The sequence below is a fragment of the Salminus brasiliensis genome, chromosome 10, assembly GCF_030463535.1.
Source record: "Salminus brasiliensis chromosome 10, fSalBra1.hap2, whole genome shotgun sequence".
In the NCBI taxonomy this organism is placed as follows: domain Eukaryota; kingdom Metazoa; phylum Chordata; class Actinopteri; order Characiformes; family Bryconidae; genus Salminus; species Salminus brasiliensis.
The window spans coordinates 38,633,556-38,769,309 of NC_132887.1; the positions used below are offsets into that span (position 1 = coordinate 38,633,556).

The 135,754-nt window shown below is 42.7% G+C and overlaps 7 protein-coding genes across 9 annotated transcripts in view; 1 reads left to right on the forward strand and 6 right to left on the reverse strand.

The window, feature by feature from the left end:
- gjb3 (gap junction protein beta 3) overlaps positions 1–392 on the reverse strand; it is a 6,078-nt gene extending 5,686 nt beyond the window's left edge. Inside the window, exon 1 of the mRNA XM_072690568.1 lies at positions 231–392. The gene's annotated coding sequence lies outside the window, so the exon portion shown is untranslated. The remainder of the gene's footprint in view (positions 1–230) is intronic.
- Positions 393–7,352: 6,960 nt separating this feature from the next.
- gjb10 (gap junction protein beta 10) lies at positions 7,353–12,544 on the reverse strand. Its single transcript, XM_072690569.1, has 2 exons — positions 12,525–12,544; positions 7,353–11,483 (listed from the first exon to the last, which is right to left on the reverse strand). The coding sequence occupies exon 2, from the start codon at positions 11,371–11,373 to the stop codon at positions 10,576–10,578; it is 798 nt and encodes a 265-aa protein (XP_072546670.1). The 5' UTR covers positions 11,374–11,483; positions 12,525–12,544; the 3' UTR covers positions 7,353–10,575.
- A 1,879-nt stretch (positions 12,545–14,423) lies between these two features.
- wdr43 (WD repeat domain 43) lies at positions 14,424–24,612 on the reverse strand. Its single transcript, XM_072690570.1, has 18 exons — positions 24,338–24,612; positions 21,525–21,659; positions 21,098–21,219; positions 20,161–20,281; positions 19,855–19,973; positions 19,511–19,613; positions 19,353–19,417; positions 18,964–19,138; positions 18,623–18,709; positions 18,296–18,424; positions 18,036–18,185; positions 16,858–16,944; positions 16,736–16,767; positions 16,574–16,637; positions 16,365–16,478; positions 15,892–15,961; positions 15,309–15,367; positions 14,424–15,209 (listed from the first exon to the last, which is right to left on the reverse strand). Exons 1-18 carry the CDS (start codon positions 24,578–24,580, stop codon positions 15,069–15,071), a joined length of 2,016 nt encoding a protein of 671 aa, XP_072546671.1. The 5' UTR covers positions 24,581–24,612; the 3' UTR covers positions 14,424–15,068.
- A 1,014-nt stretch (positions 24,613–25,626) lies between these two features.
- trmt61b (tRNA methyltransferase 61B) lies at positions 25,627–33,118 on the forward strand. Its single transcript, XM_072690571.1, has 9 exons — positions 25,627–25,788; positions 26,360–26,732; positions 27,336–27,712; positions 28,524–28,626; positions 29,358–29,548; positions 29,628–29,719; positions 30,789–30,991; positions 31,192–31,275; positions 32,275–33,118. Exons 2-9 carry the CDS (start codon positions 26,378–26,380, stop codon positions 32,307–32,309), a joined length of 1,440 nt encoding a protein of 479 aa, XP_072546672.1. The 5' UTR covers positions 25,627–25,788; positions 26,360–26,377; the 3' UTR covers positions 32,310–33,118.
- Positions 33,119–34,042: 924 nt separating this feature from the next.
- Positions 34,043–36,394, reverse strand: spdya (speedy/RINGO cell cycle regulator family member A). 2 transcript variants are annotated; one of them, XM_072690573.1, is made up of 6 exons: positions 36,004–36,394; positions 35,870–35,928; positions 35,665–35,750; positions 35,046–35,217; positions 34,568–34,865; positions 34,043–34,311 (listed from the first exon to the last, which is right to left on the reverse strand). In XM_072690573.1, the coding sequence occupies exons 1-6, from the start codon at positions 36,272–36,274 to the stop codon at positions 34,250–34,252; spliced, it is 948 nt and encodes a 315-aa protein (XP_072546674.1). In that variant the 5' UTR covers positions 36,275–36,394; the 3' UTR covers positions 34,043–34,249. The 2 variants fall into 2 exon arrangements, with proteins under 2 accessions (XP_072546674.1, XP_072546675.1); XM_072690574.1 differs by having other exon boundaries at positions 34,564–34,865.
- A 24,534-nt stretch (positions 36,395–60,928) lies between these two features.
- Positions 60,929–63,043, reverse strand: LOC140564891 (uncharacterized). The gene is made up of 4 exons (XM_072690575.1): positions 62,899–63,043; positions 61,812–61,885; positions 61,343–61,429; positions 60,929–61,236 (listed from the first exon to the last, which is right to left on the reverse strand). Exons 1-4 carry the CDS (start codon positions 62,939–62,941, stop codon positions 61,069–61,071), a joined length of 372 nt encoding a protein of 123 aa, XP_072546676.1. The 5' UTR covers positions 62,942–63,043; the 3' UTR covers positions 60,929–61,068.
- A 4,481-nt stretch (positions 63,044–67,524) lies between these two features.
- stac (SH3 and cysteine rich domain) lies at positions 67,525–118,538 on the reverse strand. 2 transcript variants are annotated; one of them, XM_072690049.1, is made up of 12 exons: positions 118,186–118,538; positions 107,101–107,458; positions 96,663–96,692; positions 91,046–91,146; positions 84,038–84,119; positions 83,686–83,792; positions 81,503–81,584; positions 80,133–80,200; positions 73,266–73,402; positions 70,700–70,751; positions 69,406–69,543; positions 67,525–69,192 (listed from the first exon to the last, which is right to left on the reverse strand). In XM_072690049.1, exons 1-12 carry the CDS (start codon positions 118,303–118,305, stop codon positions 69,094–69,096), a joined length of 1,374 nt encoding a protein of 457 aa, XP_072546150.1. In that variant the 5' UTR covers positions 118,306–118,538; the 3' UTR covers positions 67,525–69,093. The 2 variants fall into 2 exon arrangements, with proteins under 2 accessions (XP_072546150.1, XP_072546151.1); XM_072690050.1 differs by lacking the exon at positions 96,663–96,692.
- Positions 118,539–135,754: the final 17,216 nt, after the last annotated feature.

Sequence of the window (135,754 nt, forward strand, 5' to 3'; positions counted from 1 at the left end):
TGTCTGACTGAATTCACCCCAAAGCTGATTCTAAAGTTTCTAAGAATTAATATTCATAACATATTTAATAATATAATCATATATCAACTTTAACGCACAGACTCGTCCCAGGTGGTCCTATCTGCCCCTTATTAGCCAGTGTGAGATGCCTGAGCACCTTTCTGTACAGCTGAGCTGCTGCTGGTGGTGCTGCTGGTGGTGGTGCTGCTGGTGGTGCTGCTGCTACTTACTCGACGGCTGGTTCGACTGATCTGACAGGAGCTCCTCTCTCGCCCTATTAGTCCAGTTTGGTCGATGAGGTGGTGAAGATGAAGAAGTTGTAGAAAAAGTCGTAGGCAGTTCGGCAGGACTGTCCTGAGAGCTGGGGAGAAAACATGGTGAGCATAAGTGAGGGTGGGGTTTGGAGAAGCCGAGCAGAAGGACTCGGAAACCCGCAGTCAGACTGAACTCCAGCCCTGACAGGCGCTCTCACTCCCGGGCTGGGGCTCTGCAGTCTCCGCCCCGGGGGTCGGGCTTCATACTGTGGCTCTCTCAGTCTCTCAGGCGAGCTCGAGCTAAAGAGGATAATCACAGGCTCTCCGACTCCACAGTAGGGACTGTACCTCTAAATCATACATTATTTAAAGTACAGTTATTTAAAAAGAGTTTAAAGAACCATAAAGTTTGAACTTTTTAAAAATTGTATTGTTGTATTTTATTATTATGACTGAAGAAGCTACTATTATTATGACTGTTATATATATATATATATATATATATATATATATATATATATATATATATATATATATATATAACATTACAAATGTTAAAAAAGTATATATATATATATATATATAATTTACGCCCTAGTCAGTTCTTTGTGACCATGCAGTTCCTCCTCCCGCCACAGGGGGAACCATTCCAATTCTACCAGCCCCTAATGAAGAATCCTTAGCTAAGCTAACTTACTAAACAACTTTTCCTAAAAGAGGGGTAATTAAACTGTCCAGGGCTAAACGTTTGACGTATGACAACCTTCTACTTGGCCTGATAATAATAATAATAATAATAATAATAATAATAATAATAATAAAACCCCCAATGTTATGTTCGACTGTACGGAACATCAAAAATATTCCCGGGTCAAACCTTAAAAGTACTTAAAAAATGCTTAATTATTATTAATTAAATCAATATTTAGTGTAATACTATGTTTACCCCCTACAGATGATGGATTATTCATAATAAATAATTAATTAATATATTTCAATTAGAACGTTACTAAATTGTTTTATTGCATGTTTTAATAAAATAATCAAAATGAACAATATCATTTAATTATAAATATTTTTTCTAACACATTTGTCAGAACCTCATCCCAAAACTATTGGATGGATGAAGCACCATCCGTCCTTCCAGAGAACACAGATCTTCTACTGGTCCACAGCTCAATGCTGCTGGGGGGCTCTATACCCATCTAGCCCACACCTGCCATTAGGCAGCAGAGTAGCTGAATGCATTCATTAGAAGGGGTGTCCACAAACATTTGGACACATAGTGCTCGCTTGGGTATGATGGGTTAGCTGAGGTCGGGTGGAGGAGGTGCTGGGAGGCCTCGGTCCACCACAGAAATGAGGCCGCTCTCGCCCAGTGTTTTGTACAGGCAGCTTTACTGACATCCTTGGTTTAGCCGGGGCTCCAGTTGGAAGTTAATGGAATTCCAGCTGTGTGTCAGAGAGGCGCCACGGGTTAGAGGAACCTCAGCGTAGTAAGAGTTTCCATGAGTGAGACTCAAAGCGTCCTGTTTGGACGACCCTGCCAAGCAAACTGTGGTGAGCTGTCCTCAGTTCTGTTGAAACTCGTCTCCAGGGCCACGCCTCGTTGTGAAATGAAAGCCTTTGTATCTTTGCCAGTTGTGACAAGAGAGGTTGAGAGGTGGGGTGGGACAGAGGGGGGTAACTCAGGCAGGTGCAGGGCCTGAAAGAATGGCTTTGATTTTTTTTTTTTGTTGTCATTTTTGAGTGAATGTAGAGGGGAGGGGCAGTCAGGTTTCCTCCATTCCACTGCGCTGAGGGTGGGATCACAGCTCTGGTCCGGTGAGCTGTAACAGCCATAAGCCACTTTCCCATAAATACACACAGAGTGAAGCCAGTGGTGTCAAATGACTGCGAAAATGAGCAAAAGCCCAAAATAAGTGTTTCTAATAAAGTGGCCATTGTATGGACACATAAGGTAGGTGGCCCGTGAGGGGAAACCCAGGCTTGGTGTTAGATAGAGTGACTAGTGAGTGGACGCATTGTGTTGACGCATATGGTAGGTGTTTCCAATAAAGTGGCCAGCGAGGAGATACGCTCGGAAGGTGTTTCCAATAAAGTGGCCAGTAAGGGGAAACCTAGGATAGGTGTTTGTAATAGAGTGACTAGTAAGTGGATGCATAAGGTAAGTGTTTCCATTAAAACGGCCAGTGAGGGGTTGCACAAGGTAGGTGTTTCCAGTATAGTGGCCAGTAGGTGGATGCACAAGGTAGGTGTTTTCAGTATAGTGGCCAGTAGGTGGATGCACAAGGTAGATGTTTCCAAAAAAAATGGCCAGTGAGGGGATGCACTCGGAAGGTGTTTCCAAATAAGTGGCCAGTGAGGGGATGCACTTGGTAGGTGTTTCCAATAAAGTGGACAGTAAGGGGAAACCCAGGATAGGTGCTTCTAATAGAGTGACTAGTAAGTGGATGCATAAGGTAAGCGTTTCCGTTAAAACGGCCAGTGAGGGGTTGCACAAGGTAGGCGTTTCCAGTATAGTGGAAAGTAAGGGGATGCATAAGGTAAGAGTTTCCAATAAAGTGGCCAGTAAGGGGATGTATTCGATAGGTGATTCCAATAAAGTGGCCAGTGAGTGGAAGTGCAAGGTAGGTGTTTCCAATAAAGTGGCCAGTAAGTGGAAGCCCATTGCCATTTTGGAGATGCTTTGACCCACTCGCCTGGCCTTCACCCCTGCCCATTTCACCTACGAGAACCGACTGTTCCCAGGCACCACAGTTACAAGATAATCAACACTGTTGGCTATAATCTATGAGTGGTCATAATGTTTTGGGTCAGCAGTGTAGGTTAGGCCTTCCTTCACAAGGCAGAAGGTAACTTCTGAGGCGTTTTAATCCCAGTACCTTTCCTCACAGTCATTAGAGGCTGTTGTTGTGGCTGCAGAAGATTGCGATATGGTCAAGGAAGTGCTGCAAATTAAGCCAAATGGGCCTTTGGGAAGAGCGGGCTGTGCTAGTTGGGGAAAGTTATGCGAATGGAGAAAGCTGAACTGACCGCTGGTGTGTGGCTCAGCAGCGCTGCAGTGATCTGCATTGATTGCTTGTCAATTTGCCGGCAATCCTGCAGTCCTACGTACTAAACGTGTGAATTTGGAAGGTATTTGGCTGTGCAGCAGGCTGGAAGTATTTTCACTCATCCTAAACCCTCCACTCCCTTCCTGAGGGAACACGAGACGTCGCCATGAAAACACACACACACATACACACACACACACAGCGTATGACTCACCCCTAAAACCCACTGCATGGTACAAAGCCACATGTGAAGCCAGTCTGCTGCAACACACAGCCTGATATCTGAGACATTGTCATTCTTTAAATATATATAAATACTCTAAATGGACATAAGTATTGGGACACTTGCTTAATCATTGTTTCCTCTGCAATCAAGGGTATTAAAAAAGAGTTTATCCTGCTTTTGTTGGAGTAAATGTCTCTACTCTCCAGGGAAGATGGCTTTCTATTAGATTTTGGAGGAGCACTGCATTTTGGATGAGCTGATCCTCAGGATGTTGGAGGATCAGCACCCCACCTCATCATCCCCAACTCATAAAAAAGCACTGGATTGAGCACCAACCATCATTCCAGAGAACACAGTTGGTTCCACTGCTACACAGCTCAGTGCTGCTGGTGGGTTGTATACCCCTCTAGCCCACGCCCGGCATTAGGCAAGGTGCCAATAGGTTCTTGCCTAATGTTTATCTGCTCCAGAGAATCAGGTTACACATGCGTGAGGAGTCATGCCCAAGAACTCTTATTGGAGTAATATGGTATGCTTGCCTGCTCCAGCCAACATGACGTGGCCTAGGTGGATTCCAGGTTTTCCAGGTGGGATTGCACATGGCTTCCCAAATAGGCCCCATCGTTAAAGCCCACCCAAACAAGGTGCCAAAAACACGACATGCTTGGATTTCTTCTCGTCTTCAAGGGAATGTCATCTCTCATCATTGGATTAACTCCTGTGGTTAGAGTTTGTCTAAACCTGTCTGTTCCAGCAAGGAGAAGCAGTTTGTGCCTTCAGGCGGATGCCTGAAAATATGTGTTTGTGTATCTCTGAGAGGTGAAGAGTATGAAGAGGTAACAGGAAACACATCAAGGCATGGGCTCCACAGGACCTCTGAAGGTGGCACCAAGACTTTAGCAGCAGATCCTTTGGGAAGTCCTGTAAGTTCTGAGGTGGGACCTCCTTGAGCATCAATGAGCCTTGGGCACCTATGACCCTGTGGCTGGTTCACCGGTTGTACTTCCTTGGAGAACATTTGGTGGGTACTGACCACTGAAGTTTTGGAGATGTTCTGACCCAGTCGTCAAGCAAATCCCATAGTAAATTAGTAGAGTTAGTGTACCCATGTAAGGCCTGTATGGGTAGCCCAACTGGGAACCAGAAAGTTGGCCCCACATATGGTGGCTGCCCACCAGGATCAGTCATGGGACCCAGAGAGGTTAAACACAGGGTTGTACACTGCACAATGGGGCCTAGATGAGACCCATGTGAGATTAGAGTGGGCTGTAACCATAGGGCCTACTTGGGAAACCCAATGGGGTTCCAGTAACAACGCATGCACAAACCCTTTCAGAGCCCATACCCACCTGGAACCCATGTTCAACCCATGGGTCAACTCCATATGAGCATGTTGGCTGGGTAGCAGCAGGTTGAGAAGGTGGCTCTGGTAGCCCAGCACTGATAGGACTGGGTGCTATGGGGAGTCGTAGCTAGTGGGAGCAAATTGGCAATGGCTAAAAATTGAGGAGAAAACTGGGGAACACATGAACTCCAAACATTTTAACACCATAGTGTGGGTAGAACTGGTCTACTGGAGTGCTCGAGCCGGGAGTGTAGAAGAAAAAGAAAAAGGAGGGAGGGGGGACATAAAGAGACGCATGGACAAAAGGAAACAGACAAAGGCAGAGGGAAACAGCTGGGAGGGGACAGTGGCAGTTGAAAGCTGGTCTGGGCGGCATCTCGGCATGCCTCCACACGCACACAAGCAACACAACCCCCCTCCTTTCTTCTCAGATTGAGAGGGAGATAATGAGAGAGTGTGAAAGGGGGGGGGGTTACCAGAACAGGTTAGGGTTACCTGTTCTGAAAAAAAGCATAGCTGATGTTCCAGATGTTCAACGGATGAACCGATGTGGAGCGCAGCGTTCATTCCTCCTCAGGTCTTTCTCAACAGAACGCTGTTGTGTCACAGTGTAGTTACTGGGACTACATCGACATACCCGACAAACAGCAGCACTGTTGTGAGTGTGCGAGAACGTTCTAGAACCTTCGAAGAGCAGTGACTCATGGAGAACACTTTAGAACAGTGCAAATAAAGAAGAGCCTTTAGAACAGTTGGAAATTGGGAAGAACGTGTGTGTGGGGTTGGAAAACATTCTAGAACAGTGATTTCTAAAAAGGTGAATGGGAGCATTCTAGAACGGTGAGGGTGTTAGAAAACGTTCTAGAACAGTGATTTGGGGCGGAGCATTCTAGAACAGTGATTTGGGTTGAACATTCTAGAACAGTGATTTGGGGTGAACATTCTAGAACTATGGTTTGGGGCTGAACATTCTAGAACCGTGATTTGGGGCTGAACATTCTAGAACCGTGATTTGGGGCTGAACATTCTAGAACCGTGATTTGGGGTGAACATTCTAGAACTATGGTTTGGGGCTGAACATTCTAGAACCGTGATTTGGGGCTGAGCATTCTAGAACAGTGGTTTGGGGCTGAACATTCTAGAACAGTGATTTGGGGTGAAGATTCTAGAACTATGGTTTGGGGTGAAGATTCTAGAACTATGGTTTGGGGTGAACATTCTAGAACTATGATTTGGGGTGAACATTATAGAACTATGATTTGGGGTGAAGATTCTAGAACAGTGGTTTGGGGTGAACATTCTAGAACAGTGATTTAGGGGGGAACATTCTAGAACTATGGTTTGGGGCTGAATATTCTAGAACAGTGCAAAATGTTAGAAAACATTCTAGAACTATGGTTTGGGGTGAACATTCTAGAACAGTGTAAATAAGACAGAATCTATAGCAGGGTTTTCTGGAGAACGTTCAGGAGCAGTGTTTGGGGGAATGGGGGGACATGCTTATCATATAGGAGGGAACACTGTAAAGACTACAGCTGTGTTTGGGTCAGCTGGTGTTTGTTTGGGTCTCTGTGCTCTGGGCTGGTGGGTTATGGGTGCTCGATTACACGTAACGTGGAGATAAATCTGTGCGGAAATGCCCTTTCTCTGCGCGGCGATGGGGCGATAATGATGTTTAGGGATGGAGTTCCTTGGTAGGGTTTGTCTTGAGTGGAACATTTCATAACTGTAACGATTCAACTTTCAACCAACCAGTCTTACCAAAGCCAGGTTCTCAGCCTGGAGGAAGAGTTCTCACTCGGATTCCGATTCGTGGCTGATTTGCCTAAATATTTCCTTATTAAAGTTTTGCTGTCATGACGATGGATTAAAATCAGACCATCAGATTATAATCACAGTGAATCACTGACAGTGTGTAGAACATGAGGGTTCCATGGTCTGCTAGAGTGCTGGAAGACATTCCATCTCCACATGCATCTCTCCTGCTGACCCTGGTGGGCATCCATATATTGGGCCAACATGGAACCCTTGGGCCCACAAAATCTTCTAGGGCCCAGTTGGGCTATCAAACAGACCCTGGGTACACTGGCCGAGACTACATGCCCATGTGGGGCCTAAATAGTTCCCACATCTGAAATAGCACTCAGCTAGGAACCAGGAAGTTGTGTCCATGTTGGGTGCCATGTTGGCCCACCAGGGTCAGTGGGGATGGGTTCAGGAGGGGTTAAACATGGCCCCCCTTCTGGGTTATACACTGCTGTAATGACGGGGCAAACAAACTTAGAACCCATGCCCACCTGGAACCCACCTAGCCCAAGTTCCACCCATCATGGTGTCTGGACGTTTTAGGGTGTTTCGAGGTTTTTTTAGACCTTTTTTGAGGGCCTACAAGGCCTTTTTATGGGTTCCTCAATAATCCCCAAATTCCGCAGTTATCCATTAGATGCTCTGTTAAAAAAATACAGACGTGATTAAGAAAATACAAAACTGGCTTTAATGAATCTGAGAATGTAAACAGTACAGATGCACAGGAAGGGTAAGCAGGAAGGAATGTTGGGAAGATGGAGGCCAAACAGAGGAAATCCACGCTGAGAACGGTTTACATTCAGAAGATACGTGTTTATGAGACAAAAGCCAAACGTGCTCTCGCTCTCGGCCTCTCGCGCATGCTCTCGGCATCTCATATGAGCGTGGAACAGGCCTGGGCAGCTGCAGGCCTGGTGACAGTTCAGCTCATGGAAACAAACAAAAAAACAACATGCAAGAAAGCACACGTTCTGCAGCACGCAGCGGTTCAGCTACTGCCTCGACGACACAGAAGGCCTGTCTTCCCTGAGCGCAGGAATCTGGACGTCAAAACGACGTAAACCTGTCTAGAAGTGTTGCATTCAGCCTTGAGGGGTTCCTGCACAGAGTGCATGCTGCGAGGCAGTGGAGTCGCTCTTAATGTAAAGTTCAGACGGTAAATAATATACAAATACCCCCAAAATAAAAAAAATATTTACAAAAGAAGCACTGTCGCTGTCACACAAACCCCCTTGCATCTAAATTTTTCGTTTTTCACTTTCTGACCTTTTCTGAATCTGATCTATAAGCCGTGTCAAAATTTCCGGATGAACGGACCAATAGAAATGTTCCAAAATGACTGGAATGGACTTTTACTAAAAGTTACAAAGTTTTACGAAGGTTTTTCCTCCTACTGTAAAGTTTTGGCCGTCTTAGCAGTTCAAGGTTTTGACGATTCAACAGCGGCGATAAGTAGCTTAACTAGCGTCCACCAGATTTCCTGTGGTCAAACAGGAGGATGTAAACAGAACCGGCAGTGAAGCGCTTGTTTACAGCTTACAGCTTTACGTAAAAAAATAAACAATTAAATCAAATATATAAAAAATATGTGGATAATTTACAACGAGGTGGACTGACAGTCCTGGTGTCTTAAAGTTAAACATGAGCCCCTTTCTGGGTTCCTAGATGGGATCCATGTGAGATTAGGGTGGGCTGTAACGACGGGGCAAACAAACCCACTCAGAACCCATGCCCACCTGAAACCCACCTAGCCCAAGTTCCACCCATCATGTGAGGCCCACATGAGCATGTTGGCTGAGAGTTTTAGGGTGTTTCGAGGTCTGAGAAATCGTTAGACATTTTTTGAGGTCCTACAAGGCCTAATTTTCAACGTGGTGGACTGACAGTCTGTGTCTGTTGGTATGCGGTCAAACACGATTCCACTGAGTCACTGTTTTTGTGCAGAACGGAAACGGCTAATACAAACTGAGCTTTGTTTTTTTGGGTTCTCTCAAAGGAAAAACTCGTCCAGATGTACAGCACCATAAACCATGACTCATCAGGAAATGGCGTTCCTGTACCGAAGCTGTGAGGACGCTGCACTGCACTGGACTGAGTTCGGGAGTTGGGATGCACCGGCTTCGGCCGGTCTGAGAACATAAAGTCGGCGGTCAGTGTTCGGCTGCTGGTCAGTAAAGCTATGGACACAGGCTTCAGAACACAGGCTTGGTTGCCGACTTGTCCACTAGATGGATTTGTTCAGATCGACCAGCAGCTCTGACCCGAGTTACCTCAGGACTGGTTACATAAACTAGGGCTTGGTTAGGGAACTGGAAATACCGGACCCACACCCACAAGTTCTTTCTCAGATGCCTCGGATGTCTCTGAGTAGGTCCCCCTTGAGCTGTCGCAAGGTGTTCAGCTGTGGTATCTGCGGTCCTGTAAATTGTGAGGTTGGGCCTTAATGGGTCGCATTGGGCAATGATGCTGTCGCTGGTTCATCGGTTGTCCTTTCTTGGAGGTACTTTTAGTAGGCACTGACCACTGCATACCGGGGAACGCCCCACACCTAGACCTGCTTGATGTTTGGGAGATGCATTAGACGAGATCAGACGTCGTCTGGCCACCGCATTTTGGGTCTTTGGGTCAAAGTGGCTCCGATTCTAAGGCCTAACTCTGGACAGATGCCACAGTAGATGAAGATAATCGATGTGTCTCACTTTACCTTTCAGTGGTGCTAATGTTATGGCTGATTGGTGGAGATATATGCCATATTTAGGAGCTTATTCTATAGAAGAAGCTTTTCCTTGTTTAAAATATATACTTAATTACAGGCAATTACAGGTAAAAATGCAACATCACAATATTTCCAGATCATGAAGTTTGGTTTTTCTGACATTTGGTTAGATGGATCAGGTCATATTCAACACGGAAGTGTCCAATGAAACAAACGTCCAATGAAACAAGACTAACGAAGCAACCGCAATCAACTGAAACATGGAGTTCAGGGTTGGTTAAGGACTGACCATTAGCCCAACATGTCCTTTCAGAGCAGAGCAGTGTTCTAATCAATCAACCTGGATAAGAAGAACATTGGGATTTAGGCACTTTGTAAAATCTGATGTGTTGTCCAGTTCCAAAACCCAATCCAACACCCAATACCTCAAAGCCGATTGGCTGGAAAGTCACAATTTAAACATTGTAATGTTTCACCCAAAGGAACACTGGACACCTCAGGTAGGATCCAGTCTGGGAACTCCTGGCCGTCCACCTCCACTACAGTCGAGATTTCCAGATTGGTCCAGATTTGATCTTCACAGCAGCCTGGAATGTTCTGTCCCAGCCTGTCGTTGGGCGTGAGACTGCTGCGTATTTGCACGAAACGTCATTCACTATTTGCACAATTCTTCTTCTCTGACTCTCTGAGGACCCAAGCAAGGCCTTACCTGCTTTTTCTTGTCCAGAGCTCGATTCAGAGCTCGATTCAGAGCTCGATTCAGAGCTCGAATGGCCATGAACATGTGGCTGAAAAGCGAAAACATGGGAGGACCTAGGAAGACTTGTGAGGACTTGTCCTAGTCATTAAAAAAACCATAAATCTATGCCCTAAAGGAGCTCCACCCCAGCTTCTCCCAGGCTGTTGTGGTATGCCAGTCTCCAGTGGCTAACTGGCATGAAGGAAGAACGACCTGAGGGTAAATTCTTTGAGTTTCTTGTATCCCAAAGGGCAGGGACCTTCCTGAGGGACCATCTAGAGTCTCTTGGTTAATAACGGAATAATTAAGCCTAGAGCTTAAGGGGTTAAACCCTTTCTCTCTCCTGGGGTTAAACACCCCAGTGGTTATTCTGTCATTGTCCAGTCGAGTCCCTTGGGCGCTCCGGCTCTTGCGATTTCGATACCCCTTCTTCTCACACTGCTTCCGTCACCATGTACGCCGGGACAGGCTCGCCTTTTCCGGCCAGACGCTTGGTGTTACTCTCCATCAGACCATTGGCGTTCTTGATGCTGGAGATGGACGTGGCCCGGGCCACCTGCCTGGAGCCCTTGAACCTCGAGAGGCACTCGCAGCAGCGCTTGCCCATCAGGTACAAGATCTCGAAGAGGGACAGGAGGATGCACACCAGGCTGGTGACCACCATGAAGAGCGTGAAGATCCTCTTCTCCGTTGGCCTTGAGATGAAGCAGTCCACCGTGTTGGGGCAGGGCTCCTGCGTGCACTTGACCATCGGCGGGAAGGTGTAGCCTTCGTACAGGTAGTAGATCAGGTAGACAAACGTCCCATCCACCCCCATCTTGAAGATCAGCGAGAATACGTAGGTCCACCAGAGGCCTCCTCGCTTCTTGCCGGTGTTCTGGTAGAGCCGCTTGCAGCCTTCGCCGAACTTCAGCCGGTTCTTGCGCTCCCGTTCCTCGCGGTAGGCCACGTGAAGCACCACGAGGAGCGAGGGGCACGTGACGAAGATCAGCTGAAGGGCCCAGAGGCGCACGTGGGACACGGGGAAGAAGAAGTCGTAGCAGACATTGTGGCAGCCCGGTTGGGCCGTGTTACACACAAAGTCCTTCTGCTCGTCCCCCCACACCTTCTCCGCGGCCACCACAAACACCATGACCCGGAAAAGGAAGACGACGGAGAGCCACACTCGGCCGAACGCAGTGGAGTACTTGTTGACCCCGCTCAGGAGGCCCTGGAGAAAGGCCCAGTTCATAGCAGCGAGGGACGCCTGGACGCTTTGGGAGAGGGAACGGGGACGTGAACGAGGCCACTGGCTGCAGAACTGGTTCTTTTAGAAGACGCTAAGGCATGTAGACCTGAAACCTGCAGGGGGGGGGAGGAAGGGGGGGGGTGTAGAGGGAGGTAGGAGGTACAAAAAGGAGAGTGTCGAGAGTTTTGCTTTAGCATTTAAGATCATACGACGCACGACGACATACGAAACCAGATGAACTCTGGTATGAAACATCTGCCCAAGTCCATTCAAATCTCTTGGAGGTTTGAAGCTAAGACTGATACCCCTGGTCTGACTAATATATACATGTACAGCGTTTGTCTGACGCTCCTTTCCAGACTGAGGGACATGTGAATCATGGTGATCGGGGGTCATGCCCAAGTACTACCAAGTTACTGGTCTGATGTGGTGTGCTTGCTTCCCGGCTGGGGAATCGAACCCTCGGCTGCCACGAGGAAGCAGTGTTGTATATATATATGTATATATGTACAGTTATATATATACACACACATGCATATATATACACACATACACACACACTCTACATATATAGCTGTAAATATATATATATATAATATAAATGTACAACTTGTTAGAAATATAAACTTTGTATATATACTCCTATATGTACAGTTATATATACATATACACACATACATATATATATATATATATACACTCTACATATATAGAGTGTGTGTATATATATATATATTGTTGCAAGTTTTACATATTATATATATATTTGCAGCTATATATGTAGAGTGCATATATATATATATACACTACATATATAGCTGCAAATATATATATAATATGTAAAACTTGCAACAATATATATATATACACACACATAAACATCAGACTTAGGGTATATATTTAGGATGTTTTCTGTAAGACACTGGTTATAACTAATGTTGTGAATCTAATGCGCGTGAGGGAGTCGAACAGTGAGTCAGAAGAGTGTTGAATCATTTTAAGCCCAAAATGAAGCAAAGCAGAGTAACTTCACTGCTACCCTTCTCAGACACCCCACCAGTGTAAACTCCTCCATAGCCTCCCTTCATCCCTGAATATCAATATTAATATTTCTAAATGAGAAATATAAGAGCAGACGCATGCTCAGCACCTACCAGCAGCAGACGGGTCGAGCCGCGCGCTCCGCGATGTGAACTCTCCCAGCCCTGCTTTCCGCTCCGCCCGCGGCTCTGAGGCAGCGCGAGCCTTCTTTTCCCACCCGTTTTCCGGAACGTCCTGCGCCGGATTCGCCAACAGCGTCTGGCTGCTAACGCCGCGATTGGCTGAGACGGTCCACGTTTCTGGGCTTCTTATTAGTTATTAGTAAGCGCTGAAGCCAATCCCAGGGCAGGGGGCGGGGCTTGCCGGAATGTCAGCCGCTGGTCTGATCTGGGATCAGCTCTGAGATCAGCTCTGGGATCAGCTCTGGGATCAGCTCGGGGTATTTAGGCGATATCTGATAACGTGTCAGTGCCACCTAGAGGAGGTTTAGGGTACTTTCCTCACTACCACTAATAATAATAATAATAATACATTGATTTCTATAGCCCTTTTCATACACAGAATGTACAATAAATGTTTCAGTCACATACAATAAAACAGCAAGAACATGAAGGTAAAAATTTATAACTTGAGATGATTGATAATAGTAATTAAAATAATACAAATAAAATGAGAAAAAAAATACATAAAAGATGAAATATAGATATGACTAAAATTAACAGGCATGTGGATCCACCTGCTGGTCAGATCCGATAGTACATTCAGTGATGCTGTATGTTACAGATCAGCAGAGCTTTATTATATATATATATATATATATATATATATAAATTGATATATTGAGGCCAATGGCTTTTAGGCCTAATGTTGAGGTCATGTTTTTATATTTGCACTCTGGCAGGGTTTGGTTTCTTATGGGAATCATTAGTATGTAATAAGACGTGTGTACATGCAGCCTCATCACCGACACAGTTTTGTCACAACCACCCACCAAGAACCACCTTACAGCTCCAACAGGGGAGGATCTACACCATTAACAATGGCTTCTACATAGAAGCAGGACAACCAGCACTGCAGCAGTGATTCTCATATGGTGGAAAACCCAATGTTTATGTTGGTCCTGTTATAAGATCAAGTGTCCTTTGTGTAAAAGGTCCCCCAAGAGTTCTGGAGGGCAGGGAACATTTGACACTGGACAAGGCAGTGGGTCTGCAAGTGCGAGAAACCACTTGTGCTGGGGCTGGCAAATCACCACACCATGCCAAGCCAGAATTGAAGAACCCTGCCAAGATTTTAAGGCCACAGCCTGGTCAAATCGTTAGTTATATAATAATAAACAAATGAACCTAAACGGTTCCAGAGCTTATTCTCCACCACCGGGTGCTCAGAATGAAAATGCAATCTATAATCATTTTATTTTTTTATTAAATGAATTCAGGCACAGCTTCTGAGAACCAAAAAAAGAGAATTTATTTCATTTAAACTGTACAACAGTCGCTGATATATTGTTTGCATGAGAAAAAAAAAAAAAAAAAAAAAAAAGTTATGGTTGGCAAATTATTTCAAAGCAACCACTTTTCGAGCATCAAGGGCCTCTCAGGCCTCTGAGAGACGTATGAAATGAACTCTTGAATATTCATTATTCACCTAATTGAGCAAAGTTCACATAGTCCACCGCTCTGAAGCTGTCGAAAGGAAAGTGGACACAAGGGGAGGGGAGAAAAAAAAAAAAAAAAAAAAGGTACCCATCCCACACTGCGCAGGGGAGAAAAACAATGACAATGTGGTATAGAAACACAAAGGCACATAATAAAGACTGTATTGATGGACCCAATGTCATCATGGTGCTTTTCAGAGACACAATGGGAATCAAAAGAAGAGTTGAAGCCACAATCAGTACAGATTTGGAACAACGATTTTTTTTTTTTTTGTGGGGGGGGGGCATTAAAAGATTTAAGTTTTTGTCTGTTTACCTAATTCTCAATCAAATGGCACGAACAGTTCAGACTGACCAGATTCTGGAGCTGCTTTTATTCATCATACAGGATTTCTTTTGACAATCTTGATTTATTAACACATAAAACCCAAGCAGAGTGGCAGCAGAATTTGTGTGGTTTCATAACAAAAAATAAAGATAGAAATACTCGAGCTTAGATTCCCAATCATTCCTGGCAATTGGGAAATTTCATGAAGTCGTTAAACAGGCCGTACTGAACAGGTCCACATATTGTATATGGATACAATACACAACCTGAGCCCCTGCCTGAACAGAACACTACTGCCACAGGTTAAAGGAAGGTGTGGAAGTTACTAACCGCACCAGGGCAAAACCAAAAATAAAAAAAATAAAGAGGGAGGCAGTCTGAGGTCGAAACGAACAGCGAGAAGAATGGAGTTGAGACCCTCGTTTCTGCTGTGCAGTTCCCAGCCTGGTAAAGCTGTCAGTTTTACCGCCCTAGTGGCCATCCTGGGAAACAGCCACCATCAGTCCAGGACACAGTGGCTGTTGGAACTCTATAAAACAACCTTTCTTGTATGCGGTTTTTTTTTGGTTTGTTTTTTTAGTTTTTTTTTTTACAATAAAATGAAAACAAGAAAAAATAAAATGAAATATATAAATCTTCCCAGCTCCTTTTTTATGTTAAATTCCTTTGTCTTCACTCCTCTTCACTCTCGTTTTCATGGTCTAAGTCCGAATCGCCGTTCACTTTGGACTTGTCTTTCATGTCTTCATGATTTTCCCCGTCCTCCGTCACATCCATCGCCCCGTCTTTCTCCTCCTCCTCTTCCTCCCAGCCCTGTCAGAGGGAGCACAGGATTAGGATTTCCTTTGCGGACATTTATATGGAATTAACCAGGTCTAAAATGAGTGCAGATGTGCAGTGAGTTTATCTTACATCAGAGTCATCTTCATGGAGTCCTTCAGCTCCCGAATCTCCATCTTCATCTGAGGACTCTGCAGAACATGGCAAAATAGACGTTAAACATGAGGCTGGTTTGTGTAGAACAGATAAAAGCCAGTGAGCTTTGTTCTCATTGGCTGTTATGCACCCCTCATTGAAAAGCCCAGGTGTACACACATTTACAGTGCTGTGGGCTGGACAGGCAGACACGGTCATTGATGGTACAAAGAACATTTCTCAATTAAATAATCAGAGGTCTCCAAATCCTATTCTTATTGGATCAGGGTTGGATGTTCACTGCCCAAGAGCAAGCTTGGAAGCCACAGCTCTAGGCTGACCAGCAGCAAGCTCAACATCTGTCCAATAATTTCTGGACAAGTCAGACCATTTGCCACCTGCACATCAGATTCAGACCCCGACCCAACATCTCCAACCTTCACCAAGGTACAATACAGTACGGACGGTAGGAGAGGAGGCAAGGTTCAGTGCAAATTAAGGACATGTCTGCTTGAACAGGTGAAGTAATGCAAACTGACATGGGCCATCATGAAAGGCAACAAAAGGTCCCATTTCTTACCTTCCTCATACACAAGCTTGGCTGTGTGGTCCAGATCACCAGATTTGGGGGTACTGCTGCTTGTCGCCGCCTAGTGGGGAGAATGGAGTTAAGCAGAGAGTCTCATTTTACTTTCGTCGCATTCTGTTCACATACAGTAACAATTTAGTGCTTCATAATGCAAGTTTGATACGATTATTCAAACATTGAGTGTCGGAACAGCACACAGTTGCTTACAGCATGTAAACAGGTGGCAATTTAAGCATTGTCAATATTTCATATTAATAACCCCAGGGTAGGGCACTCCCAGGAACCACAGAAAAGCTGTCTTGGCAGTTGAAAGACAACAGCATTGTTACACACTGACCGATGAGTCTCCAGTTCTATAGTAAAACTGGTAATGTGACCTCTGCAGCCAATCAGTAATGAGAGCAGCAGAGCCCTGAGGACTGGGACTGTGTGTAAAATGAAAAGAGCAGCTCCAGCTAAAGTACCTGAGTCATGAGCAGGTAGAGTTTGCCATGAAGTCTCGTCAGCTGGTGGTACAACTTAACCCGGCTCTCGATCATATGGTACAGCATCCCTAACTGAGACACCAAGTCTGGTAGCTGAAGCACAGAAAGGAACAGAAACCCATTAGTGATGAAGTTAAACAGGAGAAGAGCTAATCCACTGGCACACAAGCACACCCCCACACCCTTACCGATGACAAGTATGAAGTGTGCTGCGTCAAAACGGCCTTTAACCACTGCACTATAAGTATCGCCCTGCAGAAAGATAGAGAAAAGAGTTTAGCGCCATAAGAAAGAAGCAGATTTTTTTAGCTATTGGTTTCTGGGGTTTTAGGAGCAAGAAAATTACTTACGCAAATGGATGTCCTTGCAGCCTTCTTGATAGCTATGAAACACACAAAAAAAGCTTGTTATAATGAGAAAGATTATTTAATAGAAATGGCTGCAGGGTTGAGTGCAGATTTCTGTCCCTCACCTCTTCCACTAAGGGCAAGACTGCAGGAGGTGGCAAGCGGGCAACCGTTTTCTTTATCAAGGCTTCCTTCTTTGTTTGGAAGATTTTCTGGAATTGGAAAAAGAAAAATAAGGTTAAACATTATGTACATTTCAAAGCACTGCTTTAGAGTCAATCTAATAATTCTTGAAAATAAAGCTAAAATCTCTTCTCACCCACATAAAATAAAGCCTAAACCTATCAATTATTTTAACTGCAACTAAAGAGAAGTTTTCATAGTTTCAAAGCACTCAGAAAGAGCCGCTTTGAAAGAAATTAAAATGAGCATTAAAGTTTTTTTTAGGGACCAGGGCTCATTCACGAAAGCATCGGAAGACTGAACATTTTTTGAATGTTTTCTTTAATCTTTTTGAGAAAGTTTAAAGTCTTTTTCTTGATCTTGATTTTAACTTGCCTTCTAAAAACATTATATAAAATATATACAAAAAGATGAATGTTCAATAATAATATTTAAATGAATGTTAAATATTTTAACCTTACAATCACCTCACTCTCGTCTTAGACTAAGTTCAGACGTTCGTCCCCTAAAATAAGATGTTTAAACTGCTGAATTACTGGAATTAAGGTCTAATTTAACAGAATTTAATGAATTACAGCAGGAAAAGTCACTTCTAGCTCGTGTACTGAATTTTTTGAATGCTTAGTTTGATTATTTTTCTCCTCCACTTTACTCATCACTGCACAGCTTAAATTAAATATCAGAAAAACAGTAGAAAACAGTAGTTTTTAAATTGTTTATAATAGGAAAACATCCAAGTGTCTCAAGTAATTTTAATATAATTATAATAAAAATGAGATTTTTTGAAAAATTGCATTTAGGAACTTAAGTCTGGCCCCAGTTTCTTAATCAAGCCCAATCTCTGATTAATCTTAACAGCCAAGCCATTTTTTAAAAATTTGGCTTGTTGGTCAGTGCCATAAAGAGCTACAAACCAAACTAAATCAAAGCATTCAACCATCCTTATGTTTACACTTAAGCGCCCTAATCAAGATCAAATCCCTCAGCCAGCCAATTACAACCTTGCTGACTGCAGATGTCCACAGCCTACAGGAAGAATCTACCCAAAGGTGTTTTTTTATTTTTTTAATAAGCACTGTAAGACAACAAGATCATTGTGGGTATACACATGCACACTCACATTAAGGATCTTCTCATCCTTGCTCTCCAGGCCCTGCACCAAAAGCACGGCGAAGCTGTCCGTCTGCAGAGACGAAGACGCCCCCTTGTCTCCACCTTTACCAGCCGATACGCTCAACTCAATCTGTTCCAACCGCTCCTCTATAGACATCTTCAGAAAGAGGGGAAAGTGAGAGGTGAGCAGTGTAAAAGTAGTCAGTGTGATCTCAGAAAAGCATTGCAGTGCGCATGTGTGCGAGCAAACATAGCCTCTAGTCGTACCTCTGTAGCACTGGAGCCTTGCTTCCTCTTCTCTGGTTGGCTGGAGTTTGCTCTGATTGGAGCTCGATGCCCAGGAAGTCCTGGTATTAGAACTTTGCTTTTCTGTTCATTTACAATGGGTGTCTTCACCTGCGGGGAAACGTTTATTTCAGTCCTGTTAGAAGACGCGCTGCTTCATTATGCTCCATTATGTAAAGTAAGTAATGAGTCACATGAAACACTCCTGATCAAAAATCCATCAATACATTTATTCAACTTAATTAAAAAAGTAATATTAAGCAACACTATATATAAAATAAATATATCTGATTAAAAAAAGTGACTTACCTTGGACACAGCAGCATCAACAGAAAGCGAGAGTGTGGTGTGCAAGTCCCTGATCAGGCACACATGCCTCTCTGTCGTATTTATAGGCTGTGGGAACAGACAAAGAAAGCTTAGTTGTGATAACTACAGTTCATGACACCCTTAAAGGCCTATCAGTGGCAGCTCAGTGGACCTGGGCATAGACCCCACAACCATGAGGTCAATTTAGGGGCCAGACATACTATAGCACCCATGGGGTACAGAGGGTTAAGGGTCTTGCTGAAGGACCAAACAGTGGCACTTTAGAGGACGTTGATATCGAAGCTACAACCCTGTGGCAGTAAGTGGATAAAGGCACTCACCATTTTCTCGATGACTGGCTGTAGGTGGTTCCCGTAGGCCAGAATGAGGCTCTGTTTGTCCGCACACAGGGTTGTGGACAGCAAGGGCACGGGAACAGGCATGTCCCCTTCCCCTTTCCCTCCAACACCCGATACCTGCACTGAACACACTGGAGACAAGGGCTTTTTACAGGGTCTGTGGGAGGAGAAATGAGAGAGGGAAGAGAGAACAGTCATTATAGCAGTAATTAAAAGAACAGATCGATACTACAAACTGGGATTTTGGCTCATTACATCATCTTGTCGCCCTGGAATGAATGAAACTTCAGTCACTTTGTACGCTAATGCTGACGCGAGGAGAATCATGAACACGAGCCAGAAGGGCGGATTTAAAGAAATAACACACTCACCCGTTGAGAAAGTGCTCAAAGAGGTGAAGCTGCCCATCCTTACAGACCACTGCTAACCTCATCGCCTGGAGAACAAACAGGTATTTGCAGTTAAACACAAACATTAAGCCACAGGAAATCATTTCCCTGAAAGCTTAGACAGAGGCTGAATGTCTCACTTCATCTTTGCTGTTGGAGGTCTGCAGGTCGATGTGTTGGGGTTCGTCTGTCAAGGTGAACGACACCACTGAGTTCTTGTCTTTGCCATCGGACCGCACCTGCCTGTGGAGCGGAGGATGAAGTAAAGCACCATTTTAAAACCCTGATATGAGCAATTAATACTGTTTAAGAAATGGCTTATGGTACCATTTTATTGAATAGCTGCCTTTATGTAAACATAGTCTTTCCAATATTATCTACCCTTACAGAGAGTCATCTCAGAGATGTGTATACAAACATACACACACCAGAAACATCTAATTAAGTACAGAAAATCTGGTGTGGAGAGAATTGGTTTCCATACCACACACTGAGAAGTCGGTCGTGAGCTGCTCCGGACACAAAGTAGAGGCCATTGCTGTCTGGTGGTCTGTTTGTGGCGAAGCAGAGCGTCGTGACCATGGTGGAGTGACCTGTGAACTTCTGAAAGCGAGACAAAGCAAAGCTCAGAGTTTGTGTTTTAATCCAACAGCCATTCAATTAAAATCAAAGCAATTGGAATATTAAAACCGTATTAATGCTTCACATCCCCGTAAGAAGCCCATATGTTCGTCACCCAGGTTAAATCTATGAAAGACTATGTGAGAGCCAAAGTGTTACTGAGACTTACTCTGTACACTTCCTTGGTCTCCAGGTCCCACATTTTAATGGTCATTCCAGCGGAGAGCAGGAACTTCCCATCAGGGCTCACACAAAGACTCGTCACTGCTGACCTGTCTGCTTTCCATTTACTAAAGAGGGAAAAACAAACACTTAAAAATCTCCATTTTTGTTATTTTTTTATAGTTAAAAGCCTGCAGTTCTTTACATTGTGTGAATTTTATGCAGAACAGACAGACCAATAGAAATGCCTTGGAATTAAAATCCTTTTACACTGACTTCCATTGATAGTTAGGAAGGTTTTCCTCCTCCTGTAAAGTCGCCATTTAAGATATGAGGTTTGTGTGACCGCAACAAATGAAACCTAGCATTGTTTGATGGCTCAGGATTTCAGGCTGACATGAATAAATGTAAATACTCTTCTATTACAGATAGATGATCCATAATTTCCTGATTTGCATAGTAGACTACAGGCATCAAGGCAGTGTGTAATTTGGAATTAAACCGTTTCCTTCCTTCTTGGTGTTTTGGTGTCTTTGAGGTACAATCACCCCATATATATTTTCAAATAAAATGTGTGGACGGGGCTTTAATGTCAACAGCATTTCTGAGTTTTGGAAAAACTTTGAAACGTGACAAATTGTCACCATCTCACCATCAAATCTCCATTTTTGCTATTTTTCATTGTTTAAAGCCTGCAGTTCTTTACACTGTGTGAATTGCATGCAGAACAGACCAACAGAAATGCCTTGGAATTAAAATCCTTTTCCATTGATGGCCAAGAAGGTTTTCCTCCTCCTGTAAAGTTGCCATTTGAGATACGAAGTTTGTGTGACCGCAACAAATGAAACCTAGCATTGTTTGAATAGCCGGACTCAAAAGACGCAATACTGCAGAATTAACAGGCTGAATATACGGACCATCCTACACTCTACGAGGCTACTTACCAACGTGTTTTGCCTGTCTGCAGGTCCCACTCAACGATGTGAGTGTCATCTGAGCCACTGTAGAGAATTGAGTCTTCTGGGTGCCACTGGATGCTGTTCACTCCTCCACTATGTCCCCCATCCTGAGAGATTTAGAGGTACATTAAATCGTGAAAACTAGAAACACAGTAGAATAGAAGGAAGAGAACACCCTGCAACGCTTACTACTGTGTTTACTGGTGTTTGCTGTAGTTAAGTAGTAGTTATTTTTCCTGATATGCCCCAAATTTAACCCTTTAGAACTACAAATAAACACAAGCTGATTATGGAGATCTGATTTTTAACAATATACTAGTCATCCATCGTTCATTCACACACACAATGTACCGGTACAGGACAGGTGTAAGTAAGTAGGTATGAGGTGGACAAGAGAGCAGCTGTTTCGTACCAGTGTGCAGTGGAGATCGCCCTTCACTGTGCTGTAGATGAGGACTGTGCCCGCAGCTGTGCCCAGCGCCAACAGGTCTGATTGCTCCACAGCCTGTCCCACCTCCGATTTCCTCTTCTTCCTCTGAGGACCTTCCTATACAACACACATGCAGAGAACTGCAGTTCAGTTCCATAAAATGTATTTTAAAAAAAGAAGAATTTTTAAGACCGCTTTTTTCAATATAAAATTTAATTCCTACATGGAAAACAATACTAAAATTGCATTATAAGAGGCTAGACTGAAAGTTTAAGTATTCTTAAACTACCTACAAACACAAAGGTTATTAATCTCAGGCATAGTCCTTCTTCTAAACCCATCCAACCTACTTATCAGACCTGCAAGAATCAACCCATGAGCTAAACCAGGGAAAACACTCCAAACTGAACAGGAGTCCTTCAGAACTGGAACCAAGGACATTAGTCGCCTCCTCTGAGGGCTAAAACTTAGTCATTTGGTGTCAATAAGTCAAATTAACAGCGATTAAGCCGTGTTAGTGACTTCACTGCTGTGAACTTTGTTGGAGCGGTCTTCTATAGACACTTCCACAACTACATGTTGACTCAGGAACCTCCAAGGACTTTAGAAGTCCACCATGACGATTCGTTTTACAGCAATAACTTATGAACTTCACCTCAGAAACAGCCTTTCTACGGCAGTTTTCCATGCCTAGACCTTTCAGCTGATAATCAGATACATCCATGTTCGCTTTAACTACCTAAAAATGCACTTCAGGGGTGCTTCTTAAGGTTTGTTGGGGCTCCTTGAGATCTTTTAAAAACACCTGTTGAACTTAAAGTATCACCAAATGACCACCATGACACCACGTTCAGAGGAGCCTGTAAAAAGTGGAATCTGATTACTCAAAGAAACCATCTGAATGAAGGATCCAGGAGGATCTTTAGGCTAGCAGTTTTGGATATACACTGTTAAAAGCACAAGATTCTTGAGGAACATTTGGTGGTTATTTATTTTGAAACCGTGGAGAAACTCTGTTGGTGCTTTAAGGAACTTTCAAGACACCTTTTTCTTCTAAGAAGGTTCTTAAAGCTTCATAAGACGTTCCTACAACTTCACAGCAAAGAACTTTACAAAAGTAGAGAGTTCTCCTTAACTTTACCCAAAACCACCTTCTATAGGAATCTTCCATGCCAAGACCTCAATTGTTCCTTACTGCTTTTAGAGATGTCTGCAGGAACTTTTTGGGTTCCTTAGTATAAAATATGGTTCCCCAAGAACTAGGTTTCTTCAAATTAGGATTCCAGGCTACTATTTTAGGATATCCAACTACAGTGTTTTACACACAAGACTCCTGAGGAACATTAGGAGGTTATTAAGTTTAAAACTGTGGAGAAATCTTTCGTTGGTGCTTTAAGAAACCTTCAAGACACCCAAGAACGTTTCTTAAAGTTTCTTAAGACGTTCCTACAACTTCACGGCGAAGAACTTGGTTCCCAAAGTACCTCAAGGATGTATAGAGAGAACATTTATCTCCTTAACTTCACCCAAAGCAACCTTCTATGGGAATCTTCCATGCCTAGACCTTTCAGTATATCGAACGCATCCATGATGGGGGTCCTTGAGACCTTTTAAAGGCACCTCTGGTGATGCTAAAGTATCTCTCAAAATGTCCACCATGACACTTCTACTACTGTAAAAACAGGAGTAAGGATCTCTAAGGTTCCTCCGTGCTTTTAGAGATGTCTGTAGGAACTTTTGAGGTTCCTTAGTATAAAACCTAGTTGTTTAAAGAACTAGATTTCTTCAAATTAAGGTTCCAGGGCGGGTTAGGCTCTTATTTTTGGACATCCAATGAAGATTATTAGAGAACATTTGGAGGTTATTTACCATTTTTATGGTGCTTTAATGAACCTTCATGAAACTCAGAACATTTTCTTGAGGGTTTCTTCTTGAAGCTCCAACAATTTCACACTGAACCTCCAAAAGCACCCCAAAGATTTTGCCCCTAACTTCACCCAGAACATCCTAATAAGACCGATTTCTACACCCAGACCTTTTATCAGTTTAACACCAAAACATCAGTGAGATGTTAAACGTCTTCCAAGTGAATCCACGAGATCTTTCACCGTGACCAGAGTCAATACGACCTAACGTCGAGCTAACTTCACCATCTTGGCCACTAAACGCCTTCATCCCCCCCCTGACAAAGTTAGACCCTTGAGAGCCGAGATCAGAAATAACACACAAGCTCGAAAGTGCTCCGTCCCCCAAACATCCAGCGGGGTCTTCTCGACCCGAAGAGGCTGAGACTGGAGCTCTGGGGGGCTTAAAAACAAGCAGGGGCCATCTTAGTGCTGAACATGTGCGACGGACCACATGTGCGCTTCACTGCGAGGCTAGCTAGCTAAGCGCTAGCGGGCTAACAGGCTAACAGGCTAACGTAGGCCGCTTCGGCTATGAGAAAGAGGGGGGACGGAATTTGGGACTTCTGGCTAACACACAAACACACACACACAAACACACACACACACACACACACGTAAAGCGACCGAGACACACACACGCCTTTACTTCGCGCAGTTTTCTTTTCTCTACCCGGTAAAAAAGTCACGAACCGCGAAACTACACGCTGTAATTTCAGCAGTTTTTGTCCTCGTCTGTTTCCAGCGGAGTCTGAGGCTAAGCTGCAGCGCTACCCTCCCTCCCACAGCGCCGCCGCAGCCGAGCCGAGCGGCCGCAGCCGAGCTCTAACGGTCAGCCGATTCAAAACGAGCGGCTCGCGAGCTTTTATACCACAGTTGTGTCTCGCGCACCTTAGTGGTTCTGCACGGGCCCCACGCCACGCAGCTGCACGCAGCGCTGAGCCGCGCGGAGGGCGCGTACTCCTGTCGGGGGTTCCCACTGCCGCCGCCGCCGCCGCCGTCGTCCGCGTCCCAGATGCGCAGGCGTCCGTCGCGGGCACACACGGCCAGGTACTGCCGCCGTGGCGCCGGTGAGAAGGCGCACGGGAGCGCAAGCGAAGACCAAGGAGGAGAACAGCCGCCGTCGGCCGCCATCGTAGCGCGACTCTGTGCGTGCGTAGCCGAGCGCTCGGGGAGACACGTGGGGTATTACGGGGCGCTTGTGGAGAGGGATCGCGCACGCGCCTGAGAGGCGGGGAGGCGTCATTGGGCTCTGTCACGTTCTGTGGGCGTGGCTAACGATTCCAGTTGCCCAATGGAAGAGCAGATAAATAAAAGGACATTAAAAATAAATCTGTAAATAAAATATTAATTAAAGAAATGGTATTTTATCTGGAAAGCGGAGGGCGGGGAAATATATTATTAGGTCTAATAGTGTTATTAGATATAATTTATATAATATGTATATAACAAGTAAATAATTAATGTGATAATAACAATAATAAAGATGTAATAATGCTAATTATTTAGATTTATGTATGTATCACCGACGGACAAGTCAACAAAAATCAAAGTACAGAATAATTATAAAATAATATATATATCAATAAATTGGTAATGCAGTTTGGTGATAAATTACCAATATATACACAATATAAATAATAGAAGTAAAAAAAACAATATTATTTACAGATAATTGCAAATGACTCTTAATTGCACTATGATATTTTTACATTGATATATATATATATGTACTATGATTGTTGATATTTGTTAATATATACATGCATATATACATATAAGATCACACATCCTAACAGCATTCACACCCTACAGACAATAATACAAAAAAACAATAAGAGCAAAGAAATATTTATATATATATATATATAAATCTAAACATAGGTGGGTACTATCTAAGCTATACATTCTGAGAATTTACACATTGAAAATTGCAAATTTCTGCAAATTACTGCAGTGGAACAAATAATGTAGAATAATTAACAATGTAATCTTATATAGTACTTAATATTATAATGTAGTATAATATTGATATTATATTAATTAATAAAAAAAAAATATATGGTTGAAAGCGAGTGGCCTGAAAGTGGGATCTTACTCCCATCTGGCGGCTCCTGGCGGTACTGCAGCTCTAATGTTTGTCGCCTGGCTTTGGCGTAACAGCCCAACATGGCGTTGCCCGGTCAGAGTCACGCTGCGCCTCCTTCTCTCTGCTAGTAGTAGAGTAGTATAGAGAAAGTCCATGTCTTCGTTGGTTCTTCGTTCTCGTCCACTGGCCTTTCTTTCTTTCTGCTGGGAGTGAGATTACCCTGTCGATAACACGCGTCTCTGTCCACTTAGAGGTGAGTGGCACCACCAGCACCAGCACCAGCAGCAGCACCAGCAGCAGCAGCAGCTCTGCTCCATAGTCTGGCATGTGATACTAATGGGTGCACAGATGATGCTGCTTGAACTCACACTGCAGCAAAAGTGTGATGATAGAAATGTAGTGTCATTTATTTATTTATTTATTTTTGGGGTTTAATTATAATATGTTGTGCTGATGTAACCTCTGGTCTGCTGTACTAGAGATGCTCACACCTCTAACCTTGGAGCTTCCAGCATGCTGTACCAGCTAACACACTCAGTGGTACTTGGAGAGTTGGTATAAGGTGTATTTATGTTATTCAAGGTGGTTTTAAAAAAAAAAAGCTTTCTGATGATGCGTCTTGAAGGTGGGCGGAGCTTCAGAAACGGTCCAGCTGCTTTCTGGTGTTTTTTGTTTTTTGGGCTCATCAGTTTTTTGTTATTTGTTTTTGCACTTCAGAATATTTCACAAGATGACGAGTCATATATGGAGTGCTAGTTTCAGACCAGAGTTCCCCTTTAAAGATGCCTAACTGCTTTCACTGCATTCGGGTCACTTGCCTTTAGGTGCCTCCCTATCTCAGAATGACGCACAGGCTGGCCCGAGTCTGTGCCAGCTGTTTAAGGCAGCGGAGACTGACCAGCAAGTACACCGACGCCAGGATAGCTCCAGCCGCATGGTCGAGCAGCCTGAGGAGTTTCGGGACCGCTCCCGACAGTTCGGATGAAAACGACGGTGGTCGAGAAGCCCCAGCATCAGCACCGCCTGGTTCAGCACAGTTCTCTGGGTTTGGGAGACGGCGGCCCTTGTCGCCTTTGGAGCGGGTCAGTCAACTGCTGCCCCAGGACTCTCTGAGTAAGGAGGTGTGGGAGCTGAGGGAGAATAAATCCCCTGAGGAAGCCGAAACGGAGGAACAGGCTCAAAATGGGTCTACTGTGGGTAAGGGTGGGCCATAGAACTACATCGCTTTCTAAGGGTACGCTATATGTCCAAATGTTTGTGGACACCCCTTCTAATGAGTGCGTTCAGCTACTTTTAGTCGCACCCATTGCTGATACAGATGTGGAAATGCACACACATACAGCATGTCTAGGCCCTGTAGGGAAGTATTGCCAATAGAATAGTACCCTCTAGAGCAGGTGATGCCAGCTAATGCCAGGCGTGGGCTAGTAGAGGGGTATAATAAAGCCCCCCCCAGCATTGAGCTGTGGAGCAGTGGAAGAGCTGCTGTGTTCTCTGGAATGATGGATGGTGGTGCTCCATCCATCTTTTGGGACTTTTGGGATGGGTTGGGGATGCTGAGGTGAAGTGGTGGTGATCATCCAACATCCTGACCTCACTAATGCTCTAGCAAGATGGCTTTATACCCCTCTAGCCCACGCCTGGCATTAGGCAGCATAGTGCCAATAACCTCATGCTTATCTGCGGTGCAACTTAAACTAGAAGGGGTGTCCACAAACATTTGGCAAATACAGTGAATGCTGTACTACTGTTTTGGTGCATTGTGTGTGTTCCTGCTAAACTAAACAAATGTGACTGCAGGCGCGGACCAGCCGGATATTCAGTCCTCGAGTCCCGAGGACCATGTTGGAGATGTTGACGTTCCAGTACAGGATGCCGCTGAGACGCAAGAGCAGGGCAGGAGAGCAGTAGGGACGGAGCGGACGATGTGCTTTGGGGAATTCATACTTGTACTGTATCGCCGTAATCAAAGGCTGGAGTTCCGGAAGATGTTCCAGCTGCGAAACGGAGGCAAGCTGGAGAGTTCCTGGGGCTCTGTACCTCACCAGGCCATTGCAGGGCAGCCAGCTGGAAGTGTCCTACGCAGCAGCATGGGGCTCCCTATGCTCTTCCGCAGGCCCAGTCTGGAGGAGTTCACTCTTTTCATGAAAAGAGGTCCTGCTATTGCATATCCCAAAGTAAGGCTTAAAGTCATTCCTGTGCACCATCAGTCCCTACCTGTAGATTATTCAGGCTGCACCCATGCTTCTGAAAACACTATAGAACCATTGCTTGACCATAGACCCCAATTAACCTCCAACTGTAGTGGATCAGCTAACGTTTGCTGGCTAAGCCCCCCCCCCCCCCCCCCCCCCTTTCAGGTTTTGCACTGGAGCTATTATGCTAAGGTAGCTAACATGCAATAGAATCCTATAAAGTGTCCAAATGTTTGCGGACACCCCTTCTCATGAATGCAGCTAATTCAGCTGCTTCAAGTTGCACCCATTACACACAGCATATGTAGGCCCTGTAGAGAAGTACTGCCAACATGAACCTATTGGCACCATGCTGCCTAATGCCAGGTGTGGGCTAGAGGTGGGTTATAAAGACCCCCAGCGTTAAAGCTGTGGAGCAGTGGAAGAACTGTGTTCTCTGGAATGATGGCTGGTGCTCCATTTAGTACATTTGAGGATCCTGACCTGACCTCACTAATGCTGTTGTCGCTGAGAAAAAGACAAACAATGAAGGAATAAAAGAATGAGCAGGTGTCCCAATACTTTTGTCAATTTAGATTTTGTCTGTATACCCTATCAATTACGCTTTTTGGGAACTCTTAGCAGTGCTAATTAGCTTCCATTGCTTGTTAGCTACATTAGACTACATGGTTTCAGTGCAAAACCTAGGAGAACATTAAGATTCCAGGAACTCCTAACGGGACGTTGTGCAGTCTGGCAATGCAAGCTTACCTTCCTGGTCATGTCAGAGTCCGTCTTCCCCTTATTTGTGCAGGATGCCAACGCTATGCTGATGATGATGGATGTGAATGAAGGCGACAGTGTCCTGGAGTCAGGCTCAGGGTCTGGAGCCATGAGCCTCTTCCTCTCCAGAGCAGGTGAGCAGTCGCTTTGGCCCAGATTATGAGTGTGGAGACAGGTTACAGTAGTCTGAGGGTGGTTTCATTAGTTCTGCACTGGAGCTCTAAGACAACCGTTTCTCTCATCACTTGCGGGAAAACCTCAGAAGAACATCATGTATAGCTACAAACAGTAGCTGAGTAGTCTGGTATGAGCTCTGAAACCTCTTTATTTATTATTTGACACATACACATATGGACAAAAGTATTGGGACACCTGCTCATTCATTGTTTCAAGAGTATTAAAGGCAGGATAAATGATTTTTGCTGTAGTTACTGTCTCTACTGTTCTGGGAAGGCTTTGGAGCGTTCTACTAGATTTTAGATTTCAGCATTCAGCCACAAGAGCACCATCCCACCGCATCCTTAACTCATCCCAATAGTACTAGATGGAGCAGCATCCATCTTTCCAGAGAACACACACAGTTCCACTGCTCCACAGCTCAAGGCAGCATGGTGCTGATAGGTTCATGATGTTCATCTGCTCCTGCAGAGAGTCCTATTCTATTGGCAGTACTTCTCTACTTCTCTGCAGGGACTAGACAAGCTGTTTGTGTGCATGCATTTGCACACATCTGTCAACAATGGGGTGTCCACAAACATTTGGACATGCAGTGTAGCTCCAGTGCAAAAAACTACTGCAGACTGCTTGTGTTTGACTGATCTGAGCTACGAAACGATGGCTGACCTGTCTCTGTGTTCTCCATCAGTGGGATGCAGGGGCAGAGTGCTGAGCGTTGAGATAAGGGAAGACCACCACAGACGCTCCGTTTTAAACTTCCAACACTGGCGGTCCACTTGGAAACTCCACAGAGGGGAGGAGTGGCCTGACAATGTTCACTTTCAGCTTGGTGACCTGGTCAGCTCCAGCCAATTGCTTGCTGGGCAGAGCTTCAATTCAGTAAGGCCGTGTGCATTAATACTGATGTAATGTACAAGGTAATAATAAAGAGTGTGTGTGATCATGTTTGTGTTTTCAGGTTGCTCTAGATATGGTCAACCCCCATTTATCGCTGCCTACAGTGGTCCCTCATCTCCACAGCGGGGCTGTGTGTGCTGTCTACCTGGCTAAGTGAGTAGTCTGTTGGGGTATTGGAAACGTATTCACCATGCAAGTCACCACATCCTCTTTACAATAAAGGTGCGACAACCTCATATATATAGCTACAAACAGCAGCTGAGTAGTTTGGTATGAGCCTCAGATGACCTATTAGACACTATTTAGACAAAAGTATTGGGACACCTGCTTGTTCATTGCTTCAAGGGCATTAAAGGCAGGATAGACCTGTAGTAAAGGTCTCTACTGTCCAGGGAAGGCTTTCTACTACATTATAGATTTGAATTGATTGCATTCAGCCACAAGAGTGTTAGTAAGGTTTGGGATGTTTGATGAGCACCACCCCACCTCATTCTGAACTCCTCAAAAAGTATTGGATGGAGAAGCAACATCATTCCAGAGAACGTGCACAGTTCCACTGCTGCACACCTCAAAGCTGCTGGGGGGCTTTAGACCCCTCTTACCCACAATAAAAAGTCTGATGCAAGAAACGGATCTATATATATCTATATATACATAGATATATATATATGAATGTATTATTGAGGCATGGTATATTGTAATCATATACCACCAGCAACAATAATATTAATAAAACTACCAATTAAATGTAATAATAAATACAATAATAATAATAATAGCATTGCCTATTTACCATGCATTTGTAGGATTATCTGTAAATGTTTATATTTTCACCATCCCCATTCCATTTAATGCTCTCGACACTGGGAGGGTGAAGACTGACACACACCTCCTCATTCCAACTATGCAAGTTGCTCACATAGCCAGCAACTACGCTTTTGGGAAACTCGCCCCAGGAGCGTGACTTTGTATTTACAGCAGTGGTGTAAAAGTGAATCCACTCACCACCTGTAGGGGGAGCTAAGGAGCCAACAACAACTAAAAAAATAAAAATTCTCACAGTGCGGCTTTCATAGATCAGTCACAGTGATGCAGTTAATACACCGTTCTAGATACTCTCTACACTCACACTTGGTTTCTAGCAGCTTTCAGAAATAGCTTCCATAGCTTCCGTCTGAATGTGGCTTTCTGACGGGTTCCTCTGTTCCTCTGTGTGTGGCAGCATCACACAGATTGTTGACTTATTGGAGGGACTGCGATGTTCCGATGTACCGCTGGTGTGTGAACGCATCATCGAGGTGCAGTACAAGGATTGGCTGCTGGCTCCATCGTGCCGAAAAGACGGCACCTTCAACAAGCGGAGACCTGTGGGTGGAGAATCTGTTGGGAGCGAGGAGGACGATGGCCAGAATGACGAAGAAAAAGGTTCATTCTTACGCCAGTTTTTCGGGTTTCATTTCTTTGGATTTCAGTTCATTCTGCAACACATTTGATTGGGGGGCCTAAACTTTTGCATGGCACTGTTTATAACGCTGACTGGCACCCACTATAGCCCTTATGCATGATGAAACGTGGAATAACAGGTATACAACACCTGTGTGTGTGTGTGTGTATGCACATTTTAGAGGAACTCGCCAGACCAAAGCAGGAGCCATTCGGCAGCATCCCGTATATCGCTCGGCCTCATCCTGAGCAGCTCTCTCACACAGGTGAGTTGTAGTCCAGTCCTCGCGGGACGAGCACAAGTCCAGCGGTTTCGTCTGTTCAGTCTGCCGAAGGCGGCACGGACACGGAATAAAGGGCCCTCAGAGCCGCGGATTAGACAGCAGTGCAGAGTTCAGACGTATTGGTATTTGGGATAGAATGAACACATGGGCAGCAGTGGATTCTGACTAAAGGTGGAAGGTCCAGGTTTAGAAAGTGGAGAAGAAAAAAAATCCACACCAGGGATTTGTTCAGACTGTCTTACGGTCTATCCAAACTAAATATTGGTGCGGAATTTCACCTCCGCTTTGATGCTCACAGAGTTTCCTTAAACTGAATCAGGTTGTTAAGTGTTTAGTTTAGTTGGACAGTATTAATTGGTAGCTATAAGGATAGGGCTGCTCAGTTATGGCAAAATTAAATGATGACCTTTGGAAACAATAGTCTTTATTTTAAAAATAACTTATTTAATTTTATATAATTATTCAAATAATTATTGTAACTTATAATAATAATAATAATTTATTACAAGGTTCAAACTGTTTTATATCTATTTATAATCTCATCGCTGACTTTACAGGAGAAGGCAAAGATGATCTGAACTTTGAATGGAAGTCAATGTAAAATAAGAGCTTACTACACCTAATTTGAGCACTTCTATTGGTCCATTCATCCAGAATTACTCAAAACCATGGAGAATAGACACAATTGACTGGAGGAGGGGATGGACATGGTTTTATTTTTATTTGGACAGTAATTCTCATATATAAGAAAGACACACAGAGTAGGGAAGAATGAAAGCTGTATTGATGATTGAACGTGCATTGTGGCTGCAATTAAGTCCTACTATAAAGCTGCACTACTGTCTACATAAATTGGCCTGAACTACATGTGGCCTGAATATTTTACAGCGTGAATTTAACCTAAATTCACTTGTGGAAATGTTGAACATATCGTGTACGTTCAAGTCTCATCCTCTAACCCCTTTTTCACCCCAATTCTAGCCTTCCTTGTGAAATTGCGCAAGATCCTGAAGTAGGTCTACATGAATCTACAGCTTCTTGATAATCCACCCATCACGATCCTGAAGACCCAGTCTGAGGCCCAGATCAGATCAGTGGACACATTTTCTTTTTTTTATAAAGCTATGCAATGAAACATCCCTCATTGACTTTCAAAGGGTATATGGGGAACAGCATGGTGTGTAAGTGTATGGGATTCAGTTTATCGGACACATGGGTTTAATCCCCGCCAGACGTACACAGCACTGGGCAAAACCTTCTCACATGATGTTACCTGTAGTATTTTTTTCAAGTGGAGTCAGAGCACAGTTTAGTGACTGTCCTACTCCAATACACACCTAATAAACCAGACAATTAGCCAAGGAGTTGGATCAGGTGTGTTTGAGCAGGAGAAAAATAAAAAATGTGACTATGATCTGAACTTTGATCAAGAACTGTTTTGTACGCCAGAACTGGAGATTTACTGTAACCTGTGAACCCTCAGCTTAGTTTTATTCAGTGTGTACTGTAGGTTTTACAATAATTAGTGCAATTAAAAAACCCCACACATTTTCTTTCTTAGTTCAACTAACATGCAGGTGAGCTAATGTCCAGCTGTTGATCTAGAGTTGGGCAATATGACGATATTTTATCACATTGTGATAAATTGTGACAGTATGCTGTTATGAGTGTATCGTAAGTGCTTAAAGAGCACTGATTAGCTGCACGTTTGATTACAAAGAGTGTAATCAGTCTTATTTAATTTAAATGGAGTGCAGCATATTCTGAGTAAAAATCATAGTACTCTGAATGAGAGTAGTTGACTAGCAATTTGTAAAAATTTTGTTGGTGCGTTTTGTCTACATGACAAAATATTGCAATAAAAATGTCTTATGATATAAATACCTATTTTTTTCCCATATGGCCGATGTCCTTTATTAATCAGATTTATAAACACTTAAGCCAACATATTCCTACAATCAGCACTAAACACAACACTTCGGTGGAAGACATTGTGAAAATGTGGCTCTATCAGTAAATAAAGATGAGACAAAACTTGATTACGCCAAACATTTTGCGTTAAATATCTCGGTGTGCGGATGTGGTGCCCCCTGCAGTCCCGGAGTGGTACCTAATCCACATACAGAACAGACGGGGATGTGTTTACTTTAGGCTTAAAAGGCAGTCTCCATTTTAAGCCTCCAAATTGCCATACAGCCACTGTGTTTTAATTACCTGGACAGTAAGTCAACTTGATGGTCTTGTGCAGGTTTTAACGGTTAAACCTCTGCATATACCAGCTTACAATCTCAATCTGCAAGAGAGCACTGTGTGAATTCACTCATAAAATCAGCGACAAATGAACAGATTTGAGAGCATTTATTTATACTCATGTGCTGCACAAATGAGATCAGCAGTTTAGGAGAAACACTGTCCTTTATGCTGTTTCCAGAGTTCAAGGCATCAGTTGACTTTACAAATATTACTATACTTAAGTGCCTAATGTGAACATTGTAGTGATGTACAGTGAAGTGTTAAAGCACTTCATGAATAAATTAATCAATCAGAGAGTGACAGACATGTGAGACAGGATGAACTGTTCACTTGAACAAAAATGACATATATAAAACCTTTGTACAGCAATATGATCTGGACAGTGTGGAGAAATACAGCCGACTTTCTACAAGGCACTGAAGTGTGGAGCATTTTGTACAGGAGGTGAAATAAAGGACATCATTAATACAGATGGGCGTCAAAGTACTATTGCTTAAATAAAACTTGTGACTCCCTTAATGCATCCTTCACAGCTTCTCCAGCTTCATTCAGCTGCAGTTCGATTGCCCATGCTTACTTTCTTTAATTCAGCAAATGAAAACACAGGGTTATTTGTTGTGTAATTGAACAGTGCTGCCAGTCAGGCGGTCTTGGGTATAGTTACTGGACAATTCTCTACTGGTTACCGTCGTGTAGTTGGAACCTACTCCTCACTGATCCAGTCCATTGAATAGTCATGGCCAGCTTCAATGTCCACGTCACTCCCTGTCCATAAACAAAAGACAAAAGAAGAAGGAACCCTCAAACAAACACCCAATAGTAACATAATGACATCCTACCTAAGCCTAGTTAGCCTAAGCCTTCTGGAGAACCCTGCCCTTTCTCCCTCTCCTTCATCAAGCCTATACTGGACAAACCTCATTTCACTCAAGCTACCTGTATAAAACTGAGCAATCCTGCTTTCTGAATTACACCCCATGGACACCAGCCACTAGAGTGCGCCCCAGACTCACTCACCCACCTGCTGGGTTCTCCATGCAGTAGTAGCAGGCAGCCTTTTTTCTGGGCCGGTCAGAAGCCTGAGGCTTGGATGGCGGTGTGGCCTCCAAGCTGAGGTTCAGCGCAAGCGGGAGAGGGGAGGAAGACGAGGAAGAGGAAAGGCTGGTGGTTTTGGCGCAGAGTGAGCAGGGTTCAGGGGAGGCGGCCGGGCCACGGGGAATGTGCACTTCGTCCTGGTCCCGGTACTGCCTCTGCGCTCCACTGTGGTGCTCGGCACGCTGCCGCTGCCAGATGAAGTGAGATGGAACTATGGCCATCACCTGATTTCTCACACAGAGAGAGAGAACGTGACGGGTGGGGTGGTTGAGAGTGTATTACTTGAAATTGTAATTGTGAGTTAAGCAGCACCTTTTTAACAGCTCAATAGCTGACCATTAATTAGTCAGTGCCTAATGGTTTCACTGCCAGAATCAACAAAACATGCCCTCATCCAGGAATACCTCCTCACAGCAGCGGCGGCTGACGGCAGCACGGTACTCGATTCGAGCCCACAGCTTGTCCCTCTGCTTCAGGAAGCGAGGGAAGAGCTTCCTCCAGCTCTTACCCAGAGCCCAGGGGAAGATCTCGTACTTTGGCTCCTCCTCGTCCTCCTCCATGGTGTTCGCCAGATATCTGCAACAGTGTAATTAAGATAATTAATATCAACAGACTTGTTTTATTATTATTTTAAAGAATTGACTTTTTTTATAGGTTGTTACTGGTTGATGTGAAGACTTCTATATGCTTTATTTATCTCTGAAGCACACAACAAAGCAGTGAATGGTATTGAGGAGGGCACTGTTCCACAAAACAGGCTCATCAGCCATGTTTGGTATTGGTTAGAGTATGTTTTTTGAAAAATCATGGGTTAATTGGTCAATTTTGTTGATTTGACCTGAACCTAGGGGTCAGCCAATATATCTGGGGATCCTTAGGTCTTAGTGAATTTAGGTATCCAGCTTTACAGAGGTCATTCTAACATTACAACTAGGGTCAAGTGAAGGGATAGCTGCTGTTAAATTGGTCATAATTGGCCATTTAGGTTTAATTATAGGGGGAAGGAAAAAAGTCTGAACTTACAGAGCGATGAAGAAGTTCATCCTGCTGTGCTCACCGATGCTGAAGCGTGCTCTCTTGAAGTAGACGAAGGTCATGGCAAGCAAGTACTAAACAACCCAAAACACATGCAGACTTTTAGGCAGTCTTGTATTGTATTGTGGGATGGAAAAGAGGGTCAGATGTTGGTAAGATGCTGATGATCAGGAGCTACACACTACACAACTACCTTGTCTGTAAGTTTGCAACAGCAGTCCATCCACAGAAAGTCCTGTATTAGGTCATCATCTGAGAAAACAAAGCACAATGAATATGAATGAATTAAAAGCTCAGCAAGATCAGCTGGGTGAGTGATCCACTCACCAAACAGTCTGAAGAAGGCAGCCATCTCCTGGCGCTGGATGACCAGCGTTGGGCCCCAGGGTTGTTCACAAGGCCTCGGCATTTCGTCCCGTTTTCGGCCGAGCTGGTGCTGGAGCTGGAGCGGGGTTTTGCCCGGTGGACCTCGGGCCTCCTGGAGCTTCGGCCTCTTCATGCGGAGGCCTCTCCGGAGCTTCAGGTTGAGCGCCGCCGAGGGTCTGATCCTCAGGGTGATGGCCGGGGGCGTCTCTCGCCAGCTGTGTCTCATCATCATTTAGCCGAACCGCCTGCATGTGAGAGAGCAGGGAAAACGTTTATTTTAATCTGTACATAAAAATATTCTTCTGTTATTAGGTGTAAAATGTATAAATGAAGTTATTGAGTGTCAATATGACTCTTAGTAAGTATATTATATTAGCTATATTATAATTATGTAGTCTTTCCTACGTGGCAAGCTCCTGAAGATGAACATATAATCATCAATACTTATTATTAAATAATACTTTTTTATTAAATGTAGTAAATTAAGAGAATTTGTTTTGAATTATTTTAATAAATCTCGGGTATCATTTATTAAACTGACGGAATTGTTTTTTAATTCGTTTTTTTTTTTTAAATTATTTATAGCTAAAACCGAGGGAAATATTTATTAAATTAATGGAATTATTTATTAAAGTAAGGGAGTGATTTATTAAATCGAGGGAATTATTATTATTATATAATTATTAAACTAAGGGAACGAGAGCGATTTTAGCCTCTAGGCAAAAGTAGCTAGAGATAGCCATTTAGCTTGCTAGCTATTTCCCAGGCTTTGTTTAGAAATTTCCTGCATCTTTTATATTTATGGAGGGTAAGAAAACAAAGTATGTCGGCAAAAAGTTAAATATTACAGAATAAATGTTAATATTACCCAGAAAAAAAAAGATTTGTTATGCTAAGCTAACGTTAGCAGCCTCGTATGCTCCTGTAGCTAGCAGTTAGCCAGCGCTAGCTAGCTATAGCTATAGTTAGCTCAGCTGGCCTCAACGCTGTGCTATCAAGCCGCGGGAGCTCTATTCTTACCTCAGCCTGGTGTTAAATAGTGAAAATGGAGTATTAGTGAGTGTTTATCCTGCTGAGAAATTAAATAACACGGCTAATTCGACTCGGGTTGACTGTGAAACACGACTGACTCGCTGCCTGAAGCGGGTGTGGCGAACAGCGCAGAGGCAGTTATTGGGGAAAACACTATAATAAAAACATTAAATAATCACAGCACGGCTGTTCCTAGTGGATATAAGTGTTTTGTCAGTGAAAGAATCATAAAAGCTCATAAATGTAGAACTATGTAGAGCTTTCTCGCGTCCCAGTGTGTGTTAAATGTGGCTAGCTACTGATGGAGCAGCGTGCACGCGCTATTTGGAGTCGATTCTGAGTCGACTCTGAGTCGACTGTACACAGTCAGTGTAGATTCACGACTCTATGGAATCGATTCCGGATTTGAATGCAGAAATGGCTTTAAATCACTAAGACAGGCTCTAAAAGTGAGCTTAATAGACTTATAAAAAAGGTCTGGTCCTTTTAGAGCATTGACTAGAGGTGGACGGCTGCTGAAAGGTTGGGCGTGTGGAGCTACTACTACTGCTACTGGGTGTAGTTTGCTTTATTATATAGCACATGGCATTCAGCTATAGAAAGTAGTGTGAATTATTATTATTATTATTATTATTAGTATGCATTATGTAGTGTGTGGTATGCAATTTGTAGAACAATGCACTACTAAACAGCATGCACTATGCAGTGAAAATGTATAGAAGTATGTATAGAACACAGTGTGCTTTATTAAGCAGTATGCGTTATGTAGTGTGTAGTATGCAGTTATAGAATATAGTGCATTATTAAACAGGATGCATTGTTATATGTTATATGACGTATTCATGTATCTGCAGAATGTAGTATTGCATATTGTATGGCTGTATCTATAGTATATAGTGTAGTATGTGATTCCGTACTGCAGGTATTGGCCTGATGATTGCCAGTATGTACAAAAATGACACAGACAAGCCTTGTTTTGTCTTTTATTCCACTGTTAGATTTGAGGGGGGGGGGGGGGGGGGGACAGTGTCTAAGTTTATGGAGCACATTATGAGTCAATAGCAGGTTTATTTCAATCTCAGCCAACATCAAACAATTAAACAGATCCACCACAGATCAAGCCCTCAGGTAGTCACAGAGGTTATTGATGACCCAGCAGATTAACCCTTTAGCAAAAGTGAAGATGTACGCAGCTGTCTTTGGCGTTATCCCCATGGAAGAGCAGGTGGATGGCCATGGCCTCGTACTTGTACGCTTGCTTCTTGCAGTTTTTCTGGTAATGCTTAAATTTGTGGCACATTAGCTTTATTTCCTGTAGAGAAGAAGGATAAACAAGCTCAGTCCTAACTTGTGCGATCGTCTTATCCCCTCTTAAAAAAAGTGCTTTAGATTTTTTTTATTTTTGCTTCGGCGAAGAATCATGTTTGTAATGGAGATGTGCGAGAACCTAACATGGCTCGTCATGTGGAGTCAAATATGCAGTATGTAGTGCGTGCCATGAAGCACAAGCTCACACTTACCTTTCTAATCTCATGTCTTGCCAGAGCCATCACCTGGTTAATGGTCCTCACACACAACCAGCACAAGCCTACCTTCGCGTTCCCGTCCTGGCAGAGGAGAAGGTGGTGGGTGAAATTGTATAAACACACTTGTATCCGACCTAAGAGCAAAGATTAATAAGGCTCACAACTACCAATAATTTCATATTTCACAAAGCTAACCTGTCTCTGAACTTCGTGTTTGCTGTGGATGTTCTCCTGCAGGTTCCCTGCGGCCTTGTCCGGCGAGTCAGGCTGTCCGGGCGCACAGTCGTATCTGCAGATCACTGCCCCAAGAAAGGACATTGAAAGACTGGTCAGACCTTCCAAGAAACGTAGGCCTCATCAACCGTATACACTATATGTCCAAATGTTTGTGGACACCCCTTCTAGTGAATACATTCAGCTACTTTGAGCTGCACCCATTGCTGAGACCGATGTGCACATATATACACACACAGCTTGTCTAGTCCCTGTAGAGAAGTACTGCCAGTAGAATAGGACTCTCTGGAGCGGATAAACACCATGAACCTATTGGCACCATGCTGCCTGATGCCAGATGTGGGCTAGAGGGGTAAAAAGCCCCCCAGCATTTAACCGTGGAGGAGCAGATCCTGACCTCACTCACACTGCTCTTGTTGCTTAATGCAATCAAATCCTCACAGCAATACACTCCAAAACCTACTGGATGGCCTTGCCTGGACAGTAGAGACAGCAAAACTCCAACAAAAGCAAGATTTATTTATTTACTTTTTTAAAATATACCCTTGATGGACCCTTTTTGGAAGAAGAAATAAATGAGCAGGTGTCCCAATACTTTTGTCATTATGCTTATAATGACACAGAGCAATAAAATTCTTCTGTAAACCCATCTTAAAAATGCAGGGCCAGCCATGCTACGTTACCCCTGGAGCACAGAGGGTAAAGGGCCCTCCTGAAGTGCCCAGCTGAGGTACCGAACCCACAACCTTGTGATCTATAACCCAGAGCTCTAAGCACTGAGCCACCACTCCCTGTGACTGATGTAGAAGTGCACTACCTTGGATTACCTTGTGTATTAGAGGAAAGGGGAGGGGAGAGGGGAGGGGCAGATCAGGGCTGGGTTTCCCAAAGGCGTCTTCTCAAAAAAGGTTGTTTTAAAGTGGTCGAGCGAGCAGCACACTGAACACTCTCTCTACCAGTTAGGGGGATCTTATCACTTAAGCACTTTTGGGGAAACTGGACTCAGTAATGGACTCCAGGAACATTTAATTTTAAAAAAAAATGCATCCCTGCACCCCTACTACACTAAACTTGCTGGACCTATTTTTTTTGACAGAAGAAATATTCAGCAGTGTCCAAAATTGCTTGTTTTATTTTGATTTTTTTTTTGTTGCAAAACCAAGGCATAAAGGCAGCTGAACAGACAAGACCATGCATTTGCACTGTTCAGTGCTCTACCATGACCAAATCACAGTGATCATCCTACTGTGCTGAGTGTCCTGTTGCCTAAACACAGCCTTCAGAATGCCCCATCTCTTATACTGAAGTAAGAAACAGTAGTAGAAGTAGTAAAGGTAGGCGATAGCTTTGCTAACTCCTCACCAAGCGAGAAGCAGGAGGATATGAGTAATGAAATCTTACCCGCGAGTGCGATCAGCAGTCCCGTTAGCATGGCATGTGACATGGCAATGCCTGTCGGGGTCCTCGGTGAGAGCGGGCAGTTGCAGTACTTACCGGTTTCGTCTTTGCAGCTACGCTTTCTACACTGCCTTCCAGCTTCTGACGGGTTGCGTGAGATGTAGAGAACGTTGCTGACTCTCTCTCACTCACTCACTCTCACTCCTCACCGCTTGAGGTTTGTGGTGACACACGTTGGTTGGGTAATGCTGACCTTCAGATCATCAGTGGTGGCGTTATACTGCTAGCTGGTAAACACTGCCTTCAAACCGTAGCCAGGTGCTAAACAAGGCCTGACGCACGTATTGGTAGAGCACAAGAAACTCACGTCTTAAAATATCTGTACAGGGGGAGCTGTGTCCTACAGGTCAGAGAAGCAGGCCTAGAAGGTCACTGGTTCCACCCCCAGGACAATCCAAATCCATCTGTTTCAGCCTCTGTGAAGTGATGGGTGATGAACCTTGCCTAAAAGAGTGCAACACATCTTGAAATACTGGGGTCTTATTAGGGGAGCAGCTCACCTACAGGTTGGATAAGCAAGCTCGGAACCAGAACGTTGCTGGTTTGATTCCCCCGGACAATTAAATATGTACAAATCTGTCTGTTTTAGTCTCAGAGAAGTGATGGATGAGTAAACTTTGCTTATGGAAGTGAAACACATCTTTAAATATTAGTGTTTTATTAAGGAAACAGCCATGGCCTTCAGGCTAGAGAAGCAAGCTTGGAACCAGATGGTCCCTGGTTCAATCCCCAGGAAAGTAAAAATATATGTATTTTAACCTGTTTAGGATGAAAAACTTTGCTCAAGAGTGGAACACATCTTGAAATATTGGTGTCTTATTTGAGGTGGCAGCTATGGCTGACAGGCCACAGGAATAAGCTTAGAACCAGAAGGTCACTGGTTCAATTCTCAGGAAAATAAAGATAAAAATAAAGACAATCCACCCATTTTAGCCTTTAAGATGTGATAGATGATAAGCTTTGCTTATGAGAGTGGAACACATCTTGAAAAATTGGTGTCTTATTTAAGGTGGCAGCTATGGCTGACAGGCCACAGGAATAAGCTTAGAACCAGAAGGTCACTGGTTCAATTCTCAGGAAAATAAAGATAAAAATAAAGACAATCCACCCATTTTAGCCTTTAAGATGTGATAGATGATAAGCTTTGCTTATGAGAGTGGAACACATCTTGAAAAATTGGTGTCTTATTTAAGGTGGCAGCTATGGCAGACAGGCTACAGGAATAAGCTTAGAACCAGAAGGTCACTGGTTCAATTCTCAGGAAAGTACATAAATATGTATTTGTCTTCAAATATTGGTGTTTTATTGAGGGGGCATCTGTGGCCTAAATGCTAGATAAGTGGGCTTAGAATCATAAGGTCACGGGTTTGATCCCCATGACAATAAAATCCATCCATTTTAGCCTCTGAGAAGTCATAGCTGACAAACTTTGCTTATAAGAGTGGAACACATCTTTAAAAATGTGTGTCTTATTAAGGGGCAGTCATGGCCTACAGCCTAGGGAAGCGGGCTTGGAACCAGAAGGTTGTTGGTTCAATCCCCAGGACAGTGAAAATCCATAAAAATGTTTTTAAAAATCCACCCATTTTAGTCTCTAAGAAGTCATAGATTACACACTTTGCTTTTAAGAATGAAGCCCATCTGGATATGTTGGTATCTTATGAAAGGGGGCATCTGTGACTTTTCAGGTTAGTGAATGAAGTTTGGAACCAAAAGGCTCCAAGTTTGGAACCAAAAGGTTCCAAAAATCCATTCACTGTAGCCTCTAAGAAGTGATCGATTACAAACATAGTTAATGAGAGTGGAACACACAGCTTGGTTCAATCCCCAGGACCTCCCTGTGTGCTGAAGTGGCTACTCACTGCACTAATCTTAGTATGAGAGTGTGTGTGTGTGTGTGTGTGTGTGTGTGTGTGTGTGTGTGTGTTCACTGCCACAGACAGGTTAAATTGGAAGACTCCTGTGAATCGGCCCTGCAAAGGTTACCAGTTGTACGCTAATAAGCATTTTGGCCAATTAACCACCCATGTTTAATGGTTTGAACAGCAAGGTTTCAGCCCAGTGTTTATTGTGTATTATTACAGTTCAGAATGCAGTTATTGGTGATTTTCATGTTATGTACCAGTACAGGTCATAATGAAGAAAGCTTTATGTATGCTGAATAAACCATTTACCGAACAAGCAGTGCTCCGCTAACAAAGGCCCTGCAAGGCTGCTTTTTGTTTTTTTTAAATAAAGTCTGCGGTGAACTAACCAGTAACGGATTTCTTGCTGTTTCAGAAACGCTGAAAAGGCACTGCTACGCCCAAAACCACACTGTCAAACAGAACTGCAGGAACTGTGGCTCGGACGTGGTGCTGTCTGTCATCAGGTTTCACAGTGTATGTTCTCGAACTTGTTGATGGGATGAACGAAAGCAAACCTCACTGTAAGAATCAGCAAGAATAACGTACCCTTAAACACCAGCTCTGATGGTGAACATGACCGTATAGTATGAATTCCTCCAAAACACGACCTGAGATTAATGTTAATGTACTTAATATTCGCATACAGGTTTATTATGTTATAATTGCACAGCCTCATGATAAATTATGTCACACCACACTTTTGTGTGTGTGTTTATTTATTTATATATCTGTTAAATATCGAGATTTGTATTAAATATGGGAAATTTGTGTGTATATTAATGTACATCACACACACACACACACACACACACACACACACACACACACACACACACACAGCCACAGTACTGCAACTTGGCCCTACTTGATACCCCCCCAGCCATGACGTCCTAACTTGGGTGAATATCCCCAGTGTCCTCTTCTCTATTGGATGATGATCAGCACAAGTGTGTTCAAACTATATATATATATATATATGTGTGTGTGTGTGTGTGTGTGTGTATAGAATGGGTATGAAGTTAAGTTTCTCACAATTGCCTTTTTACACTTTATTGTTTTGTATATTTTGCAGATCTACATTATTGTAATACAACAGCATTTAGTAACTAATTAAAGGCATTATAGAAATATAACATCATATCATACAATATGAACATGATTAGTTGCACATCTTTAACATCTTGCATATGACTTTTGGACCACCAGGGAACATCACACGTAGTATTTTTTCTTGATATGTCTTTGCTTTACTTATACATTTTTTTCGGACACTTCTGATGACGTTACATATATCGTCAATTTTCTGAAAGAGAGAAAGAGAGAGGAAGGCAGTTTAAACAACACATACAGATACTATATAAACAACACATACTATATTGTGTGTGTGTGTGTATATATGTATATATAATACATATATATATATATATAATGTATGTATGTAGATTTAACAGTTTGATATTCAGTCAGTATTTACAGTAATTCATACATGCACCATATGGACAAATGTTTGTGGACACTCCTTCTAATGAATGCATTCAACTACGCTAAGTTGAACCTATTGGCACCAAACCAGGTGTGGGCTAGAGGGGGGTTACACCTCCCAGCATTGAGCTCTGGAATGATGATGGTGCTTCATCATCTTATACTTTTGGGATGAGGTGGGAAGGTGATCATCCAGCATCCTGACCTCACTATTGCTCTTGTCACTGAATGCAACTAAATCCTCACAGCAATGCTCCTCCAAAATCTAGTAGAAAGTCTTCTTCCCTGGACAGTAGAGACAGTTACTCCAACAAAAGTACGATAAGCTATTTTAAATACCCTTGATTTTGGAAGAAACAATGAATGAACAGGTGTCCCAATACTTTTGTCCACACAGTGTATGTGCTGTATATGTTCATATCACAGTTTTAACTGATAGGTTAATTTCTAATGTTTGGTTGATTTTAGCAAATGACTGATCATGAAGCTGCCAGAGAACTGGTGGACCGTTGACCAGGTCAGTTACGTACCTGCTGAAGCTCATTCATGACCAAAAGTCTCACCGCCCTCACAGATTCTTTGCACATGCAGCACTTGTATGGCAGCTCCTTCAGACTCTGTGGGGCAGAGGAGACCATGGTGAGTTTCTCAGTGGTAGAACCTTTTCACCCTTCCTGGAACCTTCTCACCCTGTGAAGGAAAGTGCTTTGCCTCCTTACCAGTGTGTGATTTCCATATCTGTCCATTAAGGTGTCCAGGAAACCCCCTGTCGGCTCCTCGAGCTCCCATTCCTGGTCAGTCTCGGAGCAGGACTTCTCACAAGCTACAGTGACTGTTGAAATAGGAACCTCAGTTACAGACTGAGGTAAACCCTGCTCAATTACACGCTTATTTCTTCTAATGAATGCCTTCAGCTACTTGCACCCATTGCTGACACAGATGTGCAAATCCACATCCACACAGCTTGTCTAGTCCCTGGAGCTCGGAGCAGGTCAGCATAGACCTGTTGGCACCATTCCCAATGCCAGGCGTGGGCTAGAGGGGTATAAAGCCCCCCAACATTGAGCTGTGGAGCAGTGCAACTAGTGAACGGTGTTCTCTGGAATGATGGCTGGTGCTGCTCCATCCAATACTTTTAGAATGAGGTGATGATGAGGTGGGGTGCTGATCATCATCCAACATCCTGACCTCACTAACACTCTTGTTGCTGAATGCAATCAAATTCTCACAGCAATGCTCTAGAAAAATCTAGTAGAATGACTTCTTCTCAGAACAGCAACAAAAACAGGATGAACTGTTTTGGAATATCCTTGATTTCAGAAGAATTTCTCAACGAGCAGATGTCCCAAAACTTTTGTCAATATATATATATATATATACGCACAAAACAGCAGCTTTTCTATTGGTCAATTCATCATGGTAATGGTAATGGTTTTGTTGTGACAGTGATGATATTTATTACATTACAGTCTCTTACTCTTATTAATATATGATTCATTATGACCACAGTGTAGAACATCGGTTAAACGAGCTCCTTAGAAAGCACTGTGCTGTGAATAACGGTGAAACCCCACAAGTTAAACGTAAGGCCTAGCTTACCTGAGCAGATCAGAAGGATTCCCAGATGAGTAATGGATAACTTGGCCATTTGTCTGTGTCGTCACCAATAAACGACCAGTTAAAGGATCTTTAAGTCAACGGTCCTCTTTCAGTCTCCCACTCCACTCCCTGAAGCCCATCCTCTCTCTCTCTCTCTCTCTCTCTCTCTCTCTCTCCCTCCCTCTCTCTCTCTCTCTCTCTCTCTCTCTCTCTCTCTCTCTCTCTCTCTCCCTCCCTCTCTCTCTCTCTCTCTCTCTTTCTCTCTCTTTCTCTCTCTCTCTCTCCCTCCCTCCCTCTCTCTCTCTCTCTCTCTCTCTCTCTCCCTCCCTCTCTCTCTCTCTCTCTCTCTCTCTCTCTCTCTCTCTCTCTCTCTCTCCCTCCCTCTCTCTCTCTCTCTCTCTCTTTCTCTCTCTTTCTCTCTCTCTCTCTCCCTCCCTCCCTCTCTCTCTCTCTCTCTCTCTCTCTCTCTCTCTCTCTCTCTCTCAGTGTTTTGTTTTTATCTGTTGAGGATTATCCTCAAAGTTGTACTTGGTGGGTACATACACTGGCATGCAAAAGTTTGGGCACCCATGGTCAAAATGTCTTTTTCTGTGAATGATTGATGAATTAGTGACCGATGGTCTTTTTTCCAGGGGCCATGAAGTTAAAGCTGAAACACGTCTTTAATAATTTAGGCCACATTATTTATTTTTTATCTTTTACATTTTCAACATTCAAGGTAACTGACGTTTTGACCAGGGGTGCCCAAACTTTTGCATGCCACTGTACTCCTTGTGAGGAATGTGGGCGATGTGTGGATGAATGGCTTTTAGTTACTAAACTGCTGGTTATTATAATGCAGATTTTAGTTTGATTGCCTTTTGACTCGTATGATTCATTGGAGTCTGTATTGTCAATTGTTGTTCTGTTGTGTTCAATATATAATGTATTTTTAAAAAGTATATAATCATTTATAAGAAATAATAATTTACTAATACTTAATAAATAATCATTCTACTTAATAATAGAAATATGATGTATAATCCTTGTTATAATAAACACACAACACTTTTAATGTTTTAAACAATTTACAATCATTTATCAGAAATAAAATTGTATATAACAATTACTTTTAATAATATAAATGTATAATAATTATATTTGACATTATATAAAATATATATAAAATAACATTTAATATAAAATCCTATATTTAATTGAAATTAATGATAAACACAGCATATTTCAATGAATGTTTTAAATAACATACTTAATTCTACTTAATACATGATGAATATAACAATTTGACAATATAATATACATATTAATCTAAAATCCTTTTTTAAAATATCCGTTTTAAATTTGTAATATAAGAAATAATATAATTCTATTTAATATACAAAACTATATAATGTATAATAAATAGTATATATTATCAAATAGAATTAATCAGAAATCCTAATCAGGTGAAAAAAAAAAAAAAAGAATAATTGAAATTTCTAATAAACAATGCATTCATTACTTTGGGAACAACAGAAAATCATAAATGACAAATTGACAAAATGTAAATTCCACACATTACTGTACTGAATGGAAATGGAAAATGAATGGAAAATTACCCCCCCCCCCACCCCCCAAACAAAAACAACACAACACTTAAATCCTCATCTGCATCTCCTACTAAAACCGTTTACTAAATAATAAACCTAATTACATGCCTTTGTTTAAGATATTGATTATTGAGAAATGTGGACAATCTGTGCTTTAACCGTTAAGTAGTTTATAATGCCTGCATTTGGCTCATTGCTTCCTGCCTTGGCGGCTTATACATGCACAGCTTTATCTTCTGACAGGTGTCTCTGGGAGTGCGTCCAGGGAAAAGGGATTTGAGGAATTTGTACTTGAATTCTCTACCGAGCTTCAAGCATTTCAGTTTCACATTTGGGATGAAGTGGTTACAGAGGGTGATTATCTTCTGTAAAAGAGGAAGAAAAACAAGGAAATGTAATGCTGTCCGTTTGGATCGTTGGGTGAAACTGGTAGGATTCGAGTCAACGTTTGAGTGTCTTACCGTTTCTATCTTTTGGTCAATCTTGGGTTTAGTTTGCGTAATGACGTCTTGGCACACACAGCAGAAGACTGGGTTCCTCTGCCACTTTGGAGCTTTCCTTGAGGCCGGAGAGACCTGGAGAGTAGAGGAGATTGATGGACACTGATGTTAACCTTAACGCTTACAGCACAGCATCAGAGAGCACGGAATTGTTGACCACAGGGTTGTGGGTTCGATACCCATGTCCACTAACCTGCCACTTACTGTCGGGCCCTTGAGTAAGACACTTCACCCCCTCTGCTACAGGGGTGCTGTAGCACTGTTGACCCTGTGCTGTGATCCCAGAAATAATCACAGGGTTGTGGGTTCGATACCCATGTCCACTAACCTGCCACTTACTGTCGGGCCCTTGAGTAAGACACTTCACCCCCTCTGCTACAGGGGTGCTGTAGCACTGTTGACCCTGTGCTGTGATCCCAGAAATAATCACAGGGTTGTGGGTTCGATACCCATGTCCACTAACCTGCCACTCACTGTCGGGCCCTTGAGTAAGACACTTCACCCCCTCTGCTACAGGGGTGCTGTAGCACTGTTGACCCTGTGCTGTGATCCCAGAACTGATCACAGGGTTGTGGGTTCAATACCCATGTCCACTAACCTGCCACTTACTGTCGGGCCCTTGAGTAAGACACTTCACCCCCTCTGCTACAGGGGTGCTGTAGCACTGTTGACCCTGTGCTGTGATCCCAGAACTAATCACAGGGTTGTGGGTTCAATACCCATGTCCATTAATCTGCCACTGTTGGACCTTTTGAGCAAGACACCCTGAACCCTCTCTGCTCCAGGGGCGCTGTAGCACGGCTGACCCTGTGCTCTGATCCCTGAATTGATCACAAAGTTGGAGGTTCAGTACCTGCGTCCACTACGCTGCCAGTGTTGGGCTCTTGAGCTAGGCACTTTACTCATAGAATGATTGACTCTGTGCTCTAAACCCTTAATTGATCACAGGCGTGTAGGTTTAAAATCCACATCCACTAATCTGCCACTAGTTGGTCTTCTGAGCAATGTCCTTTACCCTCTCTGCTGTAGGGCTGCTGTAGCATTGTTGACCCTGTGCTTTAATCCCTGAATTGATCACAGGGTTCTGGGGTCAATACCCAGTTCCACTATGCCACCACTCTTTGACCCTGGAACAAGACCCTTAACCCTTTCTGCTCCAGGAGGCACCATAGCATGCCTAACACTATGTGTGCTCTGACCCTCAAGTTGATCACAAGGTTGTGGGTTTTATACCCACATCCACTAAGGTTTCACTGTAGGGCTTCTGAGCAAGAACCTTAACCCTCTTTACTTCAGGGGTGCCGTAGCATGGCTAACATTGTGCTCTGACCTCTGAAGTTAGGTTAGTTAACAAAGTTGAACTAAAATAATTAGCTATAAATTTCACTCGTTTCTTTTATTTTCTCAGATTCTTCATTGGAGCCACAGTTTGCTTTTTTCTGCACATACCTGGGTGTGTTCTTGGTACCAGTCCCTCATGATGCCGGGTACGCTCAGTGCAGGCCTTTTCAGTTCGTGTTTCAGGTGAGATTGATGTGGAAAGCTGCCGGGTTCAGCAACGACTGCTGCTCAAAAACAGAACCGGTTTCATATTTGCACTTGTTTTGAACTATAAGTCCGTTACTGGTTATGTTCTGAAATGCTTGTATGGCAGAGCTATATATAGATTTGAACATAATGTACACACTGTTACTGTTATATTATTCTTTCAATATTCAATATTTCATTTTCTTACGTCCCATCACACTTCAGTAGTTATATTTTTACAGTTTTGTTTGAAAGGTTTAGTTCCAAACCCGAATAGCCAATCCATTCACAACAGTTATGGTTGTTCAACATGAATCATCACATAGAAAACACAAGGCGTTGATGACACAGATTTTTAACACATTTTGCAAAAACTGAATAATCCTTCATTTGGAGTTAAGTACTCAACTTGTACGTGGAATTTACTGAAGTATATTAGTGAGTAAAGTTGTTTACTTAGTTACTAATCAACTTTAGTTACTGATTACGTTAAACTTTGGTTTTACTAATTACTTTCAAATGTAGTTTAGCTACTAATAAAAATAAGTTACTAATTAGTTAAGTTACTAAAACTTGAGTTGGGTTCCAAATGTAATTTATTTACTAATAAACTATAGTTTAGTTACTAATAAACTTTAGTTGCTAATAGATTTTAGTTTAGTTACTGAGACTGATCACACTAAAGTCTGAGAAACTTCAGTTCCAGTGCTGCTAGAAACTGAATGATATCAGTAGAAGGAGATCATCACTTTTTCCTGATCAGGTTTAAGACTTACAACTCTGGATAGTCAATAGTCTCATATAACAGCTTATTTTACTGGAAAAAAAAATAATAAAAGATTTGTTTTTAATGCGAACACTAGTTTACTGGTGTATGTACTCCGCTGGTACATGGACTTGGGTTTGGAGATATGGATTTGTGCTTTCTCTAAATATCTTCAAATGCTGATAGATTTACTCTATTTTAGTTTAGTCTTTAGTTATATCAGTGAGTCAAGTGATCTGCTGTGTTCTTTAGTTGTAGTTCATAGTTACTTTAGTTCAGTTACTAAATACTGTGAGACTGGCCTCGATTTTCAGGGTTTATGACTTTATTTTGGATCCAAATGTTCTATCATCTAGAAAGAGAAGAAAAATGAAATAACCGACGCTAACACACCAGTGCTGATAGCAGCAATGCTAAGGAATGCTAAAGACCTCAGCACTTTCAGTCCATTGAGACAGTATATAGTAAACAGTATTTTTACTTTTACTCGACTTGTTACTTTACTAGTTCTTCTACATTAGACCTGCTTAGACCTGCATTCACGGCAAGAAGGTTTTTAGAAGCTGCAGTGTGTGACACCACAGCAAGTATCACTACAGTAATGTCAGTAAGTGCAGTAGGTTGTGTAATGCTCTGAACATCTCACCTAAAATAATCAGCAGAAGTCCGAGACGGCTGAGAGACGACATGTCCAGCGACGGTCCGTTCAGTTTTTTACTAAAACTGGCTTCTCAGCGCTGTGGTGGCAAACCGAACAGTACAGCCAGTGTTAGAATTGTGCTACAGCACTACCTTCACATGCTCTCGCGCTCTCGCTCTCGCTCCTTGCCTTTCTCTTTTCCTCTCTCAGTCTCGAAGACACACACACACACACACACACACACACACACACACACACACACACACACACAGTATACATATATAATGGCCAGAAAGATGTTTGTAGATGTTAGAAGAAATCCCAATACTGAGCATAAAGCTTACTGAACTCTTTGGACAAAAGTATTGGGACACCTGCTTATTCATTGTTTATTTCAAGACTTTTAGAAAGTGTAGGAGTAATAGTCTCCTGTCTCCTGTCCATGGAAGAAGGCTTTCTAGTAGATTTTGCTAGAGCATTGCTGTGAGGATTTGATTGCATTCAGCAACAACAGCGCATTAGTAAAGTCAGGATGGTCACCAACTCTCCTCATAACCCATCTCACCCCCCTCCTCCTCGGAATGATGGATTGTACTCTATCCAGTACTTTTGGGTTGACCAGAAGTACTGGATGGAGCACCATACATCATTCCAGAAACCACAGCTGGTTCCACTGCTCCACAGTGCAATGCTGGGGGGCTTCATATCCCTCTCAGCTAGCCCACGTCTGGCATTAGGCAGCATGGTGCCAATAAGTTCATGTTGATCTGCTCCAGAGAGTCCTATTCTATTGGCAGTACTTCTCTAGAGGGGCTAGATAAGCTGTGTGTGTGTGTGTGTGCGCATTTGCACCTCTGTGTCAGTAATGGGTGCAACTTAAAGTAGCTGAATGCACTCATTAAAAGGATGTCCATAAATATTTGGACATGGTGTACCTGTGTTTTATATTCATATACAATTTGGCCTTGCTTTGAAGGTTCCCTCCTGCTGTGTTGGATATGAAATTGTACTCCGTAAACAGCTGGTCAGTCACACAGACGTTTTAATTGCACAGTGGTTAAGAACGTTTAGCTAGAACATGCATAGAACAGTTTAAACCGGCGAAACAGCTGGAAAAAGGGTAGCGAAGCATCTTTGGGTCTTTTTTATTATTATTTACTGTTTACTGCAAAGCTGGTTACGAGCACATGTCTATTCTCTTGCACATTTGGTACGGAGATCCGCCAGGGAAAAGACACTCCATCAGGTAGTCTCTCAGCTGTAAAGCTCTGGTCATGCAAACTTTCTGCAGAGCCTTTTTCTTAAGCCACCGACACGTTGTAAACAACTTCTGAAAAAAAAGAATGAAAAATGATCAGTTTGGTGCTGAACATGTTCTTCCACTCACTGGCCACTTTATCAGAAACGCTTACCTTCTTTAATAACTCAATGGCCACTTAATTAGAACCCCACCCCCCCTTACTTGTATTTCCACTCACTGGCCACTTTATTAGAAACACCCACCTTGTACTTCCACTCACTGGCCACTTTATTAGAAACACCCGCCTTGTACTTCCACTCACTGGCCACTTTATTAGAAACACCCGCCTTGTACTTCCACTCACTGGCCACTTTATTAGAAACACCCGCCTTGTACTTCCACTCACTGGCCACTTTATTAGAAACACCCACCTTCCACTTCCACTCACTGGCCACTTTATTAGAAACACCCACCTTGTACTTCCACTCACTGGCCACTTTATTAGAAACACCGGCCTTACACTTCCACTCACTGGCCACTTTATTAGAAACACATGCCTTGTACTTCCACTCACTGGCCACTTTATTAGAAACACCCGCCTTACACTTCCACTCACTGGCCACTTTATTAGAAACACACGCCTTGTACTTCCACTCACTGGACACTTTATTAGAAACACACGCCTTGTACTTCCACTCACTGGACACTTTATTAGAAACACCCGCCTTACACTTCCACTCACTGGCCACTTTATTAGAAACACACGCCTTGTACTTCCACTCACTGGACACTTTATTAGAAACACCCGCCTTACACTTCCACTCACTGGACACTTTATTAGAAACACCTACATTGTCTGTTTACTTACTGGCCACTTTATTAGAGCCCCTCCCTTCCTTATTCTTTCACTCACTGGACACTTTATTAGAAACACCTACCTTATGTTTTTATTGCCTGACCACTTACTTCCAACATTTGCATTAGCCTACACTCTTACCTACAGAGGTTCTTCAAGGGTTCTTTATAGAACCTTTTTTAAATGCTTGTGTGTGTGTGTGTGTGTGTAGCACTAAGAAGAGTCAAGGAGCCCTGTGTCAGTAAAATATAGAGCCCGGACCCCCCTGTCGTTACCTTGTGAATCTTGTCGCTGACGGAAGGCATCACTCTCTTCACCAGCGTCTTGCAGATGGCGCACATTACTATTCCTTTTCCCTGCAGAAAGTGGAGAGAAAATCAGCGGAGCTGTAAGGCTAGTGGCACCGGGCCGGTTGCTGTCTTTTACCCCTTTCTCGAGTCGGTTCTTTTAGCATGTGCATCCCTGCTGTTCTAGAGTGTGAGCCTCACAGCGTCTGCAGATTGGTGTGGAGAACCAATAGGAGTGCTGTAGGAATTAATAGGGTGCAAAGGTTTGTATGAAAGTCACAATGATACAAATACACTAGTAACAACCCGCGTGGGGTACCATGGCAACCACTGGGCAACACCTGAGCAAACACCTTAGACACCATGGCATTTGCTTAGCAACCACATAGCAAAATCTTAGCATCCACTAAGCAAGATCACGCCGACCACCTGAAATGCCATAGACAATCTCCTTGCAACACTAACCTAGCACTCAACAACACCACAGCAACCACCTGGAATACCACACCATCTGCTTAAAAGCAGCATAGCAACCACTTGGGATACCATGGCAACCACCTAGCAACACATTGTACTTCCACTCAGTGGCCACTTCATTAGGAACACCTTGCTTATGCTTTCATTCCCTGACCACTTACTTCCAACATTTGCATTAGCCTACACTCTTACCTACAGAGGTTCTTCAAGGGTTCTTTATGGATCACAATACACGTTCGAAGCTAAAGCTGAACGTTCTGCGCCGAACATTCGGATCCCATGGGTGGGACCAGCCGCTGCAGATCCCACAGATGGGAACGTACTTGAAAAAGCTTTTACTCTCACGGCTGCTAAACCTGTACAGAATCTATTGAGGAAACAGCAGGCCCCCATCTGCACAGCCAGGGAAGCTCCAAAACTGGGATCTGTATTGGATCTAGTTTGGGTTCTGCTGATCTGTGGCGTAGTTCAGAACACGGCACATGCCTAACTCCACCAGTCCAGTCTAAGCTCACCTCGAGACCCACCTTGTTGTTGTCTTTGTGCCTGCCTGGTGTGTTCTCGGGATGAGCAAGCCTTTGGCTCTCCGTCTCCTGATCGAGGGGAGCCTTGTGTGAGGAAGCCTTGCAGTCTGTGACGACTGTTTAGGATTAGAAATGTTGGATTTGAATAAATATCAGACAGTCCAGCGCAGAACCTCAGGCGCTTCAATAAAATTGGGAGAACTCCAAACATTAGAAACCATTTCTCACCTAAAAATAAGAGCAGAAATCCAAGCTTCATCATAGATGACGTTCGTCCAGCTCAGCTCAGTCTTCTGGGGACCAACGGTGTGCTAGCACCAGTTTATTCGGCCTTGTCTTACTTTATTCTTTACCGAAGTAAACAAACGAACCAAAAAGTAAAAATAAAAAAATAAATAAAAAAGCCTGGAGGGTCAGCAGCCCTCACTTCACAAGCCAGCGTTTGAGGTTTGAAGTGTTTACTGGTGTCTTTCAGAAGTGCTGATTTTGGCAGCAGCATCACCACAGGACCTGAAACGCAGAAGAGTGCCAAACGACATCTCAGCCCAAAAGACGCTCTCAGCATCTTCTGCTCAGTTAACGCTTGTTTACAACTATTTGAACATGGTGCTCCCAGTATTGACCCAGACGTTTAGGTCCCAGACGTTTAGGTGAGCGCGTACGGCTGGTTGTAATCTCCATACACTCCACATCCACAAATGGTGCTACCTGTGGTTCCCTTGATCCCTTAAGCAGGCTAGTATGAGCTTCAGCTTCACAGTCATACAGTATATGTTTCATTTGATCTATAGTCTTATGTAGCAAAACACTGGACACGCCTGATTGAACTGTAAATAAGTGTGTAAATAAGTAACGATTCACTCTATGAAACGTAAATATTTTTGCAGCATTTCTTTTTTTAGAGCAAATTTTAATGGTGAATCCGACAGTTGTCAAAATTTCATGATGAATTGACCAATAGAAATCCTCCAAAAATATTTTCATTGAAAGTTAAGAAGGATTTTTACCCTTCTTTTCCTTGTATCTCCATTTTGGAGATCAGCCAAATCAGATTTTCTATGAATCTGATTTGGCTGATTGTTAATAGCTGTGTAATGTAACCTTTCGTTGTTTTTCAGCTCACGGAATAATAAGCAGATCTGCATTCCCACGTACTAAAATGAAGGACAGCACTACAGCACAGTGAGACACAGCAAGCTTCTTTACTGCCAGGGTGGAAATTGTTCATAGGTTCGTACAAGCAGGTTTCCTGCAGGTTTTCAGCAGGTTTTCAGCAGTGACCCATCCTCTTACAGGTGCCCCAGGCCCCATTGGGGAAGATGGCATTGAGCAGTTTGTTCTTGTACACTTTGGTTGTTTGGAAGCACTTCTTTTGGTATGGAGATACGAGGTTTCGGCAGAAAGAAACTGTCCTCTGAAGAAAAGAAAAGAAAAAAAAAGACAGCTGAGTTGATGACCTCATAATAAGCCTAAGCTGTGATTGGACCGTCGTCCAGATCATTTGTGGCGAAATCAGAATTTTGGGTCCAACCCAAGAACAAAATGAACCATCAATGAAAAGTGAATCATGAGGGAAAGGGAATCGTGAGTCTGACGCTACCTTCCGGATCCTTTCTTCAATGATTCCCTCGACTGCGGCCACAACCTTTCGGCATATGAAACACCTGCCCAGGAGAGTCCTGTCTGAATCCTGAGAGAGAGAGAATGAATAGTAAAAAAAAAAAGTTGGGAATTTTTCCATTGAAAATGTCCACTTTAATCAGCCCACAGTAAGCCTCCTACCTCCACGTAGGTTCCTTCCCCTCCGGCCTTCCTGTCGAAGAAACTCCCGTGTAATTTCTCCATCCCGTACTGCAGGTGGGACTTGTGTGGAATATCCTGACTCTGAACCATCACTGTTCATAAAAGATTATGGCTTTAAAATATCGCTTAAATGTTTAAATTGTACACAGTGAATGAAAAGATGTGTTTTTTTGTTGGTGAATAAATTAGTGTCTCACCCGAGCATGTCAACACCAGCCCGACGGGAAGTACCCACCACACGTACGCCATTTGTCCTCTGAGTGAAGTGCTAATCGCACTAAAGCCTGAAGACGACTCACTGTTTATTATTCTCTGTCTTGTTGCTCAGTCTTGTCGGTTTTCTAAAACGCTTAACACTTACCAAAAGTGCTGATGTTCACAACAGACCAGCCCTGTTGGAGATCAGGCCTGGCCTGTCCTCAACTGCTGTTGATCATGAAAAAATAGTTTTTCTCAAAGTCAGCCTTTTTATTTATTTTATTATTATTATTATTATTTTAATGGTGAGCGGTGGGTAGATATAGCTGAGCGTTCCCCATTAGTCCAGTTTAAGCTCAGTATAGACCAGAACAGCCAGGTAACTCTGCCTGGATACAGCATGCAAATAAATAAATAAATAAATAAATAAATAAATAAATAAATATTTATTTGTTTAAATTGGGATCAACCCAGATGCCACAATAAAAAAAAATCATCAATAGTAATAATACAGTAATAATAACAAGAGTTCTTGTTTGGCAGTATGTGAGAGAATCACTTGCTTTATTAAAAAACATTAAGTTATTTTATATATGATAATAATTTCACCAGTGTTTATTTAAACAACATAAATTATATATATATAAATATAATTATAACAAATATTTTAAATGGTTCTTAGGCTTTAATATGATATTCAAATTTACAATACCTGACCCCAACAACAATGTAAAAATATAACAATAAATAATAAAAGCATATAACAATAAATAACACTCATTTTATTTTTAGCATAATTTTATGTCCATGTGACAAAAAAACATTTTAAGGCTGAAGAAGACCACATCTTTGTATTTTATTATAAATAAAATAACAATACAATATACAGTATATTTCATTTGACATATATGCAGACTTTTGGGCACTCCTGGTTAAATTGTTAAACACCCCCCAGTTAAAGTGTGTGAACGACTTACTAAAAGAAACAAACTTAATAATTACACAAACATTTGCAGCAAACATATTTTTGTTTGGGTTTTTTTTCTGGTGTTTCTGTTTATTTGCAGAATTTAACATGTTGGAAACAATAAAACATTTTTAATGTGGTAAAAACAATATTCCCAATATGTTAAATTCAGCAAAATTAAAAATAAACAGTCAAAATCTATTTGTATTTTTATTTATTTTACAGAAGCCATGCATGATCTCGCATTACCAGGTTTGCCTGGAAAGGTTAATGTGGATTGTATTGATCGAAGGTGGGGCTGGATGCTGGATTTTTATTCGCAAACTTTATGAAACCAAACCATCAGTAGAATCCAGTTATAAACAGTTCTCACCATTAAACACACATTGGCTTGAACTTTTAGCACTTTCTGTTTCCATGTGGTGTTTTTTGGTTGGGTTTCAGCAGCTTGTTTAAAGGAAACACTCTGAAGTTTAGTAGCTTTTTACACAGACATGAACCTGAATGTGAAATTGCTGCAGAAGCTCTTTCTGTTTCTAAACTGGCGTCTCCACCTGCACGCGTTTCTGCATTGTGGCAATTTGTCATTTTTCATAGCTCTGAAACTTTTCCATTAACACTGTTCTTTTAAGCTTATTATCTCTTATTTGGGATAAGATATAAAAAAGAACAAAAAAAAAAAGTGGGACACATAGGAAATATCAGGATTTCTAGCAGAGTATTGAGTATTTAAGCCTTTGAGAGTTCTGTATTTATACCACTTTTTTTCCTTACCTACACCAGATTTTCAAATATCTGCATATTTGAAAACCCAATATCGATATCGGAAAAGAACAAGTGGCATTGGCGCATCCCTATTAATCAGTATAGGCCTCTAGTAATTGTGTATAGAAATGAACTTATTTGCATGTAATAAAAAACAGGGGTGCTCAAACTTTTGCACAAGACTGTACCTCCAGAGATCTCACTAGAAAAAGCATCAAAACTACATAAAAGTGCTGCACCAGCGAGATCGGCGCTGACTGGCTAACTGCAGGACCTCGCCGCTCGTAGCCGCGTTATAAACGACCTGCTGGCTTTCTCTTACACGCTTTGAACTTCTGACAGGTTGCCTTGGCACCACCAGAGAAAAGTAACTTCATGACTTTGTTCTTATATTCCCGCGCTTTAATCCGGCACGTCCCACGCTGCTTCTCAATGAACTTCTTACACAGGTCCGCTGACCTCTGAAAACACACACACACACACACACACACACAGAGCGAGAGGATCATGAAGCCCACTGAAGTGATCTGCAGGAGGACGGTACTGGTACTGTGAGATCTCGGAGTCGGTGTAAACCAGTATGACCAGTGGTCCGGTCTGGTCGTTGCTGATGGCACTAGGTTTGGTAGTTGCTGTGGTATCCCAGATGGTTGCTGTGGTGTTGCTAAGTGGTTGCTAGATGGATGCTATAGTATTGTTAGGTGATTGCTATGGTTTGGGTAGGTGGTTGCTGGGGTGCAGCTAGGCAGGTTCTGTGGTATCCCAGGTGGTTGCTGCGATGGATGCTAAGGTGGTGTTAAGTGACTGCTGTAGCGTGGGTAGGTGGTGGTTAGGGTGTTTTATAGCAATTACTGTGGTATCCCAGGTGGTTGCTATAGTGACCCAGATGGTTGCTATGTTGTTGCTAGATAGGTGCTATAGTATTGTTAGGTGATTGCTATGGTGTGGGTAGGTGGTGGTGAGGGTGTTGCTGGGCAGTTACTGTGGTATCCCAGGTGGTTGCTGTGGTGTTGCTAAGTGGATGCTAGATTGGTGCTGTAGTATTGTTCGGTGGTTGCAGTGGTGTTGGTAGATGGTTGCTACGGTATCTCAGGTGTTTCCTATGGTTTCGCGAAGTAGTTGCTTGATAGTTAAGTGTTAAGTGTTGGTAGGTGGTTGCTCCTAGGCAGGTGGTAGCTATAGGTTGTTGCAAGGTGGTTACTATGGTATCCTAAGTGGTTGCTATGGTAAATGTTATATATGATATATCTTCACTTTTTGGGTGGATGATTGCACTCTGCTGGATGGTGAAGTGATGAATTGTACATTACCCTCTCAAAGCGTCCTTTAACGTACATCATGAATCCCTTAATGATTACTACGCACACGAGGCACGCTCTGGGCCGCCGCCCATCTGAGGTCTGAGGAACAAGAACAACAGAACAAGAAAAGCAGACACGGGTTTATTCGCTGGGTCGGACCAAGCGGGCCTAGGATTTCCAGTTCCCGCCAAACACCCAGTGTTTTTATCTAATCAGCACTTTGTTAAAGTAAATTGGGTGAGCTTTTGGTGGGACTGAACAAAGAGAAGATCAGCACCCAGACCTGTGGTCTTCTAACGGTGGTCTTCTAACCAACATCTCAAGTAACCTCACTGGCCTCGTCTATTTGGGTTCATTCTAATGCTGATAAAGGACAGTTTGCATCGCCTACTGTACCAGTTCATGGTTTCCAGGTGCAGTCATGTTGGTAACGGTGGCCAGTATTGATGTCCGTCCATCCATATCAGCCTCACGTGGGAGACGCCGACTCCGTACAGTGGCTGTACAACAACAAGTCCTGTAGCTTCGTTATTTTTGTTGGTTAGACAGAAATCAGCTGAGCAACGGGCCAACTATAGCCACAACATTAAAACCAGGTGCAGTTCTGTCTATTCAGCTGATTATCTACTCGCCTTCTCCTTATTGTGATTTACTTAATTCAGAATTAAATATTTTAATTTATTTTTTATTTATTGATTTCTTAATTATTCATTGTATTTATTATGAACAATAATGTTATTAAATATATACTCCTAATAGTTGTATATTAATTTACTATTATGTTGTAATAAATAATATAAATTATATTTAATTATTATTCGCAGTAGTCATGTTAATTAGTCTATGATAGAAAATGTTGTAAATATATGTTTTTTCTATAATAAAATGAATTTGTAAATGCTCAAAAAAAATCTATATTTCCAAAATTGTTACATTCTATAACTTTTTTCACCCCAGTAGACAATCAAGCCATTTGACCAGTGGTGCCTGCAACCCAAAACTGACTGACTGGGGTTGTTAGTTTGTGCAGCAAAAAACTTTGTAACACTGTAAAATAGTTTATTATTGATTTTATATTATTCTTATTATGAATTGTTACTTATTATTTGAATCTAAAAACACAACTGTGGTCAAATTGAACAGTTTTTTTTACAGTGACACTCGCCTGCACACGCCAGCAGAAGTCCGAGGTGAATTACTGCAGACATGCTCCCCATCGTCGTCCTCGGTGTAGACGAGCTGGTGAACTCGTGCTTGTAGTAAGCAGTGTTAGCAGTACAGTGAAGTAGCATCCTGCACTGATGTAGCCTGAAACTGTGTGACGTGCTAAAAGCCCAGCTTCCTGTAGAGATGACCAATTCACATCCAGAAAGTAAAAATTCCAACTGCCTGGGCAGCTAATGACAAAAGTATTGGGACACCAGTTCTTCTGAAATCAAGGGTATTAAAGAGCTGATGCTGCTTTTGCTGGAGTAACTGTCTCTACTGTCCAGGGAAGAAGACTTTCTACTAGATTTTGGTGCAGCATTTCTGTGAGGATTTGATTGATCATTCTGCGACAAGAGGAGTGTTCGTGAGATATATTGGATGATCACCACCTCACCTCATTATCCCCAACTCCTCCCAAAAGTATTTTTTTCCACTGCTCTACAGCTCAATGCTGGGGGGCTTGATACCTCTCTACTAGCTTACGCCTGGCATTAGACAGCATGGTGCCAATAGGTTCACCATGTTTATCTGCTCCAGAGAGTCCTAATCTATTGGCAGTAGTTCACTACAGGGTCTAGACAAGCTGTGTGTGTGTGTGCATTTGCATGTCTTGTGTGTATGCCCACACTTTAGTTCCTCTGTCTTCTAACTACAGAACTTTAATTCCAGCCCATAAATGGATACAAGCTTGAGCTGCGACGAGGGGAGGGGTTGCCCTGCGTGCCCCATCGTCCCTCCCATCCGATTACCGTACCATGCTGGGAGGGCAGCGGGGCTACGATGCTGAGGCACCGGATGCGGTCACTCTGGGCAGCCGCTCCCTTAGTCATGGCTCAAGCTTTAGCTAGAGCTGTACCTAAAGCTAATCAGGTTGCTCAGACTCGAAGAGAGGGCAGAGCCAAGTCATTGGTCTTGTGATTAGGGTCCGGGACATGCTAGCCTAAGTGCTGACCCACTTTTAGGACCGGCCATTCTGCATGGAGAGGAGAGCAGTACTGGTGAAATACAGCAGACGTTTATTAGACTTTGGGAAGATCTTCATAAGACATACTTTACTGTACATTTACACCGGGGGCCCCGAGGAGCCAGGTTAATTAACTTCATTAGAAAGAGAACTCAGATTTAGGTTCCCAAGGGCTTTAAAACCCATTCTGGCACAGTTTCAGTGATCTGCACACAGCGTTCGCATCCTTCCTTTTAGAGATGGCGTCAATCAGCTTCTGTCTGTACTGGCGAATGAAGCGGCGGCAGACCACCTGGAGTCCCACTTTGCGGCAAATGCCGTCGAGGGCAGAGTCGATGTTGTCCTGCGGGGAAGGGAAAGAGAACAGCCGATCAGCTGCTTTTACGAAAGGTGGATTAAGACGTTGAGGAGCTGGTTAGCGGGTCAACGTGTCGTTGGGCTTGACTTACCTTCGACAGAGACTTTCCGATTATTCTCAGCACTTTACTGGTGACAATCTTACAAATTCTGCACAAACCCGGAGGAACTCCGTCCTCCTGTGTTTAAGAGAGAGAAACCAATCGTTGACACTTAATTTAAAGGCTACCTGCCTTCAGACCTGAAAAGCAGTATTGATTATTTATGAACAGCTCATTTCAGCATCCCCAAGACGCCTGAAGGTATTTTATGAAGGTAATGCATTGTTCCCATTGACCTGCAGAGGCTTAAAGGAACAGTTTGGTGAAAAATCAAATGAAGATGATTGATGCAGATTGATCAGTCCGCCAAGAAATATTTACTATCTGATATCCGTGCTTGATTAGTTTACAACAGGAGATGGTAAACTAACCTTGCTAACAAACCCTGGTCTCAGACAGTCACCAATCTCATCTCATTGATCTATTCGCTTCAGAAGTCGACCAGAAAGCAACGTAATACCTGCAGCTTGTCCTCTTGGGTGAAAGTCATGTGGCTGTGGTCACCAGGGGTCAGATCTCCATGTTGGACAATTACTAATTAGGACAGAAATACAAAAAGCACAGACGTTAAACCATCTGACCGTATCTCTTCCTGAATGTGAGTTAGAGTGAAAGATATGGCAGATATTTCTGATATTTTGTTGGTATGTTCTCATCAAAAGTGGGACAAAACCCAAATAATTGGACTTCTAAACATGTAAAAGCATTTGGTTTGCATTAATATCCTAAAAAAAAGCCATTTTAATTAGAAAATCTATTTATTTATAGTTTTCTATATCTAGAATCTATCAGTCAATCTTTCAGACTATTACTTTTGACGTTTTTTGCTTCAGCAGCTGCACACTGGTTTCTAATACACAGATTGGCCATAACATTAAAACCACCCTAGCTTTCGTTCTTCACTCACATCAGAAAATGTCACTCAGCAGATATCATCACATTTCTAGCAAATATTACTTCGTCTCAGCTTTAGGACCTGCACTGATCAGCCATAACATTAAAACCACCCGCCTAATAACCCGTAGTTTCCTCTTTGACCCACCAGAACAGCTCAATGCAAGACCTGTAAGTTCTTGAGGCGGGGCCTCAATGAGCATCACTGAGCCTTGGGCCCCTATGACCCTGTCACTGCTTCACCGATTGCCCTTCCTTGGAGCACTTTCGGTAAGTACTGACCGCTGCATACCGGCAACAGTCCACAACAGCTAGCCTTCACAGTTTGGTTCTTCTTGTCAAAGTGTCTCAGATTCTGAGTTTTCCTGCTTCCAACAACACATCAGCTTCAAGAACTGACCGTTCACTCGCTGCCTCATATGTAGAGCCACCCCTTGACGGATGTCACTGGAACCAGATTGTCAGTGTTATTCACTTCGCACTTCGGTACTAATGTTATGGCTGATCTGTTCTTTTCTAACTGTATAGAATTTACTGTAGGTAGTAAATCTGTATCCTTCAGATGCTTCTGGAATATTCCTTAAGAATGGATCATGGAAAAGGTCTCTTTTAGTTCTCCAACAATCTGAACATGAGATCTGGCTGAATCTCACCTGAAAAGAGAAGCAGGAATCCGAGCTGAAGGATGGACGTCATGATTGGTTCTGTTTAAGAACAAGGAAGGTCTGAAAGGCGAGAAACGAACTCAGCTCATCCTGAGCTCACTGCCCAGTTTTTTTAAGTGAGAATTGAGAACCTCCCACCCTCAACTTTCTCAGACTGCACCGCAAAGCATAGGTTAGTTTGTGCTGAGCGAGTGGATTTCCAGCTCACCAAAAAAAAAAAAAAAAAAAAAAATAGTGCTTCGAATTGTTTCCCGTTCGTGGCTGCTGATCATGTGTGAGTAAAGTGTGTTAGCATGAAGTTGACTGGCTGAAAGGTATCAGCTGATCATCTGGTGCGTGTACACAGTCATGTTTGGGAAAAGTTTTGCTACTCAAACAAGATTTTTTATAAATGAAAATACAATAAAATGATTCATAAACCAGCAGACTAAGGCGCTGTCACTATGACCAGAGGATCGTTGGTTCGAATCCCGGTCATGCTGCTAGCCACGGCAGTCGAGTCCCAGAGACAGTGTGGGATAGGATGAGAGTAGAGGATGGCACTCTCTCCCCACATTGCTTTGTGGGTGCGTCAGAGCCAGGTATGCCCTGAAGCTGACGCTGGCCTACAAAGCCAAGAACAGACCAGCCCCTCCGTACTTGATGGCAATGGTCAAAAGCCGATCCGCACCAAGAGCCCTTCGAGCTTCAAGTACGGCTCGGCTCGACCCGCCATCCATCAAAATCCACGGAAGACAAGCGTCCAGGCTTTTTTTCTGTCCTGGCACCAAAGTGGTGGAACGAGCTTCCCCTGGGTGTCCGAACGGCCGAGTCGCTCGCTGTCTTCAAATGCAGACTGAAGACCCACCTCTTCAGAGAGTACTTGGACGATTAGAGTACTATGGTCACCTTATTGTCTTGTGTTTAGTAATGTCTAAGCTTAGAGGTATCCTTTGAATTATTGGTCTATTCTAACTAGCTAAGGCTTTTCTTGGGTAAATAGCAAAGCACTTTGTAAGTCGCTCTGGATAAGAGCGTCTGCTAAATGCCATAAATGTAAATGTAAATGTATGCGGTGCTTCCCTCCAGGTGCGTTGATGTTGCATCGCCAGCAGTTAGAAAAATGGGTGGCTTGACTGTGCATGACAAGGCTTTCCTTCTTGTTGGATGCACTGTGTTTTTTCCGGAGTGAGCGTGAGCTCTTTCAGAGCTTATTATTGTCTTTTTGTTTGTTTGTTTGGTTTTTAAAGTAGGGATAAACTGCGACTGATATGAGATATGAGATATTCTAATTCAGGTGTGTCTTGTTCAGAATGAGAATTTTGGACCCTGACATAATAACGTTGATGAATATTGGGCTTTGTGCTCATCTTCATCAGGGGGTGTCATGTTATTAATGGTTAAAAGCTGATTAAACAGCAGAATAAGCAACCAATGGGTGGGCCAGTGTAAAGTTCTCTTTTAGAATTATGTTGGGGGGGGGCGCTTTGCCTCTTTTGGGGGGTTAGAATGGTTCTCCACCACCCAGTGTGATGCTGTCCAACACAGACATTGCAACAAGTAATATGTAAATAATTATCTTCCAAGCACTTTGTGCTTTGTGCAATCAGTAAGCAGTTTGAAAGAACCCTCCCAGCTGGGTACTGTTGTGTAGTGAGGAGCTCTGTTCTGAATTGTTCCATAATTTAAAAAGCACTCAAAGCTGAAACGCTCATGAGAACTGCTAATTAATGGTCGGAGCTAAAACTGTGGTAGGCCGAATAGGAGAATAGGAGATATGCAAATAAGTTGGTTCTTGTGACATCAGATAACCAGTGAATTCAAAATGAGCTGTTTTTTTTATACAGTGTTTACATTACGTCACACTTATTTAATAAAATATGAGGGAATTTCAGTCTTCTGTGATATGGAAAATTCAATATTCCATAATTGTTTGTTTTTGATGCATAAGTACACAAATGTTAAAAGTCGACTCCATCCTGGATAAGCAGTCTTGATCACCTGTGCTTTACTGAATGTCAGCCACTAGAGGTCACACAGAGTCTGCACTGAGCAGTGATAAAGTGCTAGAGGAGGCAAACACAAGCTGGGCATCAACAGATGATCTTCAGTCTCTAATGGTATGTCATTACAGTGGAGCCACAAGGAAGGGGTTTCTAAAAAAGTGGCCAGTAACCATACACACAACACACTGGTCAGTTATTTTATCTAAGGGGTTCCAGATGCTGTGCGTATCTAATCTAGAGCACATTGGGTGTATAGAGGAAGGTGTCACACTGGCCCGCACACAGCTACCCAAGCCCTCTGTGAAGAGTTTTGCCTTGTTAGCGTCACTCATGGCACTGATGGCGCCGGGTAAGAAGCTAGGGGTCATTGTGTGGTCAGCTCTGAAATTGTGCTGATGAGGAGACAGCAGAAATGTGTGTGTTGGTGTAAAATTGGGCCTGAAGCTTTCATTTACCTGACGGTTGTGTTGGACTGTTCGTGACTAGGCTGGGTTCTCGGATCAGGTTTCAACACGTCTCTCTATAATGAGAACGAACTGCATTATTTTGCAGACTGGCCCGACAGATTTCCATCACTTTCACACTGTGTTAATTTCATAATTACTGATTTCCTGTTTAATGCAGTGTGAAGAAAAAGATTTGAAAAAGCAATCGTCATAATATGAGCTCACAGATTAAGCGAAATGACTGGTAACACACTTCAGTCCATTTTTCTTCCAAATGAATAAAAATCCCATAGAAAACCAAAGGTTGTTAACACTGAATGTGAAACACAGCCGAGTGTGAAGGTGCTGCTGTGTGAGTGAAGGGAGCTGTTGTTCAGTAATGCTGGGCAGATGTTCGGTTTAGCAGGGGGTCTTCACACCGGCAGCTTGTGCTGAGACCTGTCACACGTTCCACGCCCATGAGCGATGAGGGAGAGGGAGGAGTATTGAGGTATGCACACATACACACCTTTTTTTTTTATTGGCACTGCAAAAGTAAAGTTTGTGATGTGTGAATGTAGGTGTGTGTGAGTGAATGTGTTCGTTTTCCATATGCTTTCAGTACTAAAATATCCCTCATATGTTTGCACTTTATTAGGAACACCTGTAAACCTGTTCATTTATCAGGTGATAGCAGTGCACGGCCTGAAATCATTCAGATAGCCAGCAGCTTTAAGTAATTCTCATGATTTTTGAGCGTCAGAGGGGCTGGTCAGAAGCACAACAGTCCCTAGATTTACTTTTAGAGTGATGGAATAAACGTGTCCAGTGAGCGGCGGTTCTGCAGGCGGAAACACCCTGTTGATGAGAGAGGGCCTCAGCGAATGGCCGGACTGGTTGGAGCTGACAGAAAGGCTGCAGTAACTCTGATAACCACGCTGTACGATTTCAGTGAAAAGCCATTTCAGAATATACAACACCTCCAACCTTGAGGCAGATGGGCTACAACTGCAGCAGACCACATCAGGTTCCACATCAGTCAGCCAAGACCAGAAAGCTGAGGCTGCAGTGGCTCAGCACAGACACACCAACACTGCTGAACAGCTGAAGACTGGAGAAACGTAGCCTGGGCTGAGGAGTCTGGATTTCTGCTGAGGAACATACAGATGGTAGGGTCAGAGTTTGGTGCCAATATTATGAATCCATGGACCCAACCTGCCTTGTGTCAACAGTCCAGGCTGATGGAGGTGGTGGTGTAATGGTGTAGGGAATCTGGGTTTCCTGGCACACTTTGGGAGCGTTCACCTCAATCAATTATTGCTTGAATGCCACAGACTATTTGAGTATTGTTACTGACCTTGTGCATCCCTTCATGCCCTTCTTCTAACGGCTACTGGTCTCATGAACATGACCGTAAGTTCGGTGATTCTTCAGTCACCGGATCTCAATCCAGTAGAACACCTTTGGGGATGTGGTAGAACGGAGGATTGGTAAATGATGCAATCATGTCAATATGGGCCACAACCTTAAGGGAATGTGTCCAGCATGTTGTGGTATCCAAGCTATGCAAAATTGAGGCTGTTCTGGGAGCTAAAGGAGGCTCTACCCTGTATCAGAATTGTGTGTGTGTGTGAGAGAGAGAGTGGGTGGCACTTCAGTATGTGGTATAACTGAGGTTACCTGAGGACAGGCCTAATGAGGGAAGACCAGTCCATCTTCGCCCTTCATTTATGCGTCCTTCATTCCCTTCATCAGCAGAGGAAGATGGAGTGATGTGTCACACTGCATAGCCTCTCTCTGCTCGGTTTCTTGGTTTTTTTTTCTTCTTATTTTTCCTCTCCCTCTTGCTCTGCCTCTCTTGCTCTCTGTGCCCTGCCTCTCGCTCTGCCTCTCTTGCTCTCTGTGCCCTGCCTCTCTTGCGCTCTCTGCTTGTAAACTGAAATAGCCAAGAGGGGAAAGGAAGAAGGAAGATGATGGTAAGTGTAAGAAGTAACCAGCTTGTTTCCTGTAGTTAATAGAGGCCTGGTGAGTAACTGTTAATATCTTACCCCTACTGTACTTCATTTACTGCCTAATGACTCGTTCCTGACTGAAGAGCGCTTCTGATTAGTTAACCAGTAATACACTTTATGCTGAACAGCTCATGGTGATGGACTTGATCCAGCTGTTGGAGTTAGGGCAGATGCAGTCACTCAACTCCAAGATCAATAAATAGAGTTTAATTCTGTGCATACAGTATGTACAGTACAGTAATCCCCCTGTTACCTCAGGTAAGTGGTGAAAACTTAGCAAAATCCACCTTACAATGCAGTTCGACTACAGACCAGAGAACAGGTGGGTGGAGCCATTTAAAAAAATGTACATGTAAGGTAATGGAATAATCCCCCAAAAATTGCTAATGGTGATAATACAATATTAAAGCTAGTGGCGATCAGTAAGCTTGATCCGATTTGCATAACGCTTGGCTGAAAAAAATAATTTAAAGAAAGTCTATTCAGGGCTACCCCAGTGGGCTGCGTTCCTACAACACTGCAGCTTTATCTAATCTCTGAAGTGGCAGGATGCGGTAACTAAAATAGCAGAATTATAATAATAATAATAATAATAATAACAACTCTAATTTAAAGTCTTAACAAATGAAGAATGGTTTTGAAAGCAAATGAAATAAAACAGTTACTGTCAGTTTTTCCAGAGCAGCAAATAAATATGTGTGATATTAAATCTTAAAAAAGTATGTTAGGTCAGTTAGTTGATCCCTAGCTTAAATTCTGAGCTGTCTGGACTTCATATTAAGATGAAATGGAACTTCAATCGATAGCAGTCTGATGTGGCCATCAATTTGACTTCCTCACATTTTTTTATTTTGATGTCATGGCTTATATCTCTTGTTATGAAATGATGGTTCATACCTGTTTATTATAGCTCAGTACATTCTATAGTGGCAATTGTAGAGTCTTTGACATCACCTTCCTTTTGAAAACACTCCCACTCAGACTCCAACAAAAAATCTGATATGTCCAATTCGTCTCAACAAGCTCCCTTTTTTCACCAGATTGTCCTTTTTAGAGGAAATCACGGTCAGTAATACCATGTCAGAGGAATGTAAAGCACTGATGCAGTAGAAGGAAAAAAAAACCCAACCCCAAAATAAGGAGAACGTCTTGCAAAGGAATTGCGTCACACGGCTCCGCCATCAAACCCAACTAGGAAACGTCCAGTATTTGATATCATCAATCAGTGCTTTTAGAACTGCTTGTGTAAAATCCATGAGGAAAGTTCAAACCTACGTTAAGCGAGGCTAGCTTTGAGTGGACATAAGCTCTCGGAGAAGTCAGGAAAAACCAAAAGAAAGGCTGTAAACAGGTCTTTGATCTTGCCATGCTGTAGATAGAGAGGGAACATCCTCTGAACATCTACACTTAGATGTTAGTTATCAGTTATCAAATCAGAGGGTCTCCAAAACCAAGGAAATAACAGGACGTCTTAAGACTGCATGTTCAGTTCGATTTCCTTCGGTCACCTTTTCACACGGGGAGGGATGAAATAGAGATGTTATGAGTTATCCGATCTCTGCTTAGGCAGTTCACGTGCCTCTATGTGGTTTAAACCACTGGCGACTCCGTGACTCTCGTGCCTGTCCGTGGCCACCGACGGCAGTTTGTTCGTCCAGGCTTGATTTGAGGGCTTGTCTGGGAGAGCGCATTCCCTCTTCACTACTCCCAATGCATTTCCTCACTCTCTCCGTCTCTCATCTTAATTCCTCCTCCTCCTCTTCAGATGTTCTCCAGCACGTCACAAGGGACGAATCCTCTCTTCTTACCGCTGGCCACTCTGATGAAGCCGCTGTGTTCGTCTTCGTTGCTCACGCAGATCTAAAAGGAGCCATAGAGAGAATGCTGTTTTATTATCTCTAAAGCTCTGGAATCTCGAGGTACCCGATGAACTGCATGGTTAAATGTTTCCTGTGTTCGAGCTCAAACTATCAGCGGCTTAATAATTAGCTGAATAGAGCTAGCTTCAGTGTCGCTAGTGCAGATCTGAAATCACTAGTCTGTTGGAGATAAAGGTGACTCGGGCTCACTCACCTGTCCCTCCTTTAACGTGATTTGGCCCTGCTCCTTACAGCCAATGAAGGTGCGGTTACACCGGAACACCTGGTCACCTGCCTTTACCTGATGTGCGAAGGATGCTGGGAAAAACCCTATCCTGTCGTCGATCACACCCTGAAAATCATAAAACAATCTGAATAAATGCTGTGAATTATGTAATAATGTAATATGCTGCTACAGTACAGTAAAGTAGTACAGACTTTTCATAAATTCATTACATAGCTAGGCAAGAACACACAGCATCAGTAATTTAACACCGTAATTTAACTATTTTGCATATCGAGTGAAACTCGATGTGAAACTCCATTACGATACATTTCCAGTGGATATATTATAATGGATTGAGTGTCAACTATTTTAGGCCTGATACGTTCCCATCCTTTGTTTCAAGTGCCATGTTCTAGCATGATCCCCTCTAGGCCATAATGGGCATTATTCCCAGCCCACAGCAGTGAGGAGGGTTTTCAGGAGATAACAGAACAGGTCAGAGACAGCAGTGTGGAACTATTTTACTGTAGAACATGAGAACTTGATGTACTGTCGCCTGTAAACCATGTGGGGACACCATGTCTTTACTGTTGAAGTATGGGTTATTAAATAATAAACTACTTCTGAAACCTCTGCTTCAGATGTCCTTTTCATGTGTTATTATTTTTGCATATTGCTGTAATTACAAAAATCAAAAGTACAAACCAGCTCTGGTCCTCAATTAGCTTATTCCACTAGAGTGTTCTCCAAACAAAATGTCCTAAATGTTTGGATAACCATTTTAAAGACTTGGATAAGTGCTATCCTATCATTTTCTACAATTTGATGTTATTACAATTTTAATGATCTGTTTTTAGAGTATGTTTTAATTTGTGGCCTATTTACTGTAATACAAAGTACATACAATAATATCTGTATGAAATTCATGCTGTAATCATATGTAACATGTAAAAGAAACTGTTAAATGCACCTTAATTATGCATCATGAATTGCAATTCTGCTTCTTGTTTGCCATCTCAATTCAAGAAATGAATTGAAATTTAAGGGTCCTTTTCAATTAAAGTGATTAGACTGCAGTGTTGTAAAGGAGCTGGGAGCTGATTGGTCAGGGAGGAGAGTCAGACTGGATTATAAGATATTAAACACTATAAAACAGTCATTTTAAGAAAATCTGATCTAAACTGTGTGGCTGGACTCCTCTGTTGTCTTGACTGAAAGACTCAGCCAGGCTTAGGATTTTGCTTCCCTCTTGTTTGTGATTGTTCAGCATTAGAGATCTCACCTTCCACCAATCATCGTTGGAGTCATCCGCCAGTATTATTCGATCGCCAGGTCTGAAATACAGCATGTGAAAAGAAGAAAGGATTAATTTCACATTTTTATCCTGCATTTCTAACAGGAGTATTGTTTTTCTGAATGAAATCTTATGGATGTCGATTTTGTTCTGCTAATGAAATCTCAGGATTTATCCCCCCCCCCCCCCCCCCCCTCTGTTTTGTGAGAATACGTTTGAAAGCCACACACGCTTGCCGAGGCAAGTCGAGCCCTCTAATCATTTACAGCCTGTGCTTCCCAGTGTGGTGTCAATGAATCTGAAATGAACTCACGGAAATTGAAGTGTTACTGCGGGACTGGAGTGAGAGAATGGGCCGAGAGAAGTGGAGGCGAAGGACTCGAGCCAAAGGGCTTTCTTGCGCTGCTATGTTGGAAATGAAGGTAATGCTGAATGAATGATTGCCTACGGAAGCTGTTAGTTGTCTCAGGTTATAGTAGGCACTGTTAGACTGAGTCATACCAGTAGAATAAATTGACCAGCTGAGACCTTCTATAAATATAGAGCATGTGAATTCAGCTAGTGTTCTAATGCAACGGCAATTGTAATTTCACCACACAAAATTCGAATGTGCTTTGTCAGAAACCAAACGAATAGAGGGAATGCACGCGACTCCACAGGTGGCGTTTGCAACTGTAGCCACGCCCACAAAGTGGCAGTGTAAGCGTTAAGTATGAATGCTGCTAACAAATTAACACGGAAAGAGCTGTTGTGCGTTTGACTGTATAAACAGATTCAGCAGGAATTCCAAGCTTCCTTTTACAGACTAAAGAGAAACTAAAGGATTGCTGCAATTTGCTACGATAACTTGATACGACTGGAATCCAGGCACTGAAATGTGTGGGAGCTCACAGAGTTACAAAGTTCAAGGAAGACTGAGAGCTAGCAAACCTGGATGAATCAGTCTACTAAATGTGCCTCGGATATAAGGCTTTGTCCTCGAAACGGGTGTGATTTGAGCCTCAGTTAGCTGGACATGTCTGGCTACACATCTCTGTCCATTGAAGATTGGTTCTTTAGTAATTCGGATGGATCGTTGTGGGTTCCAACTGCCTGAGCATATAATCGCTTCATTTCTGTTTCATGATCGCTTTATTCCAGATTTCACCGTTAAGTAATAATACAGGCAGCCATGCTGCAGAAGGTTTGCCACTCAGTCCCACTGAGGGGGTTGTGTGTTCCAGGTTTGGGTATTCAGGTTATTCAGACATTACTCTCATTATAATTTAGTCTTTATGAAGTCGGAGTAAATCAATAATTATATTCACGCATTTAACTTTTTTACAGTCCTGGTAACCGTTAATGATGGCCCGAGTGTCCGGAGTAGGGGCATACAGGAATGAAAAGAAATAATAAATAAATAAATAAATAAATAAAACAATTCTGATAAACCCAGGTATTGTTCAGAAAAACAGGTCTGTCTCGCTAATCTATTGATAATTAATAGCCTAATTAAGGCTCGGAGCGTGCGTGTTTATCTGCTCAGGTAAACATGCAATGTGTGTTCTGCATTTAAAGCAAAGAGAGCAGTGAACAGCATCGCTGAGGCTAATTAAACATCCTGCCTCTTTAGGCTGGAGAGAAGGGGGTGTAAGTCGCCGTGAAGCAGAGATAAACTCACTGCACAGGAACGTTTCAGGAACACAAAATCAGACAGAGCGTTAGAGCAAACCAACAAGTCACACTGCCCTGTCACTTAGAGGCTGCTTTACACTTTGCATTAACGGACGATTTTGGTGATCGGATCACGACTGGATTTCACTTTTCTGCATGAAAAACCAGGTGTCAACACACCCAGGATTAACATCGGCTCACTCTAACCATTTCTGGAGGTGGTCAGAGATGCAAGTGTAAACGGAGCACGTTTTCTGTTGCCTTCTTTAAAACATAAAAATGAGTCAAATTTTGCTTTAAAAATAAACATTATATTTTATAATAAACAAGAAAAGGCAGCCAGGAGTCAGGAATTTGTGGTAATTTGAGGGAATCCTAAATGTTGGAGAGGCAGGCTGTGGACTAGAAGATCACTGGTTCAATCCCCTGGACTGGCAGGAACTTGCATCAGGGGAGTGAAGGATTAGTGCTAGGATTACCTTTTTCCTTCCTCAACAGGGTGCCCTTGAGCAAGACACCTAACACCCAATTGCTCCCTGGACGCTGAGGTGGCTGCCCACTTCTCTGGGGGTGTGTTTTCACTGCACTAGTTACTAGTGTGAGAGTGTGTGTTCACTGACATGGACGGTTAAACGCGAAGGTTGAATTCTGTTGTACTGCTGTGAAAGAGCATTGAAGTGAGCCCCTAATCCCAATAAGTTTCCAATAAGATTTGCTGGTCCTCACTTTAAAGCAAAAGTATGTTGTTCTGGCTGAGGTTCTGTTTACAGATAAGCTTCAACTCAGCATTAGAGAGATGCATTTATCTAGCATCAGTTCCATCAGTTCTTTCCCTCCTGATTAGAGTAATGTAGGACTTGTATGAGTGTGTATGAGAGAGAGGCGCTCATTTCAAACTCGCCTCATTTCCAGGTCTTGGTTGTCCTGGGGGGTGAATCTATACAAAGCCACGTAGGTGTTAAGCTGCAGGAGGTCTTTTCGCAACTCTCGGTCTGACTGCAAGTCAAACACGCCAACTTTCTCAGCTGTCTGAAGAGTCTGAAACACACAAAAACAAATAGAAACATTATGGCACCAGGAATATTAGAAAGAATATTCATCAATCATATTTGTTCAAAATTAATATCAATAATTTATATCAAAACAGTATAAATAGCAGAGAAACGCTTTGATCAAAATCAAGATAAAAAGACAGGAGGAATCCAAATATGAATACATTTTTATTATATGGTCATATTTTATTTATGGTCACAGTATTCAGTTTTTGTACTGTAAAGTAATGTACTATTACTAAAACATCAAGTTTTGTCAGTTTTAATTGAAAGTATTTTTTTTTTTTTTTACTATTTTAAATCAAATCAATTGAAGTACTTTTCTATTTCAATCTGATTAGTATAAAAAGTGCTATAAAATTAAAGCTTTTCTGGTTTTAAATCTAAACATATTTTAATACTAAAGATACGCCACAGACTAAGCATTTCTCAATATTATATTTCATATTTATAATTTAATGCTGTTTAATCATAGCTACATGCTCTATAAACTGCAGCTGATGCTGATATCCCACCTTAAAACAGCACAGCTGTTACATTTTGGCATCTGTAAGTTCTGAACCATTTAAGGTGGAAAGGAAATTCCATTAGGAATCTTAGGCCACTTTACCGTCACAGACCCAATTTAGTCCCGCCCAACTGAAGTCCATCAAACGACAAGTTTTTTTTCCCCCTCTGCCAGTTTAGAGTAAATTCATTGCAGAAATTATAGATAATACATGGACGAGAATTGCGAAAATAAGTAGACTGGGGCTTTAAACTATTTATAATTAATTGAAAGATGTTCTAAAAAGAATCCTCTCATTCTTAATCTCTCTCACTCCTTCACACACAGTACTGCCAACATGCTATCACAGTCTTTCATTCATCACAGTTTCTCTATCTCACTTGCACACACGAAAAAATTCATTTAAAAATAGGTCCGTTTCTCTCAGCATGGAGAACACTGGCGCTCTGATGCTTCAGAGGGAGAAAAGGCTTGCCAGGAACTCTGTGTTTGGTTCGTTAAGGTGCAAAGATAGAATCCCTTGTTTGTCTTCCAGTCAGACACACTTACCTTTACCACATATGTTTACTGAGATTCCAGCAAACAGCTCCAAACTGGCCAAATAAGCCAGAAAAAAAGAAGAAAAAACCTCAACTCTCTCTCTGAAGTGAGAATCATGCCCTCACTTTGGCGTCTGAGAGATGTGGAGACGGCTGCGTGTGGGAGGACTCGTCCTCCGTCATTGTTTGCGGTGTGATTCAGGAAATGAAAGGACGGGAGAGGAAGTGGAGGGAACGTAGCAGGTCTGAGACTAACACCCCGGGCAGAGCCAGTCTGGTGCACTACGCATACGCTTCTCATGGCTTTACAGCTTACCATCTGGAGGAAAGACGTGGGAGCTCGGAGAGGTGTTAAGACACCGATCGAGAAAAGATGAGGTGTTAAAGGTATTATTGTAGTGTAAAGTGTTTGTGCTGATGTTATCTCCTGGCGTTCCTGTGACGAAAGAGATGTGAACATCTACAAATAGCACGGCTAATGGATGAAATCTTGGGGATGCTGGTTAACAGGATGCTAACTGGTACCTGCTGGCTTCCAGTCACTGTCAGACGCATTAGCATGTATAGGTGGGCAAATAACGAGTCAGCCTTTGGTGCAATAATGCAAGATCAACTTCTCTTTGGTGTTTTTGAGCTGGCTAACAAACTGAACAAATTGGAGAGGAGTTTGACTAGAGAAACCTGTCAACCTGTTGCATTAGAAACTTTCACAAGAGTTTGTCATGTTAGGGATGCACTGACCCTGTAATAATACGTGAAGCAAGGAGGCAGGATGCAGTACTCACAAAATTTAATTCATAGAAAAAGTTTCTATTCAAACACCTCCACATTTATTACTACTTCAAATGTGTAGAATTAGAATCAGCTGCAGATGATTAGAACATGGTTAGAGAGGATTCTGGAGGAGCCAGTTTCAAGACTCACTTCCCAGACTCATATGCATCTACAGCCTTCTCTCTGAAGGCCTCAGAGAGCTCTTTGGATAGTGAAACCAAACCAGCAAAGCGAACTAAATGTGTGTGATTTGAGCCTCAGTTAGCTGGAAAACAGTCTGTGCTGTGGTGTTTAGCTAGACCTCGACTTCTCTTTCTCTCTCAGTTTTTATAGTCAACACTTGTGTCGGTAGTTCAGCAGTTAGTCAACAGCAGCTGCTCTGGGCCGTCTGATGCTCGGTAGAGCTTTAGCTGAGCTAGCTAAGCTAGCTAAGCAAAGGCTAGTTTAGAGAGTGGCAACAGATTCAAAACCATATATATATATGGTTATAACACACACTATATAGTTTTCTGCTGTAATATTTTGAAACGATATGAAAAAGCTACCTTTATATATTTGTTTCATTTAAGTAAATAAATAATGATCTCAAGGTTCAAGGGGTCTCGGACGTTCCTCCAACTCCCTCCCTGCTGGATGTGTTGGAAGTGTTCCTGAGGCCACTCCAGGTCATATGATTCAATACCACTTTATTGTCCCTGCTTGACGCTCTCCACACAGGCCAGACCACTTTATGGCCCCAAAGGCAGAGCTACAGCCAGCACTCTGCAGCCCTGCTATCAAATATGGGGTTGTGTGTGTGTGTGTGTGTGTGTGTGTGTGTGTGTGTGTGCTTGTGTGTGTCTGTGGAAAGGTGGACGTGGGTTGGGAGAATGTAAGGATGTGGGTGGGGGTTAAGAGCAATCCAGCAGGTTGTTAAAGGTGGGATGGTAAAGTGTGTCGCACAGAGTTCCTCTGCCTCTATCTATATTTCTTGTCTGTGGATGAATGTGTGTGTGTGTGTGTGTGTGTGTGTGTGTGGTTCAGGCTCTGTACTCCAGTGCAAATCACATTACAAGCAACTGAGAGAAGTCAACAAGCTAAAGCTGGGAAGGCCACCAGAGAGTGACTCGAAGGCTGACAGTGAGCCACAGAGCGCGCGCACACACACACACACACACACACACAAATGCTGGCTAATAAAACCGAACACAGATTTGGAGGAGGAATGTGTGTGTGGGCGCTGGACTGCATTCATGCTCCTGTTGAACAGCTGTGCGTCTCAGATGCTCTCACTAGAATAGAGGAGACAGGATCTGAACCCATCTGAACTGGCTGACTGACGTGATCAGGAACACCCATAGCAAAACATTAGAACCATTGGGCCACGTCTTTAATATGCAGTTTTCATTTGCTTTTGTCCAGCTTCTGACAAGTGTGTTCATTTATACACTTCATTTACACTGCAGGGCATGGAGGCAATCAGCTTGTGGCACTGCTGAGATGTTACTGAGGATTGCTTTGGTCAGCAATCGCTAATCCATGTTCGTCCAACTGAATATAACGTTGACGACGAAGGCAGGAATGCGATGCTGGGAATACGATGGTACCATGAGGACCAATCACAGATGCACGCCAGGCTGAGGTGTAGGGTACAGTGTAGGGCTAGGTCGTAGATTTGACACAGAAGCATTAACTGGCTTTTACAGAAGTAATGAGTCACATATACTGTACAGCACCCTCCGGTGCATATAAGGCTTAGTCGCTGCAGACTGGTCAAGGTGCCCATGCCAACCTCTGTCCTGTCATCTTATCCAGTGAGTCCTGTTTTTTTTATATAATGTAAAAAACTATTTTCCTTTCTTTCAGTTTTTTAAATGTACATGTGGATCGGTTAGCTATGGGAGATCCTGGAACATTTTCCAGCCTGATTCACAGATTAAATGGCATAAATAGTGCCGTTAAGCATCACTCAGCAGTTCTGAACTTACTGAGCTCCTCCAGTGTATATTATCCTTATTTATTTGCCGCAGTGGGCTGACATGAGAACAAAAATATTGCTTTCTTTCCACAGGGTGAATCCAATAAAGATTAAAAAAAAGAAAAAGATTCAAATCCATAAAGGAGCTGACCACAGCTAAAGGTGGGGCAATCTGCAAGCTAGGACTTAGGCTGGCTATTTAAAGAGAGCCGTTTCCTACTCTGCTTCTGGGAAATTTGGAAGCCGTGGCACACGGCCAAGCATAGCAGGTCGAGTCGAGACTTCAGAACTGATTTCAGATCGGTTCTCAAACCTAAAGAACACTGGATTCAGAACCTGGACTCTGGGTAAACTTCTTGATAAGGACAGAAAAACTGGTCTGAGTGCAGAGATTAATCCAAAGCAGTTGACGGAGTTAAGTCTTGTTCAGCAGAGTCGTTTGTTTATCTGTTTATCTGCAATGGAAAAAGCACTAAATATTAGTGCTTCATCATGGAAAATGTTCCAATTCCCATGGAAATAAAGGCAGGAATGTTTTCTGCCGCACGTTAGGTTGTAAATATCCTGTGATTTTTATTGAACTAGCAGACGTGGAGCTTTGTAAACTGGCGCAATGCATGCCGTAAATGTGTGCGCCCTCTTAATCTTAGAATCTAAGGGAGAGAGAGAGAGAGAGAGAGAGAGAGAGAGAGAGAGAGAGAGAGAGAGAGAGAGAGAGAGAGAGAGACTGTGGCTATAGTCAGGCATCCTGAGGGATCTGCTTTAATTTGTGACCTCGTAAAGCTGTGCTGATCTCAGGACACGGCTTATTTATGCCAGTGTGTTGGCAGCCAGGCCCCGTGCTATGAGATACAGCCTCCTCCACTCGCCTCTCCAACACTTACCCTTCCATCATATTCTCGACTCACCCCATCTTTCTCGCTCCCTCCTCTTTTTTTTTTTTAAATCTGATTTTCTCCCCAATGTTCGGTCGTACTGCCAGTTCCCACACACTTTCTAGGTCTTCTGTATCCAGCATTAGAAATGAACAGAGGCTCAGGGCAAACAAGCCTCTAAAAGTTTGAAAAATAAAACTGTTCAGTTCAACCTGTGCTTGATCAAATAGTCCAGGCGAGATGTTTTTTTTAAAGTCACTGGACTGCTATTAACACCGAGGCCAAAGAAGTGGGTAAAACATGAAGCCTTTTCTGACTGACCTAGAATGATTTCTAAATCTGTAGCAACATCATTGGAGAACTGGCCCACAGCCCACTGGCAAGACCCTAAAGCACCCTCAGCAAGTTCTATGGTGAAAATATCAAAACCATGGTGGAGCTGAGGTTCTGCAAAGATGGAAAGGGTCTAATCCAGGGCAAAACTGCCCCCTAAAATATTTAGACGGCATCAGTGTCGACCCCAGCAATGCCACGGTCATCTGTGGCCTAGAGTCCCAGACAGACAATCAAATGGAAGTCAAACGTGTCTCCTGTTCGTGACAATGAGATCTGACTGAGGTGCGTGAACATCTGATAGCTGACATAACTGGCATAGCTGACTTAGCAGTTGGCGCTCTTCCTCAAATATGTTCAGTTGTATCTACAGATAAGCAGTACTACATGAAGGCCAGGAGGGACCCTGGACTCTTCTCTGTGTTGCGGTCAGGGAAGCTCTTTCTGACGGTCAACGCAGAGAGGATGAGGAGGAGCTTTGAACGCCTATTATTAACAACAATTATTTATTGTCACTCATTTGCACAGCATTATAGCACATCTTTGCATTCTACATCTTCTCAATATGCTTATCTCTACATTGCACAATAGATGATACATTTATGTTGAATATATAATCATTTATATTTCAATTTCAATGTCTGAATAAATTAAAAGTGACTTTTTAAAGTGTTCTTACATCTTTATGCTTTATATCATCATTGTATCAGTGGCATCGAATGGCATCTTAAAATGACAATAATATTGTTTATCACAATTATTTCCAGGACAACACATTGTCTAAACAAAAAATAAGGCCTAATTATGTCCCTGCTTGTATAGCATGCTGCTACCAACCTGAAGGACTAACATTAAAAATGGAAAATTCAGGTCCAAAAAGTAAAAAAAAAAAAAAATCTGACCTAAATTTTTTCCCCTCTAAGCGAACATATGGATCTTGTTTATCTGACAATTATCTGAACTGTAACCTAATCAGATTTGAAATTGTGTTGGTCACAATTAAATCTGATTGCTAAGCAGTCCTGCTCTATTCAGGTAGTTTAATGGAACTGTATTGGACTGTGATGTGCTGCAGCAAGAGCCAACAGAGTCTACTTCTGTTCCAGTGTATACAAAGTTACATTGAGGAATGATAAAAATAAACACCAGTTTGCTTGTAGAAGACTCTCACAATCAGCACATAGACAGCTGCTACACCAGTTTTTACTTTTTTATAGATGATTGCGACCACAGAAATCGCAATTTTCCTTACACCAGCAGACGATGTTTAGACGACGATGTCTGTATAGATTGAGCAGCCAGAACTGATTTGCCAACTACCAGATCTTTGGTGCATCTTAGGACAGCTCAACATGCTGGGACACACTAACTGGACCGTTCTGCATATGTTACAGATTCTCACAACTGGCTAACATTGCTCAGTGGATCACTGGATCAACAGCAGGAGAGCATGGTGACATCATGGCTAATTAAAACGACAGGATGCATCCTTCTTAGATAATTATGTCCCTCAGGAGCGTCTTTATTTCCCTCATTTAAACCCTGAGCTTCTCCATTTAGATTCATATCTCCGAATCCTGTTCTTTAATTGAGTTGGAATCTGTGACAGGAGCTCCTACATCTTGGATACCTATTTCTGGTATTGGTGTGAGAAAACTCGACAGCGTTTCACAGCTATCCAGATGTGCTGCTTGGTTTAAAAGATGGCAGAAATAGTGAGAGGGTCTTACCGGCGAGTTCTCCGGCTTCTTCTCTTCTACTTGGAAGTTCTCCGTTCCGTTCTCCAGTGATGTAAAAACTAGAAAAGGGAAAAGGGAGTTTTAGGAAATATCAGAGAGAGAGAGGGAGCAGCAACATAATAGCAAGCCGTATTCTTTATCTGGACATCACAGATAAGATCAGAGCATTTGTTAACCAGGTCCTCAGTCAACTTTTGCCTGTATTTGAGCCATCTGATATTTCTTAGCAAAAACAACAGGAGTCTGTCTTGTATCCTCCACTGTTTCGGTGGTATGGGAAACTGCCAGCCTTTTGTGGCCGCAGTGGTCATTCAGAGGCAGTCTGCACCATCAATGTGTCGGAGCGAGATAAGCGACAGTGTGGCTCTTTGAGTCTGCAGTCCTTTCTCTGATGTCCTGGACTCAACCAAGGATGTGTCTCGCTCTTAGTAACAGAGCAAACCCGGTTTCTCTGAATAGTATTTTAATATCACTAAAGGATCATTTATACTCCCTTTATGTATCGAAATTAAGACGTCCTTTTTAAACGATGTAACCGTCACTGCCCGCACTAGAGGGCAGTTCAGAGTCAAAAGCTTCAGACGACGACAAACATGGCGAGAGTGGAGCCTTACGGGTGCTTTTACACCGACCTTGTGGGGTCCGGACCTTCAGACTTCACAGTTTGGACCAAACTTGACCAAAAAAAACATTTGTTTGGGTTTGCTTGCAGTATGAAACCAATAAATTTCAAGTAGACGGAGACCAAAACTAGTCAAATCAAATGTAAACAATGTGACAAAACCATGAACCTTGGTCCAAAGACCTGGGCCTGGACATTCAGGTGTGTGAGAAGTGAAAACGCCCCAAGCTAAAAGGACTACTGCTGTAAATACAGTGGTACCTTTGGGTCCTGTACTTGCTTTAGCTCCACTACAACACAGCAGGTTATGTGCTTTAGACAAAGCCCATACAGCAAACCAGTAGCACCAGGCCCCCCGTATTATTTAGTGCTGTGTAACAGCCAGGAGTCATCCCGATAAACCCTTCCTATATTTATGTATGCATGCATGCATGTGCAAATGCAACAGACATTAAATTTAGGGGTAAATATTTACAGGAATACATCAATCACCCCACTGCCTCTACATACACATACACAGACGCATACACAAATGTAAGCATATAGATGCATTAGTGCCTTTAAGTCACCAGCTCCATTGTAGCTCAGCAGGTCATGGGCTTCAGACAGGCTGCTCATTATTTAGTGCTGTGTAACAGCCAGGAGTCAATGTTTATGCATGTATACGCTATTGCTGCATGGCACGGTGAGGTTCTGAAGGCTGCCTGAGTGTTTCCTCGACTGCTGCTTGTGTACTAACCGTCGTCGCTGTGTTTCCTGGTGAGCTGGGCATGGCTGCTGTGGGCTGCTGCCTCCTCTGGAACCTGTGCCAGGTCACTGCTCTGGAAACACATGGAAAGGTACTTTTTACAGCACACCTAACACACATAGCAATACGCATACATCTACACCTTATCAATCTACTCAGTATTGACTTTGTACAGTCATGTGAAAAGACTATACTTAAATGTATGCATAATTGGTGTTAATTTGAACAATAAAGGAAAAAAAAAATAGGACACTATGTCCTAATAGGTAGAATTGTCATAATGTCCTGATTGGAGATTTGGATTTAAATAACCCTGAATAGATGTTTCCTATTGCAAAGTTACGTTAAAAGAAGCTCAAACTGGCCAACTGATGGACTGGGACATGAGATCTGGTGGTGCACTGTAGGAAATGGAGTCAGCTGCCACCTCATCACTGCTGATGCATCTACCCAGGAGCACTATAGACAAAAGGGGGACGACGACATCGTTTTATGGGGCCCAAAATCCCTGGCAACGGCCCTGCATCTACCTGTTACAGCAACGTACATTCATCATTGATCCTCTTCTCTACTGACCTTGTCTGGATAAACCTAATCACTTCAGACTATGCAAAATATGTTCTGCCACAGTGATTTGATGAATGTTTGTTTTTAATAGACATTTGTAGTTTATCTGTTTTGCTTGGTTTGTATGTAATGACCCCTTTCCAGGGCCACTAATGTAAAAGCTTTAAATATTTACACTGCATAATACTGTACACGCTTGTACACACTGAAACTGTTTTCATCAGTAAGCCTGGTTAAAGAAATGTTAAATAAATGACAGGTTAAAACAAACACCGGCACAAAGCATCTCTTTCTGGCTCTCTTTTACTTACACACACACAAACACACTCACCCCTCCTGACCCAGACAGCTGCTAAATGATCGCACTGTGTTCTCAAATGAGGCATATCAGCAGGTCTGAACTGGGTGAAGTGCTAATGGTTTGGATACGAACGGCGTCTAAACAAACCAGTGGAAGGGCCGTTACAGCCGTTCAGGGGCTCTTTACAGCGCACCACATAAAGATCCCAATCTCCCCAGGGCGGTGAAGCTGCAGCGCTTTTTCCACTGCACAGCCCTTTCTTGCTCTGTGTTCTTGTCTCCCTCAGCTGCTGAGAGGGTGTTTTTTTTTTTTGGGGGTGGGGGTGGGGGGGTATAATGGTCTGCTCCTCTCCTTTATCCTGCGGGGTGTGTGTGTGTGTGTGTTCTGTCCATTCTGTCCTCACCCTCTTTACTTCAGCTTTTCCTTTACGGGTAATATTTGCTTTACAGTGGCCTTATCTGACCATCGCTTGCATTCTGGGGAGTCTGTGTGTCTGCAGGAGTGAGTGAAAGTGAGCGAGCGTGAGAGTGAGAGTGTGTGTTTGTGTATGTGTTTGACATCCACAACTAAAGGCAATTAAACTGTTTCTGCTAGCACTTACTGCCTCCTTGTCAAAAGACAAACAAGTCACAGCACATGTTTAAGCGTTCAATTAACAACATGTTCTACACAGAAAAAAAACGAATAATTGGGGGGAAAAAGTGACGCCAAGGCTGGATTTCTGCTAATTATTTCAAATGAGCCTACTGGCACCTTGCCCAATGCCAGGTGTGGGCTAAAGGGGTAGAAAGCCCCCCAGCATTGAGCTGTGGATTTGTGGAACTGTGTTCTCTGGAAGGATGGATGGTGCTTCGTCCAGTACTTTTTGTGTTTAGGAGTTGGGGATGAGACGGGGTGGTGATCATCCAACATCCTGACACTCACTGACACTCTTATCGCTGAATGCAATCAAATTCTCACAGCAATGCCCAAAAAAAAAAAAAAAAAAAAACTAGCAGAAAGTCTTCTTCCCTGGACGGTAGAGACAGCTAATCCAACAAAAGCAGGATGTTGAGGAAACAACGTAAAGAATAAGTATACACATATTTTTCTACAGAAATAAATGCTGCATTCAATAATCCATGCATTTATAAATGCTTATCTGAATTGGACAGAAATGTGTGTGTGCATTTGCACATCTGTGTCAGAAATGGGTTAAAGCAGCTTAAAGCAGCCGAATGGATGTGGAAATACAGTGCATGTATAAGCATCTCCCTTATCTATGCATGCCTAGATGACTTGGGCACATTTGTTAAATGAGTCTTACAGAGTTTCTAGGGGGCGACTCTGAGCCACTCATCCTCTTGGTCTTCTGGGCGAGAGAAGTCCCAAACCGCAGGGTCTCGTAAACTGGGTCCACCTTACTCCCGCAAGCTGGGACAAAAGAGAGAGATGTGTCAATCAAAACCCAAGAGTCTTACACAAGAGTCAGTGACCTGCTGATGATGATGATTCCTTCTTCATCTCATACAGGTACAAGATAAGGCAGCATTGCATTAGAATACAGATTTACCAAAAAAAAAAAAGGCAAGGAATTTTTAATGAAAGGATAAAGATCTGATTAATCATTCTTCATGTGGTGGTGTGAAATGAAAAAGTATCACCAAAGCCTCACTCACCGATGGGCATGACCTCTTTAATGCAGCCAAATTGCTCCTGGATAAGCAGAGGGGAACTAGAGTACCTCCTAAAGCCTTTTGGCTACACACACACACAAAGAGAACACATCATCAGTACAGAGACACAGTTAACAGGCGGTCCATGCTGGCATTTTAACTTTGTCTGGACTGAGGATGGTGCACTATGAAATCTGACTGATTCCACACAAATGGAGCAGAACTTCATGTATTCCGAGCTCTCTCTACCAAATGATCCCCATTAGTTAAAGCTCCAGCAAGTGCAGCTAAAATCATTTCATCATAAAACGGTGTAGGGTGTCAGCCCGTGTGTCTCAAGGGATGCTCGATGCTTGACTCAGAAAGCTGCCGTGACTGTGGAGGTCGAGGTTGTAGCAGTTCAGGTGATAAATACTACATATTATAGCTGGTGTGGGGGAAAAGATAAATGAGCCTGATAGACAGACTGCTTGCTATATGTTGCTCTTCTGGGCATTTAGAAGTGGCAAGGATTCTGATCTAATATCTACAGTTACTTGCTATAGGTCTATGAAAGACCTAAAAAACAACCAAATATAAAACTTTATAACAATGTTCCTCATTCTAAAGATCCAAAGAGCTCTCAGAGGCCTTCGGAAAAACGGCTGTAGATGCAGAGTAGTCTGGAAAGGGGTTTAAAAAGATCTGACGGCCAGGTCAGGCCGTCCTAGCCCAAGAGCAGACCAAAAGATATGTAAAGAAGTCTCCAACAATCCTGAAATGTCATCACAGAAAGAGGCCAAACTAGGCTGATATTCATGGGAAGTGTGCAAGGAGGAAACTCTTGCTTTCACAATTCTGTAAGTGTTAAAAGGAACATCAAATACCCATATGTTTAATTGCATTGTATGGACAAAAGTATTGGGACACCTACTGGAACTTTTCATGACAGCCCATTCTAAACCCATAGGCATTAATGTGGCATTGGCCCCCCTTTGCAGCTCTAACATCAGGTCTTTTCTGCACTACGCTCTGAGCTTAGCACTCGGAGATCCCGCTCTGTAACTTTACATGGTCTAACACATGGTGGCTGCGTTGATAGTGGAAGATCTAGGAGGACATTTTACCAGCTGATTTGTTGTTGCTGCAGCGGTGGCTCCTGTTATAGAACCACCCATTCGTTCACTAATGTGTGGAAAGGCAGACTGCATGGCTAGGAGCTTGATGTGTATATTTTAAAAAGGTTCAAGGTTTTCATCTGGCGTATCAATTGATTCTACAGACTGTAGAGACAACAAATAATACAGATTATAATAATAACCAAGCTACAAAATATTAGAACCTAAGACTTTCTCTTGCCATTTCTCTGCATTCATTTCAGTGCAAAAGCAGATCTTGAGCAAGCAAAGTGAAAACGTCTTAATGGGATACACAAGTGCTATTGGTCACAGCTTAAGGAGCCCCAACACACCCAATTCACTTAATAAAGAAGCGTGTAAGTATTGTCCTGACTATTGGAGCCAGGTGTGATGCATTAAGGTTGAAACTAAGCTCTGCAGGGTGGGAAACGTCCAGCATCTCAGTCTATTTCTTTGCCGGTGAATGGAATAGGGATTTGGAATCTGTGGTTTATTGTAAAACAAATAGTGCTGTTCTGTTTCCTGGCTGAGAAATCACACAAGATGGTTTATTTTGTAGAAGATAAGATCCAGCTGTACATGAACCGTCACAAATCTTCAGTCAAGGTGACGGTATGGCATGCTTATCATCTCAGTTTTTCACTCACTTTCTCTTTCTCTCTCTCTCTCACACACACACACACACACACACACACACACACACACACACACACACACACACACAGTCTCTTAGACGTAGCCCTATCTAAAAATCTGGTCATTGCCAGAAAGGCCACAACACGATCGAAACGCTCAGGTACTTTCATCTCTTTCTCCAAAGGCTCACTTTTTTATCTGCCCCCTCTCACTCCAAAGCAATCCTACTGACCCTATTGACCATTTGCTCGGATATTTTTACTGGACAGAACAGAAAGCCGGCTGACTCGAACCCAACCTGATGAGAGCCACTGTTCAGTTGCTGGAATAAATGTCTGAGATTTGAGAGGTCCTGAAAACTTTAGGAATGCCCACTACACAGCGATCAGTCATACCATTACAACTAGGGCTGCATAATAGAGCGTTTCAGCATTGTTATTGCAATGTGCACACGAGCAATAGTTACATCGCAGGACGTGCGACATTGAAGGCAATGTCAAATTCATTTTATTTATTTATTTATTTACTTCTGGTACTACTGATTAACCCACCCGTTTGTAGCTTCACACGTCTCCTCCGATCCATGCAAAGCCAGCCACTGGGCTGCAGATACGCTCTGAGCAAAGCGCTTGGTCCCCAGCTCCACTGCACCAGCTAACAGACGCATGTGCATGAGTATTGCTTAAAAGTGATGAGGGGAGAGAGCGCCATCTACCCACCTGGAGAGAGCATAAACAATCTCTCGGCTCTCTAACATGGCTCAGGATTCGAACCCGTGACCCCGGGCTACATAGTGTTGTCACACCGAACTCATTTTCCATTATATGTTGGGATTCACTTTCTAGTGAAAATTCCTGTAGTTTTTTTATTATTACAATATATACTGCAAAAAAAGTGTTTCCCAATACTGTGCATCTGTAATTAAAAACAATATTGTTGCCTAATATTGAGTAGTTTCCCCATGAGAAGCCAAAACAGCTGTGCATTTTTTCGTTTAATTCCAATTAAGGATAAAAGGTTGTCCTGTAAAAATGTTTTATAAAAGCCTGGAATTCCAAGCTTCCTGGAATGCTGGGAATCCATCAGAAAAAAAGTTATTTATACTGTGAGCGGGACGCTACAGAATAACAGCCATTCTTGTTAGACGGGGTATAAACCACAAATGTTTTTATTGACTGGATTTCTTTTTTTCTCCTAACATTTCCTTTGAGAGCTGGTTATCTAGACAGAAACATTGTTCAATAAATTGTGCTGTGTCCAGTTTAGGCTAAATGTGTGTCCAGCTAAAACAGCCTTAGGTTCTCGCTCCAAGTAAATTTCATATCAATTCATGTTTTTAACTTTGAACATATTGGAGGTTTAATCCGGAAAATCCGGAACAACTATCCCAATCCCAGACTGCATGCTAATCTTCCTGGGTCCAGGTGACCTCCTTTTATGGAGGCATTAGCACAATAAGACCATACATGGCCCACACACACTGCCCTAACCATGGCCTTACTTGTTTGTGTTTTTGCTGAGATAAAGGACAGCGTACGTAATCAGCACCTCAAATCCACTTTGATGAATTCTTCTCTGGCCGTGACTGAAGTGATGGAGAGCTAAATTAAGCTTCACTCCAGTGCCATGAGCACCATGAGCACCTCTCCACCACCCAGACGTCACATTTCAGATGCAGCTCATTATGGGAAAGGTTAAAAGGAGCACACCTACTGTTGTTATGGCAGCCTAATGAATGCAGGAATGTCACGGTGGGGAGAGACCAGTCACAGTCACTGGGCACCAACGTCAATAGATGTTAATGACTGGTTAAAGGTAGGACAATGGCCAATGCCAATGTCAATTTGGCGTAAAATACTGACGCGAGCTGATGGGTTCTTTTTTTTATTAAGTAGCCAAAATCTTCTTACAGCATCTTACAACATTTAGTTGTGAGGTATGGTGACCAAAGCTAATGTCTACTAAACTTAATATTAACGTCCATAAAAATGTTAGGTCAAGATATGCTGTTGGTTTTAAGTCATGATTTAGATAACCAAACTTCAACATCTGTCTAACGTTAGTCAATCCAAGGTCAATCCAATGTTGGTTTTAGAAGGATATGGGACTTTGATTTCCAACCAAAAGCTGTCTAATCTGGCTCATCCTGGACCTTGACGCCAATTCTGTTGATTTTTGTTGATTTTGACAGATGGGTGTGACATATATGTGACTGATTTTTAAAATACGACATCTGTCTATTATTGGAGCTTGAGGTCAACCTTAACAGGCCCATCCTCTACCCATGCCTAGGTCTTACAAGTCTCCGGTAAACAGCAGCACATGGTATATTCGAAATCCAAAAAACTCACTTCTCATAAAAAGGTACAAAAATGCCTTAAATTACTGCAGTCCTGGACACTCTTTAAGTGCGTGTCCTTTTTCAACCTCCTGAACCCCCCCCGGAACCCAACTCTTCTCCACAGTCCACGGAGCTCAAAGATTGCTGCTGGTCTCGCCAAAATAATCACACGGGTCAAGAGAAATAAACATGCTTTAAAAATAACAGCCTGCCAAGTTAAGAGAAAACTAAACTTGAAGCTCGACTCAGCTGGGAGTTCTTCTTCTCTTTAAGCTGGTCTCCTGCGGCGTAATTTTCCATCCCCGCGAGCCGAGAACATCACTGGCAGTCTCATCCTTACACCCAGAGCAACACCACACAGGAAGAGCCTTCTTTTCCATTTCCTGTTGTGTATACGGTATCTGGCACACGGCTCTGTGGCTTCCTGGGAATTAAAGCCGTGATGATCTGCTTTTGAACTCACCAACAGCAGAACAGAACCCACTATTAATCTAGACAGTCCTGATAGAACTCTTAGGGTCAGGAACAACCCAAGATCCATCAAGATGCTACCGTTTGCAGCTGATCACATGAATGGGAGGACAAAAAAAAACTTGTGGAGAAAATTGTTATGGTCAGATGATCCAAAGATGGAGCATTCAAGCCAAAGGAGCCACTGTTAAGTATAGGGGTGGAGGTATCATGCTCTGGGGCTGGTACATTTCACCAAGTGGATGAAATAATGAAGGGGGACTACCTGAGATTTCTTCAGCTGAAGCTCAAACCATCAACTAGAAGGTTGAAATTTCAAATATGTGGACTGTGCAGAAAAGTCTGTGCAATAAAATGTATAAATATATTTTGGAGCATTTCTTTTGGTCCATGTATATATGTGCTTTTAGAACTGGCCAAAAATTGGGACATTTCCCATGTAAGAAAAAAAAGAACATGCTGTTGAAATTTGGACAGACTAATCCATTGGCGGAGTTCCCCTCAATCATTTATCATCCCCAGCGACACCTGGCATGCATCCGGACAGGAAAGCAGTGATGGGAAAGACAGTCCTGCTGGAAGTTAGTCCTCTCCAAAATTCACGTCTGCTTTTTTCTGCTGCGGGTTTTTTTTTTTTTTGGCCATGTGGGGGCTGTTTTTCCATGCAGGGGGTCGTGCGAAACCCCCAGTGAGGTTGTGACTGCAGGGCCCTGGAGAGATGCTGAGAGATGCTCAAATGATGGATGCATGTTCTCCATCAACACCACTGCGCACACAACCACACACATGCTCATTAAGATGCCTGCTCACACCCCAGTTCACAGAAGGAGGAAAAGACAGAGTGATGAATCACACCATCTAACGCCTAATCTTCATCTAATCGCCCAAAATAACCACCAGGGTTAATGTACCCTACAGCGCACACACACACACACTCACCAAACCAAAACACACTCTGTAATAACCACAATGGATAACCTAACACACACACAAACACACACTCTGTCAGTAAAAATAATCCACCAAGAAGATCATATTCTCATATTTCTCAACACAATTAAAAGTACGCATAAAATCACTGTCATTTAAAGAAAAGACCAGAATTACAGCGTGACAGCCCGTCTCTACAGGAGAGCCAGCACTTCACAGAACCATCAGCAGTATGGAAATAAATGTTTAGTCTGACCAAAAAAATCATTATTACACATTTATCTTCAATGCACATAACTCAGCTATCAGCTACAGCTCTCTGTCCATTTCACTTCCATAACAAAATATAATACCATACAGGTCAATTTACACACACACACACACACACACACACACACACACACAAACAACCATTAATTGAACTCCAGGACGTCTTCTGAAACCAAGCATTGGTAGATTTTCAGGTATGCCTTGGATCATATTTCTGTCGGACGGTCCGATGACTCTTTTCTTTAGGGGTTCCTGAGAAGCTGGTGTCTGGCTATGCACAGTGCATCATGTTTGGGGTGGGTCAAAACAGCAAACAGTTGGATAAACCCACTTGTTACATTAGTTGCTAATTGTATGCTAAGTGATTTAAATGGTTCTTGTTTGATTGGTTTAATGAATTTTATCTTTATGTATATTTCTGGCTATAAATGTAGCTAATAAACCAAATTTGTAATTGGGGTTGAATTATTTTAATTGCAGCTATACATGTAGGTATGTTTCAATTACACCTTGCTCAAATACAGCAAGACAGTCTTTCCCAAACCTCACGCCTCCACACTGCAGAGATCAGCCTGATCACACACACCCCCCCAGACACCCCTGAATCAGCTTATTTTTTTAGAGCAGAAAAAAAACATCTAGACATGAACCAATCCAGTGCTTCCTGATCATGATCATGAAGCATTAATACAATCAAATATCACATTTTCCACACCTGTATTTTCCAGCACATTCAAAGCACATTAAAGTCAGTCAAACCAATGCAAAAGAAAAATATACCTACCAGTTATTTTTTTTGTATATTGACTTATGGTCAAAATATATTGACTTACTCTGACTATGCTTTAATCTGCTGCAGTATAATCACAATCAAAATCTTTTAATTTTATATATACATATACCAGAAGTATATGGCTAAACTGCAGTAAAAACATCAGCATTCCATCGTTTTCCACCGTAAAACAGTGTAAAAAATGCAGACATTTGGACCACTTATTTCTTAACTTCTGAAAACATGAAAAAACAGCACCTCTAAGAGAGTGGCATAAAAGCCAAAAAATACTACAGACTGAAATTGGATTAAATGAGAATTGGGATTAATGTAGCCAACACCTGACCCATGAAAACATGCCTGGGTCAGCTCTGATTTGGACTGGGCTGGAATAGCACAGTGATTGGAAAACATTGCAAAAGAAATACCTTAGTAATCAATCACAGTTCAAGAGGGAGAGTAAAGAGTCTTACCAGTTTGCCCATGCACCTCTGCTGTCCTACCCCGTCCAGACACTTATGATGGATGCCCATCTTGCAGGCTTTGCATCGGAGTCCCAGCTTGGCGTTGGGGCCTGTCAATCACACAGCCACATCTGCTCACTATCGGCAACAAACTTGTACCTTCTGGATTCACTTATGCCTGGAGGACGAGTGCCGCACAGCCCTAATCAGGAATGAAGCTGTGGCCTTCTAACAGTTCAGCAGACAGCAGGGTCGACATACATGCACCTTTCAGCGGGTCCATTGTTGTTAGTCAATACAAGCCTTTGTATTGCCTAGACAAGCAGCTATGGAATCAGCCGTTTAGGGAGGGAAAGCGAGGTCTAGATAGGAACGCGTCATTGTCTCCAAGCAGGGGAAGTAAATGCAGAGACTTGATGAGGTAGGATTTACTGCCAGGTTGGTTTTCTTTAATTCTGCAGTATTAATACAGTACTGTGCAGAGTTTTAGGCACCTAATCACGTTATTTAAAGTCATGTCTCTCAGCAATAGGAGAGGTTTTACTGTAGAAACTCCAGATATCATTGGAACAGATGCAGGTAAACATAAATAAAGTAAAAGCAACAAGAGCTTCTCATTCTGAAGAAAGTAAAGAAAGTAGTGAGATCTTGTCTCATGGTGAGCTAGTCTGAAGAAAAGAGCTCGGTTCCTCCAGGGTTCTCCTGGACGCCCCCCAGTCCAGCCAGCACAGTGTGGAGGATGTGTTCAACTCCATCAGCAGCAGCAGCAGCAGCAGCTCACCTGATTTACCATCATTAATACCCTGATTTGTTGACCAGGATAACTCCAATGAGGAGAACTTCAGAGATGTTTTAATGAACACTTTCTGTAGGAATGCTAATCAGTTTTGTAATTCTAATGTTCACAGGGGACTAAAACAGTAGTTTGCACAGTACTGTTCATGTGAAAGATGGAATATATATTAAATCACCACATCAGTCTCCACCTTTCACACAGACCTTCTGACACACTGTGGATTAAAAATAGCCCATTCATTTGAAGCTTCTGAAAGTCGCATGGGTGAAAGTCTGCATTTGTTAGGGTGTTGGGCAGTAAATGCCAAACGCTGCTTGAGTTCCATGAGGCTCTTTCTTACTCTGCAGTTCTCTTATTGAAGGGCGCACATATTTCAGCCAAATTCTTTCTTCTTCCTCATTTGAATATCAAACAAACCTAACAGCAATTTCAGGGATGGTGGTCCAAATGGTGGGGTCAATTAGAGCAAAGCAGATGCACACCAAAGATATGCAAAATTTCTATTCAAGAAACAAAGCGGCACACGTCTTTGATCCGTGTTTCCACTTTTCTCCAAATGTCGCCGTTTTCCAGGTTGTCTTTGTTACTTTTATAAAGCTATCGGCCCCAGCCTAACACATGCAGAGCCACACCCTTGATTAGCTGCTTGAATGTTCTGTAGCCTTAGCATCAACATCAGTGGGAACGTCTGAAGATGCTAAACACAAGCAGAAATGTGTTTGAGCATGAACAGCTCGTCCTCGCCGTCACGTAAAAACCTTGTATCTCCACATTTAAATGAGAATCAAAATATCTTAACAACTTCCAATGGAGGTCAATGTAAAAAGAATTTACTCCAAGTCATTTCGGAGCATTTCTACAGGTCCATCATAAAACATAAAGAGCAGATTCGCATTATGTCACAAAGTCCACCATGGTGAAAATGGAAATACAAGGTTTTTGTGTGACAGCGATGAACTGCAGCTGGTATGTAGGGGGGAAAAATAATAATAAAATCCACAAATCTTCTACTTACACATGTACTCAATCTCAGTCACTGTCTACAGTGAATTAAAATAAATTAAAGCCTAAAGACTTTAATTTATTTTATTGGTCATTAAGTTTACTTATGACTTATACTCACTCACAGTATAGAAACAGCAGAGACTCAGCACTAACAAATAAGAAAGCAAGCAGCCATAAAAAAGGACTGGGTACAGAAACTCAGCTCCCAAAAACTCATTCTAGATCATATTAGTATTACCAAACATTCGAACATTTAAATGACCAAACATTAAACGGTAATAAAAAATTGGTTCGCATGTTTGTTGCTTTGAACAGAAAATACATCGTAAATTTAAATTTATTAACATAATAAATACTTGCCCACAACAAATCACCCACAACAACTTTTCATTGGTCCAACAAATGTCCTGACATACTTCAAGGGTACTGCCACTGATATTTCCAAATGTATGCATAATTCAATGTAGTAATAATAATAATTTACAAAGGAAATTATTGTACGTAGCGTTGTAGAGAACAATAGCCACCATTTTACCATCGCACAGTATAAAATGCAGAAAACACACATTTTTTTGGACGCAAAAAATAAGTGATAAGCCCAGCTGTCAGCCAGAAGAACTCCAGTGAAGCTGGAGAAGGTAAACCTGAAACTGAAACCTCACCTAAAGCACTGATCTTCTGCGCATGCGTATTAGTTTAGGAGCGTGAGCTATTCAGACAAATGTAAGATATAGGTCACATTAAATAGCTATGAACATGGTTATGGTGACCTCAGATTGCATTGGGTACGTTACTCTATAGTGAGCCATTTCACATCAAATCCACTTTGAATGGCTTTGTTTATTCATCTCAACCACTGCATTCACTTCAAATGGATGGAGTTGTCCCTCAACACGGCTTCAGATAACCTGAAGAACACTGAGCAAAGCCAGAAGAGTCTTCATTCATGGTCTGAAGTACCGATGACCAGAAAAGAACTGGACTATAATGTTAAAATGGACTATTTTTAAAAGAAGAACCGTCTGTTATCCAGACAGCTAACCAAGTAACCAAGCCGTCCGGATCAAGCTGTCCAGTACGAGATTCAATTCTGGATTAAGAAAGAATAAACAAGTCTCTCTGGCATAAACACATTCACACACTGACAGGTGTGTCCTGTCTCCAATCAAACTAAAGGAGACACTCTTTAATCCAAATAATCACACTTCTCCTTTGTCTCTCAACATCTTCGTGCTGTGTGAGAGAGCAAGGTAGACAGAAGCTCAGAGAGAATGGGCCAGTCTGTGCGGCGGGCAGGGCTTCAATCAAAACTGTCTCAATCAAAATTGCTCGTTTTGCCATTTTATCCTCAATTTAGCTGAAGCCTGTTTCTCCAACTGTAGGTCTCTTCCATCACCCAGCAGCACCGTCAATATGACAAGAGCAAAGTTCACCCCACCTTCTTCTGACGTGCCTGAAGCCTACTGTTAGCAATGCAGCTTCCATCAAGCTTCTGAACGAGCCTGGAGGAGAATGCCAACCGGTACCGACCCCACCGGACACCGACTGTTGTCTGGAGTGTGCTCTGGCAAAGCGCACAGACTGGCTGATACATGACTTACATCAGGAGGAATAGAGAGGAACCCTCGCTTGCCTCAGACACAATGACAGCACACCCAGCGTTTTACTGTCAGGAGCACTGGATCTGGTTGGCTTCTTGGATGAATGAGAAACTCAGGAAACAAAACAAAAAAAAGCACTTTACTTTCGCTCAGTTTCAGCAAGTTGTAGAAAATGCTGCAGTGTAAAGAAGCAGGACAGAGGTTGATCTGGACTGTTTTGCTTTACTTTTATCAAATATCAAATCTACTATGGAACAGTTGTAGTCCTTGTCTATGTACGAACCAGAGATGCTGTAATGAAGCGAGGACTAATTAGGCTTAATTAAAGCAGTGTCTAAATGGTGAAGAAGAGGAAAACATGTCTTGTTTGGGGGAGGATATAAAACACTAATTACTGAGTGAAAGCAAATTAATTAACAGAATAGGTCAAACAAACTGAACAGTTTAAATGAATTATTATACACAGAGCACAGAGAGAGGCAGAGAGAATACATCTGTATTTCTCCAATTACCTGTCAAAGGTTTTTGAATAATCTTTGAATATAATAAATTGAATATATTTCCATTTCATTTTCTATTTTCATATTATTACATCTAAAAAACTTTTAAAACTTTTAAAAAGCTGACACTGAGGCTTTGCAAAACAATGCAAAACTGAAGAAACCACTGACAAAAGTTCAACCTTGGAAATGATGCCATACCCAAGATTTTCTCCTCGTATTGTGGGATCAGCACTAAAACCTTTAGGTGTTTAAAACCACATTTGGAGCAAAAGAGATCCAAACTGTTTTGGAAAAGAAAGTTGTCAGGAAAGGTCAGCTTTACCTGCTAATAAAGAAAAGTTTAGACATGTACAACAGCGTCGGCAGATAACTGGTTTTAATACCAGCGTTGGACAGATGTTTAGATCTGACTCATATTTCTCACCAACGTTTGATCATGATTATGTATTTCTTGTAGTTGTAGCAGAATGTTTAGGTTATGTTATGTTAGGTTATGTTGGCTCACTGCAACAAAAGATCTGTAGTTTATTAATTTTACCGTATTTGCAGCCTTGCAGAAATCTATGCTAATGTTCTTTTGTAATACTACAAAAAAATGATGTGCTATGAAAAAAACTAAATCTTATATCTTAATTGTTATATCTTAAATCTTAATAAAGTCTTATAATAAAGCAAAAAAGGAATATCTTGTAATTAACAAATAAAAATGAAATGTTTCATAATTAACAAAATGTAATATTTTGTCATTAACAAATGATTATACATATATATATACACACCATACTATACAAATAAATGTGAAATGTAAAATGTCAATTAATACATTAAACAAATTAAATGTCATATTGTTACAATTTAAAATGTAAATAAAAGATTGACTGAATTTCTACACTCCTATCTGCATGGGAATTCAGCTCTTCAATGCAGATTTTTATAAGCTGTGGATATAATCATTGGGATCCCAACAAATTTTTTGTTTTTTGTTACTTATTTGTAATCTTATTTGTTTATAATGTAATTAATTTGTATGTTAATATGTAATTTATTTAAATACATAAAGCAAATATCATACTGTATTTAGTAGGGTTTCTAAAAAAACATAAAAAAGAGCCTAGAGATGCCTTTTATAAAACTCTGTGCTCTGAGCTCTAATGTCTAACAGAATAAAGAGGGTAGAGTCAGCAGAAGAAACCCAAAATTCCTCAGGAGCTCAAAAAGTCAACAGCGCGCTTGCATGATTAATTACCCGACTCCCTCGTCATAATTAGTACTGTCAGACATATCAGACGCGAGCATGACTAAAAAGCTTCACTAAAAACGCAGCCTCTAATCACACAACTCTACACAGAGGATGGAAGCACGGCCAGACACACTCTTGGAAAATCTGGATCCAGAAAGGGTGTCTTTTTTTTTTTTTTTTTGGGAGGGGAAAAAAAAAGAACCTCCTTAAAGGATCCTCACAAGGTCACAGTGGATTTCAAAATGCTTGAGGGTGAGTTCTTTCAAATAAGTGTCTGCCAAGGGGTTTGAAGAACAATTCCAGCCCTCTAAGCATTTCTGGGTCCCCTGGGGATGAGGCATAAGGCTAGTTATGAGACGTGCAGGCAGTTGCATGGTTACAGGGGCTTCATTATTATTTGACTGTTATTATGACTATTTTATTAGCTCTGCTTTGCATAGCAGGCATGGGTGCAGAGTAGCAGGAAACAGAACACACTTACCGAAGACTTTGCCCGCTCCCCCTTGGCAAGCTAAGAAAAACAAAAAATTACAGACAAAAAGTCCCTGAGGAATTAGAATGAGCGTAAGCACTAAAACAACAACACATCGTCTATGGAGTGATTAGAACATCCACAAAGGCAACAGTTTGTTTTGTTTATGGGGTTGATATTCAGATATGAGAGCTATGAGAGATACTGCACGATAAGTGCACAATAAAGCAATAAGGAGCTGACCGGTGCTGATGGAAAATTGCAAGTTTAATATATTTTTAAAAGCCTTCGGAGATATGAACGGCCGTTTCTCACAGAAACAACACTGTCAGCCCAGATGGTGTATTTGTGATTCAATAAAATTCGACCATACCACTGAAAAAAAAAGAAAAAAGAAAACCATCCCCATGCTTTACACATTGACAAAAAACCTGATAAGAAAAACATGGCAGTGTGCATCCACCAGGATGACACCACATCGACGCTTCCCACAACCCTTCTGAACCGCGGCCTGACAAAGCGGCCATTTGCCCCTATGAGCGATGCGCTGCCAGCAATTCAATCGATTAATCGATGATCACGTGTCCGGTCACCGGCCATCTCTCCCAGAACGTGAACATGCGCGCGTTCCTATATGGATCCTATAACCCCATGTAGGAAAGCGGTGTGTGTGTGTGTGTGCCCTGCCATCAACACGCCAGGGTATTGTCCCTCTATCTCTCTCACCTTCCTGTTTAGGTGTTTGTGTGATTGATAGGTGATACTGGAGACTGTGGTGGAGTAACCTTAGCCATAAAAGGAAACAGATCTCCATAATGAAGCTCAAACCAGCGTCATGTTCTGAGCTAGAGCTCTGCTTTAGGTTAGCCTTAAACACAACCACTGCCACTCATAGGCATTGTTTACGGGTTGTCTTACCCAGTGCTTTGGTACTTTTGGGCTCTAATGATGCATGGGTCTGTACTGAGGGATCTTAAGGTATACTTACTTAGGCTTAAGTTATTTAAGAAAATTAAGTTGAGTAGAAAGACTTAATTAGACTTGAGCTAATTGGAAAGATGAAGAATTGCTGCCCTGCAAATAACAGGGTCATCACCGACAGGCCTTATTTTGGATTCCAATCCAATCCTGTAGCAAATCTAGGATTGCAATTAAACAAAGACACACACACATACACACACACACAGATGAGAGTTTGAGCATGGTAGCCTACTTTAAGATACACATTTAAAGTGAATCTCCTTGCATCTCCTTGTTTCATTTACTTCCTGACAAATGTTTGTGGACACCCCTTCTAATGGATGTATTCAGCTACTTGTACCTATTGCTGACACAGACGTTCAAATGCTTGTCTGGTCCCTGCAGAGAAGTACTGCCAATAGAACAGGACTCTCTGGAGCAGATAAACATAAACCTATTGGCACCATGCCTAATAATGCCAGGGGAATAAAGCTCCCCAGCATTGAGCTGTAGGGCAATGGACCTGTGTTCTCTGGCCATCCAATACTCCTGGGATGAGGTGGGGATGAGGTGGGGTGGTGATCATCCGATCATCCAATCATCCAACATGCTGAACTCACTAACGCTGGTCACTGAACGCAATTAAATCCTCACAGCAATGCTCCTCCAAAATCTAGTAGAAAGCCTTCCTCCCTGAACAGAAGAGACGGACAGAAGTTACTCCAACAGAAGCAAATACTCTTAATTTCAGAAGAAACAGTGAATAAGCAGATGTCCCAATACCTTTGTCCATATAGTGTATTTAAACATCTGTCACTGCTCTAACTGTCTCTAATGAACTCCAAAGTGTGCTCTGGCTATTTCATCATGTAGGCTGAACCAAACGCTTGCAGTAATGTGGATCTTCAAACACTGCTATCAAATATGCATTATATGAGTCTCCAGTGACACAGATCACACCGTGACATCCTCAACTTCCAACACACACACACAAACAGGAGTGCCCGAGTCACCCGAGCTTAATCCTACACTCCTAAAAGGGAAAAACAGGGCCATGTGGTCGCCTACAGGAAGCACCTTTGACACACACCTGATTATCTGGGTTATCTGAGTCGCATCACCTGCACTGATTTACTGATCCACTGCTCTGGTTTCAGAGACTGAAATCAGATGAGACCGACACTAGATACACACACTTTGGTTCAGTCACCTGAGCACCTGAGAACCCAGATGCACACCTTGTAACGTGTTACCTTACTTATTCTAATATTAGTGTTTTACTGAGTAAATAAACAAACACTAACTGCCCAGAGAAGGAGCTTTTTTATTCAATTGTTTTACTGGGGACTGTCCTTGCAAAAACCTTGCATTTCCATTTTGTCGTTTTTCACTTTTTGACCTGGCAGTGAACCTGGCAGTTGTTCTTTACATTGTGTCAAAAGTTTGTGATAAACAAACGGACCAATAGAAATGCTCCAAAAGACTTCCGAAGGTTTATTCCTTCTACTATAGCGATGCTAGTTTGGAGATAAGAGGTTTTTGTGTGACTGCAATGGCATGCATTCACTTCGCACAATGGAACCACTGACTCTGAAGTGTCCACTTGTTCCTAAGCCATCCCGTTTCCTGTGCGGATCACTTCCGTCAAAATTGATTGTATGTACACATCGCCTCTCTCTGTGCTTCAAAAGAGCTTTTATGCTGCGCATCTGATGCATCGTTTTGATCTATTCTAGGGCTCTTTGTGTGCGGAAAGGGGGATGTTGGTGTGCGGTGTGCTATAAATTTCAGTGATTACTGTCACACAGGTGATGCAGAACAAAGACTAATTTCCTCAAGCTGAAGCCTGAATGACTGGGTACACAGAAAGTCTGACGAGTGGGTTGAGGAACCTGGGAAAACGCTCCGTTTCATATCGATCCGGATTGTCAGGAAGGTTGCCCAGTCACGGCTCTGCAGGAGGAGAGAGACAAACTGAGAAAAATTCATTCCGGTGGCACCAGCTGACCGCATAAATGATCGCGATTTAATAGCCATTGATTTATGCTCCAGCAAGGGTAATTACTGTAGTACTGTAGTTCAGCCATATCGGCTGTAGCCTCTGTGTCAAGGGGCTCTCCCTGCACTTTTCATTTTCACTTTCCAGAATTTAAGAAGTTAAAAACACAGCAGACCATGAATCTTCAGTAATAGGATCATAAATCAATATGCAATGCTTTATTCAGCTCGGTCTGTTCCTTTAGTTATTTGTTTGTCTCCACGTTTCCTTCCTCTGTAAGATCTATTAATCTCCTCATTCTCTCTCTCTCTCTCTCTCTCTCTCTCTCTCTGTCTCTGTCTCTGTCTCTGTCTGCTGTCACTTTTTCTTTTTCTCCGTCTCATCCACAAGTTGAAGGAGGACTGATGTCGCTTGCAGAGTGATAAATTTTCCTGTTCCGTCACTTTCTGCCCGTTCTCTGCAGAGGGGACCAGCTTAGACTCAGTACCAGCAGACTAATCAATAAAAGAGAGTGTAAGACACACACACGCACGCACACACACACACACACACACACACACACACACACACACACACACACACACACTTTCTCCTCCTCCCAGAACAACCCACACAAAGTATTTCACAGCTGAAGCCATGTGATTAATAGGCCTGTTGCGATTATTACATAATCGTCTGACCGCAAATATTTCACCGGACTGTCGTGAGCTTCATCCTTGGGGAGTATTTGGTAGGTACTGACCACTGCAAACCAGGAACACCCCACAAGACCTGCCTGAGGTTTCGGCCTATTGTACCAACCCCTTGACAGCAGCCACTGTAGATAAAAGTTATCACGGTTTTATATTTCAGTGTTTCAGTTAGGTCAGGGAGGGGGTAATTTTGGTCCTGGAGGGCCGGGATTTCTGCACAGTGATGTCAATGTCACACCCGTCAATGGCCAGGTTGAGTTGTAAATGTAAAGTATTTAGCTGGCAACTGTAATTTAAGTATATACAGTACACTACTATGATATGTAAGACAGTATTTATCTGTAATTAGTAATTACAGTAGTGCACTTGTACGACTGCAGTATGGCTAAACCAACCTTTTCCAATCTGGGAACTGTTCAACAGTAAGTCATTTGTCAAGTTAAGACATAATAAGCTGCAGTTCAATGTCCAGTGTTTAATAAATGGCTCATACTCATCATAAAGCAGTGTGTGTATGACTACACTGCTATGCATACAGTACAACAGTGGCGTGAAGCAAAAAAAAAAAAAAAAAAGACTTTTAAATATCACTATTGTTTTGTAGGACAATTAACGGTCAGCTAAAATGTCATGATCGTGACAGGCCTAGTAACTCCAGATCTCCATCACAGCTCCATCAGAGAAATACTGCATGTTTATAAGCAGGTCGTTAAACCTCAACTGAAGCACCACTGCCTCAGCCTCATTACCCACAACACACTGGGTAATGGGCAGCAATTGTCATGCCTTTGCTAGCTCTGTAGTGCCGACGGGTGCAGCAAAACACAACATATCTGTTTAGCACTCCACTTAGTTCCACCGCTAGCGGAGACACAGACAGGACACACTAATAGGCCTGTAAAGGTAGTGTTGTCATACCGTTGCTATTCAAAGTTTACGAACACTGACTTAACCCTTAAAGGGGTCTTAATTCTGCAGCTCAACTTGTTTTTCCTGTCAAACTATATCACAGAACAGGAATACAAGCTGCATATCAATCATGTTTGATGAAAAAAAAAAAAAAAAACACAGTGCATCCAACAACAGGGACAGTAAAAGCTTTGTTTATACACTGACAGAGAACTTTAAGGCTAAAGCACGCCGACCAAACACTCTACACCAAAGCCCAACAGTGTAATGTTCTACAAAGTAACACACCAGCCAAACACCACCCAACAAAACAGCAGATCTTCATTATTAAAAAACAACGGGGGGAACAAGGATAATATGGTGATGTTTGGATCAACCATGCAGGGGCACTGCCAAGGATTCTGGGCCCAACAAAAAGATATTACACTAAATGAACACTAAATGAACACATTTTCTACGGCCCCTGTTTGATACAGGCCATTAGAAATGAAGACAAGCCTGGGTTTATTATCTTCACATGGTTTGCACCACCAGCTTTTAAAAACAAGGCTAGATTCACCTCATAGAAGATGGCGAAACACTGATAACAGGGGCGGAGGAGTAAACTTTGCTGATCCAATGTCCAGCGTGGACAGGTAGATGCTGTAACTCCTCTGGAGGCTCTGAATGTGTTGCTGGCCAGATGTTCAGATTGATAGGGCTAGCCTGGTACGCCGCATAGAGATATGAGCATATTTTCTATTCCAACCTGGTGATATAATCCCCCATCAACAAGTGCTCTGCACTCTAACAAGGTATAAATTCAACAGGGTTCAATTCCTGCACTGAGATTTTCAATACAAACAATGAAAATAGTGATATTTGATTGCACCTGAGCTGCAGCTGCTTGAAGCACCTTTTTCCTAAATATAGTATAAAAGTATAAAAGTGGAAGAACTGGGTTATAGAAATATCTCAAATGATTGTAAAGTGATTAAGTTTAAAGAGAGACGACACTTTTGGTCATAATGGACTGAAAAGATGCCTTAACATCTCATTCATCTACTGTAAGAAAGCACAGTGCTTTTTCAATACAGATTTCACACAGAATTCTGTACACACAGGGCGAGGCACTGCCTTGCAAACAAGAGTCGTTTGTGCAAGCATGCCTTCCATCACCCTCCCTTCTGGCAACGCCCACACACCTATCTAGCATTCGCGTGGTGAAATTGATTTGGAACGCATTGTTCGGATGGGCATTACTTTATGGGAGTCATAAACTCAACAGCCTTCTAGAGCATGTAATAAAACCTAGTAGCTTAGGCAGCGCTCCCTCCTTTCAGATGGGCACAAACTGAAGGCATTTACAGCACAATGAGCAAACCCGGCGGAACACTGCTAGTTTCAATTCCAGACCTTCAGGCCTCGTTCTCACTTCCTAAACCCTGTGCTCGGGATACCTCTTTCAGTGTGAGAAGCAGCGAGTGATGTAGGTCCTTACTATGCTTTATGCCGTCCCCTTAGTGAAATGCTGAAGATGCTACAAGCCCTAAAACTAAGTAAGCATCTGACTGCAGTGAGCTGAGAATAAACTACAGGTTTTTAATCCTTTTAAAGTATATAGGGCTTCATATCGGATGTATGTAAGTAAGTAAAGGGTATAACGTACAGGGCTGAGGTGTGCAAGTAGTAGTTTGTGGGTATAGTATGCAGGTTTCATCAGGGCATAGTATGCAGGTTTGACAGTATTTAGAAAGTAGTGCTGAGGTCTGAAAGAAGGGTGTAGGGGTTGGAGCTCAATTTGCAGTAATCAGAGTGCTGGCAGTGAGCAGGCTCCTCAGAGGGGGGAAGTTAGAGAGAGAGGAGAGAAGGTGATGAGCCCTGACGGATCCATATGCTGAACCATAGACAGAATTACAGAGCACACATACTCACACACCCCAAGCTGTCTCCGGTAGCTAACAATAGGGGTGGGTAATATGGCAAAAATATCATATCACGAGACATTTTCATAATACACATGAAAGCATATTTTAAAAACTGTCATTTATCATTTTTTTCTCCAAATGAAGTACTGCCAATTAACCCACCCATCTATAACTCCCCCTAGCACTAGCAATGCTTCTGACACTAGGAGGGTAACATGTCCACCCACCCAGAGAGACCACAGCCAATTTTGATCTCTTTGCGGAGTACACAAGCACCGTTGCTATTCAAACGACGTGAAAATAGACTGTTGGTGGGGTGTAAGGTAGCAATGTCCATCACAACGCACCTTGCTCAAGCTGTAAGATAGGGGGCTTGAACTCTCACTCCGCTCGTGCCAAAAAGAATGCAGACTGTCGTAGACAGCCAGGGTATATATCCTAATAATAATACCCTACCAAAATGTTGTGATCTCTATTTGCATCCTCAGACAGATCTACTGCCGGCCTATTTTACACTCTTCATCACTACATAATTTCTCGCTATAACTGAAGCGTAGCTTTTTATGAATGGGACTATGCTTCTTTGTTACCTGGTAACTCAAGGGCCTAGTTATGAATCGGCCTCTCGCCGCCCTCCCTGTCTCTCTCGTTCTCTGTCTCTATGTCTCTCTTTCTTCGTCTCTCCTGCTCTCCCGCTTTCATCTCTCTCACTCTCCAGTTCTGTTTCTCTCTCTCTCTGTTGCTGACAGGTGGACATCTGGACTGGTCCAGTGCCTGCCCCCCACTGCTGAGCTAATTAACGGCTCTGCCGTAGCCCCCCCTCATTTGGCTCGCTGCCAGGCACACACAGGCATACACACTGGCATTCACATATGCACAAACATGCCACCGTCTACGCACTGACAGAAACACACATACAAAAACATATGCCCTCGCTCACACTCATATGTAAAACACGTGGACAATATTACAACATGCATACACACACTCTCACACACACACTCCTGAGTAAACGCATGTAAACAAACACACATCCTTCTCATACTTGCGTACACCCAAACACACACACACACACACACACACATTTATAGTGCAAATAAGCCTCACAGCTGTGCTGGTTGAGAGCCACAAGGCATTTCCGACCACCATCTCAGATACTACATAAAAGGCTGTGAACCACAAACATCAGACGAGGCCTGCACATCAAACCTCAGCCTGTTTTTTATGTGCGTGGGTCAGTGACTCACTGAGCTTTTTTCCACAAATTCTACCCATTTTGCTCCCAACGCATGAGGCGATCTATTCAACAGGTGGATCAGCTTCTCACCAGAAACAACAACAACAACAACATCAACCCCCTCTTATAATTGTATCCTAGGGTCTTTGTGAAGCCTCATTTATCACGTTTGCAGACACACAGGAATGTGGCCGGAGTGTGCACTCCCATTTTTCCTATGAAAGGTGGAATTTATCAAAGTCATTGTGGAGAAAAGCTTACATACATTCCTGCCAACCTCAGACAGTGTGTCTGAGTGTGGTCACTTTCTTTTTTTACATCTTTTAAGCTGAAACTGTAGAAACGCAGGGGTAAGCTGTGAACTAAACACAGCAAGATTATTATTATTATTATTATTATTACTAAAAAACAATTACGTTGACAATGCTTTTGAGTAGACTTGGGCGGTATATCGGTAATACAGCATACCGCGGAGGATGCTACGTGTCTATCAAGTACACGGCCAAATATGCTAATTTTCCCAGGTGCATTTAAGAGAGCCACAGGGTGGGGGCGCTGTTGACATCATGCTTTAAAAACAGATGCAAGGCGGGGCACGCAAACCTGGATGAGCTAATCTACTAAATGAGCCTGTGGAACAGTGGAAAACCATTCCCTCGGCTTTATCCTCTAAACCGGAGTGATTTGAGCCTCAGTTAGCTGGAGCACGGCCTGTGCTGTGGTGTTTAGCCTGCTGGCTAACTTAGCTAAGCCTAGATAGCCGGTTACGAGTCCAAACCCAGCAGAACCGGCCTCTCATTTCACCTTTCTGTTCCTCCCAACACCAGTCGCTCGACTTCGCTCACTTATCATCAACACTTGGTCTTGCTATAGTTTATTAAAGGTTGATGGCTGATGAACTCAAATGCCCAAACAAAACGGAAACACTGGCAAAACAGAACTCAGAAAACTCAGAGCGAACATGATCGCTCACTGTTCGAACACCACCCACACAAAACAACAAGATACCACACATGACCCATTAATTCTTATGGAACAGATGGTTTCGGAGATTCAACTTGTTTTTATCAATAGGACGGCGCTCTTATGTAAGTTCCCCAGTGGTCTTAGGTGGCAAGGTGCCCAAAAACAGAAACCCCAAAAATGGGGCATCAGCGCTGTAATCGGCTGTGATGCTTCACAGGGTCTGATGCATTTGATGCAACTCAGACTGACTGACCCCTTTGCACAAAATTTTGGGGACAGTCCCAAACCACATAGATGGCCTAAGGTCAAAACAACTATTCGCTCTGTATATGATCTACCATAGGGGAGTAACCAGAGGCTAAACATATGCTGTGTGTGTAACTATGCAAGAATTCTTGAGTAAAAAGGCTGTAGCAGAGTCAGCTTTGGCTTTCCTTCAAACCCTGATCAACAAAGCTGAACCTTAGGTTGGATCCAAGAGACTCATCACCTGAAACCGATATACATACTTCCCACATACTTCCTTTTAATGACCAATATACCCACACTTAACTGATATACATTACATCCACCACTCCATGCATGGCATAGGCTGCCTGAATTCTCAAACGAAAATCTTGGACTGAGCTACAATCCCTGTCAATCCCTGCTGGCTGGTCCTACTTCACAAGCCACCAGGTGCATACAGAGCCTGAAGAACCCGGCTGGTCGCCTAACTTCCCTCATGTATCTGAGATCACTCCACTGACTACCTGTGGCGGCAAAGCAAAATTGTTCTTCTTGCTTTCCAAGCTTCAAAGTGCTCAGTCCCACGCTACCCCCACAGCACACTCTGTTATAGCAACAAGATCCTCAAATTCGGGACACCTGCTGTGTCCATCCTTAAGATCTAAACACACTCACATGGCAACATCGCGCCGGCTTAGCGTGTTTGCTGGTCAGTGGGGGAGAAGGCTTTACTACTGAGTCCGAATAGTATTAGAAGTAGAAGAAGAGTTCAGCTTCAGAAAGCAAAAATCAATAACCAGGTTTATAATATAATAAGTGAATTGGGGCTCCCGAGTGGCACAGCTGCCTTAAGCGCTGGCTGTGACATTTACAGCCATATTAAACACATTACTACAAATACATGTTTCATCAGTAGTGAGATTAAAAATGTTGTATGGGCAAAGATCTGACACAGGCAGTTTGGTTCGAACACCAGAGAGAACACCGAATCTTCCTACCATGTGAGCTTATATGGTATTTGAACATTACACACCACAAATATAGTTATTATGGCATCAGGTTCTCACTGAAATGTACTTCTAAGTGTGATCATTTGCTTCTAATTGGAGAGCAATTTTATCTTTACTCAAAGACAAGGGAGTGCAGCGCCTGTTGAACTGCCAAATACTGATCTCTTGAATACAAGAGTCCATTTCTTTTGTGCTGTCAAGTCAAGAGCAAGAGGGAAAAACATAAAAAAGGCATTTTCCAGTTCATAGCTACGCCTCTACATGAAACAAATCTTAAAGAAAGCAATCTTTTATTATTATAATATTAAATAATACTATACACTGAATACAGGTGTAACTCAAGGCAAAAATAGCTGCTGTCAAATGTGGAATAAATTAACAGGTTTAAATTACAACCTTCAAAGCCCATGTGATCCCTCGCTACTTCAGCATTAGCTTTATATATTTATACACATGTTCTGTAAGTGTTGACTGTGTGTATTCCACACCTGAGGAAAGATCAGGAGTGTGAGAGAAAGCACAGGCTGATTTCCTCTTACCTACAATCATATGGTTGCAGACGTCGCAGAAATGTGGCTTCTTAAAGATGTGCTCGAGGAAGGTGTGGGCTGTGGGGTCGGGCGGCCGAGGCGCCCGGGAGGGCGAGCAGATTGTCAGGGGCATTCCGCATGGGACCACAGGGGGCAGTGGGGGTAGGGGAGGGGGCATTGGGGTGACGCAGGGCGAGGCGGAGACGGACACCCCAATGGTGCTTAAGTGTCCAGTGCTGCTGCTGACCTCGGACAGAAAGTCGGTCTGGAACTTGGTGTCGGTGCTCGGCCGCTGGAAGAAGTTGTCGGCGCTCTTGCTGCGGAGGCTCTTGGTCTTGAAGGACAGCGAGCGCTTCAGCTTCTGCAGCTGGACAGGACCAGAGGAACAAGGAACAAGGAAAAAGTAGGGTCAGTTTTTCTAATGTACCAATCAGCTGAAATGGTGCATTTGGAAATTTATCATGCACAGTAAGGGTGCTTTCAGACCTGCCTTATTTGGTGCCTCAGAACATGGTCCGGACCAAGCCTGGATGAAACTGAACCATGGTTCTGTTAAGAATGCAGTGTGAAAAGACCTTTTTTTTTTTTTGGTGGTTCAGACTTTCGGATCAATTAAGGCAGGCGGTTGGCACTGTAACAAAGCGTTCATTCGGCAAACTGGAACCAGCAGCTTGAAATTGGTGCTGCTGGTAATAATGCCATAATATTAGCAGTTCAGTGGAATCTGTTCATTCATTTTTTTCCAACCGAACAAATTCAGCATAAGAGCACGATAAGACAGGTCAACAGGTTTCTCACCAGCTGCTTTTCTCTGAAACATTTAAGAACCTGAGCCCAGGAAAGGGAACAACTATTAAAAGACATCAGCCTCATACAAAGACCCAAAGTGAAGCCTACTGATTGGACGCAACATGTTAAGAACACCATGCCCATTTACTGGTCTATTCTGGAAGCCTGTAGCTGATGCCACCTGCTGCTGTTGCGAGAACACATTTATTGAGTGCACCAGTTCATGCAGCTAACAGGATCTTTCTGCAAAAAAAAAAGGCTTCTGAACTCCCCAGTTCACTCAATTCCATAACTCCTCATTAGGCCCCAAATGAAGGCTCAGTATAGGTCTCATTTATTCTGGAGTTATTTATGGAGCAGAGAGAAAGAGAGAGAGAGAGGCAGAGAGATGGAGAAAGGAGCTAGGTTGTCATCTGTCTCTCCTGATACGTAACCTCTTTATGTGCACATTACCCGTGATATCAATCACACTCTGACACTCCTCTAAATTAGCTGACAATACCCACCAGGAACTTCAGTTAGTCTATTAAAAAGGTCCCCATCTCCCCGGTGCCACACCAACCCACACGCCTTGAGGGAATATTACAAAACGGGCAAATCTGGATGCAAATGAAAATGAATATCGACTGATTTAAAGGAGCATTCATTTTCTCTCCATAGTCTGACTAATTCAAACCTGTGAAATATATAGAACATATGAACTGTATGAGACACCCTTCAGCACCCCATTACTCCACTCCCACCTCTGTCTGTTCTGTTAACACACACAGGACAACATCCTGTATCACTGTGGGCAAAAAGCACACTGCGCTGGCCAAAAACTTGCCAAAACAAGAGTTAACCCAGAAGATGGAGAGAATCGCTACACGCAAGGGGGATAATGCAAACACTGTAAATCTGAACACAGCAAAGCGAGTAGGTAAATCTTTATCACTTAGACCCCTGAGACTTACACCTGGTCACATCATGTGACTAGTACCTGGATTGTATTCAGATATGAATGCGTTTACACTGGGTAGTCAAAAATGCTAATTTGCTTGTTGGGCGATTATTACTGGTGTTCCGGTTGTACTGGGAGGAGTTTTGGTTGTGGAATGGGTCTTGGAGAGACGGAGTGACTGCTAGTGACTCAAAAATGTCTCCGACCAAACATCAGACCACCTCCTTGGGTGTGACTGCAGTTTTATGTGGCTTCACTTTATGCAGATATACTGAGTATACTTGAGTATAATCCTGATACTTAAGACACCTGATGTGATCAGATGTAAACGGGGTCTGAATAAGTAAGTAAGTTAAAAAGCATCTGGTGAACTACCTTCAGAGAAATGTAGGGTAAACTAACTGTCCTAATGTTGGACATTCTAAACTCTATTTGATGTAGATCTTCCTCTTCTTAAACATCTTAAATGTCCAGTCTTAGATTAGGGTGGAGAAATCATTAAATGGAAAGCACCCCAAATGCAAAAATGTCCAACATTAGGCTAATTCATCTTATGTAACACTATTCTGCTGCAGCTAACAATGACCTACCAGCTAACCCACTAACACAGGTAGTGACTGATAAACTAATGGGAGCTTTTTACAAAGAACTGTCAGATTGCATGCCTGTTCCCACAACAGCTAATTGTTACAAGCTGAATTCTTAATGTTTACAGATTTATAATTTCACTCTCAATAAGCTAAATGTGGTAGTGGCCAGCAGCACACATCAGGGATGATAGGGAGGATAAAAGGCAGATCTAAAGGGGAAAACAAATAAACGGCTAGACGTCATGTTTCTTGAATCTTAACTACTGCCCCTTCAAGAGACTCATATTGTCAGTATTTCAACGTGTCCAGCTCATTCACACCTAACAGCCTGATTCACTTTCATCAGATTCACCACTCTGCTCTACTTCAGATTAACAGTGTGTTTAACCCGACTTCATCTCATCAGCTGCTTTCCCCATGTGCTTGAGGAGAGGTGTTACAGCCGAGACTCACAGAGACTAAAACACACACACACACCGAACCTTGGTTCTCTGCCAAAGACCCAGTTTTAAAAGCGACAGAGGTACTTTAGAGTGAACAGTGTTCACCATTGATAAATGAAAAGGACAGATACTGCTCTTATTTTATAATAATAACAGCAATAGTAATTATTAATATTCTGTTGCTATTATAACAGGTTGATAAAAATTATACAGTAATCATATTCATGTTTATTTTATTATTATGAAAGATAATTTAGCTTTAAGTATTATTATCATTATTATTATTCTGCTGCTGTTCAGAAATACTAAAATATCATATATGGTTATTTTGCCACTGGAGAACAAACAAATATTTCTGGCCTTTGGTCCAGCTGAGGTTTAGATACAACTATCAATAATGTGATCATCCAACATCCTGCCCTCACTAACTCAACTCGAACAACACAATGATTTGAGCAATGCTCCTCCAGAATCTAGTCAGCCTTCTTCCCTGGACAGCAGAGACAGTTACTCCAACAAAAGCAGGATCAGCTCTTTTGTAATGCTCTTGATTTCAGAAGAAACTGTAAGTAAGCAGGTGTCCCAATACTTTTGTCCATACAGTGAGTGTTTGTACCTGCTTCAAACGGACAAAATATGATAAAAGAAATGCGATGCTGAATGTGCGGTTGCCTCCAGACACATAGTCAACAATAAACAGACTATAAGACAATACGTTTTAAGGCTTTTTCTTTCATTATTAGTCCTTCTGTTTGTGTTCAGCTACAATAAAATAACTGTCTTATTAATCATGTCTTATTAACGACACCTGGGTGGACCACTGCAGTTGCAACACGTGATGAGGTGCTCTAAATATAGCTCGGTACCATGCTGCACCATGCAGAGTCGAGGACCTTGTTTGGATCCACTTGCATTTCACTCCACTTTCCCCCCACCAATTAGAGCAGGCCGATCACTCACGCGTGAGGGGTGAGTGGTAGCTCCACTGCATGGATGTGTGTGTGATGACGACCCATTGATCGCAGCCCATCAGAGAGCGATCGACCGAGCGGCCCCTCCCACGGATATCAGTCGTAGTGCTGGGACTGAGTTGGTCACGGTCCACTACACAGTAGGCCTGAATTACACCCGCAGACTGGCTGTACAGACCTCCGTTCCAAACGGCAGGTCAGGAAATCTATTAGATCACACAAACTGCTTAGCTCAGACTCTTGAGACAATGTTAGCTACTAGTTCAATATCTGAGTCGCAGTTAGACCCTTAATGTACCCTGATTGTACAGTAGACCCATGTTTCATTCAGTTCCTCACTCCTCACATAACTACACCACTGCCACAATTTCCATTACTTTATAGGCCCTAAAATAGAACCCTGTGGGACAACGTTATGCACAAAATATGCTCACATGCTATACAAAGCGGATACCAAATTCACAATTGTTCATGCACAAAATAAAATAAATAACTAAATGATTAACCTACGGTTTAGGAGGTTTATTACTGACACTATAGGAAAAGAGTGTGTTTTTAATTTGTTATTTGTTAATTGTTTAACCTAGATATTTAGTCAAATAACATACAGCACTCCTGTCACTGTTATTTTTGCTTATATACATTATAATATATATTATATTAAACTGAGATGTCCTTTTTTTGTCTTGGTACTCTAAAATCCCAGACAATACTGATAGAAATATGGTCATTTCTGCTTTAAATGGACAAAATATAAGTGTTGAATGTGCAGTTGCTGCTAGACACTTAATCAACACACTTAATACTCAATACCTAATACCTCTAATATTAGCTTTATCAGTGAATCAATGAATGACTAGCAGACATGCAAAAGGACATAGCAATGTCCTGTAAACGTGAATAAAATGGGCAAAAAAAGCAGAAAAGACGATATGATCTGACTGAAATTTCTATCTGATATTTGAGAACATATTTGACCGAAACTGAACCCAGTTTCAAAAGCATCATAGCATAAAGGTCACCTTAAATGGCAGATTGTGTTTAATGTGATGCTCGAATATATTTACTAATGGTCTTTGTGCTAAGAGGCTTTTGGGATGTTTAAACGATGCTAGGCTAGTGGACTATAATCTAATCATAACCTTCTACAAATAGTACATAGTTCTCTGCAGTACTTTTCCAGGTGGATGGTAATGTAAAGATGTAAAGATGGTCCCACATTGTAATATTTTTTTATATGTATACACACTGATCATCCACAACATTAAAAACACCGGCCTCATATTGTGTAGGTGCCGCTCATGCACCCAAACAGCTCTGACTCCTCAGGCATGGACTTCACAAGACTTCTGAAGGTGTCCTGTGGTATCTGGCACAAGGATGTTAGCAGCAAGTTGTGAGGTGGGGCCTTCATGAATAACACCCTGTGATTCCCCCACATGTTGTGTGACCCAATCATCTAAGCATCACAGTTTGGCTCTCAGATCCTTACGCTTGCTTATTTTTCATGCTTTTAACACAACAACTTGCTGCCCACCCCTTCACAGGTGCCACTGTAACAAGATAACTGAGTGTTATTCACTTCAACCGTCAGTGGTTTTAATGTCATGATTGATCTGTGTATATATGACCATCATCATCATCAGGTGTACATCCCATACGTGTGCATCGCTATTTTGAAGTAGTATTTAGGAAGCTGACCCAGTCATTAACTTACTTACACAGCTGACGGAAAGATTTTAGGACAATCCCGTCCCCGAATCTGACTTCAATCTAACAAAAGCATGACCTTCTGAAACATAACTCTGGCACAAGTCCAGCATTTTCTGTTTCTCTCACTGAGGTCACGAGGTTTCGGATTAACGATCTGTGGTGTTATCTTACTTCGAGTGAGAAGAGGAGCTCCTCTCACACAGCACCCAACCTCCAGATCAGAATCATCTGGCTCGTGTGTTCTCTGTCCCACATGGACAATGCCACTGTTTGTGTTAAGTTCATTTTCCATAAACAAAAGACCGGCATGCAGGAAAATAACAAATCTTCTGCCTCTATTTGAACTCAATTTCTCCCCGCTGTCAACACCAAAACGCCTGTTCTGTGTTAGCCTCAAACACCCCTGCACCTCCAAGACAGAGCGCTGATAAAAATCACATATTTTTGGCACAGGATTAGGCCCATTTCTTCTGTGTGTGTGTGTGAGTGTGAGGCACATTCTTCATCCTATTATTACCTGACGAGTAGAGCAAAAGTGACGAAACGAAAATAAGCAGAGTCTCGACAATGATGACAGCTGGCAAACACAGCAGTTTGGAATCTGGATACGAACTGTCACACAAGCAAGGCATGGATAAATCATCCAAAGGGAATACTGGTTTTATGCAGTGTTTAAAAATCTGTATATTATTGCGTTGGGAGGGTTTACAACCAAGAGAGCAACAGCCTATGATGTATCAAACTTCTCCTAGTGAGAGTGCTGCTCTAGGACCAGTCCTTCATATCCTAATGACCACGGATACAGTGGAGGAGCACCACCTGTTGAAGAAGAGACTCCTTATGCAGTGGTTCAGCAATCGTCTACAGGGCTGAGATTGGGCGCTCTGACTTGGGCGCTCTAATTATACAATATTTTAAAACCGAAATAGTATAAACTACACAGACAAAAGTATTTGGACACCTGCTCATTCACTGTTTCTTCTGAAATCAAGTGCATTTGCACATTTGTGCCAGCAATGGGTGCAACTTCAAATAGCTGAACTCGTTCATTAGAAGGGGTGTCCACAAACAAATGTCACCATATAGCGCATTAAGTGTTCGTTTTAGGTTGGAAAACCATGTTAATGATCATACTTTCAGTTATATGATCTCATTTTAGCTTATTTAGGATTCGGTGCATGCTAGAAGTCAAAACTGAAAAAAAACTGGGCACCGATGAAAATAGGGCATCAGCAGCATATCGTTATCAGCAGATATTTGCTTAAAACTCAAAAAAAGTTGATAGATATTTAGAGTTGTAAAGTTTTTCTAAGCATTTTTATTATTTAGCAACATATGAGACAGCAATGTCAAGGTACCACAGCCATAATGATGCAGAGGTACCATTTACAGACATAAACATCTTAGATCTACTGTCTTATATGTCTTCTACAAATCTGTCTGGAAACAATACTGGCAGATTCAGACAACTGAATACGACTGTTTACTGGTAATGATCATTTTCCCATCCACATCCAAAGATCACTTACTGGTATTAAAGTGTGCACATCAGAGCATCGCCACAGATGGCATTAGTGTCCTCTGCGAGAGCTATAGTCGTATGGGCAGGTTCAAACAGAAGCACTCACACAATTACCCACGCGAGAACATAATGGAATGTGGAGACCTTATTTCACACTAAAAGCAATTTACTAGTACTAAAGACATTTCTGCATATCCTATGAATAATGCATACCCCAGTGATTAAACGTGTTGTTGTTGTAATATCTTATTATATAGTCGCGCTATTGCATTATGCATTGACTAGCTATTAGATTTCTCTCTATTACGTTTATTCCACAACATAAACAACAACAACACTTGTCAGTTCTTAAGACATATCTAAGGCATAAGACATATAAAATCCACATCCTTATTTTACCTGGGACTTGATAAAATAACCCTGCTTTTACTCAGGACTTGATAAAATAATTTTAATTGATCAATAAAATGTAATTAATTTTAACTGGGATCTAATACATACTTGAGCATTCATAGCTATAGTAATTAATCATTATGGGTAATGTAGGGGCAGCCAATGTGACATTATTCTTATTATTCTTATTATAAAATTGCATTATGTCACATTATGTCACAGAAATGCCTTTCTGAGCATACTGTGGTTATCGTCAGTATGTGAAGAACAACGACCAACTGCATGTTTCTTTAAAGACAGCGTCATTGGACTTGAATTGGCAGCACAGTGTGTGAGAATAAGCTGAATAAAATCACTGTATTTATAGGTTCTGCACTTTTGGTTCTGTTTGTCATCAAACCTCAGAAAGATGAAATATCATTGTGTTATATTAAATGTCTGTAAGTTAAATGTCTAACTATTTGAATAACATCTGAATAACAAAGTTAAAAATACATACCTACCGAACATATTCATGCATAATTGATATCAATGGTGATCTTATGATTTTCATACATAAATGATGATTTCAGGAACCTTAGAAAGGCAACTACTGCTAGCAAAAAAACATTAAAAGCTTCAATTTACCTTGCTTAATCTGTAGACTACAGTTTTAAATGTACTCTTATTTTACAAGGTTTTGTGAGATGCCTTAGCCAACTGCAGTCTTCATATAATGTATAATTAACATATCCCCAGCTTGGACTATTTTTCTCTAAGAATGTAAAAAAGGAGCTCATTCCATGCAGAGATATCTCCAATAGCTCAGAGTGAAACCTCCAGGGGTTACGAGCTCCAGAAGCTGCTCTGCAGACTCCTTGTATATGTTTGTGTGTGTGTGGCTCTTGAGCCAAGCTCTTTAGAGTTTAACCAGACAGTAAGTTATGATCCTGAAGAGGATTTCCACTGCCTTGCCTGAGGGCATTCACTGACAGAGATGCAGACAGTGACAGCTCCTTTCAAGTCAAAATAGACCACAGAGAGTGAATGTCACAAAAGGCAGACTTACTGATGCTGAAATATGATTCACTGCCAATATCAACCCAACAAACTGCACCTAAACTGACCACATATCAAACCCTCCTGAGATCCTCCTTAAAAGCTTCATTTGACAAACTGCTGATACTGTTGATTTATATAACTACAACACATTTTCTAAACTTATTAAATTGTACCCCTCCTGTCTTTAACCACCCCTACTGAGTTTTAACCCTACTGTGGAGGAGAATACGTTGCAGGACAACGCTGGCCACGATCACCAAGACCAAAGGCATTCAGATTACTCCAAACCACCAGATTGATGAACGGGTGTCTGACGCCAAGTTAACGCGTGAGGCTGTAACAGAGCAGAGCAGCGAATATGTGTCAGCAGACATGTAAGGCAACCGGAAAAAAGAGCAACTAGCAGTGGATGCCACAACTGCAGCGACCTGTCCGATATTTTAGGCCTAATTGTAGTAACTCAGGGCTAGAGATGACCCAGATAGTCGATGAAGGGCTGTAAAAAAAAAAAAGAAAGCAGCCAAAATGCCAATACCAGTGACTAAACGCATCCCACGACTCACCCACCACGCCACAAATCTGTCCGTCTGTTTCATTTAAGCGTCACAAAGAGGAAAAAACATCCTCCTGCATGACAAATTATAAAGCATATCACAGTCAAGTGATGCTAAAAGCTAAAAAAGCAGCTAAAGAATCCGAAGCAAGATCCTTAAGCTCGATGGGAAATGATCTGAGCCTCTGTCTCTTTCTGACGTAACAGCGCTTGGAAATATGATGGATCTGATTCAGAAGCGCTATTACTGTTTCTGCTGCTCTGGATCCCAATTTGTGAGTCTCTCAACAGGTTTCTTGGTTTCTCCAGCTTTAGAGCTTTTTCTTGGCTCACTTTGGGTTACATGACTTCTGTAAAGCTACTTTGCTATACAAATGAATTTGGCTTGACATAGGTTGAGCCAAATTGTGGGGTAATAAAAAAAAAAGTAAACATAGGTGCATTAAAGCAGCATTATGTGAGAATTGGTATTCCTTACTCCTGGGCTCCCCCTACAGTCAGGAAGTGGAAGTCGCACTTTGAGGCACTCTGAAATGACACACTTTATACATGCATTTCTGGACAAGCTGATAGATACAGAAGTGTCATTTGAAGTGAGAAAAGCAGCCGAAAAAAGTAGAATGTACATTACAGACCAGGAAGAAGCAAATAAAAAGAATACTTAATCTGACCAATTCAGTTCTGAATGTATATCTAATATATGTAGTAATACCTTTTCCTGAAGATGTTCTGGAGGACATCCAGAGTCTGCTCAGCTTTGCCTGTAATCTACAGATGATTTATATGGTCACATCTGCAAACATCTCCTTCTACAGGTTACAGCTTAATCCCACTATGGTTTAACAATTCCAGAGAGAGAAGGGTTGTGGTAGTGTGGGTATCAATCACAGGGTTGTGGGTCTGAAACCCCAGGTCCTTAAAGCTGCCACTGCTGGGCCTTTATTCTCTCTGCTCCAGGGGTGCTGTAGCATGGCTGAACCTGCCTTTGGACCCCTGCTTTCTAAGAATTTCACTGTACTGTAAAGCCATAAATGACAATAAAAAAACCTTACTTACTTTCCAATCTTAGCAATCTATAAAATCTGACATCTATAAAACACTTATTTTTACCCAATTTTTTAATTTTTATTTTAATGAATATTTAAATGCTACTCATTTTGTTGTTTGATTGAATTTTGGCTGTCAAAACATAAAATTATCTAGCAATATAATACGTGACTTTTTAATGTAGATCCACATCATAGTTCTCTAGCTATGTAGCTCACGTTCACTAACCTACAGTCATGTAAAAAAGATACGACACTATGAGAACCACGCTTAAACATCTGGACATTTCATCTTCTGAAAAACTGAAGAAAAGAAGACAGAAATGTGATTTTATTGAGAGGAAATCAGGAAATCATCACTGGAATCAGTTGAAGACGATTACTAGAGAGGATTTTGGAGGCGAGGCATAGAGGCGACTCATGTACTTCGGTAGGAGCCACCTGTAGGTCCCATGATGACGTTTCAGGATCGTTGTAGACCTCCATACTCATCTTGAGGTTCTGCTCCTTGACCTGAAATTTGGCCTTGTTGGTCAGAGGTCCTACTAGTAATAGATTTAGCGGACAGTAAAAGGCCCGATTTCTAGCTTAATTGTTCTGAGATCTTTTCAACCCCCTTCCCAGACTGTTTCTGAAGGCCTCAGAGAGCTCTTCGGATCGGGCCATGCCGATCTTCACCCCATCAAGAGCAGACCAGACTAAACACCTGAGGGTTAAATAAGACCGACTCCCCCAGAATCCTCTGCGCCTGATTTCAGCTAGCTATTTTTAATAATAAAAGTAAATAACTAAATTATTGTTATTACAAAGATATATAGATACATTATTATTAATTATTAATATTATTATTATTATTATTAATTATTATTATTAACTATAGCTAGTGCTAGTTAGCTTTTCACAACAAATATTACTAGCTAGCTAATATTATCGATATTTCTGAGTGAAATATGTAAACTGAAGGATTTCTGAGGAAAACCTAAACATTTATGTTGAAATACGACACAAAATTAGGACCCGTGAGCTCGCGACCGTAGCGAGCCGAAGTTGAGTGACCGTTAAAACCGTTAACTAGCGCGAGCTGGCAGCGTACCTTCGACTCCTGCTGGCTGACTGAGGACGGAGACTGAGGAGGCAGGTCGGCGGCGTCCCCTTCGCTCTCCTTGCAGCCGACACAGTCGTCGTTCCCGGTCATGTTGGCCGGCGGAATCATGCCTGAAAGTCGGTCAAAGACAGTCTGTGGCTCGGCGGGTGTTTACATAGCCACTTCCAGCGAGTTATCTCGCCGTGGAAAAGAGACCTAAGTGAAGTAAAGTACAGCTAGATTCGTTAATCCGTGAGTGATGAGGAGATTCTCGGAACTGCGAATTTCCCAAGAAAAAAACACCAAGTCAGGGTCCGGCGAGTCTTCCCACAGAGAGAAACCCCCCGACTTTCCGCGACTTTCCCCCGGCTCGTAATGCTGAACTCTCCGCACTCTCTCCGACTGATCTGCTGAACCGAGCTGTCAGTCAGAGAGGATCAGCCAATCGCAGCTCGGGAAGGGGGCGGTGCCAAGCTGGAGGCTGCGTTCGTTCCGTCCTGCTAAGCTGCTGGATATGATACAGGTGTCACTCACAGAGCGGGTTAGCCAATCAGCGCTCGATAGGGGAGGGGCTTGGGTACAATCGATAGCCATTTCTGTATTTCTGTATTTCTCTATTTCTGCGCTGTAGTGGCATTTTCCCATGTTGAAATAATGAAAATAATTATTGGAAAAGTATTTGTTGTATATAGAGAAATTAAACATTTGAAATTAAAAAATAAAATAAATTACATGCCAGAAAAAAAAAATCTTCAGGACAGCAATGAGGCTCATACACACACTCTTACTCTCTCGCCCCCCCCCCCCCAAACTCTTCCACACACCTTTCTCCTGCTGTTGCCCTTGAAAGTGGGAGACTGCAGTCATTTTGTGACTTGAATGGTAAACAACAGACACAGACACTCCAGACTGAACTACTGAGACGTCTGTCAGTTCTGACTCCTGAAACCCAGCCTCAGTCTAATAGATCTGATTAACCCTCAAAGGAGCAGTTTAGCGACAGGTCTAATGGACGCAATTTCACACTCAGCCCAGACGTAGTCGATCAGCCAGGACATGGATATTCTTGCTTCTGTAGTTTTAACGCTGGAGCGAAGGCGTACCAGATTGAGGTCACCCTGCAAGGACACGGCAGGCTCAGCCTGCAGCGGTGGATCAGCGGCTAGAGCTCTGGGCTGTTGATTAGAGGGTTGTGGGTTCGATACCTGGGCTCGGCAAGCTGCCACTGTTGGGCCCTTGGCTGCCCACGGTCATTATGTGTGTGTTCACTGCATGGATGGGTTAAAGGTGGAACCCTTACAGCCTAACCCTAATCTAGACCTCAGCAGCCTACATTTAAACCTAATCCTAAAATAACCCTAAGCCTAACCCTAATCTAGACCTTAGCAGCCTACATTTAAACCTAATCCTAACCCTACTAACCCTAAACCTGACCCTAATCTAGACCTCAGCAGCCTACATTTAAACCTAATCCTAACCCTACTAACCCTAAACCTAACCCTAATCTAGACCCCAGTAATCTATATTTAAACCTAATCCTAAACTAACCATAAACCTGACCCTAATCTAGACCTCAGCAGCCTACATTTAAACCTAATCCTAAACTAACTATAAACCTGACCCTAATCTAGACCTCAGCAGCCTACATTTAAACCTAATCCTAAACTAACCATAAGCCTAACCCTAATCTAGACCTCAGCAGCCTACATTTAAACCTAATCCTAAACTAACCATAAACCTGACCCTAATCTAGACTTTAGCCATCTACATATTAACCTAATCCTAAACTAACCCTACTAACCCTAAACCTTACCTTAATTTAGACCTCAGCAGACTATATTTAAACCTAATCCTAACCCTTACCTTAAACTTAACCTACAGCTAAGCCTACCCAAACCCTGCTAACCCTAATGCTTACCTAAGTAATACCTATACTTACGATTAGCCCTAAACCTAATTCTAACCTAACCCAACTAACCCTAAATCTAAACCTAAACCTGTGCCTGCCTGTAAACAGCTGTCGGTGTCAGTGTGTGTCAGCTGAAGACTGAAAAATTGATGGGTGGCTACTGACTGACTTCTAGTGTTTGTTGGCAAAAGCTGAGGATTTTCTACATTCGACCTTAGTTTAAGACTAAAAAGCTAAGTCTGGACACCAAGCATGTGCTTAAAACCACAAGAGACTCCATCTAATAAATGCACAGTTTAAGAATTAGCTTAAGTTCAAGCTACAGAACAATGAATTATATGGAAAAAACCAGCCTTCAGCTGAACTAGTGAATAATAATCATGGTGTTTAAGTGAGGTCAAATGTACTCAAGGCCTGTATGATGATAATTCAGGCTATGTTACTCATCCAACATCAAACAATGGAAACGCATTAGTTTCATGGCCGATAAGCACATGCTGTTTTTATCTCTTCGGGCTCATTGGTATGATGCAATACTTGTTGTTACCATGTGACATCATCCCGATCGTGTCATTCTGGGTGATTCAGGGTTGACACGCATCATCCACGCTAGCTGTTCTCCTGTTCCGGAGCATTCCCACTCTCTTTGTGGCGAAACCCACTGATTGGTTTCAGACAAGTGTCGTTAAGACTCGCAGGCCGAGTCCCAGGAGGGAAGGAAATGCGAGAGCAGGATGGAGGGTGAGAGAGAGAGAGAGAGAGAGAGGGGGAAAAAGACTGTAATTTCCACAATGAGCAGCAGGGCTTGAGGGAGATGTAATGGGCAGCAGAGACGGGGACTTAATTATAGAGGATAAAAGGTCTCTCCTTGGTCTATGGGGCTACAGTCACACATACACGCGTAGAAACGACCGTGACTGGCAGTGGGGCCTGGTGATGTTCGGGATAAGCTTCAGTTCAAGGCCGCTTTTTTAACCGTAGTGATGCAAACTCTCAAAGCACTACTGAAGGCTGTTCTGGTCTAAAATGTAAAAACAGCGAAACAGGCCGTCGTTTATTTCAGTTCAAGATCCAAAGAAATAAATTCTGACCAGTGCAAATGCTCGTTAAGTAAATCTAGTTATTCAGTTTTGACAGTAATTTTAGATATTGTTAATATGTAAATCTATTTTTTGCAAATCAGACTAGTCAGAACTTTTTTGCCTAAAATAACATCAGTGAACCAAACCATAACTCAATTAAAATTTAAGCTCTCTGTATAAATAATAGTAACAAATACTCTGAAGGAATATTTATTAGTAGAAATTCTCATTTTAGATATCAACTACATTTTTACTGTTCATACTGTTCAACTTTACAGCTCTATGAAGACATTCTGATTAGACATACTGCCAAGATACAACATATCCTTAATTTAGTTTTGTTTAGTCATATGTTTCCACTGATTTACAGGAAAACTCATTAATAAAAACTCAAATTAAAGACTTTTGTTTACTAGAAAAAAATATAATCACAAATATCTACAAGCTATTTTGGTAATTCTAACTAGTAAAAAGTCCAGGTCCATATATTCATATATTCAATTTAAGTCAAGATATCTTCAATTCAGTTTTATGTGTAGCCTAATTGAGATATGTGCAATTTTAGATTTTTAAAAAATAGTTTACAAATCACATTTTACCTAGTGAAAATATTATTATTAATAATAACAGTGTAGATATCAGAAACTATCAATTTTAGCTGGTAAAAAAGTAATTATAGATCCCTATAACTAAAGTTTTTAGTAGAAAAAATGTAATTATAGAGTCAGGAAAGTGAAATTCCATGTAAATCAATGCTAGCCGACTTTACGTTAAGTATAGGTTGTACTGGCAATATGACTTTATATATCTGACATTATAACTAGTAGAAAATAAATATGTAGTTATAATGTCAGATATATAAAGTATACATTTGTAAAACTACATTACAGAGATATTAAATTTGAGTTTTTATTAGTAGAAACTGCATCACTGCTTGTATCACTGATGTCATTTCAGGTTAATTAATCTGCTTATATCACTGATGTCATTTCAGGCTAATTAATCTGACTAGTAAAAACTTGTTTTTGATATCAATAATATTTTAATTACCAGTCAAAACACATATTGTACATATCTAAAATCATATTTAATAGATCTTAAAGTGTGCATTACAACTAATTGGACTGGAACTGGACTTTTTACTAGTCAAAAAGGGATACACTGTGCCGATACTCAAAATTAGGATATTTTATTATATTTAAACAATATCATGTTATAAAATGATGTTAAAGGTTACTCTCAAATAGGAGAGAGAAAACTGCTGTTTGAACATATTTATGCTTTTATGAAGAATATTTTACCTTTTAGACATGCAAATAGAATCAAAACTTTTTTGAGCTCTTCATTAATTACGCTGTTAGAGGGCCTGTGATTTTATTTATATATTTATTTATGTCGCACATGAACACAGTGAGAGTTCTCCAAAGGGTAATCACCTAGAGGTCAGGCCTCTTCAATTAACACACCATTGAAACGACATTTCTCATAATGAAAACTCCACAGGAATTACCTCCGTATTTTCAGACTTAGGGTTTAAATAGAATTAAACACACAGCTTGGTCTTTCCTCCCATTTCAATTTTTAGCCCTCAAAACTAAATGCTGAAGGACGTTCACATTTCAAAGATATTGCCACGTTTTCAAGCTAATATCTGTCTAGTGTGTCTGCATCGTACTGTCCATTATTATCGCGGACTGTCCTTGCTTCCTTATTTCAGGTCAATGAGCTTCCTGTACTTTCCTAAGCAGGCTGTAGGTAAACCAGTGTTTCAACCACTGTAGTCAACCCTACGCTCACACCACACCTATAGTTATACTAGGTCAACACCTGGATATGGGAGGTGTCTAGCTAAAAAACTAGCGGCGTACACCTGATAGTTGGGTCGGATCGAGCCAACCATCAGATGTTTTCACCGCCAACGAACCACTCAAGGATGGGGCCAAAACCACCAAAACAGGGTCTAGGTGTAAAAGTTCCCGAATTGGACCAAGTTTGCAGGCGAGGGCAGCGACACCAACACCGCGGACCCGGCACTACCCAATCTGTGCACAAATCCAACAGGGGATGCGAACTAGATAGCGACAGAGCTAATACAAAGGAAATGAATAGGTCCAGGTAGGATTTTCCCATTCTACTAGGGTTATGTTAGGGTTTAGCCCTCATTTATTGTTAGAATTAGGTTTAGGTGTAGTAGTTTAAGTTTAGGGTTAAGTCGGGTTAAGCAGAACTAAATTTAGTTCACATTTTACGAATCCTGAAATGGTCTCCCAATGATCCTCTTGAGACCAGGCTGAAAGTGGAGGGTGGTTGTGTCGGCTTCAAGTGGTTTCCGGATGAAAGTCGGCGTGCTTTTTGTCTGAAATGGTGAAGTAAATGCTTCTTTCATCATTAGAATTGCTTCTTTCATGTTCTCTGTATTGATCTTAGCACTCATCTGTTCTTTGAACTGCTCAAGTGATGGAACGTGACCGAGCGCAGGACAGTCCACGTCCACGTCCACGTCCAGGGCAAACACTACGACAGGTTCTTCCAGAAGAGTCAGAGTCGTGTTTCCTTTGTCTATCTTGAATCTTTCTCTTCGTTGCAATTTCGTTAGCTAGCTAGTCGAAACTGTTGTCAGTGTTGCTATGTGACGAGCAGTTGGCACGAGAACCATCATTGTTGAGGCTCAGCAAATTAGTTAACCCCTGGGCTAGCATCAGACTGCATGATGGGGGGGAGAGGGAGGGCCATCCTACCCACCTAGACGCCAAACGTCAAGGGTCTTGTTGAGAATCATCACGGACCACTGATGCTGTGGAATCACCAGGGGTTGAACTTGTGACCTCTTGATGGCAGGGCCAACAGCCCAAATCTAGCATAGCTCTAGGTGCCTGGGGTTGTGGGGTCAATCCCTGCTCCGGTGAATCCGGTGAATCCCCAGGTCTGTGAGGGTTATCTCCAGGTACTCCAGTAACCTCCCCAAAAGCAAGGTAGTGAGTGAATGTGTGAGTGTGATACCCTGCGGTGGACTGGAAGCCCTGTCCAGAGGATATTCCTGCTTTGCGTACAATGATCCCAGGAAGGCTCCGAACCCACGATGACCCCCTGACCAGGACAAGCAAGCAAGCCCCCCCCCCAGGTTATGTTCCTCTTCATCTTTGAGAAGAACTGTCTACATATGCATTGTCTGTAGTCAAATAACCCAGCTGACAAGATTGGACAACCCTGTTCTACAACCGCCGCAAGAAACTGGGGCGGCACTTGAGAAGAGGCGTTGTATCCCCACAGCAATCGGCCCAAACCGGGAATTCTCCTCAAGAGCCACTCTGGCACTGGATGAGGTGGGTGGTATTATGAAATAGCAACACTTTTGGGACAGGGAAAATGCCTGAAGCACCTCCTTCCAATCTAACATTCAATAAGTACCCCTACCTTGTTCACATGTCCATGACAATGACAAGTCTACAACCCTCCACCACCCCATAACCTCCCTACAACTGGTCTCTCAAATCTCTCATTCCTGCCTCCACTTAGCGGAGGGGGGCCACCTGAACTCCTCCCACTTCTCACATGCTCGTCTATCTCGCCTGAACACTCAAATCCAATCAGCTGAAGAACAAAAGCAACCCTAATTGGAGGTTTACGCTCTCATCTCTGAAGGAAGTCTTAGATGCCTATTTTCTGGTCGTGAAATCTGCTTTGGAACACTTTTCCACCCCTTCGGACCAGAAGGCCTCAAGTGTGACGCGCCGATAGAAGAGCTTCTCAGTCAGCGCGGCCAAAAATCTCGAAATGCCATTTGTGTGTGGCATGGAAAAAAAGCACGAGTGTGTGTTGTGTCACGTTTGGATGCCTGAGAGATTCAGTGGCGTGGCCGGGAACGTGAGCAGGATGGTGTAGGTGTAGTGCTTGTTTGCCTCAACCCGCTTAAGAGGGCCAGAAAAGTGGCCTTGTCTAATGCACTCTAAAAGGCATGCATGTGTCTTGTGGAGTTTTCTGCCTTAAGATTTGCAATGCGAGGTTGTTTGACTCAATCTAGATGTTCTACAGCGGTCTTATTCGTGATAGAACCAAATATTCTGGAGAGGAACCTGAGAGGAACATTGGCGTCATTACGGATTCTCAGTACGGATCCAGTCATTTATGCCTTTACCGCCAAAAACCTGCATGTTGTTCGCAGCCCTGCTTGGATGTCTACGTCCCTCTGGACCTGAGAGCAAGACCAGAGACTTTGCAATCAAAGACACCTGCAAATTGTCCTTCCATCTCCTTTGAGTGACAGCTGCAGGGTCTTAGGTTAACAAGGTCACAGAGTCAGACTGAAGGCAGGTGGAATTGGACCACAGTGAAGTCAGCCATGCCTTTCATAGCTTGTTGTTTCCAGTAGGCGTCTTTTCCAGGCCATCCAAAAGGAGCTGGGGTCTTAAAAAATATCTCCAAAATATTAGGCAGGTCTTGTGGGCTGTTCCCGGTATGCAGTGGTCAGTACCTACCAAAAATGCTTATTGACGTCCAAGGATTGCTGATGCAATCTATGGAGGCCCCACCTCACAACCTACAGGAATTAAAGCTGCTGCTAACATCTTGGTGCCAGATACCACAGGACACCTTCAGAGGTCTTGTGAAGGCCATGCCGGAGCTAGACTAGAAGGCATTGAACTGGATGCCACGATGGCCAAAATCAGGGACATTCGTTCTTTACTGAGCGTCCCAGTGGGAGCGCCTGTCCTCGGTTAAGACTGGATAAAGCTGGGAATCATCACACTGAGCTTTTTCCCCCAGTCTGCCTCCAACCCCAAACAAACTGATCCAGGACCCTGGTGTCCTCCTCAGCATTAGTCTGGGTTTGGCCAGCATTGGGACGAGTTCAGCCAAAAGCCATGCACATTCCCGAACACAGCGGTTAGAGCTTAAATAAAGCTTTGGCACCTGCGCAGGTGAGTCTTCAGCTGAAGCTTCAGCACGCTGCCCAGGATCAGTTCATCTTTCTCAAAATATATGGACCTGGTCAGTCCCACCTGCCTAAAACGCCTGAGGCATGGACTCCACAAGACCTTTGAGGGTGTCCTCGCTTATCCGGCACCAGAAGTTGTGAGGGGGGGCTCCATGAGCATCGATGAGCCTGTCGTAGGTTTACCAGTGGTCCTTTCTTGGAGGTACTGACCACTGCGTGTTACCACAAAACCCCCACAAGTTCCATCTGCTCTTTTTTGCAGGTGTTTCTAATAAAGTGGCCAGTATGTTGAAGTACAAGGTAGGTGTTTCTAATAAAGTGGCCAATATGTTGAAGTACAAGGTAGGTGTTTCTAATAAAGTGGCCAATATGTTGAGGTACAAGGTTGGTGTTTCTAATAAAGTGGCCAATATGTTGAAGTACAAGGTAGGTGTTTCCAATAAAGTGACCAGTATGTTGAAGTACAAGGTAGGTGTTTCCAATAAAGTGGCCAATATGTTGAAGTACAAGGTAGGTGTTTCTAATAAAGTGGCCAGTATGTTGAAGTACAAGGTTGGTGTTTTTTAATAAAGTGACCAGTATTATTATTATTATTATTATTATTATTATTATTATCATTATTAGGGATGCATCAATATGGAAAATCCAGGCTGATGCTGGTATCCAATCTTCCGACGTGTAGAAATCAGGACTGAACCCACCTGACTGATCCTTTTGGTGTGGCTGTGAACTCCCACTTTGTAATATTAGTACTGTGGTCATTATTACTATTATTTTTTGTATTATTGTATTTATCTATGAATAAAATGGTTATTAAAAGTGAATGGAAACTGTGAGAAATTTCTCTGTAAGTATTTTTGGCCCCGATCCATTAACAGCACAAGCTCACATTAGGTGAAATAAATCACTGCTTATTGCTGCCGGCAGCTCTCGCTGCTTTCTGCTCCTGTAAAGAGCAGCACTTCTGAGTCTGATGCCCAGTGCTTTCAATTTTCCATTACTGAACTCCATAACTGAGCAATTTAGTCATTTAGATACAAATGATAAAAGCTGTCCAGGATGAGCTCGCGCACACGCACACACACACACACACACACACACACACACATGCCAGTGATGTCATTTTACACTACTGGCTTTCAACACAACTCAAAGACTAAACAGTGTCACTCAGCTATTTGGTGAAGTGAAGTGGACGTCCTTGGGCGCTAATGGCCCACATCGCAACAGACCAGAGGGCAGAGCGCAAACGTGAGGCAGATAGCTTAACACTGCAAACTGCCCGTCTGTTCAGCTCAGCCCTGTACACTCAGTACCTCTACAGTGAAGTGGAAGGTGTTTCCAATAAAGTGGCCAGTGACAGAAACAAGGAAGGTGTTTCTAATAAAGTGGCCAGTGAAAGGAACGAGGTAGGTGTTTCTAATAAAGTGGCCAACATGTGTAAGGACAAGGTCAAGTTTCCAATAAAGTGGCCAATATGTTGAAGTATAAGGTAGGTGTTTCCAATAAATTGGCCAGTGCGTGAAAGTACAAAGCAAGGGTTTCTAATAAAGTGGCCAGTGAGTGGAAGCACAAGGTAGGTGTTTCTATTAAAGTGGCCAACCTGTGGAAGCACAAGGTAGGTGTTTCTAATAAAGTGGCCAGTGTGTGGAAGCACAAGGGAGGTGTTTCTAATAAAGTGGCCAATATGTTGAAGTACAAGGTAGATGTTTCTAATAAAGTGGCCAATATGTTGAAGTACAAGGTAGGTGTTTCTAATAAAGTGGCCAGTGAGTGGAAGCACAAGGTAGGTGTTTCTAATAAAGTGGCCAACATGTTGAAGTACAAGGTAGGGGTTTCTAATAATTAATAGTTAATTCAGTGCTGTGGCTTCTAGCTGCGAGGGCGTATATGCAGGGATGTCCCCCACCCAGCCGACTGGCCTATACTGTACTCCTGCACCAGCGGGAGGACACAGCAGTGAGCTTTATGGAGGCCCTGAGAATATCTCCACTGCCTCATTACTTATTACAGCGTCTACTAATGAGAGCCTGCACCTCAGCAGGAGTGTATGAGGGCACGCAGAAGTCATTCATGCAGTAATCTAGCCTTGGGATTGGTCAGGGGCATGCTGATATAAACCTGACCCACTTTTAGGACCGCCCATTCCACCCCGAGAGGAGGGCAGTACTGGTGAAATACAGCAGACGTTTATTAGACTTTGGGAAGATCTTCATAAGTCTTTGTGCATTTACAAGCGTCGGGGGGCCACGAGGAGCCAGATTCAGAACTTAGATTTAGGTTAGTGTGAAATCTCCTATTTCACTGTGAAATCAACTCTTATGCAACTCTTATCTCTCTCAATGTTCGTTTTCAATATCGGAGCTCCAGTTTTCTTCTCTCTGGTGAGGAAGAGACCCAGTCTGACGCACGCTGACCCCCCCCAAGACTGTACCGGCGGTTCCCCCGGTGCAGGCCAGGCTCCGGTTCCGCCCGCCATCATTAATGAGGCTGCAGAAGGGAGCTAAAAACAGCAGCGAGCTAGACCACCAGCCAAGACACACACAGATACATACAGATATGTCTGAATAGATGCTGAAACAGACAGGCATTATGGTGGAAGCATAAATGAATACAGCTAGGCCCTCAAAATCACTCAACCCCCTGTATCATTGTTCAGCTGTTTGCAATAAACCGATCACACTCGACCAATTTAAATAGCTAAACACAACCGATAGAACAAGTGCTTTCTCTTTAATGACGACTGCAGTCTCACAATGATCCAACCCCTTCATCATACTGCATAGCCAGACACCAGCTTCCTAAGGACTCTTAACACATTCCTCATGGGCAATGTCCTCCGGTTCACTATTATTCATCGGTTCTCATGCTGCAACAGCTTCATCCTCACAGAAGACCTGAGCTTTTCTCATAGAACTTCTTGATACTTGATGAAATCCATCCTCCACTTCACTCCCTGCAGGTTTCCAGTGCTAGTGGCAGCAAAGCAGCCCCAGGGCATCACCGAGCCACCGTCATGTTTCACTGTAGGCAGGGCGTTCCTTTCAGCGTATGCTTCGTTCTCCAGACGTATCGCTGTTTCGTTGGCCAGAGACGTTCCAGTTTGGTTTTCTCGCCCCTCAGAACATAATCCCAAACTTCAGAGGCTTGTTTATCAAGTTCTGAGCAGATTGGGAAATTGGCCTCCCAGATTGGTAAAATACAGGAGACGTTTATTAGACTTTGGGAAGATGTTTGAGATGTACTTTGCTAAACATTTACACAGGGGCCCCGAGGAGCCAGGTTCGCTTCATTTTCAATATTGAAACCCCTATCTCCAAGAGGGGAGACTGTACCGGCGGTTCCGACTGACCGCTGATCCGTAGGTCTGAGAAGTTCCAGTTGGGTTTCCTTGCTCCATGAAATGGAATCCCAATCCCAAAACGCCTGAGGCTGATCCATCTGTCTCTGAGCAGATAATTGGCCTTCAAATCGGGTCGAATAATAAAAATTGAAAAAACAGTATTTAATATGCACTCTGGTGCTGCTAACGAAGCCCTTGATTTGCCACCTGATTTGCAAATGTAATCCAAGACAAGTAATCCAAAAGCTGATCTGCACCAGGAGCCCTTCCAGCTTCGAGTACGGCTCAGCTCGACCCGCCATCCTTTAAGATCCACGGAAGACGAGCGTCCAGACTTTTTTCTGTCCTGCACTGAAGTGGTGGGACGAACTTTCCGTGGGGGTCCGAATGGCAGAGTCCAACGCCCGCTGTCTTCAAACCCTTACTTAGGCAGAGTGTAGAGTATGTAGAGTACTGGGCCTCCATACTGACTACTGTATTTAGTAGTATCTATAGAGAATCTTTTGGATCTTCAAACTAGCTAAGGATATGTCGCTTTGAATGAGAGCGTCTTCTCCCAAGTGCCTTTAATGTAATGGAAAAGTAATGGACAATAATCAATTACATTACCTTAAATAGTCATCCTTTGAATTACGTTGCAATTGCATCTTTTAAGAAGTCATCGGTAATCTATAACCGAATGCAGTAACCAAATGTTAAAGTAACCCTCCGAACCTTGCCGTGTCAGTGTCCAAATACTTCTGATCCTGACTGTAACTATTGATTAGATAAATAAGCGCGATCCTTATTTAAGAAGATTCCCTCAGTCCCTTTGAAGGGGTGCTAAAACAGACAGCGGAGGCCGGGGGCATTCTTGCTGCTTGCTGGACCAAATTCTTATTAGTACAGATGGGAGTTTGAAAAGGCCATCGCTGGTGTTACGAGGGACGAGGCGGAATGAGATTCCACTGCCTGCTCAATTGCACGGATCTGCCTGACTCAGCACCGGGGCCACATGAATTACTGAGCAATTCACGAGCAGATTGGTCAGGAAATATGCAAACGAAATGCAGGGCTGCGGGACAGGGATATTCAGCTGGGCACACAGGCCTCTACAGGTGCTCGTCTGAACCCTGCATGACACCATCGCTAATGAGTACATGTCCTCGACAAAGACGGGGGACTAATTAGTGAACGCGGGAGGTGTTGCGCAGGGTCGGGCGGAAGTCTGCAGACGCCGGGGTCTTTGATGAAGCCAGCTGAATGTCCGTCCTTTAGAGTTATGAACGAACTATGCGCCTAAACAGGAATTTGATTGCTATTTACCACCCTGTTATTTTGCCTAAGAATGAAACTTGCTGTTTTTTTCTTTTATGGTGGGCTTGTGGTGTAGGCTCTGGCCCTGTTGGTTTCCAGTTAGCGCCTAGTTTGCTGAAGAGCTTGTGGACTGCAGCTGGGTTAGCTTTTAGCCTTGCATCTGCTTACTTTCCCAGGTTTAGCTTTCTCAAGTCTTACCAGTGTGTTTCCTTACTGAGCTCCAATTTGCTGGTTGTTGTTGTTTTTGAGGGAGCTGATGGGGGGGGGGGGGACGGTAGAAGCCTCTCAGCTAGCATTAGCTTTTAGCTTAGCACAGATTCCTGTTCCTGGCTTTTTTCTTCGTAGTGTGCTGAGTTTGAGCAGGGTCTGAAGGTGGTGAGCTGCTCTCCAGTATCAACACGGTATCACCTTTCTCTAGTAGGCGGGGTTTATGTAAATATATAAGGAGTCAGGACTGTGATGTAACAGTTTGTGAGTTTGGGACTTGGCCTGTTTTCCAGCTCTGTTTTGGTTCTGCTTTGGCCTCAGACGTATCTAGGCCTGATGCTCCAATCTCCAAGCATGCTGATGCTGAGCACTAGAGCCTTGATTGATAGATTAAGTGACTGACCGAATTGTGTCAATTATCCACCAGCGCTCAGCTTTCAGCAAAACTCGTGGGACGTTAAATTGAAGCCTCATGAGCCTCGTGATAACGTCCGGTCAAAATAAGGTTAGGTTCAATTCCTGCATTCCAGAATCTGAAGACAAACAGCCTCTGTGCGAATTACTCAGGCTTTTCCTGTCATGGCTAATGGCAGCATTTGTGGGAAAACGTGACGAACACAACAAGCTGTAATTACTGTGTTGGGGTAACTTACCCCCACCCTCCTCCACTACCACTAAGCACACACACACACACACACACACAGACAGACACACACATATTAGTTTCCTGCCAATTATGTCATTTCCACCTCAGTCAGCCACACGCTAGCAATTAATACTAATGCAACAAGAAGGGCAACCGCTTTAGGAAATAACAATGACTAGCATCCGTCCAGGGGTAAATCATCTCCCAGGGGGATGAATCATGCTACACTGGTGAGATTGTGTGTGTGTGTGTGTGTGTGTGTGTGTTTGTGCGTTTGTGTGTATTAGCTGGACCTGTGGGAAGGCAGGGTTAAAATGCATGAGCTGTTTTTAGATGTTGCTATGTCTGGTCCAGCCGACCGCTGTGCCTCTACATGGGAGAGGAGTTTCAGATACAGTCATTATACAGAAATATGACAACAGCAGCCCTGTTTAGGCTGGGTAATTTACAACCAGCGGGACGCTGCTGAGATTTAACATGCGTGAGTGTGTTCAGAGAAACAGTTGCACCATGTCGTGGAGACTGGGACCCCGCATGTATGGGGTTTAGGGGTTAAAATAGATCGACGTTCTCCCTCATGAAGAAAATGAAAAGAAATATGGCTGAATTCTTTACAAAGTAGGCCTCCGTAGTCGACATCATGCCCATATCAGACCCTCGGGGCCTAGTTTCTCTTTATGGGAAAGGCTAAATTATAAAGGAGAGTCAAGGACTTTACATCCCACCGTAATTAGGATGTTGTGGCTGGGGGGCTTCACATAGGCCTAAGTTGTAGGACCATGGGAGGGACTTAAATACAACCAAGATGGCTAGATGGATTCAATCACACATCAGGAAACCCTAGAAGAACCCATACCACGCCTTCTGTGAGGAAGCTGAAGCTTGGGTGTCACTGGACCTTCCAACAGGACAATGACCCCAAGCACTCCCGCTGTTAGCTACTGTACGGTGGAGCTGGGTGTCAGTGCTTTCCTCTGAGTGTGTCGGCTGCCTGGCGATGCCGGCGGTGGATGGCTTCACATGGAGGAGACACATGTTAAGGCCTTACCCTTCTAGCTAGTGGAGCTAAGGGGAGCTTTTTGGCAGAACCAGAAAGTCAAAGAGTGGATTGTCCACCAAAAGCTCATTTAAGGAACCAAATGTGGTTCCTCTACAGTTCTTTTTTCTCCCTCTCACAATTCATCAGTTGCTACCTTCTTCTCTTCCCTCTCTCTCTCTCTCTCTTTGATGTGTGAGGGAGGCAGCTGGCAGCGTTGGGTTGCCGGGTCTCCAAAGGATGTAAGAAGTGGTCTCTAATCACACCTTTGCCAGCAGAGGTACCTACAAGAGCCAGACCTTTTTGTGTACCTGTGTGTGGGGGGGGGGGGGGCAGACAGAAGATCAGAAATCATAATTTGAACAAAAACACACACACACACACACACACACACACACACACACACACACACACACACACAAGGCCATCAGTGGCAGGCACAGACTGGCCATTGGAAAGTGCGGGAATTCATGTGAGGACTGGCCATTTTTCCCAACCCCAGCAGTAGTCAGCATAGCCTATGTACAGTCATGTGAAAACCATTTGTCTTTTTGAACATATTGAAACATCTGGACGTCTGATCTTCATGTGATCAGTATTGAGAAGGATCAGATTGAGGATTTACTACTCGGAACGTTGAGGGAGCCTCACCAACCCCATTAAAAGCCGTAGTGTTATACGGCGCATCTGCACTTCTATCTATGTGTGTCCCATTAAATCACACAGTGCTGTCCAACGTCTATCTGTGGACATGTTTCATTGCTATCGATGGTGCCACTAGCAGCGCAAACTTGGGGCGATGCTAACAAAGCTAGCCTGGGACGATGCTAACAATGCTAATCTGGGACACAGAAATTGTCCCAGTCTTTAGCTACTCGGAATGTCTAACGGGAACGTCGACATTCGACTTCCGAGGTAAATTAAACGCACCATTAGTTTGGTTTGCTCTTGATGGTTGAAGAGAGAGGTGAAGATCAGCATGGTTCGATCTAAAGAGCTCTCTGGGGCCTTATGTGGGGCTGTAGGTGCAGATGAATCTGAGAAGGGGTTTGAAAATATCTCGGAACAATTAGAAATCAGCCGTTTCACTGTTGTTCGCTAAGTGCAACAACTGCTAACGTGGCCAGGTCAGGGCTTCCCTGCAAGTTCAGGTCAAGAGCAGACCACAAGATGTGTAAAGCAGTCTCAGACAGTCCTAAAATGTCATCAGAGGATCTACAGGTAGCTCTTAACTGTCACAGTTGATGTTAAAGTACAGCATCTACCATCAGAAAGAGACCAGACATGGTTGATCTTCATGGGAGGCGTCAAAGGAGGAAACTCCGCCTGTTCAAAGATCTGCCTGTTCAAAACACATTGTTCCAGAAGTCCTGGAATTCGTGGAGATGTTCTCTGGTGATCTGCTGATAAACTGTCCCTGATCTTCGTTTCTAGCACCAGGGGTTTCCTCCTTGCTTGTGCGTCTCTTAAAACAGCTGTTTCAGCACATCAACCCACACAGATACAGTAAGCGAAACCTCAGACAAAGAGAATAGTGCAAAATACGATATGGGCCCTTTAAAGATTCAGAGTCAAACCAAAATAACTGACTCGCTATTAAATTTGAGAAGGCATGACGTACCGACTCGCTTCCCAAAGAACCCTAATCCAATCGTTATGAGGTCAGAGCCTCATAACGCCCACATGGCTTCATGTAACGCACAACGCAGCGGACTGACAGCACTCATCCCTCGCTCAGCGTCAGACTGATCTGCCTGACGCCCACTCCGCTTCCCCATTCTGCAAATGGCACATTCGCTTTTGGAAGCGGCCTACGGATGGCGTCGAAACACACCAGCGCTGAGGACTATTTATAGAAATATACGGCAGAGTACATCCCATTCTTCGCCATCAAAAGTCTGTCGCTGACTCCTGGGGAAGAGAACAAAAAAAGCGACACACACTCAAGCTGGATTTTCATCTTATGGGCAAACTATATATAGAAGAGGGCCGTTGTTATTGTCATGCCTCGCGATCAATGTGGTCCCATGCTTCAGTGGCCAGAAGGCTTTGAGACAATGCTTTCATTTCAGGAAGGCTCTGATAACAAGCTGTAAGACCAAGGTAAACAGCAGCTCAGGGCCCGATAAGGTTGGTCGTGTAATAAAACCTGCTTGGTGTCAAAGACTGGTGGAAAGGAAGGACGTAGGCTGTAGGTTTGGTTAGCTAAGCTAAATTGGGCCTAGGATGGAACCGAAAATTCATTCATCATACGTATCTCAGTAGAAGAGGGTAATGCATTGGCTTCAGTGCAAGCCGTGTCCAGTAGGGGGCAGTTTTGAGAACCTTGAGGAGATCTGAGGCCTACTGTAGGCCGGACAGACATCCATCTATCGTCTAATCCGCTTCTTTATGGTCTGGGGTCGCAGTGAGTCCGGAGGCTACGTGGAATCATTGAGCTCAAAGGCAGGAATACCCCCAGGACAAGGCACCAGACCATCACAGGGTACCACACACAACCGTTCCCACTTACACCTAGAGGCAATTTAGCATAGCCAATCGCCAATCGAGAGTAACACCGAACTCCGTGACCCACACAGGCCTTGACCCTACAACCGAACCCCCAACTCTAGGCCCCTGGAGCTGTGCAACTGACACACACTCCCTGTGGCGCCAGGCAGATACATGGAAATGTGTTGTTTTTGGGACATCGCCGCTGCTTTACGAGTTCACGGGTTCAGACCTGATTTGGGTTAAGTACTTTACAATAGAACACTCCAGATCAGCGAGAGCCAAATGGACTCTCCACTTCACTTCACTTCACAGCACGCAGACTCAGGCTGGACTCCGCGAGAAGTGCTGGCTGTGTAACCGCTCGCTTATCCGCCGGGGAAAACTCACTCAATTCCGTTCAGAATGATCTCCTTCTTAACCACCACTCCGCTGAGGGCTCGTCTCCTAGCATCCCTCATGTCGAGAAGGTATCATAGCAACAGGAAGCAATTGGAAACAGCTTAACAAAGACATCCCAGTGAGATGCGTTGGGATCAGCCATTTAAACACCTCGGCGGACACACACACACACACACACACACACACACACACACACACACACACACACACGGTAGTCTGTGTGAGAAGATG

Coding starts and splice junctions, on each gene's coding strand:
- gjb10 (XM_072690569.1), bottom strand. CDS start 11,373: ATGAACTGGGCCTTTCTCCAGGGCCTCCTGAGCGGGGTCAACAAGTAC.
- trmt61b (XM_072690571.1), top strand. CDS start 26,378: ATGACGCACAGGCTGGCCCGAGTCTGTGCCAGCTGTTTAAGGCAGCGG. Junction 26,733..27,335: donor TCAAAATGGGTCTACTGTGG/GTAAGGGTGGGC, acceptor ATGTGACTGCAG/GCGCGGACCAGCCGGATATT. Junction 28,627..29,357: donor CCTCTTCCTCTCCAGAGCAG/GTGAGCAGTCGC, acceptor GTTCTCCATCAG/TGGGATGCAGGGGCAGAGTG.
- LOC140564891 (XM_072690575.1), bottom strand. CDS start 62,941: ATGACGTCCATCCTTCAGCTCGGATTCCTGCTTCTCTTTTCAG. Junction 61,886..62,898: donor ATTCCTGCTTCTCTTTTCAG/GTGAGATTCAGC, acceptor TGTCCTAATTAG/TAATTGTCCAACATGGAGAT. Junction 61,237..61,342: donor TCGGAAAGTCTCTGTCGAAG/GTAAGTCAAGCC, acceptor CCTTCCCCGCAG/GACAACATCGACTCTGCCCT.
- spdya (XM_072690573.1), bottom strand. CDS start 36,274: ATGATGATGAGACACAGCTGGCGAGAGACGCCCCCGGCCATCACCCTG. Junction 35,929..36,003: donor TGCCTTCTTCAGACTGTTTG/GTGAGTGGATCA, acceptor TTGTTTTCTCAG/ATGATGACCTAATACAGGAC. Junction 34,866..35,045: donor GCCGCCGCTGCTGTGAGGAG/GTATTCCTGGAT, acceptor GTGAGAAATCAG/GTGATGGCCATAGTTCCATC.
- wdr43 (XM_072690570.1), bottom strand. CDS start 24,580: ATGGCGGCCGACGGCGGCTGTTCTCCTCCTTGGTCTTCGCTTGCGCTC. Junction 16,479..16,573: donor ACACTTCATACTTGTCATCG/GTAAGGGTGTGG, acceptor TCTGTGCTTCAG/CTACCAGACTTGGTGTCTCA. Junction 15,210..15,308: donor TCCATGAAGATGACTCTGAT/GTAAGATAAACT, acceptor TCCCTCTGACAG/GGCTGGGAGGAAGAGGAGGA.
- stac (XM_072690049.1), bottom strand. CDS start 118,305: ATGATTCCGCCGGCCAACATGACCGGGAACGACGACTGTGTCGGCTGC. Junction 73,403..80,132: donor AGAAGCCGGAGAACTCGCCG/GTAAGACCCTCT, acceptor TGTGTGTTTCAG/ACTCTTCAGACAGCTGAGAA. Junction 69,193..69,405: donor TCACGTTAAAGGAGGGACAG/GTGAGTGAGCCC, acceptor GGCTCCTTTTAG/ATCTGCGTGAGCAACGAAGA.